General features: G+C 39.9%; 2 long non-coding RNA genes across 2 annotated transcripts; both read left to right on the top strand.

The window, feature by feature from the left end:
* Nucleotides 1-1,079: 1,079 nt before the first annotated feature.
* Nucleotides 1,080-10,994, top strand: LOC309437231. The gene is made up of 3 exons (XR_014183514.1): nucleotides 1,080-1,158; nucleotides 10,052-10,117; nucleotides 10,793-10,994. It is a non-coding gene; the product is annotated as an uncharacterized lncRNA (long non-coding RNA).
* Nucleotides 10,995-12,407: 1,413 nt separating this feature from the next.
* LOC309437230 lies at nucleotides 12,408-62,045 on the top strand. Its single transcript, XR_014183513.1, has 3 exons — nucleotides 12,408-12,849; nucleotides 17,129-17,233; nucleotides 61,805-62,045. It is a non-coding gene; the product is annotated as an uncharacterized lncRNA (long non-coding RNA).
* Nucleotides 62,046-121,896: the final 59,851 nt, after the last annotated feature.

Genomic DNA, 121,896 nt, shown 5'->3' with positions numbered 1-121,896 from the left:
CAGCAAGTGATGTGTGGTATGTGACCTGTGTAAATACATCTGTACAATTGACGCAGACAGGGAAACTAGGATGTAACCTACAACAGCCAAGGTGGCTTCCTTATTGACCTGCGGATGTGTGTGAAATCTAACAACTACCGGGCTAGGTCTGAAAACCATCTTATAATGTGAGTCTCTCTGGTGTTGGTGGGAAATTCTCTGTCAGACCGTTTTTCACACGGAGCTGAGAAAAGCAGATACTCGAAGAAATGTGCATTGTCAGGGAAGTGGGGGCATTTCTAAGATAATTTGATTTCCTGAAGAAACTAATTGAGGAAACTTAGTTGTTTTAAACAGCAGTGGTTCCCAGGTCTCAAGTTTACAACCATGTCACTACAAATGTCGTGGCGTTGAGTGGCTTTTAAGTAATAAGCATGAAGTTGTTAAAGTGGTCGGATTTACACTAACAGCAAGTGTTTCTGAGCATATTACTCCATTTATAACATTTTTATTAAAGGGTTTTAAATAGAAATCAAGGTTAGGTTTTTACTGTACCTAGGTGTTTGTTTTGACCATTTTGGACAATGGAGTCTTTATGAAATTGGAGTCTATGAAGTTATTTGTAGAGCATTTCTTGTGAGGAAGTTATCCATGATGGATCTTGTGGAAAAGTTTAACCTTAATAGCATGGTAGATCTGAATGATTAGTTAAGATTCATTTATGACATGGGATGAAAAGACAGTTCATCAATTGCCTTTTTTCATTACCTAAGATTTGCAAGGTATTTGAAAATTCTAAAAATGTCCTAACCAGTGTTCACCCTGTGAGTTAGGAACTTTGTAATACAAAAATTTCAGGTGAGTTTTAAAAGCGTATATGAAATAGCCACGTCTTTTTCTTTCTCCTCATGTCACTCACAATATACAGAGGGTTGAATTTCAAATTCACTGGGAACAGCTTTCTTATTTTACCATCTTACATTTAGTGAGACCGCATCTAGGCCCTTATATATACTTTTTTTTTTCCTTCATAAATGGCTTGCAAAGAGTGACTGTAGATGACTAGGGAGCATGCTTTGTATTTCTTTTTTTTTGCCATCAGGCTGCCACAGGGGGGAGTAGAAGTTTGCAGAGGACTGTGCTGCCCAAGAAGACACGGATGCGGGTGGTGTATTCCAGGTGCGTACCCTGGCCAGTCCCTTAAGGGGAGAAGAACGGGTGCAAAAGAAGCGTGGATGTGCTAGGAATGAAAGGGTTGGTTGGAGGAAGGAGCTGTAAGGTTTCTGCAGCTGGGACAGGCGGAATGGTTCACTGCATCGCAAAACCACACTGTTTTTCTTATTCATTCCAACCAGCTTTTCTGTCCAGATGTAAGGGGAATGTGACTGAATTGTTTTCTTGCCTCAGGAGGGAAGATGACATGTGGGAGTGGTACAGTACTTGCAAAATCCCTGTCGTCTGACGAAAGGCTTTTCCCACGTTACGGCTATTTGCTAACGAAGAAAAAATGCTAGGCAGAGGCAAGGCGTCTTTGCAAGGCAGAGAACAGGGTGAAGAAAGTTTTGCTAAATTGATAGGAAAGGGTTGTTCTTGCGGGACTACTAGCACTGGTGAAATCTGCTCTGCTTGCTTAATGCCTGAGTAGCTGGATGCTCTGCAGACCCTGTGCAGTGAGGATGAGGAGGGAAGATGTGTTCCTCACGCCTTGGCCCTGGCTGCAGGGTTACTCTCTCGTCCTGTGTCTGACTACAGCTGCTCCAGCAGTGTGTGGTCTGTGGTAGCAGCATCCCTCAGCCACCGTACTGCCCTGCCAGTGGCCCTGGGGCAGTTTTGGGGAGGAGGGATGTGGGTAGAGATAGGGATGTAGGTGTGGGAGCAGAGGGAGCGGGCTGGGATTTTGGAGTAGCACAGCATGACAGGAGGGTGGAAAGGGGCTTATCCCTCCTGTCAGCTTCACGCCCACGTGGTGGATTTTAGCCTGTACCCAGAGACAACCAGCCGTGGTGCTGAGTGGGAAAGGGCAAATAGGGCTGAGGACAGAGGTGCATGTATGTGTTTGTGTGGGAAGGGTTGGGGGAGGACACAGAAGGAAGCGGAGGAAATAGAATGCAAGGAGAGTGATGTAAATGAACCAGCAAAGGATGAAGTGTGCTTGGCAGCTTCCTTCCTGCCACCTTCACAGCACTTTACTACTGAGAAACAGTGGCCAGGTCTGTTCCACCACAGGCAAACTCATTTGCCAGAAGAAGAGAGGAGATATGTTTGCAGTGAAGCCTGGGTGCTCCTGTTCCGAGCACCTTGGGGTGCCAGTCTCCGTGTTCCCTCGTCCTTCTGTGCTCAGGAACATGCTGTGCTGACGGGCACGGTGGAGTGACTATGTGTGTCTTGCTTTTTGGGTCTGGGTTGAGGAGTTCTATCACTGAACAGCCTAGGCAACAATTTTTGGGGAAAAATGAAGTAATTTTCAGGAACTACCTAATAATCAGGAAAGCAACTGAAAGGAGTGAATCAGGCACATAAAATCCTCTGGATCTCAGTGTGCAGATCTGTAACGAGACAGAGTAAGCAAGGAAAAAGGAGGAAATAAAGGCGAAATGCAAAAATTATGTTTCTGTAACCTATCAATCATGAGAAATACCAATGCTGTTTATTACTTACTTGATTTTAATGGTGGAAATAGGATGGGAAAGTAAACAATTCTTTGAGTGAACTTTTTCTATGCTTTTTGTATGTTCTGTGATTCTTGGACTGTTGAACTATCATCAAAAGGAACCTGGGAGAAATCCACATTCCTTGTTTATAGTATATGGCTAAATTCAATGCCCGTTCCACAACCTCGTGCCTAACATACACACAAAAAAGAGAATTAATGGTCCCATTTCCAAATAAGACATAAGGAATTTGTTTATGCTTTTGGGAGGTAATGTATCTAGGTTTGAATGGAACTATGTTAAGTATATTGAAAGTCTCAAGGAATGCAAAGCTGGTTTTGTTCAACAATAAACATCTAAGATAACAAGAACATTTATACATTTGGCAAACTTGTGCCTAAACCTCATGTTTCTTGTTTTTTCTTAGGGTTGGTTGTTATAAGTTCAGGGAGTTAACCAGAGATAAAAATGCAAACAGAAAAAAAATAAATAAATTCAGAGCAACTTTGAAATTTTCCTTTGGTTCCAGTGATGCACAAGTTATAGAAAAACTTAAAGTCAGAAACATACTCAAGGTTGTACCATGGTTTATTTCACCCATCTGGACTCTTGCAGTAATAAAAACCTGGAGAACACTGACCTGAAGCAGTGTCACATTAACTCACTTTTAAAGATACCTACACTTCTGTCCTACTTTTCCGAAAGCACATTCATCTTGGTTTGTCAAAGCTTTTCTTCTTAGAACATTTGCTGAGGAAATGGGCAATGACGTGTGAGCATATAAAATAAGAGAATGAAAAAGCAGGCACCTAGCAATGTAAAAACCTAGACCCTGGTAAGAGTGCTTCTGAAAAGTACAGTGTCAAGATATTAATTATGGACATAGTGTGTTTTTTGTAACATTTGAAGAATCAATATGCATGCAAAGACAAAAGGAAGAGCAAAACCAGCATTACGTGCTTTGTATTTTCAGAATATTTTCTATGGCTTTCCCTTTCTCATTGCTTTATTGCTTTCAGGAAAAAAAAAAAGAGTCTGAATTTGAGGGAAATCATAGCAATCCCATTTGAGGGTTTAAGGCATCCAGCACTTTGGCTAGATGTGTTAGCCCTTCTATTTGTACTCTTCATCACTGTATAGAATGAATGGATGGCATAGTTACTGTAGCGTAATTGAATCATTCTTTTAGCTAAAAAGGTATAGATATGCGTTTCTGGTACTAGAGGTCACAGGTTTGTTCCTGTGTGGACTCTATTTTACATTATGTTCAGAGCTGATTCATAATGTACTTCTGACATTTGAAAAAGGTTATTTTATTGCAATATAATTCCAGCAAGAAATCCACACATGCTGTGCTTCAAGCCAAATTAGTTGATGAATGGATGAGATGTTGAATTTTTATATCTTGAAGGCCATCAGAACAAATCCTGCCAAAGTTATGTTTTTGCTCAAAATTCCTTCATTTGTCCTGTTTTTCCTGCAGACCAACACAGAGCAGTACATTCTCATCACTTATTTATATTAAAAAAGTTAATATGCAACAACAAAAAAGCCAAAGCAACAAGAAGTTTTGTCCCACAAATATTTACCAAGCAAGCCAAGCAGGAACATAGTGGCAGGACTTGAAGAATATTTGATATTCCCAGACTGAGTGAACCAATGTGTTGAAGTTTGGGAGAGAACTAAGATGGGAATAACAGGGAACTTGGAGAGAAATAAACTCCAAAGGTTAAGACAGTATAGCACCCATAATTTGTGTGATATGGGGCCACAGTATTGATGCTTCTGGTGAAAATAGACCGAAGGTCTGTGCTCCTCTTACCTAATGGCATTTCTTGCTTGGAAGGAAGTTTTGAATCAGTACGTAAATGTAGGGGCTGAGATAACTGTCAGACATAATAGAATTCCCAGCTATAAATAGCTTCAGCAGATTGACGATAGGATGGACAGTGGTGGCATTCTGCCTGACCAGCTGTGACATGTCATCACCAGGGCGCAAGGGGTTAAACTTTCTTCCCTACCCACCTGTGCCCTTTGCACCTTGCAAAGTGTTCACCTACTTTTGCATCATTTGTGTATCAAATCTTAGTTCATTTTAGAAGCTTTCTGCTTTTCCTGACCATTATTTTCCCATTCCTACAACAGTTCGAGTTGCTGTTCCTTTCCACCATCTTTCCCCATTTCACTTGGGTCTGAATTGAACTACCCCATCTGAAGCATGGAGGTAAAGCTGTCACTCCTCACCACCTTCAGCTTGGCTTCCCATGAACCTCCTTCTCTGTCTTCAGGGTAATGCTCCCCTCTTATGACAGGTGACTTCTTGATCTGCTTCTGAATATAAGCTGATGGTTAAGACTACTTTTGCAAGTTTAGGGGAGGAGTTTTCATGGGACAGCATATAGATGAATGTGGGAGGCTTTTTGATAGATCATCGAGGAGTATCAGAGATTTGTTCAGCCTGTACAGTAGCTTGGATGATGTTGTTAAAACATCTCTGCTTTCCAAGCTGGAAAGGTCACTGTGTTTCTTTAGAATATTTTTGGAGATGTTTCTGTGGTTTTTCAGATCTAAAAATAAACTATGATCAACACGCTTAAAAATTATGACAGTATTTTTTTTTTCCAAGAGTATATAAGGCAGTCACATATTTGTTTTCCTCTTACAGAACCAGTCAAAACTATGGACTGGCTATGAAAATCCCCTTCAGATCTCCAGGACTTCTTTTTTGGTGTGTGTTTAAAGCTGGGGGCAGCTGCCTGACTATCTATTCATCTGTCTTAGGCAGTTTATACAGCCTATCATTTTCTCAACTGAACATTTCTCACCAGGAATATTTGTGGTCTTTTCTTCTTAAATTTCTAGGGCAACTCAGAAGCTTTAATCAAAGTTTGTTTTCATTAGAAACAGGCATCCCAATGAAATAGGCCCTGTGCATCACTTTTATTAATTTTCAGCAAAATGAAACTTAGATTTTTTTTTTTTTTTCCTAACATGTCAGTGTTCTGGTTTGATTTTGGAAGGGAAAAACATTTGGGGAGTTTATTTTGAAATTCACTTTGTGTCAGTAGCCTACTGGTCTTGATTGGCCTGAAAAAGATTTTTAAGTTAAGGGACTTTTTAAATGTCTGTCCCTGGAAGTGGGGCTGAAGAGAAGTTTGGAATTCCAGTGTTCTACAAGGAGCAGAAAATCCATTTTCTGAACCACATCAAGGAACACTTAAAAGATTCCTTGATTCGTTTTGACTCACTGAAGCCTACTGTGTAAAAGAAAATTTGATAACACAGTTTTAGTGGTTTTTGTGTTCCTAAAATCCCGTTGTTGTAAATGTCTGCAGTACGGGACCTTGGACTGGATAGTTCAAAGGCTCAGTGTTGGATAGCAGGCCAGCGAGTCCAACAAGTAGGGATCTATCACTGATAGCATCTTTGGAGACCTTCAGCCATCATTCTGTATCTTCTTTACTTGAGTTGGGAGAGTTGACTAAAGTCACTTGTAAAGTACTTGTAAAGAAACGGTATTTGTGTGTCACAGTTTTTTGTGGCTGGGGTTGCAGGGGGAGTTCCTGAGACACAGAGCAAGAGGGACTGAATATAGTGAGAGCTCCTTTGGAGACCCGAGGGTGCTAACCCCATGTTCTCTGATGGCACTCACACACGAGGGTCTTATCTCCTCTCACAGCTGCTTCATGACCATTTTGTGTTTATTGTGTGCCATCTAAGTGGCCCTACAGAACAGATCTAACACCAAACGGCTCCCAAAGTAGTCATAGTTTGGTTTCTGCCATAACCCCTCAGGCATCTCCCAGAAGGGTGAGGTACCAGGGTTGTTTTCAGAGGGCTTGAGTGTGGGCTGCGTTGTCAGTGCCTGCAGGTCCAAGAGCTGATGTAGGTTATTCCTTCAGGGGTTTTCCTGCCTTTTGTAGCAAGGGGCAGTGACGTTCAGCACTTCTCGGTGTCACCAGCAGCTGCTCTTTCAGGCTCACTGCTTTGCAGGTTGGCATGGGGAAGAGCTGATGTGGGAACCTGATCTACCTGGTCTACCACCTCCCAAGTGCTCAGATTAGAAAAGTTATCCTTTCCCTTAAAAAAAGAAGAGGAAGCAGCATGACCTCTCTTTCAGTGCACCGATTTAAACTCCATCCTATTTTAAATCCCATCTTCATCAGTGAGTCTTATCGCTGGTAGAAAAAACAAAGGATACTGCTTCTCTTCAGGCTAGAGCCTGCATTTAGCTTTCTTTCAAGTGGTGCAATAAAATATGGGAAAAGGCTTCAGCTTCCCATGTTTTAATTCTTCTTTTTTAATCCCTGTTTTCATTTTTGAAACTACTTGGATCCGAGAAGACATTTTTCTCTCTTTCCAATTCTGATTTGTTTGTTGGAGCACTGCCTGCTCACCTTATTTGGATGTCAAGAGACACTCTATTTTTCCATTTCTGGAATAGTCATTCACGACTCAGTGTTTCTTGTGCAAACCCTCAGAATTTACAGTGTGTTTGTTGGTCTCTCACCAACTGCAGTTTCTCTCTTGTAATATTTTGTTTCAAAGTTTCTCTCAGATACTGTTATATAGATTTTGTTCACAAAATAGTTCTGTTGTAAGCCTAGAAGTTTAAGCAACAGTCTTACTAAAGGATCTAGCTAATCAGCTAATTAAAATGTAAGGGACTTATATAATTTGTTGAACTAGTAAATTTAAGACATTACGGGGGGCATAATACATTTTTAATAGTAAACTAGTGTACAAAAGATGCCAGTTGTGCAGAGTGTTACAGTAAAACACAGCCTCTGTGCTGAAAAGACCACACTTGCGTTCTGATTTTGCCAGTTGTGCTGCACAGATTAAGAGCACATTTGTATGAAAGAGCTTGTAAAATCTAGTAAAATAGGGGAGAACCAATAAACTGGGATGGCTATTTCATGAGAGCGCAGGAAAGGTGGTTTGACTTTAGGGGTGTTGCAGTTGAAAAGAAAGTGGAGGTTAAGTGCAAGACCGTAGTGGCAAAAGAACATGGAGACTGGCAAGGGGCTGAGTGTTATGGAGAGATTGAGGAAGAGGAGGTGTGTGGCATAAACTGGAGCAGAAATGGCAAGAAAGGAGAATGCTGAAGAGAAAATCAGCAAACTGCAAAGCAGAAAAACATATGGAGGTGTGCCTGAAAGAGTAGCCTGTGACAGGTTTTCTACCAGGGCCCATTGCAGTTCTGCCCAATGCCTAATTACCTTGGTACAGGGAAACATTAATGGGCTTCACAATTGACTCTTTTCATTTTTATGGCTTTGGAAGTTGAAGTGTGGAAGGAAGCTGTAGAAGCAAATAGAAAACTGGGATGTGCTGCAGGTACATGAGAGAAGCCTGGACCGCTGAACAGTGCAATGGTGCAGGAACAGTGGGTAGAAACCAGTATTCTCATTCCATAAAATGAAACGTCTGCCAAATCAGACTTGCCCTATGACTGCATTTCTCATTTTACCTCCTTTCTGTCTTCCATTAAAATGTACAGCTTTGGGGTGTGTACTTTTTGGAGACTGGCTCAAAAAAGAAAACTGCATCTATCCATTGTTTGGAGTGCTACCCTTTAAGCCTAATGAACTGATTCGTTAAATTAACATAAAAATCATGCTTTAGACATAGCCTAGTTTTAAGCCTAGGCATGAAATGATTCTTTGCTGAAAGTCAATCATGTTTTGGAACCTTTCTTTTCCTGCTGTGGCTCTTGCTGGGTTTTTTCCAGGATGTCCTTGGAAATGCGAGCTCCAGATATATCATGAAATGGTCTGTGTTATGCGGCAGCTGCATGTTTCAGAAAAAAATGCTCGAGGTGGCTGAATGTGCCTGCGAACTTCGGGGTGCTCATCAGCAAGGTTTCCAAATTTCCTTTTTGGTTGCTGATCACTGATTAGCACTGTGAAGCAGCACAAACAAGATAGATAGCTTTAACCACTAAAAATGCTCCTCTTCCGCTCTCACGGTCTCTTTAGACTAGAATTTTGTAAACATCCAGATGCAGCTTTGCTTCCAGAGATCTCACAACCCAGATTTTGGTCCCAACTAGTTATTTTAGGCCAATTTAGACTCTAGCAAAAGATGATTTTATAAGAAAAATGTTGACAGATCCTGGCTTCTTGTATCACTGGTGGGAGCCACGATAATAATAATGATTTCCTTTAATAGTCTTCCATCAAATGTTCAAAGCTTTTTCTTTGGTGCAAACATCAAAAATGTGGACAATTTTGTTTTCCTAAACTTGGACAACATCTGTGTTTCCACCATTTATGTGGGAATGCAGTACACCCTTTTCCAATCTTATTAAAAACCACCTTTTTGGCTGAAGTGTGTGCCATTGCAAGCATTTTCATTATGTCTCATATATCTTGTTCTAGGAAGTTGGGGTCTGCCTGTATCATTTCTCCAGGACTTTATTACTGTGAGGAGTGTAGATGAGAACTGTGTTTTTCTTCTCAGAATGCTTTCAAGTTGTTTGCCTTCCTAACCTAGATATTGTAAGTGTTTCCAAGTATTTAAATGACTCTCCAGTGGCAGTAATGTTTTACCGATACTTATGCTGCTTGTTGGCCCAAACCAGAATAGATTTCAGAGATGACTGCAGTGAGCTCTGACATCTGGAAAAAAGTTACACTGAACCCTGGCTGCAGTTTTGTTCTTTACCTTTTGGGACAAGCCTCTTGCATTTGATCTGGGTTGGAAATCTTGAAATCAGCTTTGGATGTACATGTGGAAAGATGGATATAAGAGAAAATGCAGAAGGATCTCACTGTTTCCATTGTTGTGATTTTAAAATTCTATTCAGCTGGAAGGAAGGCATCCATCTCATGTCAGGCTGAGAGAAGGCTTGTCAGTGCAAGGTGAAAGTGACACCTTAAAATGTGTATCCATGTCCTACAGGCAAACAATTTATTTGTAAAACAGTCTTAAATGCCTGACAGGAATACCGAGGGAAGATTTGTACTGGCTCATGGTATCCCACACACAGCAAGAAAGTGCTTTCCAAAAAACGAACTAACTTCTCTCTGAGCAGGAGCAGGGTAAGAGTTCCTTACACTCCTCTCAGTTTTGCTTGCGTGTTTGTAAAAAGGCTTGGCCTTGCTTACATGCCTCTCATCACAAATGGAAATAGGCAGGCCATCTGAGGGAGTGGTCTTATTGACATGGAAACTGTTTTACGTAAGAAGAGGAGGCTGGTCCAGCAAAGGTGTGGTTTTATTTACATCCGTGCTCTTTCCTTATGATTGGAGGGTGTTTGGAAGGTGTGGTCTCATTTACATCCTGCCTAGACTGCCTTTGGCTTGTTTGGATTCAACCCTTGCCTGTGGCTGTAAAAGGAAGGAACTGCTGCAAGCAGAATAAAAACGAGTGTGTGAAAAAAAAAAAATTACTGTTTTCCACCTCTCTTTCTTCAGTGTATGCATTCCTGCTGGTATGTACCTGAAAAGGGAGGACCACGTTCCCAGGGAGAGGGTTTGTAGGTATGTGTATGTATGTTCATGTGTCTGTATGTATTTGTAATGCCAAGGTGAACATATCAGGTTTTGTTCTACTCTGGGTGTTGGAAGATGATAGAGCTGCTGTTTCTGAAAAAAAGGTCAGAAATGCGAGTTCCTATTTGTTGCAAATGTTTTTTGGTTTTTTGTGTGTTTTTTTGTTTGTTTGTTTGTTTGAGGTGCACATGTAACGTTTCAAAGGTGCTGCTGACAGCTCTGGAAGAAGGCTTGTGCTTATTGTGTGTTTGTGTGACATTTCATGTAGTCCCTTGCATCAAAGTGAAGCCAGCATAAACATGGTAGCAGCATTTTACACAATCTCTGAGCTGGAATAGCAGACCTCAGTACAGAATATGCATGGCAGTCAGGGGCTGGCTATGCTACATGCAGTTGCCATGCAATGGTATGTCCCTTCCTCAACATGTATACAATGTATATTCAACTGTAGGGGCTACTGGACCTTATGTTCAGGAAGCAATTCAGCTGTTAATGGCCTCTATTTGCATTAACTTTGGGATACAGGTAAATTTTTAGCAGAAAGTGGACTGGGGGAACTCCTTGCATGTGGATTGCAAAGCATCCTGAAAGCCTTCAAGCCTCTGTTGACTTGGTTGGATTGAATTTACTGTGATTAGTCCTTCCCTATTTTTCTTTTTCCAGCCATGGATGATCAGGAAACATCTTGGTGAATTACAGACAATAAGAAAAGATGAAGGCAGAAGAGATAGTTTGCTGATTAAAAAAAAATACGTATTCTAAGAAGGAAATTAAAGTATCTTGAGTCTACAACAGGTTAATGATTGGTCCAGATGCACATACATGAGCACCAGTGTTGTTTTCACTGAGAACAGAGCTGTCATGTTGCTTTGGTTGTGAGTGGAAAGTGACCACGGAGTCCCTTTGACGTGAAGCTCTGATTTGTGACTGTGTCCAGAAGCAATGAACGCTGAAGGAACAGCCACCAACGTGCTGGGACTGGCTACCCTGCCATGACTGGGATTACTTCGCTGCAACATGCTGTTGCTCAGTGCAAGAACAAGGCACTTCCAAGAAGTGAGCCTTGGGTGGGGATGTGCAGGTCGCAGTGCTTTTAATTCTTCTCACTGCTGCCTCTGCTTCCTCTGATTATACTGTAACTCATGGTAAACATCTAGGCATGACAGCCTAAAGATAGTAAATTTTCAAGTTAGAGTCAGAACGCTTTCTGAACTTTAGATACCTCTGAAAGCCTTATAGACACCTGGCAATGAGCCACTTCTTTGCCTGCAAAAGCTTGGTGAAACTGGAAATCTAGCTATCTACCACACTCTGGTTTATGAGGTGAAAGTTAATAAAATATTTTACTCTTTTCTGCAACCAAGGCAAGCTGAGATGCACAAAAATAAGTGCATGCCAGTCCACTGCACAAGGAAGAAAAGTGTCTAGCATTGTGTTCCTCGTTGCAGAAAGGCAGGAGAGCCAGAAAGTTTGTCACCAGGATCCCTCACACATACTCTGAGGCTGCAACTGAAATTTGTAAGCTACACATATGTATTGCACAACTTCTGAAGACAGGTCCTCCAGATGATGTAAACCAAGTGAGTGACACATGCTGAGGACACCAATGTACATTTACCTTTTTACACCTGAGAAGCCAGCTGGTCTGAACTGCCATCACAGAAGCTGTGAAAGTTAGCCTGGGCTGTATGCTGTGCTGCTCTGCTTGTCAAGAGCCAAACTAGGCTGTTTAAATAACGCTTGTGAATCTCTACACTGCCCTGCATTCATGGCTGAAACTGCACTAAGACACATATGCCTCATTTTTTAAATTGGCATAGGTTCCAAAACACAAGGGTGCCTTATAAAATTTTCTGGCTTCCTGATGTTCCTCTCCTCCTTGAACTCCCCTCCTCAGGTTTAGCTTCCCTCCTTCAAGCCCAGCATTGCGCCCAAGCAAACACTCTGGTTAGATCTATGTGGGCAAGTGAAGGTGTCTGCCTCCAATGGCAGCTTTCTGGTGGAAGTCGAGCAGCTGTTCCCCATGTCCCAAAGGATGTGACAGTTGGTGTGCATGCACAAAAATATATTGTTTCTCCTGTCAGAAGAAAATACGGAAGGCTTATAACTTAAGCAAAAAGGGATCTAAGGGAGATAAGAGTGTAAGAGACATTGCTGCAGTTCTATATTTGGAATTGGTTACGTATATGTGTGGTAACCCAAATGATGGGTGGACTGCACTTTTGCATTACCATAATTACATTTCCTTTCATAGCAAGGGTTAGGGATGCATCCAGACATTGCAGAACACATCAGTAGATTTAGTGTGGCTTACTCAGTCTCCATTTATCAGACTATGTCCCAATTATGTTACATTTAGGAAACAGAATAATTTTCTGGTTATAGCACACAAAATTTGTGGCATTCTAATCCTAGTCACCTTGCTGTATGACCTTGGAGAAGTCGTTTTACTTTTCTTTGATGGTAAAGAATTAACTCACCCTGTGGATGGATTTTAATACCATGCTAAGTTTAAAAAAAATCTGAAGCTAAAGTTAGTATTCTAAATCCATATTTAGGGACTAAATGAGGTGATTTGTTTTCCACGATCCTGAGCACCCAGTAACTGTCTGCCACCAAGGCCAACTAGAGATTTTGGGTCTTCAGCAGTCCAAAACATGAAGCAAGAGTGAAAGCAGCTGCTTGTGTGAAGATGAAGAGAAGCTCACTGATGTGGTGTGGTGAGTCAGGGACAGCCGTCTGTCTTTCCTGGGTGGTTGTCACAGTGACAGCAGTGGGGAGATGTAGATGGGATTAATCTCGCTAATTTTACCATCTATAAGTGGGATGTCTGCCTTAAGCTGGTTGTTCAAGATCTTTCCAGTAGTTGCCTTGGTTCAGTGGATCTGGAGCAGCTCTAAGTGGGGACAGATGAACAACCCCCAGTGTGTCATCCTGCCCATCTATCTGGAGGTGCGATGTATTATCCTCCAGAGATACTCATCTCTGTCCATTCAGTAAAGCGCTTCACAAATGCTTAGACAGCTTCCTTGGGCTCTGCTGATTGTGAAGTGAGTGAGTGACTTATGGTGTGTTAGGTAAGTCCAAGAGTGTGGCAGAATTGCTCATAGCAGTGGAGAGCAATGAAACCCCATAACAGGCCTAAGGAGTTTGGTTGTGAAAGTTATGGACAAGTGAAAGTGGAGAGAAATAGTTGAGTCTTGCAAGGAAAAGGAAATATAAACCTGACTGTAGTAGTTGAAAACCTATTCCATATTGACGGCATGGTTTGTTTCCACTGGAGAGCTTTGTTCTTCTGGGCAGTGTTTGAGGAGGAAGATTAATTTTCCCACGGGAGAAATAAGCTTTGAATAAGTCAGCTAAAATGGATTGTTATGTGCACCACACATCTATAGGAGAAACAGAAGACGTTTACATGCTCCCTGAGGAGGAACCATGACAAGCAGACAATTAGCCAATTCCCCTGGATCCCCAGATTTAAAGAACCACGTAATGGCTTAATTGAGTTGAGTTGCTGAGAGTGCGGCACTGCGCTGAGATTCGTGCTGTGAAGTGCGCTATTCCCAGAGGCATCCATCAGATTTTAAAGAATTGACTTTCCATGCTAATTGACCCAGATGTGCTTGATTTTACCTCACGATCTCCACTTCATTCAATTACTGGTAAAGAGAAGGGAATGAGAAAAAAGGACTTCATTTGTCTCATGTACTATATTAAAAGGAAGCTTTCCTCAAGCAACATTTTGTAGTGCTGAACAAATTGTTCAGCTTGAACTGGAGTGGCATTTATTCAATTTATTTTTTTTTTTTTATTTCCCGAATGACTGAGCACGTATTTTGCAAGGTCTAGAGAATGTTCATTAAGCCACTCTGCTTGGCAAAGGAAGCACAGGCATCATCACTAGAAGAATGAGGACAGTACAGATGGATGGATGGTGTCTGACCTGTCTGACCAGGCAGGGCTGAGCAGCACAGCGTGGGGGCTGAGCTCTCTCATGGCTTGGTCCACCTGAATGATCAATAAATGAATAAATGAAAAAAAAAAAAAAAATCACAGTTTAACTATTTTTATCTTCAAAAAGGCAAGGAGCCAAGTTTGAGGAATAGGCTTTGCAATGCGAATTAGCAGCTGAACTCTTCCATGTACCAGGCCAGTAGGCACCTCATTTTGGCAAGCTATGGTTACCTTTTATGTGTGTGTAAACATCCCTAGAGCACGTAGAGTAATTGGTGTAAGACTGAGGTTCCCAGTGTGTTCTGTGTGTGCAGAACCCTGGCTTTTGTTCATTGTCAGTTCACAAGCCTTATTTAATTTACAAATCAAGTATCTTTGTGTGTTAGGGCCTGAGTCCACCTCTCTAGATACATTCCTGGAACACCACAGGAGGCTTTCTTAGGTAAGGAAGCTATTCTCTACCTGGTTAGTGGTTTCAAGCTTACCTCAAACAGCACCAGCAAGAGGCATGTCAAGGAGCTTTTGTACATTCACATTCAAACAGGCTGTATACTACTGAAATTAGAGTAGTTGATCTGAGTTTGCACCATTGTTAGGGAAGCAGAATTTAGCCCCTAATGCTTGTGACTAGCCATATTTTGTACCAACCAGTCAAGTTATGGAGCCCTGCTGTGAAAGGAACATGTTCAAGGAGTTTACTTCTTTGTTAAAATTTGTATGCCATATATGGGCAGTTTGTGTTTTGCTTTTTAATTTTTTTTTTTTTTACTTAAGAAGGCTCTCCTCCAAACTGCTGAATCATATTGCAAACCTAGACCTGGTGATTTTTCAGAATTTGAATCATAGCTGAGTTCTCTAGATATCAAGCTGTGAAGCCACACGTGGGCTCAGCAGTTTGGCAGCCACTGAGTACAGCTTTGGCAGTATTGTATTCACAGTCCAGATGTTGGATGGTTCAGCCACAGTGTACAGCATGGTAGAATAGAGCAACAACGTGACTGCAAATTACTGTTTACTCTTCTTAATTTAAATACCATGGTTTGTACTGTTCTTGATGATTTAGCCTGGATATTATGAACCAGTCTGCTTTAGATCCGTATGCCATCCTAGAAGAAAGTCTCACATAACAACCTGACATGCAGTGTGAAACCTTTTCTGGAGGTTTTGCTCTTGCATTCTTCCTGCCAAGGTCCCCTGTGAGAAGCTGTTCCAGTTAGGCCCACCTATGAAGTCATTTAGTGATATATTCAGGATTAAGAAAAAGCATTACAAAATCATAGAATAATTGGGTTTGGAAGGGACCTTCAAAGCTCATCTAGTCCAACCTCCCTGCAATAAGCAGGAACATCTTCAACTAGATCAGGTTGCTCAGAGCCCTGTCCAGACTGGCCTGGAATGTTCACAGGGATGGGGCATCTACCACCTCTCTGGGCAACCTGTGCCAGTGTTTCTCCAACCTCACTGTAAAAAATTTCTTCCTCATGTCTAGCCTGAATCTCCCTTCTATTAGTTTAAAACCATTACCCCTTGTCCTGTTGTAACACACCCTTCTAAAAAGTCTGTCCCCATCTTTCTTATAGGCCCTTTTTAAGTACCGAAAGGCTGCGGTAAGGTCTCCCTGGAGCTCTCTCTTCTCCAGGCCGAACAACCCCAACTGTCTAAGCCTGTCCTCATAGGAGACGTGCTCCAGCCTTCTGATTATTTTTGTTGTCCTCCTTTGGACACTCTCCAACAGGTACATGTTTTTCCTGTACTGAGGGCTCCAGAGCTGGATACAGGACTCCAGGTGGGTTCTCATCAGATCAGAGCAGAGGGGCAGAATCACCTCCCTCGACCTGCTGGCCACACTCCTTTTGGTGTAGCCCAAGCTCCTTTTGATGTAGCCCAATAGTCCTGTGGCACTAGAAATAAGAAAGTTAGGGTGATATCTGAGATTTGTAAATCATGCTTTGCCTTAATGTTCTGCTGTGCCCTTACAAGCTGCAGTGATTAATGCCTTAGCAATAATTAGGAAAGATAGGATTAGGAAAGCAGGATTCTTCTTCAAAGCTGTGCTTCTGCAGACTCACTCACTTGTTGAGCTCCTTCCTGTATGTGCTTCATTTTAGATAATGTCCTATATTCAAGCAGTTGTTTTGACCATGCTTGCGCACATGATATGAGAAACTAAGGAGAGTCTTGACAGTTCAGTTTGTATATCAATACTTCTCTATGAGTAAAATTCTTAGCCTGTCAAAAAAGCTACTGTTGTTTTGCAGGGCATTTAAAAGAAAGATTTTTTTTACAGTGAGCACTAGATCTGGAAAGGAATAAACAATGAATCACCTAGGACAAATGATTTTCTTATGTCTGCAGAAAACACACTGATAAAATTTTGGGTCTTTTTTTTTTTTTTTTTTTTTTTTTGAGAATGACTGTGAGGCACATAGCAGCAAATTGTTCATTGGTTTGATCTTATTTATTTCAGCTAAATCCTAAACTGGAGACCTAGACAGAAATAAAAATAGGGAACATGTATAAAGAGCACTTATACAATGCAAGAAGGTTCCTGTGAAATTGTGATTACTGAAGTTTCATCCTTCAGGCAGGACTGATGATTCCCCTGTTGTGTTAAAACTGCATCTTGAAGCTAATATATCTGACAGTTTCCTTCCCTTGCCAACCAGTAAACTGAGACATTTTTTGGGAAGAAGTATCACTGGAGCTGAGGGGGAGTTGTGCTGAAATAGGAGATACCGGATAGGTGAGCAGGAGGCAACTTTTATGTGCCAGTCTTGGTGCTGAGCAGATAAACAGGAGGCTCAAAGCGGAATATTGTCCCTGAAGGAAGAAGGGATTTAGGGACAGGGAGAAGGGATGCATGTTGGAAAAAAAAGGCTTCTTGGGGTCCATGACATGGAAAGGTGAATAGTTCTGTTGTCTTGGTGTGGAGAAGACTCTTAAAAGAAAATGAGAAGAGTAGCAGAAAAATATGTTGTAACCAAGACTAACACTAACAAAGCAGCTTTTTTGATGCATGTTACTTATTATTTCTGTCCTATGCAGGAGCCCAGTGAAGAATGAATGAAATCCCTGAAGACAGTCTAAGTAGTTGAGTCGCACATTATTGTGGTTCTAGTTTTGACAGAAGTTCAGGTCAGAGATTGACTGGTATGTTGACAGTTTACTTTGGGTTTAATAATGCACAATACAAACATTTTGCTTTTGCACAGTCGAAAATAATGCTTCCAGGAAGAAGTAACAGAAAAATGGTCATGGTAATTATATGCAAATGAAATCTATTCCATGAGTTTTATTAAAAGAATTGAAAAGAAACTTAAAAGCAGAGGGTTTTGTTTCTTGGGAAGAAAAACAACCGTAATGGAAGTGGATGCTTACATGGAATACAGGATTTACCACTTAAAACATCCAAACAGCAATGCAGCAAAAATCTCGCTGTGTTCCTGGGTTTATGAGACACACATGAAATGCTTTTAAAATGCTTAAATTAGTCAAAGACTTAGTCATATGGAGTGCAAAGAAATCCATATGCTAAATAATCTCTGCCTAGATTCTAAGCTATTAAATGTCTTAGATGCTGTTAATCCTATCCTGCATTTTATTTCTACAGCGTAATATTCTTATACTAGAGATATTAGACACCTTGCCTCAAATGTTTCGTAATACAGAATTCCAGCAGATTTTTGCGTGTGCTTACAGACAAATGACATCACCTTTTACTGTGTCAGAATGGGAAATACTAACTGTCCTTATACAGACACCCTGTGTCATTTTATAGATGGCAGGAAAGACAATGCTATTGTTCAAATACGGAGTTCAGAAACAACAGAAACAAGTTACATGGTGTGTGTCGAAATTTCAAGTCTTCACACATCTCAAGTACAATCCCCAGGAATAGCCTTACTTTCTTCAGTGCAGTGGCTGGGGGTATTGCACCAGGTGCAACACAGAATTTACCAAGAAACTTTATTCTCTCAGTAATAATTGCCAAGTACTAGCCAGGTACCTCAGTTCAAATACTGTTCAAAGGGAGAAACAGATCCTAGAATAATTTCTCATCTTCAAATTCCAAGCTCCCCAGTATGTTTGGAAGAAAACCAGACATAGCTAAAGGATGTAGAACTACACAGAAGGCTTAGAAACCTGTGAAGTAACAATCCCTGAATTAACAACCAAATAAAGAAATTGGTTTTGTTACCTCAAGGCAAGAAATGTACAGTGTGTACTGAACATGCTTAGCTGTGGAGTGGAATTGAAATGCCACAGGGGTTTTCATCCTGGCAGGGAGGAGAGCTAGTACAAAGCTGGGAGGGGATAATTAAAAATCTTCAGTCCATGGTATAATACATGAAAAAGGAAACATTTCTTTGGAGATATATTGTATCAGTGGTTGCTATGTATGCCTTATGTATGTATTTCTTGAAATGAGCTGGTGGTCTTCTCACTGCTAGTATGTAGCACAGAACGATTATTCACCCATTTACCCCGTGATCATTGGGACCTTACTTATTCCTTGGTTTCGTTTTTGCTGTATAAGAACAAAATCTAAAGTATTTGGTTTGGGTTGCTTTCTTAAACCCACAGTTTAGTTGTTTTCTCCCTTCTATTACCAGAACAATAAGAGGTACCTTTTTTTTTAGTGCTTGAATCTGAGAAAATCTTGGTTGTCCCAAGCCCTCATAATCACACAGTGAGATCTTACCAAGCTTCTGGTTTTGTTTTCTTTAATGCTTGGACTCACTAGAAGAAAGTTTTGAATAACAGATGCATGCATTTTTTCAAGAATGGGATATAAGTGAAGAAATTCAGGAGTGGCAAGTTTACATTCAGTGAGATCAGAGTCCCTGTAGGACTGAATGGAAAAATGATGGCTAGGAAAATAAAAAGAACAAGAAGGTTTAAAAGAGTTGTGCGAATTGGGAATTAACTTTTCTAATCCACTGAGAAGGATGAGTGTGTTTCCTGGATCTGTGTTCCCCCATCCACGAAGCCAGAAAATAAACTTCACAGATTAATTTCTAGGATCATGGAATGGTTTCCGAAGAACATTATTATCTGGGAAATAGATTTTCTTTTTCAAAGTACACATTCTAACTGTACTAGACCTAAAGAAGTCGACTGGCAAGCACATGATTTTCTTTTACATTGGTATTGCAAGAATTAGTTCAAAAAGTTTTTTTTCTGTACTAGTTCTGTTTCTGTAGGCCCTGCAGGAAGATGGTTATTGTCTGTTTTCCAGTAAATTCATGGCAAAATAGCCTTTTGAACAAAATGAAATCAAGAGCTTTCTCCTCTCTCCCTGCTAGAATACTTGTCCCAAGGAAGAGGTTTGTAAGTAAATAATGAAAACACAGATAAAATCCTAGATACCACTACACTTTGCTTAGCCTCTTCATCTCCCCGCAAAAGCAGTTGTTTTATCTACATTGTTTGTGACTTCTCAGTGGAAAAGAGTAGGAATCGTATTGTCTATTCTATTTTAATGTCAGCTGGCAATAAGCTTCAGGACAGCATTCATTAATTACTCTGTGTACTCAAGCACAGCAGATCTTTTTTCCATGTAGGGACCTATAGTGCTTGTTGTAGTTCTGGATCTCTGGGATTGGTGGGGAAGTTGGTTTTCCAGATGGTATTTGTGAAAAGCTTTAAGCCATAAGTACAAATGAATCAAGCAACACTGCAAAGAAGGGAAACAGCATAAGGTCTTTTATTTCTATTCAGAGAACCTATTTATCTATTGCTGACTGTATCACCATTGTGCATGAGTAGTGTGGTAGATGACTACCACCATCATACACAGATGATGAGTATCACCCTCATGCTTTCTAGGCACAGATTTACTCTTTCGCCTGTTTCCCCTCCTTTCTATCCGCACCACTGGCACAGGAGCACTCACTGCTCAGATCATGTGAGGCTTGCCCTGTTCTCCTGCCTAACACCCCTTGTAGCTGCGTGCAGCCTTTCATGTCTGCTTCGGCTTGGAGTTGTGGGTCTGCTGGGAAGGAAATCCAGCCACGAGACACTTTAAGTAGCAGTTTGATCTTTGTCAGTGAGATCGACTCAATTTAGACACGTACTGTTGAGAGGTCAGATCCAGACTGGAATATGTTAAGGGCTGTCAGAACATTGTAAGCAGGAAAGGCAGACATTGCAACCACCAAGTGTTTGATTCCAGCAGAGAGTCTCATAAATAGGGATGTTTAATAGACCGTGGAGAAGTTAAAAGGAAGGATTAGACAACTGGTCTGGTCAAGTGCTCTTAAGTAATCATAAATGCATAGGGTAGTGCTGTAATTAAAAATGCTCCTGTACTGCCTTGGTTGGCCTTGGCACCTGAACCGTGCCTGGTACAGGCATAACTTTGGTTCTAAGGGGCTTCTATAATTGGTCCAAATCATACGAAAGCTTTCAAACTTGTACATATGGTTAAACTTTAAAAGACAGGGTTAGAGAAAATACCCTAATCATTCAGACTCTTGAATAAAAAAATTAACCACTCTGTACTCTGCAGTGAAACTATTTTTGGTAGCAGTCTGGAAAGCAAAACTTTGCAAAAAAAAATTTCCATTCCTATTTTATCATGTTCAAAAGAGACTGTTTTTAATGAGTATTTTTATTAAATATGTTACCTGAAGAGCCTTGATAATGTTTATCAGAAGCACTTAGATACTAAATGTTGGTAAAAAGCATAAGCAACTTTTGTTCCTTTTTTTTAATAAAAAGGCTTTTTTTTTGTTTTAAAAAAAATTCTCTTGACTATTTTTACTATCTCCAGCAAACACAGTTATGCAACTCCATTAAATGCTTAGAATAATATTTCCAATGCACACTTTTCTTGTTACGTTAATGGAGTGCTTTCTTACATATCAGGCCAGAATCACATGATGAAATTCAAACTGATTGCTTTAGACTTTCATTCTCTTTGATTACTTATTCGGGTCAGGCATTAAGAAAGAAGATAAAACTCATATAAAAATATTGACCTTCTCCTTGAAAACACACTTTTAAACAGCTCTTAGAGTTGCTGCTCTGTGCTTTGTGATGTGCTTCTTGCTAGGTTCAAGTTCAGATTTACTTGTATTTTTTAAGGGACAGGAAGTTGGCAGATGCCCTCCTCACACCAGCGATGGAAATGTGTGAGCCTGAGGTCTGTAACTGCTGGAGAGAAATAAGGAGCAGGAAAGGCCTGCCTGCTAATAAAAGGATTATTCAGAACATGATACTTATGTGACCCAAAATAGCACTTCTGTTTCTCTCATATTATATTTCTTGTATTTGGCATACAAAAATTCAGCTGGGATCCTGGCTTCTTAAAACCCCTTTTTACATGGAAAGAGAAGTGATCTTTCTTCCTTAAATGTCCTGGTCTCTCTTGCTCCTGATACAAATTTCAGACATGTGGAGTGGAAGAAAATAGTTTATTGTGCCACCTTAACAAAGGTTTTCAGGAAAACGAAGTTAGGACTGAATCTGGCTTTTATATGGAAACCGGTGGAGCTACAGTGGAGCCTGTTCAGCAGCAATAAAACTGAGGAAGATTAACTAACATTGTACTACTAAGAATTTTTTAAATGCCTTTTTAATACCTTTTTCCAGCAAAGGCAATTGGCCACTAGCAAAATCAGAGACTGCCTTGGACAGATCGGAGACTCCCTTGGACAGCCACACTTGAAATGCCTCACCAGGACAGCAGGTGATGGAAAGGGTTACAGCAGAGGGAGATGGTGGAGTTGCCCTCTCAGAGTCTATGTAGGCAGCACCTTTAGGTGTTTTGGGCAAACATCTTCTAGGCCATAGGCACAGAGAGAAAGACAAGGAGATGCAGGTTTGATAACACTTGGGAACTCATTTGCCAGATGTCAGTAGTGGCATTTCAGGTATTTTAACATGAAGCTCTCTGGTGACTTGTGAAAATCTGGAGTCTCATTTCCCTGCATAGATGATGAAGACCCATCTTTCAAATTGCCAGTATAATGTGCAGAGAGCATTTGTTCCTATATTCTATCTCTGAAGGGGGTACGTGCTTTTAGTACCATATATTTTGAGATTGGGCAAAGCATGAAAGCAAAATCATGAAGAGCTGTATTTCTGTCATGTTCTTAGTAAGATAATAGGGAGTCTCACAGGCGATAAATGTAAGCTGCTTGGTTACTTATTTTCTTAACATTATTTTTTGTGTTTTGCCCATTCTGAACTGTGCAGGCAGGGAAACTAAAAAATTGCCTTTCATCTTAAATTATTTTGCATGCCACTGAGAGTCCCACAGAAACACTTAATAGAATCATAGTATAGTTTGGGCTGGAAGGAACCTTCAAAGCTCATCTAGTCCAACTCCCTTGCAATGATCAGGGACATCTTCAACTAGATCCAGTTGCTCAGAGCCCCGTCCAGCCTGGCCTGGAATGTCTCCAGGGATGGGGTATCTACAGCCTCTCTGGGCAACACTTGATTTTGCACAGCACCAAGCATAGCAAGGCCTTTCTCTGTAACAATAACTTCAAGCAAAGGGTTCCTAAAAGTGGTTTGTTGTGCAAAAGCAGATCCCTTCTCCAGCAGTGGTGCCCTGGTCCCCACTGGGAGGAAGCCAACAAGTTGCTCAGCACCCAGCAAGCACAGCAGGGGTGAGTCCTTGCAAGCACTCTCCTGTTGGTTCCCTTGGCCAAACCACCTCCTTTTTTGCAAGCAGATGCCACCAAAGACGTAGTAGGGAAGGCTGGAGCTGTTGGCTTCTCCAGCGGAGCCAAGCCCTCTCCCTTGCAAGCAATGGAGCTGCTGCTTCGCCCCACACACTGCTGGAAGGTGGGCGCCGGAGGCTATGCCAGGCAGCAAGCGCTGGCAGCAGGAGGCAAAGTCTCAGGGGAAGGCTGTGAATCTTGTGGCCTCCAGACAAACGTTCAAGTAAGGGTTAAAATGACTTGACAGCTTACCCAATAGAAAACAGAGGTTTTTTCTGCAGTCACTTCCCAGCCTTGGATATGCAGTCTCTAGTTACTGGAGGGATTCAGAGCTGGCACAGGCAGCCTCCTAAGTATTAGGCTGCCCTGTGTGCTTGGCACCAAATTCAGACAATTTTGAGAACAGTTCAGATCTTCTCGAGGGCTTTTTTGTTGTTGTTTTGGTTGCTTTTTTTTTTTTTTTTTGGTATTTCTTTCCGTAAGAAAACAGTTCTATTTTTAGGACTTGGCTCAAATTGTTGAACCCAGTGGTTTGAGTTTTACTGTTGTTGTTTTTCCTCTCTTCCATCAAAATGAAGTGGTTCTGGCTGAGCTGAGCTGAGCAATCCTGCTGCTTCTCTTAAAGTTATACTCGAGGAGGTTTTGTGAGTGCATGGGTGCATATGTGTGTATGAAAAGTTTCTCTCAATTTCCAGGAATAAAAGGGGTCTTTGCTTCCTCCAGATCTGTGCTTGTAAATGTCTCTATTAAGATTGTGTGTCTCTATTAAGATTAGGCTGACCTAAAATATGATATGTCATTAAAGTGAATTTTATATTTAAAGCTCCTCTCCCCAGTCTCTTCTGTTTTCCTTCTTACTGCAATTGTATACCATTGTGTTTTAATGGCTAATGTTTGTCTTTAGCCCACATAGATGCCAGAGCACACTGTATTTGTCACCTGTGGAAAATCAGCCAGGGTAACAAACCAATAACCAGAGACTGAAGCCAACTATCCCTATCCCCTTTGGCTACAGCACATATATAGACACTGCACACCCAAGTTAACTTCCAGGTAAAGGCAATATTGCTGCCTCTGCATGGTGCTATGCTTCAGGTAATTAGCTTTTTTTTTTTTGCTATGCTGCTTCTGGGGCCCAAGGGATTAAGATTAACGGGGGGGGTACTCCATACACTACACGTGGTGTATAAATTGTCACTTCCTCTCCCTTTGTCTGAAAGAGTCTGTCCTTCTGTTGCACAGGGTGTCTGAGCAGGTGAGAGGGCCCATTCCTGTTAGTGGCTGGTTTGGGAGCTTTCCAAAGAAATAAGGAAGGGCAGTGCCCATTTCTCCTAATTTTGAAGGACAAAGGTGAGCAGCAGTCAGCCACTTCCCATGAAACTCTGAATGTCGACCAGACCACTGTCCTAGTGTCATTTTTGCAAACATGGCTGGACACCTCTGCTCTGTGTTGCAATTTAAACTGTTTTCCTAGATACTGGGGCTTTGCTTTGAAGAGGCGAAGGTGCCTTCCAGTAACTCTGAGTACAACATGTGGGCCATTGAGGACAGAGTTAAAAGCTGTGCCTGTCCTCAAGGTTGCCCTGTTTGCTGACTGGAGAGGCTCTCTAATCGGTGTCTGTCTCAGCAGCTCACAGGGTGGATGCAATTCCCCATAGCCACCCCCTGTGCAGAGCCTGGTAGCAGAAGCCCAGCATTGCAGGGCTGGGGACTGGCTTCTGAAACACCAGGCATCCCCACAGTGCCCAATCTGAGTCACTTTCTGGATGTAAACTTTTGCTCCTACTAATGAGTATAGACAAAAGACCTTCCTTCCAGAACTTAAGGGTATCCAAAAGATCCCAGTCTATTTTTTAAGCATTTGAGTGCTCTCATCAAAACCATGACAAATTGCCAAACCATTCTCAAAGGTTCCCAAATGTAAGTCTAGCCCCAGGTCTTAAATCCTATGGAAAAAAAGGCATTTGTATGGAGTTTAGCATTTCCTGGGTGAGAAGTATCCCAGATTCTTTCTGCCTGTGGCCCTAGCTTCCAGAAGTTCAGAAATGTGTGAAGCTCAAAGCAAATCTTATTTTCCCCTGATTTCCATTTTGCTCTCCTTAGACAGTCATGGCATTTTTTTCTTGTATCAGCTTGAATTTAATAGACATTCAAGAAACATTCATTCTGTTGTTTTTCTTTTTTTTTTTTTTTTTTTTTTACTCTAACTTGCTTGCCAACACTCTAACAATGCAATATGCACCTAGCTAAGAAACTTAGATGAATTACTATACACTAGGAAGTACATTTTTCAAAGGAGCGGGGGTGTTAGCTTCAGCTTTCTAGGCAAATTCTCATATACGTAATTACATTCTGTCTACTGCATTCCTCTGCCACCTCAATTGGATATGGTGTTCTTCCTCAGTTTGTGCCCTGCATTTTTGCTTGCATTATCAAGTACTATTAAATATTCCTTGTCCACCATCCCAGCAGTGACTTCAATATAGAGCCACTGGAAAAATTGGTAGGATATTTTGCGGTATTTACCATCAAAAATACTTGTTAGTCCAAAACTTTCAGAGTAAGATGTGTTCTTAACCGTGACTAAGTAGTAAAATACTTGTGACATAAGTCAGCAACACAATTAGCTACAGTTGCTTTTAAATGAGGAATGTTTGATGGTGACTTTGGTACACAGAATCATAGAATCATAGAGTAGTTTGGGTTGGAAAGGACCTTAAAGATCATCTAGTTCCAACCCCCTTGCCATGGGCTCAGAGCCCTGTCCAACTTGGCCTTGAACATGTCCAGGGATGGGTCATCCACAACTTCTCTGGGCAGCCTGTTCCAGGGCCTCAGCACCCTCCTGGTGAAGAATGCAGCAATTTAAGAGGATTACTGTGGGTCATCTGTACTGATACCTTCAACCTGTGGCCACTGTCTTACAATGGAAGCTGACAAGTTATGTTCGTGGGCGAATTAGAATGTGTCTCCTGTGAGCAGAGGAAGAAAATGATCAGAACCATCCAGCTCACAGCAAAAATCTGGAGAGGGGAGATAAGAGCTGTTATTTTGGTGTGTTCACAGTAGGTATGAGCTGTTCACAGGGGTTGAAACAGCCCAGTACATGACAGCTATAATAGCTAATTCCAGGGAACTTTTCCACTACTCTGATAATCAGAGCATTTCACAGCTCCCTGCTGTAAGTGTCTTTTATACCCCTCATTTCAGCACATTCATTCAGTAATGGCAGAATTGGGACCTGTGAAACTAGTGTTAGAATGCTAATTTTGGCTTTTCTTCAATTTCACCATATTACAGAAAAAAAAAAATCCCTTAATTTGCATGGTCCTTTTCCTGGAAACTCTCAGTCTTTAATGCATTCAGTGTAACAAACCAAAATGACTGCTTCTTACTTCAGCAAAAATTATGCCATTTACTTGGATTTCACCCACCTAGATCATAACACCCTAGAAGCTAGCTCTTTGTGTCACAGGGGGGAATGCCAGAGCTGGTGATCATGTAGATGCTCTTCGGTCAAGACTACTGCTGTGCTGCCTTCCAGGACCACCTGCTGTCTGGCTGCAGGGGAGCTGAGGTCAGTGCAGATCTGGGGAAAGCCACCCTCCAAAACCTGAACTGTGATAACTTAGTGACTAAACCACACTAAGTTCCTCACTTGGAGAAGGAGAAGGAGAAGAGTTTTTGTGGGAAGAGAAGAAAGCAAGGAAAGGCAAGAACATTTTATCTAAGATCTGTAGTTAATGGACAAACTGCCGAATATGCAAAGAATTTACAGCCCAGATGCAGAAAATTCAGTTAAACAAGTGACCTGACACAGATGCTGAAAAACTAAAATTATGAATTATCTGACCTTATTCTGTGTGTTTCCTGTAGTGGAAATTTCTTTGGTATCTCTGAAATGCAGTGGGCTGTTTTCTCTTGGTTGAGCAGCAATGGCATGACTGGGAAGCAGTGGAAAAGCTCACATTGAAGTGATAACTGTAACCCTTGATTTTGTCTTTATTCCCCTACCAGTCTTCGGGTTTGTGTAATAGCTGGCTTATTTTGTTTGATACCCAATGCTGTTATATGCCCATACCAGGAAAGAAAGAGTGGCAGTCATTGGCCAGCACTTCCATAATGGAGCTGGGTGATGGAGGAAGCTGAGGGTTCCTTTGGGGTAAAGGAAGTGACCCCAAGTCTGAACCATCCAAACTTTTAAAACGAAACAGAATTTTGATGGGTTTTGACTAAAAAATTTCATTGCCTCTAAATATTAAAGTCTGCCGGCTAGCAGCTCAGCTGCCAGGTGGTGGATACTTACAGATACTACAGCCCTCCTGATTGTTTTCCTTGCTGCTGCTTTTTTCCTGAAGGAGATACCAGAGCTCATATTGACAATTTCTATACACTAATGGCTTCAGAAACCAATCCGAGCAACAGTTTTTGAACTGTGAGACAGAATATTTTTCTTAAGTGCCTATTCAATTCAGAAATATTTATGACTCTTTTGCTTAGTCTATTTGATTTACAAATATTATCTATTCTGCTACTTTGAAGTGAGCAGAACAGTTGTTCTGCTACCTGGAACATTTTCATGTACTTAGGGAATGCAGGAAAAAACAAGGAAAAAATATCATAAAGAATTTTTTTGGTATGTTTTCTGGAGTTGCACTGTAAGTCTCACACAGCAAACATACTGAGTTTGTAAAGTTGCTAAGCTTCATCTATATGTCTCCAGTTTTTTAGTATTCCTTGAATGATGTTTGCACTAGTGGATTTCACAAGTGTGTTGCTTCACAATTGCTTCATGTCTCATAAATCAAATGTCTTTTCAGTTTCTCTCAGCTGAGAGTTGTGGATTATAGACATGCCCTCTAACTACCATTGTTTCTTGCTTGACAAATGCCTGGAAAGTGGTACTATTTGTTTTGTGAAAGAAGGTTATTTCAATCAAGAAGCCAAGGAACAGCTCTCACTTCTTGTTTTTTGCTTTGAGTGCTGCTGAGAAGAACATTCACTTTTTTGGGGACCAAAAGTGTAAGTACTGTGTTGCCCTTTTTACTGCTTATTTTTTCCTGGTAGGCTCAGCCTATTTTGGTTCAGTTGAATGTTTATATGCATACAGATGGAAGCTGGCAATCTCTCATCAGATTTGAATTCAAGAAGGAGTAAGTCCTGTACTTTGCAAATTTTTTGCTTTCCTTTCCAGAAGAAATCTCATAAAACAAGGTCTTCAGCCTCTCATCACCCCCCTGAAAGTCCCCAGGGCTGTGGAGCACACAGGCAGCAGACCAGGAGGTTCCTCATTCTCTTGACATTTCATCAGGAGTGGAAATGTCAATAAATGTGTGTATGAAGCAGTAGAATGAACAGTGGTTTAACAGAAATACATGATGTAAATCTATGAAGACCCCACTTCTACAAGGAGACGGTGTTGTGATCACCAGTGTGATTAGCAGAAAGAAGCATAAGGCTGTTGCCCCAGTGACAAAATTATAGCACTACTTGGCCAGCAGACATGAAGGTTGTGTCATTGCATTAGGAGAGGATACTGGGCTGTTGGCCATCACTCACAGGGTGTTGGGAACATCCCTGCCTCTGTTGTGGCTGTCAGCCTTGACACCAGGCCTGGTGAGGGGACATGAGGAAGTTGGAGAGTTATGTGAGACATTGAGGCTGGACCTCCAGAGGTGGCTGTACAGTTCCACTGGGAGAAGAGCCTCTACTCCATGCTTCACCCTCTAAGAGTGCATTCTGTGATGGCTTGCCTTCTTTGTGCTTGCCTGGTGTGTGGCTGTTACTTAAGCCTGCTGAAGTGCTCTGTGTGTTTTTGTAGGATCATAGGATAGTTTGGGTTGGAAGTGACCTTCAAAGGTCATCTAGTCCAACTCCTCTGCAATGAGCAGGGACATCTTCAACTAGATTAAGTTGGTCAGAGCCCCGTCCAGCCTGGCCTGGAATGTCTCCAGGGATGGGGCATCTACCACCTCTCTGGGCAACCTGTGCCAGTGTTTCATCACACTCATTGTAAAAAAGTTCTTCCTTGTCTGAAAAGTTCTTCCTTGTTCTTCCTAGTCTGAATCTACCATCTTTTAGTTTAAAACATGTACCCCTTGTCCTATCACAACATGCCCTGATAAAAAGTCTGTCCCCACCTTTCTTATAGGCTCATTGTAAGTATTGAAAGCCACAAGAAGGTCTCCTCAGACCTTCTTCTTCTCCAGATTGAACAACCCCAACTCTCTCAGGCTGTTCTCATAGGAGAGGTGTTCCAGCCCTCTGATCATCTTGGTGGCCTCCTCTGGCCCCTCTCCAACAGGCCCATGTCTTTCCTGTACTGAGGATCCCAGAGCTGGTTGCAGTACTCCAGGTGGGGAGTCTCATCAGCGTGGAGTAGGGGGGCAGAATCACCTCCCTCGATGTGCTCACCCAGCTGCCCTTTGCTTGGCAGCAATGGACATTTCCCCTTTGTACAAAGAAGGGAAAGATTAACTTGAAATTTTGGAAAAAGAAAAGTCATTATTTCATCTAATAAAAAAAGGTCCTGTAGGTGACTGAGAGGTTCCCTTGCCATGCTGACCTCCCTCTCTGCAGAGGAGGGAGGAGAAAGTGGATTCATGTGATGAGCTTGGCTAATACCAGAAAAGAAAAATTCTCTGTGGTCTTCCAAAAAGAGAGAAGAAAGAAAATCCCATACCATAAGGCATTTTTTTTTCTTCTCCTGCATTATAAAGGAGAATCTAGATACAATTTAAATCTGAACCAAATAGTGGATCTGATTCTTAATGTAATTCAACTCTTTGAACAGACAGGGCACTTTATGCAACACCGATAGCTTGGTTATTCTTCAGACATCAATGGGCCTCTGTAGGGGTTTGGCCTGGACATGCTCGATTACCTGGTATCCTAAGAGTCGCTGTTCCACTGACATCTGGGTGAACACAAGTGTTTCGGAAGCAGTGGTCTGTCTGCACACACACGTGGCTACTTGGGTGCAGCTATATGGCTGTTGGCTCAGTGGTGACCCTGGAGCTCTGAAATGCTGCCCTTGCATTAGGCTCGGCTTTCAAGAGCTCATTTAACTACCAGGTATCACGGCACATGGGAGACGCAAAGCCAGGCCATTCTGCTTGCAGGGAGGCTTACACAGGAGGTGCTAAGCACCATTGCTATATGGGTTTTCTCAAGGCAAGAGGAGCCTTCTCCTGGCCCAACAAGCCTGCTGTAGGACAATACCTCAATTTAGTTGCACAAAGTTACTCTTGTATAGGCAGATCAAAACCTTAGCCTCCTTGTGCTTTTCTGAGGTCTGTGCTTTTCAGTCCGCATGTGCCATTAGTTGCTTTCTATCTCTCCTTTCACAGACATTTAGAGACATGTCTTGTAGTGCAGCTGTTTTTCCAATAAATTATTCTCCTTTTAAAAATATACTTCACTGCAATCTAAAAAGCCAGATGAGGCAAGGTTTTATTAGAATTACTGAGTATCAGATGAGACGTGATAAAGAGAATTGACTTGATAATAGAATGTTTTTTTTTTTTCTTTTTAAAAAGATCATTTTACAAGATGGAGACTAGGGGTGGGGAGGGAGGGGAGAATTAAGTTTAGGACTTAATTCCTCCATGCTCAACAGCCTCATTTACAGGAAGAATACAACAAATCTCTTGTTTTTGCAGTACAAGGGCTTTATACAGGTAAACATGTTAAGAATGTTGCCTGTAGTGTTTGCCCAGCTAGACCATAAAGAATTCCTGTGAGCAGGGGTAGTGAGAGCCATTGCGCAGCCCTGCCGAGCTCTGCTTTCCTCCTGCCTCCATCTGCCCCCATGCCAGGGAGGGAGGCCGCTGGAGTTGTACTATTTCTGTGAAGCCATCCAGCACGTTTATTCTGAGTACAGACACAGTGGTCTTCCATTTTGCAATTACAGAAACAAGGATATCCTGTTGAGCTTTCTCGCTTTCCTCCCTTCCCCGCTGCCACTGCTTGGTATGACTGTAGGGAATATAAATGGAACAGGAAATTTGACCGCGTCCAGGATCAATGTCATTAAAGACAGGTCTTGTTTTAAAATCTAATTTTATATAACTGCTCCGTTATATAATATGCTTTTGTTTGTCGTCTTGATTTTTATCGAGGTAGTGTACATTCCCCTGGCCCTTTTCATGAAGGAATGTTTATACCTGTGGGCAAGCGCTAATGGCAGTGAAAGGCTTGCATTCATGGGAACAGCATTTAGCAATTCATGGTTGCCAAGGTAAGCAGCAAAGGCATGCCCTCTGCCACTCCACTGCCTCTAAAAGAAACAGTCTCTAAGGTAACAGGCTAGCACCCCTTGAGGCCAAAAATCTTTAGCTTTTTAGACAGAAAAACACATTAAATAATACCAAGAAAAGCATTTTTTTGTCCAGGCATTTTTTCTTCACAACAGAAAAGGGGCTCAAAGTGTTCTATTTTTGGTTCCGCACAGGAATTTAATTCAGATGCTGCCCAGTGCTTTGTGCACTCAACACCCCTTTGACAGTTTAGTTTCAGGGGCACATAGGACTAATGAGCCAAGGCAGGACTGCAGTTGGAGGCTGGCGTCTCCCAGGCCTGTGACTGTTGTTCAAGTGAATAGGCAATTTCCCTGATTAGCTTGGAATTTGGAGCATTATCTGGATGGTTATTTGGCATGAGCCCTTTTTCCAGGATCACAGTCAATGTGGGAGATTGAGTCACCTGTAGAAAAGGTCTGAAGAGGGACCACTTGCTATATTCTGTTTGTGATGGGAGAGTGGGCTTCTCTTCTTGATTCCATCTTGCTCTGCAGACACTTGCCAATCTCTTTTATGTTACTGTAGCAAAGGGGAGAAGTAGCTGAGTCATCACATTTTCCCAGTTCAAGATCTTAATTAGGAGAAGAAGCAAACAGCAGAGGGTTGTTTTTGAAACTGAATTCTAACAAAAAGTAAAATGCAACAGCCAGATCACCTTTCTGGTAATGCTGATGCACCAGGGACCCATTGCATGCAGAGGACAATTTGTCTATGTTGTCATCTGCAGGACATTCATATGACTCTAACATCAAATGATACATTTTCTGGATGTGCAGAAAAGCAAAAGAAGCATTTTCTGGATTTTTTTTTTTTTTTCCTAAATGACTCAAGCTATTACAATTGCCTGACGAAGTGACAATTCATGGAGTGTAACCGAGTAATACAGGACCTGCTGGTTGTAATATATCTTTTATATTGGATGGAGTTCCTGCAGTTCCTGGAGTTGTTACAAAGGGGAGATGCCTCCTGGAACCTTTTTGCAACATGTTGAACAGGCTTGAATCTGACATTGGAACATTTTCACTCAGAATAGAGGCAGACTGTAAGCAGAGCTTGCTGTATCTTCAGGTGTGCAACACATGCGTCACGTTTCAGTGAGTCTTCAGGAACAAACCTCTTCTTATTGAACAGACTTGTAGCAGTGCTGGGGAGATAATTATTTGCCTTCTTTCAGTCTGACAGAAAGGATATTACCCTGATTGCATTCAAAGAAAGGATGTACATCACCAACAATTTTCTTCTCCACTTACTTTCACTTCATGTTGTACATACTAAAGTAATTATGGAATAACTGTGGGCTTTCTAATGGTTAGAAGCATAATAACACAAAGAACATTAAACAGGGAAATTAATTAGTTATGTCATCCATTCCAGAAACACCCACAATGTGACAATTTGTTGTTAGGCAAGCTAGGAAGTATCCATATACTCCTTCTGAGTTCAGCACCTTGTCATGCCCATATTTCGATACAGCACATGTTCACATACTGTTATGCAAGAGAAATCGTGTTCCATTTGAGACACAGATTGTCTGGGGCTCACTATATAAGAAACAATTTGGTATTTGTTCCTTGCACATCTTACTCTTTATTCACATCTCAGATGTGGACTGGACTTCAGTTTAACTTCAGGTAGGATGAAGACATGTAGCTGTCAGAGCAATTTGTGAGAAATGGTCTGTTTTCTGGGGAAAGGTCTGCAGCCACGTGAGCAGCCAAGACAAAACATCCCTGTGATGCCTCAGTTCTGGGGGTTTCACTGATTTGTCTGAAGAGAATAGTCTCTTTCTGCTGTTTTGTAAGCTCAGCAGCCCCATGTGTAAGTCCAATGGGACTGGATGTTGCAAGCAATGGCTTAGCGTGCCTTGCACATGGCCACAGGGCTGAGTTCGGCAGTCACGGCCACCTCCAGTTGAAACATGACCAAGTTGTGAAATGAGTCTGGTCAGGAAAACAAAAGCACTGAGTCTCGAAGTTCTTGCACATTCTCAGGAACATCACTATGGATTTGACTGAAACATTTCAGAACTGTTCATCTTGAGGAAGGTGTACAATATGCAGAAGTTCAATTTAATAAACTTTTAGCTAACAGAAAATAAGTTTGTGAGATGTGATGTTTCAGAGAACAGTGGTAATAGGGAGCAATACTAGATTTGTCCAGAAACTAGCAAATAATAAGAACTAGCGACTGAGTTATAGAAACTTAGCTTTTTAAAATGCTTGCTTCAGTTATCTTCCCTGCACTCAGTGTTGATATTTTTGTTGACTCCACAAAATAGATTAATATGAGAACTCTACTCTGTATATGTAATTATAAAATATTATTTGATGTCTAAACTATCTTATTAGCTGAATAGTCTGAACTTTTTTTTTTTAATTATTTTTGTCCCCCCAAAGAACCATTATGCTGTTACTGTGGAAAGACAGGACCTTGGGAAAATTAAAGTACAAACTGATTGCTCATACTCTGACAATGTGGTTTATAAAGCCTGTCTTTCAACAGCTATAAAATACTTGCATTCCCATGTTAAAAAGATGAAACTATGTAACTGCCATTTGCATAACAGCTTTTAACTGTGGCTGGAGAATGTATTAGTTTCATCTGACTTAATCACCATCATATTTGTTTTTCTCTATTTCTATTGATCTCTATTTTTTGATCTGTAGTTTTGCAGATCCTAAGGTACGATGTACACATGCACTTATATAGCATTTATATTCCAATGCACACCTAAACTGACATCTGAAGGGCTGATCCAAAATTCAACAAGGTCACTAGAAAAGCTCACAGCTATGCATCAGTCTTTTCCCCTGGAGTTCTGAGCAGGACTTTTCCTCAGAATGTATTCCCTAAGTTTCAGTTGCTGCTTCCAGAGTAGGTACAAGGACTGCATTAATGAGATTTTTTTTTCACATTCAGGTTTTATTTACCATATAGCAAAAAGTTGACTGATGATTGAGTTTCAAACAATCAGTGTTTTATACAGGAGATGGATGTTATAGCTTTTAGGATATTCTTCGTATAACTTTTAAATGTACCCAGTGCTTAAATATTTTTGTCCCAAAACATTGGCAACTTCACTTTAGTTTGTGTTTTCAGTTTGAACACACATTGGAAAACCCAGATTCTTATCCAAACCTTATCTAGATGAGTCTTGATACTGCAAAATTGTAGAGGATATTATTTGAATATGAGACTTTCTCGTCAGATTTCCAGTATTTCTGGTCCCAGTTGGCACTGCCACAGTTTCAGCTTTTCTTTTGTAATGTTGATATTTATTTCTATGTCTATCCCAGATCTAGAAGCACAAAAGTAAAAGCAGTTGTAAAAAAGGCCAACCTAGCATTTCAGGAAGCAAGGCAAGCTTTGGGCAGTACTGATTCTAAGATCTTTTATTTTGCCCATCTTCACCTCAGCATTTGCCAGGAAACCTTAAGATACTAAAATGCAGACTGCTTACATGAACACAGACAAATGAAGTGATGCCTAATGATACATGTATTAGCAAAAGGAAAATAACAGTGAACTGTATTATCACACATGAATTCATTGTATTTGCTAGATAGTGGCAGATAACTCATGAAGAGAGAGAGAAGTTCATGTCTCAGACTGATGTATTTATGGCTAGACTGAAGTCTAATTTCTAAAGTGTTTCTCTAAAAATGCCAGTAAAGGTCATGTTTTTTGTTTGTCACCTTCTGGCTTAAAAAAACAATTAATCCATTTACAGGTAAAAGATTGTTTTTCTTTCGATCCCATTGGTCATGTGTATGTTTGATAAGTAGAAGCTAGTAATCTTACCCCTGTGCACTGCCACTTACCCCACCACAAATAACATGTCTTGTTGTTATAAATGATTTGCACCTTATGGTGCTTTCCTGGCATTTGGGCTTCTTGAGATCTCCCTCATTTTCTACAGTAATGTCTTACTGCAACTGGGACTAATTTAGACGTGACGATACATGAGCCAGGAAGAACCCTACCTTATTTTCAAACCAAGAAACAGCTCATTGACCTGGCAGCTAAAACCACCAGCATCCTTTTGCTTTTAAACTGAAGAGAAGTCATGGGAAGTTACTGAAAGACAGTAAACGTGAACCACTCTTAAATGCCAACCTGGCTTTAAACAATGTTTTGACAACACACAGAAAACTATTTATTTTGAGGCTTACGGGACTTCTACAGGAGTTGGTGCAAATACAATGAAAATCATAATGTTTACATAATCTATAAATAAAACAGTAAAGAAACCCAAGTCCCATCAGGATCACAAGTCAAAAAGGAGTAGGAATAAACAAGATCATTAATGCACAGACTGGTTGATTTTTTTTCTGTGTTAAACAATGAAGTCATTGATATACACATATCTGCAGATATATATATAAACATGCAAAACTCAGAGAAAATGAAAATGTTTATCAAGGCCCATTTCCCAAAATACTGCTTATGGGAAGCAGTCAAAGGTTTAATAGAAAGAAACTGGATTCTTGGATTTGTAATTCACCTTTTTTAAAGGCCGTGAGTTAGATTTTAGAAAGACACTTAGGACACTCAGATAACGTTTTCTAGAAGCAAAATTAATCCTAAAATACAGCCTAATGCGGACAGAAACACAGCCTGACACTAGGTGCATGAAATTGTCCTAATCTTTGTCTATTTGTTTGCTCACTCATCCAAACATAAAATCTTCTCTAAAAAGTGACCTCATTATCACATATAAGAGAAAGATAACTCTTGATACATTGGGTTGGAAAAATATCAACCTCAAATGTTTGAGGGGGCAGAGGGAATTATATACTATGGTTCTTAAACTTCTTTAGGATATATTTCGACAGTTCATCTAAAATTAATGGAAATGCCTCTAGGTCCTTTGGGTTCAAAGTAAAAGTCACTTTCTTTTCCTAGGAATCTACTACCTATAAAAAGACATCATTTCGATTTCTAATCTTCAAAGTAAATTACAGCTGATGGAGATGTAATGCAATAAGCTTAATTAGCCTCATTTCCATAAACACAGTATTAATGAAAGTCTATTTTTCTTGTAGGCATACTAATATCTTTACACTAATGGTATAAAAATAACCTTATTTTTGGTGAAATACACCAGTGAGGGAATTAGCAGCCATACAGATATAGCAACGTTTGAAAAATGAAGATAATTTTACTAGAAATAAAAAAGTCTGCTCTGGGATTTGAGGAAGCTGAAGTTAATGACCTGGAATCCTTAAAAGTTACTTGTACTTCCCACAATGTTGGCAGAGAAGACAAAAAATACATTTTAAAAGTTGCACACACAATCCCACTCCCCCAGTTTTCCACCACAGAGAATCTGTGAGCTGCACTGAATAATTGTCCCCCATTTTAAACAGAAGGCACAGTCACTGGTATTTGGCTAAGTATGGCTTTATTCACCTACATGTTAGTTAAGGGCTGTGGCTGCCGACCTTCTCCCACTGTCTTCTTATAGAATCATAGAATTGTTTTGGTTGGAAAAGACCTTTAGGATCATGGAGTTCAACCATTAACCTAGCACTGTCAAGTCCACCTCTAAACCATGTCCCTAAGAACCTCATCTACATGTCTTTTAAACACATCCAGGGATGGTGACTCCACCACTTCCCTGGGCACCCTGTTCCAATGCCTGACAACTCTTTCAGTGAAGAAATTTTTCCTAATATCCAATCTCAAGCTCCCCTGATGCAACTTGAGGCCATTTCCTCTTGTCCTATCATTTGTTACCTGGGAAAAAACACTGACACTCACCACACTACAACCTCCTTTCAGGTATTTGTAGACTCTATCTCCTTTTTTTCCAGGCTAAACAGGCTCTCTTCCCTCAGCCTCTTTTCATGAAACTTGTGCTCCAGACACCTCACCAGCTTCATTGCCCTTCTCTGAACTCGCTCCAGCACCTCAATGTCTTTCCTGTAATGAGGGGCCCAAAACTGAACACAGTATTCACGATACTAATGAAGCTGTGGCACACCCTTCAAGAAAGGATTTCTAAGAGCAGTCATAGACAAACATCTGTCAGCCCGTGTGTGCTTAGTCCTGCTTTGCTGCTGGAAGACAGATTGGGAGCTCCCTTCTAGGTGTTTCAAAAGAACTACTTTTTCTACAGCTTAGGAAGACTTTAGCACAGCATTTACTACCTACTGACAGCAAAGTAAGTTATGGACTAGATTTTTAAGATACTTCAGGTTGTGTTGTGATTATTACACTGATCTTTTCTTTCTGCTTCATCTTTGTAAATGTATGCATACTTAAATAATTGAGTTTATTGAATTAAGTAACTAGACGTACTCAGGTTAAGAACTTAACAATTTTTTTGACAGTGCATCTATTACAGAGAAGAGTTTGCAGTTTAACCTCTTTTTATCTGGAAGTTCAAAAGCCAGAAAGAAACAGAATATACACTAGTTTTTTTGGTTTAAAATCTTAAATCTACAGCAATAAAAGCTTTGTGTTACAATTCTATACCTTCTCTTTGCTACTCATCTGGATTTTGTCATGGAACAGAAAATAGCTAGGAGTCCTCCCCTTCTAAAATGTTTCTTGCATTAAAATTGTTCTAGGATCTGTGTACATGGGAGTTCTCATTAAGTGTCTGCAGTTTAACTCAGAAACGGAAATACGAACTGTATTTTTTTCTATACAGTATATATAAGGTTGAATATGACTTCCAGTCACTGAGACCAGAATGAGAATATTCTTTCATGCTTCCTACTGGTATTATATGGTCAACTTTAAGGAAGGCACGCTGGGAAATATTTGAAAGGTGTATTTTGTTTTTCAGTGGACCACTAATACTTGGGTTGGTTAGATAAGAGACACAGATCCTGGAGATGGCAGGTTGTACACCAGGATTCACAGATTAGGCAGGAGTTAAGTTTGTGCATACAACAGTGTTGCTACATTTGCAGACTTTCATAAGAACCGGTATAAAAGCACATTTTATGAGGCTAATACCAACAGCAAAATACCAAAGATGATGACAAGCTGTCTAATTAGCTTGAACCATTGGGCCTAGGAAGCTTACAAAGTGCTTGCCAGGTTTTCGGAAACCTTATCAAGTAAGTTTTCTAATATCAGCAAGGAAAACTCTTAATCATTAAATAAGGGTTTTATTTTTCTAGGCCTTATCAGCAAACACCTACTCCTGGACAAGTGCTTAGGCTTTACACCTTAGCTGGTGATAAGTGAGTTCCAAAAGCCCTGTGTGACTGCCTACTTCCACTTGCATTGCAGTCAGGAGAGACTTACCTTCAGTTTTTATGGACCCTGTACAAGGGTGATTTAAGTGCCCTTCAGAAACCTCCTTCTGGGCACTGTTTCTCCAAATTAATTAATTAATTATTTTATTTATTTATTTATTTATTTATTTATTTTCTACAATGTCTTTCTCATGGATTGGATGCTTTGACCCAGATCAAGTAAACGTGGAAATCAATGGGACTGACTTTGCTGGGAATAAAGTCAATCCCCTGAAGTTTTTGGAAGTGTCAGGCCAAACCCAATGTGCCTGAGACAGTGAGAGGCCTGTCAGAACATTGTTCCCAGGCTCTCAATCTCCTCTCCCCAGAGCAGGTATCTAATGACAGCTAGTTCTCCAACTTGCTTGCACAGTAGTGACTAAGATCGGAATGACCCTACTGGGATAAAACAAAACTAATGGGAGGAGGTCTTTGTCACACCAAGATCTAATGACCTTCTTTTTTAGGATATGGAAAAAAGTTTTCTTAAAAGCCCACGACTTTTCATTTTTGTGCTAGTAAGAAGGAATGGAGCACAGGCAGCTGCTCTCTTCTGAATGATAAATGTTTTGGAAACTTTCAGGAATCTTGAAGAGCCTCTCAGCAGATAGTGATGAGCTCAGCTGTCATTTGCACAACCACTTATGGCTCATTATGAAGGAGAGTGCAGAAAGTGAGGGGTTCAGAAATGCCAGAGGATGTGGATATATCCACACTGTAACTCAGGTGCCCAGCCTGTTCTCAGGCTCTGGCCCTCTATTCATGTTCTTCTGTGGATAATGGAGTCCTAGACTGCCCTTTGAAATAAATACAGTCTTCCCTGAGATTAAATCCACAAATTATTCTGGGGATAATTTACTTCCAGAAAACAGTAGCTTGTTCTGCTCCATGCAGTTTTGTGTTATTCTAGCAAATTCGTGCTTTCATATATCCTCACACAGACTCATACCGTGGCCCATGGTGTTCATTTTTAACATCATGCTATAAACACACCTCTGCAGCAGACTGAAATGTTCTGAAAGGTTACAACATAAAATAATTGTGTCTCAGGGCCATGGAGGCTTCCTATGGGCTCCTGAGAAGACAGCATGTGAACTGCTGCACAGTATAGCCCTAAGCAGTATGGATGTGAGTCACTCTGTGCTACCTAGTGTAGGATCACTCCCTGGGGGGAAGCCTGTAGTAATGTGGTTGCAGTTGGAGCTGTAGAGATAAAATGGAGAGTTCCTAAAACAGGGAAGAAATAGAGGTATTTTTAAGGATTCCCAGAAGAATGAGGAAGTCTTAAGGAAAAAAAAAAATATTCGCAATCTACTCAGACAATAAAAGAGATGATGGATGAAAAACCCACTAGTTAGATAGTAGAAGTTCATTCTACTTCTGCCAGTACTTCCACGTAATATGCTCAGCCAGGCCCCAAATAGTGATTTGCTCCACCATAATTCCTGCGTTCATTTACCAGTGAAATATATTTATTGCTGGTGGTTAGAATCCAGATTTGAAATGGTGCACTAAGTGTATCAGTTTTTTATTATTTAGCCAGAAACAGTAATAATTTAGCTTTGTTTTGCAAGTATTCTGACAGACTGAGGAAGGATCTTTTTATTGTGCTCTCCAGAAGTCAGGTGATTCCCTTGCAGAATGTTTGTCATCCAAAAGAGTTAAATGCAGTAGCTTTTCTCCTTGAGCAGGGTGATATGCACTGAAGACTCACCCTTCCTTCCTTCCCTGTATCCCAGATCCCTGGAGAAAGAGGCAGAATGGCTCCTCAAACCTTCATGAGCCTTTGCTCAAAGATGCTCTAGCAACAATTGTGCCATTCTGGCAGGAAAAAAGGAACAATTTTTCTTTCTGTTCTCGAACCTTTTCTTCTGAAAAAGACAAGGACCTGGGAAAATGAAAGGTCTCAGACTCTAGACCTCCTGTGGCCAGCACACAGCAGAGCCTTCTCCGCACACCACGATCTGGGATATACCACCAAGCAACACTTGCAGCTTTACGGGAAAATGGAAAATATGCTACAAATACAACAGTCTTTGTCAAGAATTTCTGCTTTCCAGAGAGGTTTGACAATCCTGCCTCAGCACCAGCTGGTGTGTGCCAGGCAGGCTGGCTGGGAATATTGGTGGAAACATGGGCAAGGGCCATGTCAAATCTCTTCAGTCCTGTGCTTGGTCTTCTGGCATCCCGTGTGGAAGTGAAGTGGTGTGGAGGCCTGCAGCAGTGATTTCCCCTGGAGGTTCAAGTGCTGGGCAGCCTGTCTGCCAAAGTCCTGAAGTCAGCTTGTACAGATTTGGCGGGTGCACTGACTATTTTGTTGACCTCTTGGGCTTTCTTAGCAGTATAAGGAAATGAAGGATCTGTTGCACATACAGGAGAAATCGTATGCATTTGTTCTAAACTTTCAGTCTGAGGCTATTAACATAAACACTTTGACCTCTAGAGGGAGAGCAGTAAGAAACAGAAGAGTGGTATTTTTATATCACTTCACCCCCAGGACAGCACATGAGAAGAACCACAGCCTCAGGCTCCTTCTTGGTACATTCCCTCCACTTAATAAATTGTATTTTTTTTTTTTTAATGTTGGGCAATATCAAAATGCTGGGACAGCAAAAAAAGAAAAGCCTCAAACTATTCCAAAAGCTGTTGTAGTCTTAAAAAACTGAGTACTAAACTAGATAATGTAGTGTGCTTGGTAGTTCCCTTTAGTTGTGATAGACATATATAGTTATGTGCACACTGGCTGTCACTAGCCATTGCGTTACCTCCAAAGTAAAAAAAAAAAATCATCCATTTACTCAAATCTGTTCTAAATAATGATCCTGAACTAATGATAATAAACCTGGTTCTACAGGCACTCCCTGGTTTGGTTTTAATTGTAGATATCTTAATTTATGTGCAGTTTTATTTTAAGATCCTACAGTCCTCTTTCAGGAAGGCTTTTTTTCTTCTTTGGGGAGCTAACTCCCTTACAGAGTGCTTTCGTAAGTACATACATCTATTAGGCACATAAAAGATCTGTGAACTGGTCTTACTTTTTATTTTATTATTGATTTGATTTTTGATTTTTTATTTCTTATTTATTTCATTTCATTTCATTTCATTTCATTTCAGTTTAGTTTTTGTTTTGTTTTTTTTCACTTCACTTTAATTTTTACTCATCCTTCTTTTGCTCATACTTCTACATGCAAGTAGTTCCAAACAGCAAAATTGCTGAGATGGGTATCTCATTTGGAGAGAGTAAGTGGAGTTAAAACATGCATAAGTCCATTCAATGATCAGGGGATGTTCTGCACTGCTACTGCTACTGCTTTCCTTGTGCCCTCTTCCTCACCTCCCTTGAACATATACTGTGGCACATCCTGAAAGAGAAGTTTTCATCCACCATTCCCTTGATATTGAAGACAGCTTCACCTCCACCCAGATTCTTCCTTTTCCTCAGTGACCATGAAAACACAACATCCATCTTTCCCGCTCTCTCACCATGTCTTTGGACTTTAAGCCAGGTAAGAGTATGAGCTATAAATTGAAGTGAAATATACAGCTGGGTAAATAAAGTGAGACGAAAGGGAGAAAAAGGAAAATGTGTTTCCTATCACAGAGTTTAAAAAACAGACTTGGCACACAAGGGGAAAAAACAAAACAGGAAACAAGGTTCTACATATAAATTAAACTTTTTCACCCTGAGTCTTTTTAGATAGCCCAGGAGTAATAAGAATGTGTATTTCTTGGACCAGCAAAGCAAGCATTCCAACACTAAATGGCTTCCTGTTCAACACGTTCAAAGCCAGAGACTGTTTTTGGGGGTAGGTTAGAAATATGTGTGAAGTATGCACTTTTACTTCAGGCCAAATCAAATGTTTTTAATGTCCCCTCATCCAGTCCCCCACCAAAAAAAAAAGCCAAAATGTGACCAAAGTTTTCTCTTTTGCTGAGGAAGTTCAATGATTAATCTTCAGTTAATCTGCAAACTTTCACATTTCCCAGCAAAGACACTTAAAAAGGAACTGAGAAATGTCATTCTGCACTAACATTTGAGGCTGTCGAGCTGTAATGAGTAGATGTATACAAGAGCTCAAGAACTTGGCCCCATGCAAAGACAGGGAAACAGTGAATATTTGAGGGTGTGAAGTGTGTTACAGCATTTTCCTCCATTGGTGTCAAACCTATAATTCACAAATTGTTGATCCATTTTCTTCTTCTACCACATCGGCCTCAAATGTTATTTGGTACTGCATGTTCTTTGCAGATAGATCTTTAGAGGGTTTTTTTTTTTAGGTTTACATGTTTTTATGACATGGCCAAAAGTGAAAATAACACACATGGGAACAAAGCTTGGAGCACCATGTGCCACGGATGAGTCAACGTGAGGATGTTTTCCAGCTCCTCACTGAAGCCACAGGGTACGTTTTGCAAAAAAAAATCACAGAAGTACTTGGTGCCTTTTTTTTTTTTTTCCCCTTTTTACAGCTAGTGGCCAATAGTTACATCTAACTAACCTGAGCCTCAATTTGTCCCTTTCAGTATAATTTCAGAAGTCTCACCAATTATGGCTTCTAGTAACATTTTTTTATCCCAACTCCAAACAAATAGAAGTCATATAAGTGCTAACCAACTATTTTATTTTAATATTTTTTCATTCTAGTGTTTTTGAGCAAACTCTGTTTCTAAACACTGTTCTGTTTCAATATTTGAAGAATACTATGTACTGAATACAGTCCAAGTTGGTATGTTTTTGTGAGACATTGGTCTTGTCTCTTGCTGTTATGCCACCTTGAATGAACCAAGCTGCATATTTTGTTTTGGTTCTTTCTCCTTAATTTTTTACAAAAAAAACTTTAGCAGACCCTTATAAACATATATTTTTGGGTTTTTGCTTGCAGACACTGCATCCTAGGAAGACATCTGGATCCCCAGTCTCACCTAAGTCAGTAAAATTCAGTCTTCACTGATTTGCCTCAGTCTAAGCAATGATTTTCTTTTGGCCTAGCCAACTATAGTACTAATTTTCAAAAGTACTGCTGAAGACGATAGAGCTAACAGTAAAGATAATGCGACATAATGAATGCTACATAGACTCCACTGTTGACTTATCCCTGGACCTCCACATACTTCAATATCATATCATATCATCATATCATATCATATCAATCATATCATATCATATCATATCATATCATATCATATCATATCATATATCATATCATATTTGATATCCAGAGCTATTGGTGGAGTTCAAGAGGGGAAATGATCAATAAATGATGGGTTTCCTTGATCTGTCACTCTTTGAAAGTCCAGCTTTCCCAGTGAGAGTCGTAGGAGCTCAGTTTGTAGTGATTCTGTGGCAGCTGCTCGGTGAAGCTATTCTGCCACCTCCCTGGCACACTTAAATTCAATTTCACTTCAACTCCATGTTCACGTTTTCTTCTGCTCTTCAGACTCCTTACTTCCTGCAGGCCCATCCAAAATAAAAGCATCATCTTTGTTTGCTGTGTCTGAACCTTGCAACTTCCTTTCCCCTGACTTTCACAATTAATCCTTCTGAGTTTCTGGTCTGGCTCCCTTACATCTCATACCATATTTCTACATACCAGTTATTTTTCTGGTGTGTTGAATCAGCCATTAGCAAACTGACATGAATCCTAAGGAAGGGGAGTAGGTTTAGGTATGTCCCATGGAAACTGCAGGGTCCAAACGTTCTGCAGAGTCATACTAGCAAAACTACAGGCTCCCAGCAGTGATCAGTATCAATAGGTTAAAAAACAAAGGCATACACTCTGCTGTAAACAATATGCTTCTTGTACCTCAGTCTATTCTTCTAAAATTGACGTTTGAAACACATTCTTTCACTTGGGACAAGAGAAAGTAAAGATCTGCAAAATACTATGGAGATACACGTGAATATTATGAGTTAGTCATAGCAGTTACTCCTAGGTCCCCTCCCACCTCCCACTTTCGAAGAAAGACAGAAATAAAGGTTGATTAAAAAAAAGAGCATAAGAAAGAGAGAGAAGGAAGGAAAAGAGGAAAAAAGAAAAAATGAGAGGAAGGAAGGAAAGGAGGAAAGAAGGAAGGAAGAAAAAGAAAGGAAGGAAGAAAGGAAGAAAACAAAGAAATATGGTTAAGAACAGAAATCCAACTAAATATGGAAAAGAAAGACAATGCAAAAGAAAGATTTCAGGGATAATTTATGGTAGTTTAAATCCCTATTTCTTTTGCCAGGTAGAGAAATCCTAATCCTGTTACATGATCCTAACATCTTTCCAACTGCTTCAGTGAATCATTGCCATTACCAATATGGGCAGAAATTTACTGTATCAGCTTCCCAGACACTGAACACAGTGTTGGCAGAGCTGATAGATATTAACTCAGTGAGTCAGATAGGGTGTGCTTTTTTTATCTCCAAGGCATACAGCAGCAGCTGCAGCCCTGTCGCCACTGCAGCTGCTGGGGAGAGCTGGGCAGCCAAGGCAGTAAGTGTGGGATTGCTGGTCAGTGGTACTGCAAGACTTACATGGTAAGTGCAAGCTGTCCCAGCAGGTAATGAGACAATCATTGACATCCTGGAGTACTTCCTTGAGGTCATGTTGGTCACATTCAGGAATCTAGAAGAAAACCCAACAAATAACACTACAGCTGTCACTATAATGATACCTAGTTGCAGGCATAATTATCTCAGTTGATAAGCTTTTTCTTGAGACTGTCTTTTTCAGTCTCGCAATGATTCCAAAATTCTTCCTCACTGGAGCTTTGTACCTGTGACATTTTTTACTGTGGGGAATATAACGTTTCACTGATTTTATTTTCTTGCTTCTAGCATACAACACTTTCAGAGACATCTGCTTAAGCAAAACATTATTTGTTTTGTGGAAGCAAAGTCCATACATCTACTCTTTACATAAAGGGAATAGGTTTTATTCCTTGGCAGGAAAAACTGGCTTTTCATATAATCTCTGATAAAGAAATAGCTAGGGCTGAAGGTGATCACGATAAAGCAAAACAAAGAATACTCTCTGCACTCAGTAGGAGCGCACCATGAAAGCAATTTGAAGGTGCTCTGAAGCAGTTGCGTGTGCTGTGGAGTCATTATATGATTGACTTCTGCCAAATGGCATCAGTGGATGAAGTAACAGCCAGAGGCTCATGTTGCTCTTCAAGAGACACCAGACTTTGTTTTCTCTAACTTTTCCATTCTTCTCTGCTTTCAATGTTCCATCTTTTGAATCATTTATGAAGTCCAAATTTCAAAACCAAATACTCTCAGAAAAAGCCAGGCTGTGCAGATCTATAGCTAGAAAACTGCAGCCGCTTCTTCCAGATGGGTGCATCACTCTGTGCTTGTCTTGTCCTTGTGCTTTTCCCCAGCCACAGTCAGCCACAGGTCAAGAGAATGCTAGGGAGATGGATACATCTACCTCTCCTTATGAGCAAACCTACCAACCAGAGTCCACCACTTCTCTGCTACCATACTGCATTACTCTGAAGCAACCTCCTTTGGGCCACCCAATAGTCACCTCAGTTTCCACACTATGGGGGACGGATGCTCTAGGTGCTAGTAAAATAAATTCACAAACATTGGTCTCCAGCTCCAGTTTCTGTCTGTGATATGTAAACACCAAACGTATGACACTTCTGCATCTGAGAGTTTAGCAGAAGGGACTCTTTTTCCAACAACACTTGTGCTCATCCCCTTGGTCTGGGTCATTTTGATGAAGTTTCATTTCAGGTGTATTCGTGACAAAAGACTGGATTCATTAAGTGATTTAGACAGTCTTATCTACATAGTAATTTGTTTTTCAACACAGTTACAACCACATTGACTCATCACATTTCTGCTGAACAACCAGATGGGTACCAGCGCACTGCAGGGAGATCTGGGGTGCTGTGCCGTACTGTCATAATACAGGTTTCCATGAAAAATAATGGAGATATTGTTTTTCAGTAGTGCAGTGCAACTCCGAGCATTCCTCTTTGCAGCAAGGTGGATAAAAAGAAGATGAGATACTCTGCTAACACTGTTTGGCAGTGCTTCTGTTCACACACTGGAAGTGTTATTTGTATGAGGCTATAGGAGTCCAACCTGTTGCATCTTTGCCTCTGGAAGTTAAATATCTGAGTGTGAACAAACTGTTAAGACATCATGTACATCTTATTTATGAACACATAGCCATCTTGATCATATACATAATTTGCAGGTACTATCTGCCATGACACAAACATTTAAAATATGGTAAACCACTGTAGATAGCTTTTCACTTAGTACAAAGGAGTTTGTGCTTTCTTTCAGTGCAGTAAGCAGAAGTTCTTTGTTCTGGAAGAATTTTATTATTTGGCAGAATGCTATATAAAGCAGCCCAAGTGAGGTTTTTTGTTGTTTTTGTTTCTTTGTTGTTTTTTTCTTTTTGTTAAAATGTGTTATTTCTGTAGAATGAAAATTAAAGATATTGGAGACTCTGGTGCAATAGGTTCTCTTACTGGTGAAAGCAAGCTCCTCAGACGAAACACTGTTCTGAAGACGAGATGGAGTCTTAATTGCTCTCAGAAGAAGATTTAAAACAGGATTTCCAGCTACTGCCGGCTTCCAGGGTCTTTTCTATCTCACCAGACAAAAGGATGCAAGTCCTGACAGTGTAACTTCAGGTTTCTTGAGTGCTATACTACAAGAACAACCAACAGGTAGCCCAGCAATGGACTAAAAGGAAACAAATTGCAAGCACCAGCAGGAATTTCTTTTCTAGTCTGCATAAATTACTGATGGGTTAGTCTAACATTTAAGAGAGTTTGCTTGGTTGTTATCCAGTGGCAGATGTTAGGGCTCCAGGTGCAATGACTATCTTGCTCCATCTCCACCAAGCGGAGATACTTTGCAGTCTTCCTCTTTCCCTCAGAGTATCCCTCAGGAGTACTAAGTACTGTGATGGGAGACAGAACCAAACGCAAGTGTAAGGCCAGTCTAAGTGATTGATTATGTGTGATGTTTAGTGTTTATTAGCAGTCAAGCCTTTTCAGGAACCATACTAAGTGTAAAACAGCAACTCTCTTCCTTGCTCTCTGTCAGTATATAGACACACACATGTGCACACACACAAACACAGAAAAGAGCTTAAATTAATTCCAGGAATGTCCAGATGTCCAGTAGGAGGGAAAGAAACCCCAGAACCTGACCATTTGGTTACGCTGTGGGTCCTTTCTCCTTTCTTTCTGTGAATGTAGAAAGCAGCTGATCCAATACATTCTGCAAACAGATACAAATTCACGCACAAGAGCTGGGAACATCTTGTACACAGATGTGAGTCAATTCTTGGCAGGTAGCTAACTGGAGTCAGATTTTCCAGACAATAATTACATTTTCAAAAAAAAAGAATTAAAGAGACATGAGAAGAAGAACTAATTCCCACCAGTTGAGAGTATGAGCTCCGAAATGAAATTCCCTTTTCACATAATTGATTCTATGTAACCTCAGGTGTTGCCTGCACAAAACGTCCTGGAAAGTTATGGTGAATCTTATGAGGGCATCTTTTTCTAAATGGGTGCAGGTTAGACTTGAATTATTGTTTCTGTCCTTCAAGTTGCCCAGCCAGTTCTGATCTGAAATCTGTACAGACATAATAACAATGTAGTATGGTGTTCAAACATGTCCTGTGAAAAGGTCACAAGAAGACCCCGTTATCAATATAGCTGACCAAGGAGAATGGCATGTGATACACCGTTGGTTTTATTGTTGGCTATGAGCCTGAAAAATATTTCCTTATGAAGACATCAAATGCACCTTGCAGACTATGAACTCAGGCAAGTCTGCTGCTCCTATTGCAAACAGCATTCAGCTTCCTTTCAGCCCATTTTCTGATTTCAGCATGAACAGATGTGGCCGGAACAACAAAGCTGTAGGTGGGCTCTGAATGTGCACATTGGAATTTGACTTCTAATTGATATTGATTTCAAATTTTGCTTATTCTCTGATAATAAGTCTTTTTACAAATGCTTGAAAACTGTCTTTTAAAAAACAATACATGAGAAAATGTTGCTTTTTAGTAGAAAATCTGTGTCTGTTTACTTGCCTGTCTACCTACCTGTATCTATCTATGTAGACTGCTAGCTGTGAGAAAGTAGAATGCCAGGAGTCAAAACAAACTGGTTTTGGGCACAGCAGTATAGTTGAATCTTTGTAATCAAATTTTCTGATGGAAGAGCACACGCCTGTGTTGGCCTCTGGCTCCTGTAATGAGCCAGATCTCCTCTCTAAGTGGTTGTGGTGTGCCCTGGAAAATGTGGCTTAAGCAGAGAGCTATGCCTGAAGAGGCAAATAGGAGCATAAAGCCCTCCAGCTATAACATGTTTAAGGTATTATGATACCATTTCTGTTTCCGGTGAGGGCTGAAATTTTCTAATATTTTAATATTTTTTGTTAATTTGTTACCAAATTTTCTATGGAAGGTCTTTGCTACCTTCGATGTGAGTTCTCAAGGCACCTCTAGATGTTTTATCTGTTTGTTTAGTGCAGGATAGAGGTAGTTCATGGAAAAGTGTGATCCATAGAGGGTTGGATCATCTCAGAAACTGTGTGTGAGACAGTGTGAGACACAGAAAATGTGTTAGGCTGTGACTCTTCACAGGGTTCTTTAAGCTCCAAGCTGTGGTGTGACCAGATCTTATCAATTTTGATGTTAACAATGACCTTCAGCATTCACACAGCAGTCCAAAGCAAGAGGGTTGGGTAGGAACCACATCTTCATGAGAGCTGGATACCATCACAAAAACAGTGGGATATAATACTTTCCAAGTCACAGAAGTGCCCTACCTTGAGATGGGACAACAGCTCAGAACAGGGAATATTTTTTATTCATTTTAATAGCAGGGTTAGGTGCTTAGTGAGAGATAAAGTGCAGAAGCTAACAGGTAGATTATATACAAACAAGCCATACAAAAATACTTTGATGGGAAAAGTTAGATTAAATATTGCAAGAGATACTTAAACTGTTATGATACTTGAAGACTAAAACAAAGGAATTTTTTTATATCTTCAGTGTCCTTTTCCTAACCAAATTCCTGGGGATACTTATGGCACACAGCCTTACACCTTCCAGTTGTTTCCCATGATTGAAAGCTTCCAGGTTACCCAGCAGCTGTGAAAGGCAACGCTGCTCTTGGCAGCAAACATCAGTGGTGGTTTAGTTCTGAATATGGCTGATGGGAATCTTCTGTTTGACCAAAATGCAGCTGGATTGAGCTCTAAGGGATTTAGCTTTCTGAGGCTTATGAGGGCACACAAGTTCCTAAGCACACATTTGTCTTTGGAACCATCATATACATGATAGGTTTTGTAAGAAACAAGTTTGGGCTGGTAACACTGTCCAAGGCTGCATCGAGGGTGCACCCGAGGGAGAAGGGTCAGCCCTTTTACACATGGTGCTCAGCCCACTTCGTGTTGCTGTGAGGACAGCTTCCTGAGGTGGTGAGGTCATTTTGCCTGGGGAAAGGACACCCAAGGTCCACTGATAGCCTGTAGAAAGCTTCTAAAATACTGGGTATATATAGCAGAAAGCTCTCATACTTTGTCAGTAACAGTCCTCACTGCTGAGCAGAAGTCCGTGTGGTGGACTGGTAGTAAGGAGCTGGCCCCTCTTATTGTTCCTTGCTTGCTTTTGGCCTTTCTGAGGACATGCAAGCTACTGAAAGGGAATATGTACTTGATGGCCTGAAATAGTAACTCTCTTACTGGGCCCCAGATGCAAAAGGACATGATATAAAAAGTGTGTTATAAAAAGAACTAAATATTGATCTGTTCCTGTGGTGAATGGGCGTGAATGCGCTCAAAGTGCTGTTACTTTTGTGGACCTCTTAGTAGAGATCACTGTTTATAAAAACAAACAAATAAACAAAGAAGTAATTAAAAACATTTCAAGTCTAGTCATGTCTGAGCTTTGGGAGTCTGGATACCAGCTAGTTCTGAATCAGGGGTGCCGTGTCCAGTTCCGATTTAAAGAACATCTTATACTTGATGGGCATTTAGGGTAGGATGCCTTAGTCCTCAGATTATTTAATTACAGTTGCCCAGTCTGTGGGGTCTATTATACTTTCAGATGTCCTTGAAGTATTTCTTAATCGTCTGGCTCTTGGAACACTTGTTTTCCACAACTGCTGTTGAAGAGGAAACCTTATGCAATGAGGAATCTAGCACTCACTGTGCCAGGGGGAGAGGGAGTAAGAGCATGACACTTAAGGGTTAGCAGGTTGCAAGGCAGTTTCTGTGTTTTATGTGAGGTTTGCATGAAGTGACTCACTCTTCTTTGGGCATCAACTGAAAACTTGAGGAAAGCAGGTACCAAGGCTCAGTCTGTACCATCTGACTGGCTCTAGGCAGCTGCAAGTGATAGAGTACAGGTGGCTTAGTGTTCAAGTCCCAGGTGCCCAGCTCTTCAGAGGTGTAGTACAAAGGAAACTAGAGATCAAAGCTTTTGGGCACAGCCAGGAAAATTAAATGTTGCAACTTTGAGAACTTAGTTCTGCTTTTGGATCTAATGTCCAATCCGATCCACATACACCATATGTGTCCTGTGCCTTAGTGTGCTCCTGCTCTGTTCCTCTTATCCCCAGCTTTGCTGCTCCTGCTTCCTTAAACAATTATTTTTATTTTGACCTATGACCAAGCAAGTATTTTTGGCTAGGTTGAGCTCTGTATCAAAGCACATTTTCCTTTTCGAACAAAAATAACACATATCATATGTATAACAAATAATCTGTAATTACCTCTAATTTCTCTTCTCCTTAAACACTTCTACATAGTGTTCACGTACTTCAAACCACATCTCATTAGTACAGTTTATCCTAAATTGAGCATAAAGTTATAAATGGAGAGCATACCACTAGCATCTATTAATATAGGGCCAGATTCTACTTCAATCACTACATCCAAAAAGTGCTTATGTGTGCTAGCAAGTTCTGTTTAAAGTAATAGTGTTTTAATTCCTTTTTGGCTGCCTAATCTGGCTCACATTTAGGGATGCAACAAGATTTTTTTAAAGTGTTGGTAAGATGATAAAAACACTTTATGGAAAAAATTTTAAGCCCTTAAAGAAAGTGATAACTGATATCATAAGGATCATTCTTTCCATATCCTTCTTGTAGCAGTGTAGAGTCAGGCTCTTCCTCTGAAATAGTTGCCAGTATTTCCAGTTTCACCCTCTTTTTCAAGGGGTTATGACCTCCCTACCAGTAGCTGGAGCAGAAGGTTGTCTTGGAAGCGTTTTTTTTCCGATCTTGAAAGAGTGGCATTGGATTTAAGTTGCAAACTAAAGTAAACCTTAATGTTTGCTAGATACTTTTCTGAGATATTCATTCACATATTAAAACCACATGTAATAGGAATTAGCAAAATCTTCACTTATTCTAAAAAGAAGGAAGCATAGACTGAATGAAGAAGTGGTGAGCAGTGTTATTTTTTCATCCCTTCAACCTTTGTAAGAAATCTGTTTTTAGCAGCAATATGTGTTGTGTTGGTACCAAAAAGGGACTTGAGTATTATGTAAATAGTTGTGTCTGCAGTACCTCTTTCAAGAGACCTAGCATCCTGTATTTCAACCTATTTTCTGTTGATCAGAGAGCTCTGACTTCTCTCCTGGGATTAGACATAAAGCTGAGAGTTAATCTCACATTCACAAAGCCATGCTGCTGCGTGGCTCCTACAGCGCTGTTCTGACAACCATCCTAGCTGTGTCTATGGTCCTTGTATTCCCATCTAGTCTTCTGTCAGTGCTGCTATTCAATTAAAAGCTTCTTTCTCAAAAAAAAAAAAAAAAAAAAAAAAAAAAAAGGAAACTACTCCCTGTGTATTCTCTTGCCAAATAAAACAAACCATAATCTTACCTTCTTTGTAAATTTTTTAGCACTCCTGACATTTTGAAGTCTTCTTGTACTTCATCTTCACTTGAATATAGGTGACTATACCTATATAAATGGCTGTACCTCTTCGCAATAAACCAGATGGACTCCCACCTGTGCACAATGCAAAAAGAGGCTTTGATGATATTTCTGCTGCCCTTAGCCTTGCCCTGGAAATATTTTCAAATGGTATGATAAGAATTTCTGGTGAAATTTATCTATCTGCTTGAAACCACTATTCCTAGTGTCATCATTTTCCATTCACTGTGTGCTTGGGGACCCCAAACCTTGTCACCAGAATACACATTAATCTCATTTAGCCATTGCCATTTGAAAGCTGACATCTAGTCCATGCTAGTTTAAGGCTCTAATTGATGTATGGCAATTCAGCTCACTGATCTTGGGGAGAAGTCTTATATCTTGACATAATGGTTTATCTTTTTAGACTACAGAAGAAACCAGAGGAATTGACTTGACTAGATGCCATAACTTTGGGATGGTTATGTGAGATGAGTCCTACTCCAAATCTGAGTAATACTTGAGCATTAGAGATGAGATGGTGCAGAAAGGTTTGAAGGAAGAGATAGTACTGCATGTCGCTAGTTGAATTTATAAGAAAGACGGAACATACTTAAAGCTGCTGGTTCTGCACAATAAATTAGCAACAAAGTGCTCTCTGTACTAAAAAAGGTGGGGAGCAAAGAGACTCCTGAAAATTTGAGTGGAGAATTGTGAAGAGAAATACAAGAGTTATTATGAGTGCTTCAAATTTCTTTATCAATACTTTAAAATCATCTAGAGAGTTATAGCAAAGACTGCCATTTTGACCTAAAGAATGAGAAAATGTTAGTCTTCTTTGAATGTCAAAACACTATTCAAAGTTCATGATCTACCAAGATTTCCTAACCTTATCAGGAGAACCTGAAAGAAAATATCTGAGAGTGGGTGTCACCAGACAAAAAGAAATAAACAGGGGCTAATATAACTATGAAATTCAGCATGTGAAAAGATACTAGGCAGACCGTCAAAATTAGAAGAACAAATACACAAGAGGGCAGAACTCTTACTGCCAACAATTACAGCAGTATTACATATCACTTGTGTTCTCACTTATGCTAACGTTATGCTAGTACAGCTCACTTGATCTTTCTGGAACTAGTCCTGATTTTCAATGATGTGAAAGCAGGATCATCCAACATGTACCCTTGCTTTTACTTCTCCTTGGAACTAAGAGCTGAGGAAAGTGGAAACTTCTTGGGACTGTTGATATTATACCCTGCAGAAGACTGGGCTGAGAAGCAGGACTTTAATATCTTTGTGTATATTCTCCTGTTACACAAGAAATTATTTTTGAATGCAATCAAAACATTGACCCTGGATCTTGTTGCACTTAACAGTGGTGTTAAGAGTTCTCTGCAAGCTAGCTGAGCAAAAATAATGAAACACTAGTGAAAGTTCAAAGCCAGGCCTCTCACTTCTGATGGGAAAATCCAGCATATTCTCCAAATCTTATCTTTCTCTTGTTCTGACTTTGAAGACTTAACATGTTATTCAATATATTTAAAAATACTTAAACTGAATAAATAGTGTATTTTCAAGCACCAACTATCTTTGTATGTAAAATAATTTAAAAGTACTACAATAAAACCTTTTGAGCATAGGGGTGCAGGATTTTGTTTGTTTGTTTGGGTGTTTTTTGTTTGTTTGGGTGTTTTTTATGTTTTTTGTTTGTTTGTTTTTGTTTTGTTTTGTTTGGTTTGGTTTTTTATGTTTGTTTCAGTGCTGATGAATAGGTCAGCTCTATGCCTGGCTACTACAGTCATTATCATTGCTACTACAACTACAGCTATGCAACAGAGAGAAAAAATCTTGAGAAAAGGAAACTTATCAATCTTAACATACAGAAGAAACCTTAAGACTTGAAGACCTTTTTATGAAAGGTCTAGCACGAGTAATACTACACTCCCACTATTAGCAGGCTTTCCTGGTTGAGATGTAAGATAGATATAGGGAAAAATGTCAGGAGTCCAGGGAGGTTGTTTTTCTTTCTTCTGAGAACTAGGCCAAAAGCCCAACTGGGCAATTTGCTGGTATCCTGAACCAATATTATTCTCTGAGTCTCATTAAAACAAAAGAAAACAAAACAAAAACCCTGCCTTTGTCTCAGGTCATTCCAGAACATTTGCCCTCCCCTGTTATGTATCCAGGCAGGAAATGTTTTTCTTCTTTTAAAATGAGCAATGCAAGGATATTGTGGAGAATGCATGTAGGGCATTATGCTATCAGCTCCCTCCAGTTGTTTATCATGGCCATTTTCAGCCCAAACAGGGACACTAAGTTCTCTTGGATTCTCACTGTGCTGGCAATGTCGCCTGCGTGTGACAAAAAACCCCCAACAATCACTTCCTGAGAAATTTCAGAAGATTAGTTTTCTCAGCCTTATCTCACAGTTTAATTCCAGTGCTGAAAAGAAATGCAGAATTTTGCAGCAGTCTTGCCTGTTTACTCTGCATTTGTTGGTGATAACTGTACAGTTTGCCTTCTCACATTCTTTGCTTCTCTCTGGAGGAGATAATAAAGGTGACTTACTCTCCTTTGCCCTGTGAATGGATGTGGCCTATGTGTAAGGTCACTTGAAAAAAACAGACCCTCAGCTGCAGTCATGGCTAGGGGCCTTTTCTATAAAAATGCCTTGTTTTGCTGGAGGCAGCAAACTGGGCAGGATTACAGCATGCCAGCAATGCACAGGAATTCAGGGCTACTTCCTAAGCACAATTTCCAATCTCAGCATGTCTCTCCACAGCAATGTTGCGTTACGAAATGAATGTGGATGTTTTACACAGAAAGCTTTGCATTATGAGGGCCAGCCACGGTGCCACTCAGGCCAGAAGGAATTCCCTATCAGTTAGGTCACCAGACCAAGAGCGTGGCAAGGGCAAGGCTCCTTTCTGCACACGGTAAGAGGAGGGAACTGGCAGGAATGGAAAAGCCGTCACACTTTTTCAGTCCTTCTTCTAGAGAAAGCAGTTTTCAAGCTATTCAAGGCTTAGTGGTGTTAGCTGCTTGGTTATTTTATTCCCTAGCTCGTGAAAATTCTCCTCTAAGGATATTTTTTATATGTTCACAACAAATAGCATTTTTAATTGCACCCTGAATAGAGAGCAAAGCTTATTTTCTAACTGTGGGTGCCAGCTGGAGCGTACCGGGCTTGTTTTCTTTCTAAAACATAGACTTTCTTTTCTGCCTTAGCAACTACCTCCCACTTACTCTCCAAATACGTATTTGATGCTTGGTAATGATCACTCTGGTGATATTACCAATGAGAGGAAAAAGGCAAGAGGATGATCAGAATGATAGCTGCAAATTTAAGAAGCCTGAATTAAAATCTGTCACAGACTTCCTGTGTTATCTTGCACAAATCACTGAGCCATAAGGCCACAACAGGCTGCATACACCTCGATTTCTGTGCTTCAGTTTTAGGTCTGTCAAATGTGAAGCGTAGGTTTCTATTGCATGAGTTCATGTAAATACAAATTGCCAAGTTCCTAGCTATTTGCTGTAATGGAGACCATGCTGATGTTTAAACTAAGGCTTCTGAAAGGGATCATTAAGATACATGGCAAGAGGAATTGCTTTTACTTATTTGTTTGTTCTCATCATGAGGAAGCTTGGTTTGAACACAGGAATAAGTGCTGTGGAACTGCAGAAGAGGATTTCTTCATCAGGAACAGATGAACAGATCCTTGCAACCTTGTTAAGACAAACTGCTCCTCTCTCCTTAGGTATTCCAGAAGAATAAGTGTATAAGAATGATTGAAATAATAAACTCTCCTGAAAAATTAAGGCTTTCTTTTTGAGTAGTCCAAGGTTTGGTTGTTTCTCAGGAAGCAGAGACCTGTGGCCTGTTAAGATGAAAAAAAAAAAAAGAAAAACAACAAACAAAACAAAACACTAGTTAGCACAGACTAGCACAGTAACTGTTAACAATTAGTATCCATTTCTTGACATATCTCCGTAGTGTATTCATGGCTCCAAATAATTCCACAATGATAATTTTCTGCCTGGTTTTGTTTGTTTTGTGGGATTTGGAGTCCATTGACATGAGTTATAACTTAGAAATACAGGAAGATAGGAAACAGTTAATTTCATTTCAATAATTCTTTTGTTTTCTTCTTCTCAAGTACCTATCCAAAGCTGTCAGCAAACTCATAAGTCCTGATCCCAGGCCCACACTGGTAGAGAAGGAAATGATTAGCCCCAGTCAGAGTTAAGACAATGGGCTTTTGGAAATGATAAACATACTCAGGCACTGTGGTCACAGGGCTTTTTTGAGTGAACCAGCATAAGGTTCAGTTTGCAGTTATCTACTGTAAGTGTACTGCTGCCTGAGGGAAAGTAGTCCCTGTAGTTCAGGGTCTGAAGGTAAGTGCTGGAGCAGCCAACGTAGTATGAATAGCAGGACAGAACCCGCCCAAAGTTTCCCACAGCTTGATTCAAACTCAGCAACACCTACTGGCAGCAGAGGTAATATTTCAACTGGACAAGTTATTCTTCAGTTTCTTGTCATAAAAAAATAATGCTCAGTTTTGCTAGTGCAATGCAACCATAAACCCTTGTGCAGCAGTGACAACTTCAGAGTGACAGCTGTTTCCTACCCGCCAAAGTCACCTGCAAAGTTTTTAGTGAGCTGCAACGGTGAGAAAACTTAGGAGAACAGCGTTATTTTAATTAATGCTTTTCTTCTGAAACCTTAATGTTGTTAACTTTAAGAAGTCATTATAATGCTGGCATGAGGAGGAGACAAAGCTGATGGTTTTTAATGAATGCAAATGTGGGGAGGAACCCATTTTCATCTTCCAAGAAGCAGAAGGGATTAATCTAAAATAACATACTTAATTACTCCAGTCAGGCCTTCTTCAGTGAGAGGCAATAAAAATAATAGCCTGTGATTATTTCTATATTTCCGAATAAAAATGTTGATGCCATTAACTAAGGAATATTTCTGTGACAGCTTGAAACAAATGTCTCCAATGCACTTTTAATGTAGGTTTTAAAGGTTCATTATTCTTGGCTAATTGCATGCCAGTTGATCATTAAAAACAGATTTGCCAAGGCTTAGGAAGCATGCATCCTTTACATGAATGTTAATCCTCAATAAACATGCTTTTAACAATCAGTTGGTTCACTTTATATGTATAGCAGGGAATTAAAGTCACAGAATGTTCGTAAGATGCTTAAAGTACTACTATAATTTCCCTATTTATCCTGTACTGTCTTCTCTAATCAAATGGAAACCCGATTAATGCATAGACACAAGACAGTTTTCTCATTTGGCTTTTGCCAGATCTCCTCTTAGGAGAAGTTAATTTCTGATAGATTGCCCCAGTTTAATACTGAAAGTACATAAATAAGATGTTGACAGAAAAATAGTCTGTCAAAAAGAAAAAGTGCACCTCTTTAGTTCATATGAAGAACTATTCAATGTGAATCAATCTGTATTTTCTGAAAGACATAGTTCTGCCCTGAGCCTAGTGGCAATTGATTCAGGCCTAAAGGGTTCATAATGGTCTCTCCAAAGACTGGAGACAGACTAAAATTTGTCTAGTGTCCTGTTACAGAGAAAATTTAATATGCAGATTCATTCAAAGATTCACAAACATTGCAGTCATTTAAATTGTGTCAAAACAAAAAGCCTTGCTCTGAAATCTCTTAATCTTTGAAGACAAAAGGTTAAAAATCCAGGTCTCAATTTTGTAGTGCAGCTAATCTCCAGTATCTAAGGCATGGGTGAAAAGTGTTTTCCAGTAGAAAACCTGTAAAAACAGGCAATGCCATCTTAAAATTGGGCAAAACTTGCTGTTCTAGCTTAATTTAATTTTGGGTACTTGACTTCATTTCAACACAAAATTCAAATCAAATTAAGATTTGATAACATAAAGAACCAAACAGACACAGACACTAAGTGGAACAGCAAACCTTTCCTCATTCTAATTCCAGTCTTTTTGTGAGTTGGAGCATATAGAGTTTTTCCTCTCATTCTGATATCAACAAAACATGCATGCAGTGCTGTCCGTTTTTTGTCTCAATTCTTTATACTTTTTCTGAAATTGTGAAATATTTCTGTTGAGCTCTCTATTAGTCTATGTATTTTTTATGTAAAATACATTTATATGTTGACACCTTCCACCACAACTTGAAAAATGAAGCATGTGGTTGCTTTTCTGGTAAGTGTAAGGCTTTAAATCCCTTCTCTACTCAACCATATAGCTAAGCAGAGAGGAGATCTTTGCTATATGGTGTGTCAGAGATAATTGCTTGTCTTCTCTCAGCTCTTCAGTGCCATCTATGCAATTATTCAATACAGAATTAGTTATTTTCACATCTTCTGGTAACATTAAATATACACATCTTTGTGTATATGTCCCCTCATCCCTGTAGGAGGAGAATGTTGCATCCTGCTGCTTGCTGTTTGTTCTGCTAAATACCTGAGTGGAGGAGGACAGGAGGCTGCCTGCAGAGCTGCCATGTGAATTGGCCCGGCACTGTTCCATATAATCCAAATTACTATACTGCCTGTAAAACCTGTTAGCATACAGTAGGAGAATGTGCGAAGTGTTACTGTAGAGCAAAGTTTTCTGAGATTCACAGATTCTTACTGTAGAGAAACTGCAGAACCTAAAGCTTTTGTGGTGACAGGGAATGAAATCCTGGTTTCATTTAGGACAGCAAGGATTTTGCCAGTGATGCTACCAGGTGAGATCTGATCAGGTAAGGTGCAGGGGCCCTCACTTCTAGTAAATCTCTGGCTATCAAAGCTTCTGAAGAAAAGCATTTTATCTCTTCTGGGGGATGGTATGAACCCTTCACAGCTGAATGATCTGCAGGATGTGCGACTAGGAAAAGATTCGTCTTTTCCCTTGACTATTTGGAGTTTTCTGTGGTTATGGTGCAGATCAAGCAAATGACATAACATTGTTTGCATATAGGTATGCAGTTTGCCTCTCAGATTTACTACAAGAGATCACAGGCTTAGCGAACAGTAAACTTTCTTTCCCCTTCCCTTCCCTTCCCTTCCCTTCCCTTCCCTTCCCTTCCCTTCCCTTCCCTTCCCTTCCCTTCCCTTCCCTTCCCTTCCCTTCCCTTCCCTTCCCTTCCCTTCCCTTCCCTTCCCTTCCCTTCCCTTCCCTTCCCTTCCCTTCCCTTCCCTTCCCTTCCCTTCCCTTCCCTTCCCTTCCCTTCCCTTCCCTTCCCTTCCCTTCCCTTCCCTTCCCTTCCCTTCCCTTCCCTTCTTTTTTTCTCTCTTTCTCTTTCTTTCCCCCTTTCTCTCTTTCTCCCTTTCTCACTTTCACTTTTCCTCTCTCTCTTTCTCTCAGAATTGCTCAGACCTGAGGTTCTCCAAACTACAGTTCCTTCACAGGGTTTTTTTCTATTCAACCCCCAGGGTGAAACAGTAGGTGCACTGTAAGGTTGAGAATTAGCTTCTGGGCAAAATGCTAATGGTCAGGCTGCTGACCCACTTTTCACAGCTGGCAGGTACCTGCTTCCTCTGAGGACATCCCTGCTACAGAGAAGATTTGGGTTCCTGGAGTGTTACATGTGTACAGCTGCTCATAGGAAGTGGAGAAATAGGCCTTCTTTGCAAGCAAATTGTCCTATTAGTCCCAAATCCAAGACTGACATTTTCTTTTCTGGTTGGAAGCTAAGACTGGGTGGCCCTTGGCTTCTTGCAAATGGACATTTGCTTATGAACAGGGCTCATGTGATGACATTAATGGTTGGTGATTAGTACAAGGAAATACCAGGCACATGGCCTGTTCTATAGGGGGTCATCAAGCTCAACATGGTAGCTGTATTTCAAGAAAATGCCTAATAGCCTGAAGACTTTCTAATAGTATTAGAAATTTAATGTTCTGGAGTAAAGTAATCGAATCTCATGCTTCAGGGGACACGCTGTTCTCTGCAGGAACCAGGAAGGCATTTCCCCCCACAAGAGCCTTATGCAGTTGTTTGAGTGGTTTCCATCTTTCCCAGTGTGACGGTAAATGGAGGCTGTTGGAGGCAGGATGCTGAACTGTATGGAGTGACCCCCACATATCTGTGTCCCCATGTAGCCCTTTAAGGAGCTAAAGATTTCAAATCCTATAGAAATGAATGCATTATGACAGGAAAGCTCCAGCAAAATGCCTTCCAAGTGAAACCCTGGGCCAGCTTTCAGTCTCTATTAGGTAGGTACAGTTCTCATTGAATTCACCGCCAGAACAGAGAACAGTACTTGGCAAGCTGTTTCTAGTGAGGAAAAATGATTGATGCTTAGTGTCAAGTGCTTGTAAAATGATGTGGCACTTGCACATAGTGTCTTTTCTGAGGTAGGATGCTAGCAACCACATCAAAGCAAAGCAGAGTGTTCATAGCATCAAGCTTTTGTTCTCCAGCTCCTTATGGGCTGTCATGCCAGCCACCTTTTCTGTATGCCCATCTGATAGAATCTGTGCCATGTTTTGGCTGGCTTCTGCTCCTCTTCTACTTTTAATTGTTTCTGTGGCTTTTTCTTTTTCCTTTTTTGTTTTATTTTTCATTCTCTTCTGCACAGCTGGAGGAAATAATTTTTCAGCTATTGAATTTTTTACTTTGATCTGGCTAATGTAAAATATTTTAATCCAGCACAGAATATGATGCTGCCACTTTGTCATTACCAATTTTTTCTCTCATGGGAATATTTCTGTACACATATATATGTACTTAACAGTAGCATGGACAAAAGCAAATCGCTTCACCAGGGCAACTTTCACCACGAGTTCAAGCCAACATTTGTTTTTTTCTGCCTGGAACAAAATGTTTAAGTATATTTTTCTCATGACATCACAGTCGATGTACTTTTTGACCCCACAGTCAGTATTCTTCCCTAGATACCCCATATTTATTGTTATTGTTTTTCACACCCTTGTAAAAGGTGCGGTGTTTTAGCCAAGGAGGATTTTTGAAATGCTACATCTCAAACACTTGAGTCTAGAAAAGTAATTGTCCCCTCAGTCACTTGGTGAGTTTAATCACCAAAACTATTTGAGTTTGTGCACAATAAAAGCTAGTCCTCTATCTGAGAGAAAGGTAGCAAAGTGGAAAAAATAATCTATAATTTGTTTTTTTTATTTACAAGTTCAAGAGGGAAAAAAACTGTCTCTAATCTAGTGGAAAATACAGAAAAAGTAAACAAGTAGGAAAAATATAATGCAGTCCATAACAATGTTACCTTTACCATTCCACATGGAAACAGCAGAACAAGGCAAAATGGTTCACAGAAAAGTACTACTACTAGAGAAAAGCTTCCAGCTTTCATTCTTCTTGGGATTATCCTTTCTCCTTGAACACAGACTATTGCTGCATGTTGGGGTCTACCTAGACAGGCTGGAGCACATAAGCTCTCAAAGCTGTGCAGCTTTGAGGAGAAGCAGCAAACAAGCAATGAGACAGGAAAGCAAGGAGTGACAGCATGTTTCAAGTGATGGTCTCTTGTACACATTTATCTGAAGGGAGCCAAGAATTATTTAATTCTGCTTTGCACATCTTTGTGAAATTGTTTGACTTTTAAAATATTATGATCTTCTTGTTCTTCCCCAGGGTTTGATGCAAATGGCAAACTTGAGAAGAAGTCTGAAGGAGATGAGGACTATGGATTAAAAGAAATGTTTTGGGGAATGGAGAGTGATTGACCTGAAGCAGGAAGAGACTGTAACTGTGCTTTGTGATACAAGAGGAAAAAGTTAGGAGGGACAGAGTTTTAAATGAGGAGAAAAGGAAAAGGAGAAGAATTGTTGCCCTCATGCAGGAAAAGAATGAAATCCAGTAGAGAAATAAAAGAATATAATCAAACCTTTTTGCTAGTCATTTTGCTTTTCATGAATCAGAATGCTGAAGTCCTGGAAATCAGTGGAAATCACTGGAAGCAGAGATTATGACAAGCACAGCTGCATATATATGGAACACAGCTGCAAGCAGCTTCTAGGGTGTGTTTTAGCTGCTCCAGTGTTTCAGCAGAAGACCACCATACACTCAGTGAGAAAGATTGAAAGTGGTCTGTGATCATCAGCCAGTTAGGCACAGCTCTTCTGGGCAGAATGAGAATGAATGTACAGCCTGCAGATTTGTTGGTGGATTTGAAGGCAAGAGGAACCTGAGTATCCAGGCAGGGAGAGAAGTATGCAGGAGAGAGATGTGAGAAGGTGAGTCTGTTCCACCAAGAGCGATTAAGGCACCAGCTTTGTTGCCATTGCAACATAACTTACAAAACATGAGCCCAATCCCTAATGAGCTTAACTTTAAAAATAAGAGAAAGCCTTTCTTGCCTCAGAGTACTTGTTTTGTACTCAGAATGAGCTGTTCTCTTTCCAAAAGCTTCTCAACTTCAAGTGAGTTTTCGCCAACTGGTCTGAGACTGAGCTCTGTGAAACAGCATGGCAAAAGAACAAGCCTGCATGCCATCCAACTTTAATAAGTCATGGGAGAAGATATTATTTAGACTTGCAGAGTTTATACTCTCAGATTTATAATTGTAAGTAATTAAAAGGAAGCAAGACATCTTGGGCCTGCCTGTGGTTCAGCTCTTACAGGGCTCGGTGTCCTGCATCTGTCATGACTCAACGGTCTGTGCCCTTTTGGAAAAGAAGGGGGCTAGTGATGCAGGGGACTCTGTGGGCAATGGGGAGGGAGAAAGGAGAATGATGGCTGAGCTTTTCCCTTCTTGCAGAGTAGATTTTTTGTTCTATTGCCATCACAGCGACTCCAGTATTTTGAAGCCTTGTGCAAAGCTTTAGATCTCAAAGATCCAGGCTAGAGAGCAAGTGCACACACAAAGCTATAGCAGAGCTGAGGTCCCACTCTGCCTTTGGGAAACAGGTGTGACCCACAGCTGGGAACAGGGTGGGGAGGGCTGCAAATGTGGCAAATCTCAACAGGAGTTTGGGCTGGCTTGTGAAACGCACAAGGCAGGATCCTCAAGTTCTGATCCACACAAGCACAAAGAGCAAACAGAGGGGCAGGGCAGAGATTTTGGAGGCTAAGTCTAGGCACCTTAAAAACAGCAGAGCTTCTATGGCAGTGGTCTCAGAAGTGTTTAGAGTGCTCTGTGCAGGGCTGGAGAGAAAAGTCAAAAGGCAGAGTTGCTATGTCCAGCAGAAAAGATGGTAGATGAGCAGGGACTTGAGAGGATAGGAATGGGAGATCCTTCTGTTATACAGGAGACATATACTGACGTGGGCTTTGTATAGACAATAAAGAAACCAGACTTCCAGCACTTCAAATGAAGAAGGTTGTGAATGAGTTTTTAAACTGAAAAGTGTTAAAGAAAGCTAGTGGGTATGGAAGAGAATCATGGTTTGAGACAATTCTTCTGTTCTGGATTCATTATCCAAAAAGGAGACAGATCAGAAGGTCAATAGCCACATAACAAATGGAAATAATTTAGACTGCCAGCAATCAAATGAATGATATGCATGCTGCATGCTTCCAGAGTATTGTAAGGACTCTAATAAAGAAGAGGAGAAAAATGGAGATCCTGACACTGGGTATGCTGGGGCCTTGACAAAAAAAAGATTACCGCAGTACATGGTGGTACAAAATACACCTGAAAACATAGCAAGCTCTTCTGGTACTGCAGTAGTATTAGAGATTAATGAAAACCTAACATAAAGGTAGATTAACAAATTAAAAAATTAACAAATTCACTGCCTTGATGAGTAACACCAAATTTGTACGGGCTAAAATTCCAGGCCTAAATAGAAAGAAAACCAAAACATCGAGTCACTATCTCTAGCTGTCTGATGAAGTAAGCAACAATGAGTGCCATCCTAGGGAGATGGAAATGCAGTGCAGGTATGAAGGCAAGGAAGTTTGAATAAACAGGGAGCAGCATTACATTCTTGTATGCCCATGCCTTGAATGCTGCATGCCACTCTCATCCTGACATCTGAAAAAGGGTGTATCAGAACTGGAAAGACTTCAGAGAAGGAGATATAGAATACCTTCTGCATGACAAAACATTAAGTAAACTAAGATTTTTCAGCCTGGGAAAGAGATGACTCAGGCTGATGTCGTAGAGGTCTATGAACTCATGAGTTGTACAGAAAGAATAAGTAGTGACACGTGTGATTTAAATATATCTTCCAACAGTAAATCTACAGGACATGAAATGATGCTAGTAAGAGCCAGATTTGGGGGGAAAAAAAAAAAGTTGTTAACTTTGTTGTAGCAGTCCAAGCTGACCTAAGTTCAAACGGAGACTGGGTGAGTTCAGGGAAATATGTTGGGAATATATAAACACACTGAGATCATGTTTGCTTCAAGTTGCCACTGAGATGGAAATATTTGGAGGCTTACCCAGAGGCTTTTAAGGAGTTTAATCACAACATAAATACTAACGCAACAAACAGAGAGCAATAGGAATTTATAAGAATTTCTGCAATATGTAGCCTAAATTCCAACCACATTCCTCAGGAAAAAAGCAAACTGATCAGCAAACAGGACAGAAGGATGCATTGATGAGAGTTGTTGTCATGTATGTCTCGATGACTATATCCACTACACAGTGATTTAGTCCTTCTCGAAGGTTTGTGCTGTCCTTGTCACCCACTGTTTGAGCTCTACTTATGGTTACACGTGTAGCCATAGTTACCAGACTTGTGTACTCAAGCGGGCATGAATATTCATTGACAGACTTTTTTGTTTTATCTTGAGGAGATACAAATTATAGTGAAAATATGGTATCTGAGAAGGGCTTTTTCAGTCATTCTGACCAGAAAAGCCAGGGACAGCACATGCTTCACACTTTTATCTGCGGTTTAGTAAACTTAGATACACATACAAGTGAACTCTGAACATTCAAGAGCTGCTCTATAGCTGAACATATGTCCTAAAGCACAATGCAAAAAATGATGACAAAAGTGCCAGGTGTCTAGAGCTGTTTAAATAGAGCAGACCAAGACTGCCTGGCTGCTGATGCACAGTCCTGACAGCCAGCTTGTGGGGTTCAGGTGCAAGCAAAGCGCTTGGGCTCAGAGCCACAGACCTTGAACTGATGGTATCAGAGCAGAGGATGATTTATTTTTGTCAAGTTCTGGACATAAACATTTGCACAATTATTTCAAGAGGGTAAGTACTGGCCCTGTAGAGGCATGTTAATTTCCTTTGGCAAATTTGGATAATAATTAGGAACTTTGGCAAAACTACTTAAAATTCAGGGGGACCACTGACAAAAAACACAGGCCTAAATTGAAAGTGGAGAATTCAGCATCAAAAGAAAGAAAAGCTGTTGGTAGTTCACAAGGAGAAAAAATGTCCCCATCAAAAAGGAAAGCAGTTAGTGTGATGATGACAGAAAAAAAATCAGTTGGGTGTCAGCTATTCTTCTTCAGGAAAGAAATAAAATAAACTATAGAATTAAGGGAAGTAATAACACATAAAGTGAAGACTCCTTTAGTCGAGGTGGGGGAGACTTTCTTATTAGGATATATGGTGTTGAATCACTAGGCTGCTAGACTTCTGGCTGTGACCAGAGGACATTTGTAGTTTCTGCTTTTTCCAGTTAGAGTAGAAAAAAGGCTAAGCTGTACTGTTGGTGCTGTTAGTCACAGACAATCCACCATGGCAAGTTTATTCTTTCAGCTGGCATGTCCTTCTCCAAGCACCACTGCCATCTCTGTCTCCATGCTCTGGGGAAGATGGGACTGATATTATGAGCAGATGCACAACAACAAAAAGAACAAAGTGAATACTTCTGCCTCTTTCAGGTCCATTAAAAACTGTTCACGGTCTTGCTCCTTGCTCAGAGTCTTTCAGAAAGCCTCTTTGCTGTCTTCCTATGGTGAGGATCCCAACACCTTAAACACAATAACACATTACATCACAAACAGCTTTAGTGAACATAATGGAACCTTTAACACTCTATTATACATACATAATATAAACTGGCTTACTGGGTGGAATAGTCTGTGTCTATTCTAATAAACTCTTTCAGCCTGCAAAATAGAGGACCTGCATACAAAGTACCTGCTAAGAATGATCCCAGGAATGTTCAGACCCCAGACCAGGTCCAGGAATTGTTTGGGGGTGCTATCTGATGGGGATTGAAAACATTCCTGGGAGCCCTCTGACAGTGAACTGTATAGACAATTGCATTCCAGTGCTTGGGATTGGTCCTGGGCACTGTTTAACTTACTAGCATAGAAAGAGTCTCATTGTCTAAAGTGGTGGACTCCAGAGAGCTTCTCAGCTTCAGGATCTGAGTATATGTCCCATTGTCTCCCAATCATGTTTTGAAGTGAGAGAAAGGCAATTGCATGCCTTGACTGCTCTGGGAAGAAGACATAGATGCACAAGTGAGAGGGGTGACTATCCAGACAGCTATGGGACCAGAGCTCTCTGGCACATATTTCATCATTGATCCACACCCACCCTAATATGATCAGACATTTCTTCATTTTATGAGTGAGAATATAGACCTAAATAATAATGTTTGCGACCAGAGGACTTAGTCTGCATCTATTTTGCTTCTGTCCCTTTTCTACGGAAAATACTTATGTTTGCCCTTGAATTCCTCCCAGAGCACTATCTGGGCATGAATTGTTCTGTAATTAAACCAAACTAATTCAGCTCACAGGAATAACTGAGTGGAATTTATCTGAGAGTAATTATGTGTGTGATCTCTACGGAAGCCTGGTAAGACTTTATCAGCATGTCAGAATAATTTCACAGCTTAAGCAGAGAGGCCTAAAATAAACTCTACAGTCTTAATGAAGTGCTGTGTATTACTAAGAGCTTTGCTATATTATTTGCATTATGCTTGCTTAGAAATACCCCATATGGACACAAAGAATATTGTATTGTTAACTGCATATTGGGAAAGCACATAGGAGTTACGTCTTGAGACCAGCAACATGACTGCTGTGCAAACTGAGAGCTGCAGAGTTCATTCGAATCGCTCAAATGAGGGTGAGTGGAGCTTCATCTTCTCCTGTTGCATTCACAGTGTGCTTCACACTGCTAAAGACTTTAACAGTGTTAAAAGAGGTCAGAAGGGGTTTTGAATCTCAGAACATCTGTCTGTCAAGACCCACTTCTGGGGTCACGACCCCACTTCCAATTATACTGCCAAGCTTGTGCAATAAAGTGAGGTTGTGACCCTTGTTTAGGAACTAGTGGCTTAAAATAAGCTCTGGGAAGAGGGAATAAAAAACATTTACAAAGTATTGTATACTTGGAATGCATGTCAAGTGTAAGGTACTTTCCAAAGAGACAAGACTAGGGTGAGGTCATGCAAATATGCAATGCATTGTATTTCTATTTGGGTCATTCTTTTTCTCTAAAAAAGGGAAAGAGCTAACCATTTCTCAAGACAGAGAGAATCATAGCAGCTGTATGGGTTCTGCACTCTCAGGTGATTTAGAATCCTACCCTGTGTTTGAATTGTTGAAGTGCCGAAGTTACAAACCTAGAAGTAAACAGCAAGATATTTCATTGGAAACTGCGAGTTCACCTGTTGGAAATCAGGATGGAGTGTATGCTATAGTGGCTGGGGGTACTAATCAGTCACAAGATAACTATGAAACACTGACAGGACCAGTCCTGAAAAAGGCACACATCATATTAAGATTTATCAGATATGATGTTTCTGACATAGCCTACAGATGAGTCAGAAATATCACTGGGGATTTTACCTCTGGCACCTAGTACAATTTCTCCAGCAAGAGAAATTTAAACAAAACACATGCAAAGAAGCACAGGGGCGAGAGTCTTGTCTTAAAAGGTAGAGACTGAGAAGGACTGTCTTATATAGGTTAGTATGCTGAAAGAAAGAACAGGATTGCACTCCCTACGTCCATTGGTAGGTGAAAGAAAGCAGGGAAAGGAACTATCTGAGCTTAAATACAGCATTGCACAGGAAAAAAAAAGTGTGGGTTTTTCTTTGTTTTTTATTTTTTAACTTGACTATGAATCACTCTGGTTTAGAAACTGAGAGAACTGTCAGTACTGCAAAATTTTAGCAAAGGTATGATGAGTGTGGGGCAAGGAACCTAACTGGTTTTAATACACAGCTTGCTGAATGGGATTATATAGGAATTGGGGAATTGGGGAACAATGATATGAACATTAAGTAGGTGATGTTTCTGTTTCTCAGGAACAAGAATGTGATTATCCTTCTGCCAGTAGTGTACCCTGTGTAATGCTACATCACCCAAGCTCTCCCTAGCCTGACAGTGGAACACTTACAGAAAACTAACATGGAGTTAGGTCTGCTGCTATATAGCAAATTTGTCTCTAATAAAGAGGGTTGTTTTCCAGATACAAAGCCAACATTTTGCATTACTCTATGTCATATTATCACTCATAATTATATGCAATTCATCTCTATGGTGTGTAGAACTTTTAAATGTGGGTAGTCAGTTATAATAGCATTCTTATAGTGTTAAGCAGTGCCCTCCTGTCCCGTTTGCTCATTTCATTTATGTGAAACAAATGTGATTTTCCTCAGTTCCTAACAATTTTAATTCTGTATATCTTTTCATGATCAATTAAGTTATTTTTACTGGAAAAAATTGCATAGATTTTGAAGTAAATGTTTGTTCCCTTTCATCTCACTATGATTAAGATGGAAACTTGATCAGGTTTGCAAAAGGGATTAAATGGTGACAGATGCTACAGCTTACTTCGTGCAATTTACTCCAGAGAAAGGATGGACAATTCATACTCAAATTCCTTATAGAGAATGTAGTCCTGTTGTTCATGCAATACAATTATGCAACAGAGAGCAGGCAACACTCTTAACGTTCCAACAATCCACAGCTATGATGAAGTTCAGGTCTTGACTGGATTCGTGTCACTGGGGCTCCAGTCCACCAGATTTTTTTTTTTTTTTGGTAAAATCAATAATGGTGGCTCTCCCACAAATATGAATAGCCTGAAGTCTCTAGCTGTCATCTCTGTCCCTTATCATCTCTTTGTTTTGCTCTGTATATATTAGTTCCTTTAGCAGTCTTACTCCATGCTGTTGTTTTCCATGTGTTATCTACTGCACGCCAAAGCTGTGGCTGGTCAGCAGAACCTTTGGTGCCCCCACTTATACATATTTAGGAAAGAACTTTTGCACTGATCTCAGGAGCCTAGGATTCCTGAGGATTACTTTTACCAAAGACCAAAGTGAAGAAGACCTTGAATACTGTGACCTCTTCCATGTCTTTTGCCACAAGGACACCTGCCCTATTCAGCAGTGAGCCCACATGTTCCCTAGACTTTTCTTGTCCTTCATGACTCTCACCAGATTCAACTCCAGGTGGGCTTTGGCTTTCCTAACCCCATCTCTGCACAACCGAGTAATGTCTCTATATTCCTTCCAGGTTGCCTTTCTCTGCATCTACCTGTTCTATGCATCCCTTTTATGTTTTAGATTTGTCAGGAGATCCTTGTTGCTCAATGCAGGTCTCCTGTCACTTTTGCTTGATGTCCTTCTTGCCAGGATGGACCATTCTTGAGCTTGGAGGAGGTGACCCTGGGAAACCAGTGAGAAGCCCCAGAGCAGCTGAGGAAAACCAGCAAGAAGCACAGTGAAACAGAAAAAGCCAACAGGCACAGAGTGATAGGCAGAAGTTGCTGCGCACCCAACCCAACTTCCTCGGCCACTTACTGCTTCATCCTAGGAAATGGGATGGACTGAGTGTATCCTGCAGCAAAAATGAGGGTAACTGAGACTAAGAAGTAAGGAGGACAGGTGTTTAATTTAAGGTAAGCCTGAGGAAGGAGGAGAAAAGATGTCTAATTAAGTGTTTAATGGTTTATGTTCTCTCTTTTTCTCTCAATGCCTGGATCAGTGACCAGAAATTTTTGTTAACAGGTAATTCATGATATTAAGTAAAATTTTCCCAGTTTTTACCTGTGATGCTAGCAAGTACAATAGTCAAACTTTAATTTCACTGCAACATGGAGAGCCTTTGGCACATTCTGCTTCGATAATGTGGAGATGCATTAAGATCTTTCAAAACTACAGGTAAACTCACACTAAGACTCTTTACACTGAGTACTCTAAAGAGAGCTCTGGTACAGAGTAGGGGAAAGCCAGCTGAGATGTCGAGCCTACATTAAGCTTTGACTACATTAATGCGATGCTGAGTCAAAGCTGATTTAACTTTGCTGTGCAACAGATATGTTGGTTTAAGTGCTGCATTTCTGTAATTGCTCAACTTCCAAACTACATCTGGCTTATGACTGTTTTAGAGCCATGAAGCAGACACACAAAGGACTGCACCCATCTCTGTAGATATTTGCTGCTGGGTATGTCTCTACCATGCTTTGAGCATAAACTGTTGCATGTTCGCACTGTGAGGAAGTAAAATTCTGCTGTCATCTGACTGTGGAAAAGCCTCAGAACACGCTGCAAAGAATGTTTGGACACAGACTCTTTGTGAAGGCTCAGACACACAGCTATAGACAGTATCAATATGCTGCCACCATGATTTTGTTTGTCCTTGTGGACTCATTGCAGGACTGACATCATGCAGACAAGGCAGTGGAGGATCCTCTCAGGAAAGTCTCCTTATTATGTGCTAGAGGGAGAAATAGATGAAATTTGGATGTACTCTGAGTTGTGCTTGTGAAAACACAGGCTCCCCAATCTGAAAAGTAAGTGTCCTACATTGAACTTCAGTCTGGAAGCTGTAGAGTAAAGGAATTTTATGGGTAGGGCTAGAATCCTTGTTTCATTAACCACTATGTTAAAAAAACCCTGAAAATTCCAGATAGAAAAAATAGAGAAAAAACAAAAAGCACAAATCCAAAACACAAACAACCAAACCAATACCAAACAACAAAGAAACAGTTACATGAGATGTGCATCTTTCTTCTAATACTGTTCCAAATATTTTTTTCTGAGATGCATAACAAGCTGAAGAACTCAGAAAAGGCATCGTTGATCAGAGGATAGCTCTGCTACGTGGCCAAGAATAGATGTAAGTGGAGACATCCAGGTATATTAAAAAGAGCATTCTGTCAGATCCTTATGAACAAAGAACAAGATAGTTAGTCAATGTCCACATGTTGTACTGTCAGAAAGGATTAATTATCTGCTTAACATCCTAAACATATGGAAGTCAGTGGGAACCAGGGTCACAACACCTACTAGGAGCGGGTCAACTTTTTTTCCCATCTTGGAGTAAAGTCAGCTAGCAATGCAGAAACACCCCTGTTCCTTTTGGCCGGTTCTCCTGCCTTTTTGGCCTTTTTTTCTCCCCAGGTGCAGGGGAGGATGAGAACTCGCTGAGTTAGTTTTGAGAATTAAAGAATGTGAAGAAAGGGAAATTAGACCCTGGCTGTGGTTTAAATGGAAATGGAGATCAAAGTCCAACACTTTCAAGCAGAAAGGGTGTGTATGTATTTTGGGAGCAGCTCTCTAAGCTTGATGCAAGTGAGTCCGCTCATGTAATTCTACCTTACCTAGCCCAGATTTCTGTCTGCAGTTATGTTTATTTTAGAAAATGGCTTTGGTGGTATTAATAAAATCAAACCAGAAAATTTCTCTTCCTAGCACAGTTATTAGTAAAATCAGGATGAGAATTCTGCCTCTGAAAAACAAAGGTCTGCTAGCTACCAAAATAACAGGAAGCTGCATCATCTCTTGTTACTCTGTGAATCTTAAGTGTACCCATTTTTTTAGTTACTACCACAAAGCAGCATGTGAAAGGAAAAGCACTGCAGAAGCCTGGGTGGCTTTTGGAGTTACTAGGTGACTTCTGATTACAGCAAGAGGTGGGAATGAAATGTCAATAGGTGCTCCTAAACTTCATGTTGAGGCTACTGCACCATCCCTTGGCTCCTACCAGAAGCAGAAGATTTGCTAGACGAAACTTGAAGAACATTTCTTGTTGCTGTCTGTCTTCTTTGTATGTGGGACAGTTATCTGTGGTTAGAGGGATCGTTTGTCATTTAGTATCCCTTTCCTCTGAAATCGTGCTGAATTTGAAACCAGAGCTGTCTTGTGCAGTTACTGTTGAGATGCAAAAAGAGTTCTGGGCTTTTAGTGAAAGAAAATAGATCTCCAACATTACTTTGTTTTGTTTTGTTTTTTAATGTCTCAAGGGGATGGATTATTATAGCAGAAGATCAGGGAAATGCTGAAAACCACAGAGTAATCTAGAAAATACTATACTAAGGGCCTGTTTTGTAGAGCCTGGGGCAATAGTGAGTGTTACTTTGTCCTGAATACTCCACTCATAGCAAATAAGTTATTGCAGTATGTTTCCTTCTGGAAAGCTTTCTTTTGTAGGTAGGTGTCTGCCAAGCTCCCCTGAAGACAGGGGCTGACCTGTGTATTCTCAAAATTCATAATCTTGGTGTGTGTAAGTCTTTCAAATACTCCGGCATTTACTTTGTCAAAACAATCTGAGAAATATAATTCTAAAAATAGCTCTATCTTTTGGCTCTATACATGTTTTAGGTAAGACATTCCTAAAGCTTAAAATAATGAATATTTTTTTAAAATTATCCCACAGAACCAAACTGAAAAGCTGAAAAGGATGATAACTTTTTATTTTTATTTTTTTTTTAATTAATCTTTACTCCTTTGAAGGTCAAATCCTGGCCACATTTTTATTTATATACAATGGGTTTTGTTTTGTTATGTTTTGTTTTCTTATTTTAATCTTGATATAGTCCTAAGATCTGGGATGATAAAGATTAAATGAATAGAACTCCTACCTGGCAACTCTGAATAAAGCAGGATCAATTTGAGTTAGGTGCTTACTGTATGGAGAAATGAAAGGATAGGTGTTTACAAAGAGACAATATTAAAACTAATTTATCCTTTCCTGCTCTAAAAGTAAATATCTCTGGCCCATCTATTGCTTATGGCTGCAGTTGAATTGGCAAGAGAAATCTGATGCTTTGCTTTGTTGGAAGTACCTGCTGAGATATTAAGTACCTCCTAACACACAAGCTGAATGAATGTTCAATTATTTGACCAAAATTTTTTTGCCTGGGGATATTCTGTCTTCCTTCTTGTCATGGCATCAAGTCTGTGAAGATGTACATGTAACACAGATGTGTTATGCACATGTTTTACAAGTTATGAACTGTGAACTCTCCACAGAGAGGTAAGTTGATTTGTCAGCTGAACAAACCTGGGAATAAAACAGAGGGCCAACATCTAAAATAGAATTTAAGACTTTAAATCCTTTTTAGGCATCAGTGCTCACTGTGAAATTGATGGGAGGATAGGAACCTAAATACCTAGTGGATCTTGGCTTGTGTCTTTTTGATCCTCTTCCAGTGCCTTGTCTGAATAGCTTATTTCTCTAATAATCTCCATGTTTCCTGGAGTACTGATTTACAGCTATTCCAAGATCCACCTTGTAATACAAGAATGAGGGAAGGTAATTATTTCTGGGCTCTGGTTGCTGAAATCCAGTGTCGGTAATGTTGTATCTAACATACACCATGTTATATGGGTGTCCATCAATACCCTGGCTTTGAAGATGTCCTTGGACTGGTCCTTATGTGAACTTGGCAGCCTGTCAGAAGTATGACTGCACAGTTTTGGAAGCTTGGAAAGTTCCTTTAAAGGCTTGCAAAAGGGAAAGGCTTCATTTCAGCACATTTTTACCAGTGACATAATCTCCTTTTAATATTTTTGTATATAAAGCCTAGTGTCATTTACCAGGTCAAGAAACTCACTTGCAAAGAATGTGTGCCTCTGACTGTAAGAGAAAGGGTTTAAAAAAAAATTGCTGTTGTTGTTCAGCAGCTTTCCTGGGTGTCTCATTCTTCAGCTGATCCACATTCTTTCCCAGTGAACGAGAACACGATAAGGCACTAGTGCCTATTTATAACTGGCAGGGAGAGATACTTGCTTAGTGATGCAGTACTTAGCAAAGAAAAAAAAGGAGAAAAAGCAGCCCAGTCCCTAAATACTTGCCCCGAGTTCTTCAGTTGGTTACTCCTCCATACTGGCATACTGGCATACTCTTCTTTGGAGGGCACCACGTGTGACTTGGCCTTTGAGAGCAAAATAAAACAACGTGTTCAGAATTGTGCAAAATGAGTCACCAGGAAACCATGTGTGCTTTTCATCTCCTCCTAGTTTTTGTGTTTGATTTTTGTTTCTCTGAGAACAGCTATTTATACAATGGTAGTACTTAGAGGCCCTGATCCAAATTGAAGCCTGCATTGCTAGGTTGTGTGCAAACACATGGTGAGAAACAGGCTCTGCCCTTAAAAGTCTGTGATCAAAGTGACCCTGACAACTAAAAGATAGGACAGGAAATGGATATGATGTGACTTTCCAAAAATGACACCACAGATCAGTTGCTTGCCAGACAGAAGAATCATTTACTTTTCATCTTCTCTCTCCAAACAGTTAAAAATGTGGTAGAAGGTAGACCAAACCTCAACAGGGGAGAATTCAGCTTCAGAGAATCACTCTGGTCATTGCTTGCTGCTCCTTGGTTCATTGCTTTGTGCTGGATGAGGGAAAGAGGGATCTCGTATCTGTTTTGTATATCCATCACAAATGTCCTCACCACAGTGGTATGAAGATGGCAGCTTTCCAGCCTTGCTGATTTTGTGACTCCACTCTTTTACTTTCAGTTGAAATGTCCCCCACAGAATATATATTGCACCAGAAATGAATCTTCAGCAACTCAGACATGGCTTCCGTAAAGAACAGCTTTCCTTTTAGCTGCAGCTGTGTGAGACCTGACAAGAAATGTAGACAGGAAAAGATGAATATTAGAAAAGAACTATTAGGAACAGCTAGCACAGATTTACAGAATTTCGAGTTAACATGGACATTTTTCTTTCCATGAAGTCTGTATCTATATTGTTTCACTAGTGAGCACAAAAACAAGTAAGGCATCACTTCACCCAGCAAGGCTGTCTTCTTGGATATAATTTCATGACATGTCTGGTATGCTGATAATGGTAAAAGATATGAAGAGTATGATTTGAATAAAAGCAATAATGTTCTAAAGATGCTAGAGTTCTACCAGAATCACTTTAAAGTGTATTGGCTGTATCAGTGGCTGATCCCTTTTTTAAAGAGTTTGGTGAGATGATCTTACAATTCCCTACAAACATAGTCAAACTGTACTCTTTTCTGTATGAAGTTTGCACCCTGGGCTTTATTTAGGAAAACCAGTCTCTGCATGCACCTATAAACATTTCATCTAGAAAAATGTGAGGAATCTACTGCCACATTTATTTAATTAATGTATTAATTAATTTATAACATGTGTTTATTATTGTTCTGAAAACTGAGCTGAGTTATGAATAATACTTCTCTGGAAATTTAAGCATGTGACTAACAAAAGAGAAACTTCCTGAATGCCTAAACTAATTGTGATGGAAAACAAGCTATAAAAACCCTGCCTAGTACTTTTACTAATAATGCATTTTTGAGCTAATGTCTGCATTGTGCCTAGGAGCCACAGTCATAGACAATGTGGGAAATCCTGGTGGGTAAGATTAAAAATGAGTCACTCTCCCACAAATGTATGATCTCTCTGGAAGAAAATGACAGAGCTGGATACCAGCAGAAGGCTGTTTACAGGTATGTTTGGTGCTCTTGGCAGTGTCAGTCCTCCAGCTGCCTGACTTTTGTCAAGATTTTCCCAGGTGCCTTGCCAAAAGAGAGATTGCAACAGGGATTTGAAAGAAACCAGTAAAATTGCTTTGCTTTAGATGCTGTGTTTGAAAATTGAATTATGTGATGTGACTGCAAAAGATGGAAGTTTACTATCTGTATAGGTGAAATAGTAGGGAAGATAGGAACTAGCTAGTGAGGAGCTTGAAGTTTTTCTCTGATGTGAAAGAATAAAGAAATACAGTTGCAAGGAGAAAGGTGGCAGTAGTCAAAGAGATGGATTAGGAAAATGATCATTGTAGTAACTTTCTGAATGGCTAGGAGAAGGGTAGCTCTGTATTAACAGAAGCAGACAAAAGAAATGGATATATAAGGTGGCAGGTGTGGGAAGCACATCTGTCCGATTGTAGAACAGCTTTTCACATCCTTTTCCTGCAGAAGTGAGAGAGGCTTAACACCAAGGAACTGCCTTGTGGGACAAGTGCCCCACACAACCAGGCCTCCAAAAACTGGGGCCTTCTTTAGCTGCAAGAAGCACCCCTCCGATTTGATCCCCCTAAATGAAACATGCTGCTTCTGCTGAATCTCTCTGGGTGGAAAATACAGGGAGAATATCCATTTGTACTCTGTTTTCCCTTGCTGCAGGGGATGAGTGTCCAGGTAAGCAGGTGGTGACATGGGCATGGAGGAGAGATGGCAGAGCTCTCCTTGCAGCGTCTAAAGTAGACAGAGACTGCCCCAGTTTGTGGGAATTCCCCAGCAGTGAATCCCTCTGCCTGGCATGTGTGCACTTTGTATCATGCAAGATGAATGAATCAAACCAGACAATTTGGTCTTGAGATGCTATAATTGCAAACAAACTGTCCAGAATGAAAATGTTTAGAAGACACAAACCTCACAATCCTCCCTCACTTTTGATTTTCCTTTTTCCATGCTCAATCCATTAATTTAGATATTTTGAACCATGACTTAAGGAAGGCCTTAACTCTGCGGCTACTTACTTCTACCAGTTTGTACAATCACTCCATGGGTGGGATTTTAAAAATACTCTGAGGTGGCCCACAAGAGAATCCCATTTTCCTTGTCTAAATAAGTGGATACAGGGTGGAATTTTCTTTTCCACACTTACATTAATGAAATGGGCCAGGCTGTAACAGATAACTGATGTCACCAAAGCTTGGAAAGCACATCCTTAAATGAAAATATAATACAGCCTTCTTACAAATTGTGAAACTGGACAGCCTATGACCATCTGGCACTCCATCTCTGAAAGAACATCTGTAGGGACAATGCTGTTCTTTCTGTAAGAGTGCCACCCTCTAACTGCGAACATCACTGAATGCCCCTTCAGCTTTCAAAGTGCATGTGAAAAAACGAATGCTATGTCTAGTGTAAGTCAAAATACTCACAATTACATCCTTAAATAACACCCTACGCCTGCTTGTATTTTTATGGGCAATGGTAAATACTGTGCATCTCAGCCCTAGCCCCAGCAAGGTTAAATACATTGTGAGCAAGATTAAATACATTGTAGACCTCAGGGAAAAAGAAATGTGGAGAGGTTGCAATCAATGCACAGTGGAGTTGCATGCTGAGTAAATTTCCCCTAGCTGGCTTTGATGGTCCAGGTGAGGACCCCTACTTAGGTGTCAAAACTACTTCTTTCTAGTGAAGACCTGAGATCAACTCCAGTAATTGGTACTTCCAGTTTAAAAAAACCTTGGTGACAACTATGAGTTTTTCTGTGCAAAACAAGCAAAACCGCTAATTTCATCAAATATGAACACAGCAGGAAATAATTAGAAATTCCTTAATGATCACAGTTTGTGTGCATGGACAGGACCTCTTCTCAGCCTTGTCCTGTAATAACTCATAGTAGTAATATGGAAGGAGCTGAGACAATGTGTTTGGTTGTATAAGCATTAGGTTTTTCATTTACAACCTTATTACTAATGCAGGTCTTCAGGGGCAGAATGATCCAGAGAGTCAGTGGATAGAGTCACACCTGAGGATGTGCAAGTTCAGCTCAAATTCTGACCTTGGATCAACTGAGGAACCTGACAGTTTTCACTTATCATTTGTTTTTGCTGCCCCAGGGGCTGACAGAACTGGTGACAGGCAATTTCTGCTCAGATTTTCCTTTTCAGCTTTCTAAAAGTGTTTCCGTTCAGTGTTGAGATGCAACAGAACTGACTGGGAGACCTTACATGAGGACTGCTTTTACATCTATTGCTACTCAGTAAAAAGTCAAGCATGTGCCTAATCTAAAATATGTGCTTAACCATCGATGGAAATGGGACATAGGCACATGTTACATGTTCATCTTAATAAAGCCATTTCTTTGAAAGGGTAGTCAAGGTGGCTGCTCAGACCAGCATCCTGCCTTTAAAAGTGACTAATATTTTTCTCAATCCAGAAAAACTAATTCACGTCATGATTAGATCTGGACAGAGAAATACTCCATTGCAACCTCAGTTTCTCTGGTGCCTGATGACCAGTAAGAATGGAAAAGATCTTGGCCATTTGGAAAACCTTCTGGCAGAAGCCAAGCAGGCTGCCTGCATGCCTCTTCCCTGCTCCCCTGCCTGCTTGGCTTCTTGTGCTTTGGTGGCTCTTCTGCTGACAATTCTGTTTCACAAAGAATTTCTAATGAGACTGTACTTACATTTGGAAATGGCAAAGTCCTCTGTGGGAAAGAATTGCAGTTCTTCCTCCACATCACTTCCTGGTTACTTAAATTTCTGTAATTCATATGACTGAGGCTATAATTTCTTGATGTAGGGTTAAATGAGAAGACAGATATTTTTAATAACTATTTAATTTTACAGTCAGTCACCTTGTGGATTAATGAAGCCAGTTAACATGCCAGTATAGATGGAATAGGAAGTGATGACAAGATAAATGTACCTCAAAGAGATGATAGTCTATGGACATTTAGCTTTGCTGAGTAAGAGAATTAGCTTTGGTAATGCACAACATCTAATTCTTTTTGGGGGGGTCTTTCTAAAGAAAGCCATGCTTTCTCTGTGCAGTGAAATCTGATTTCCAAAAGTATTCAGCTGTACTAACCGGCAGGGTGCAAACATTCCCTGTTTTTTTGTTTTTGTTTTGGTTGGTTGGTGGATTTTGTTGTTGTTGTTGTTGGGTTTTGGTTGGTTGGTTGGTTGGTTTTTTTTTGGTTGGTTGGATTTTTTGTTTGTGTTTTTGTTTGTAGTTTTTGGTTTTGTTTTGTTTTGTTTTGTTCTTTTCATATTGCAGCAAATCTCCAAGGAACCACTCAATCTTAATTTTGGAATCTTTTAACAAAGTTTTCTAAGTACCTAGCAGAATAGGCAACAATACAGTATACTTTTTAAAAAATCTAATGCATCTGGATCTTTTAATTCATGGTATATCATGATCAGAATTTTTGCTAAGTGTCAAAGAGAATCCAGCCTTTCTGACCATATTTTAATTTTTCTACAGAAAATCTTTTTATTTCTCCCTCTGGCAATATCTTTCCCATTTCTCTATAGAAGAAATTCCAGTATGATGAAGAAAAATGGCAGAAATCAAGTGTGAGAAAACAGTAGTACTGTTATCAAACTACTGAAAAGTAAATAGTGTGGTAAGAAATAGTATGGTTAAGAAATCTCTATTTAGTCTGTGGCTTTGTGTTCAATTGTGGGCCAGTGTCTCACTGAGAAGTTGACATAGACATGTTTTCATATCTTTATTATTTTTCTGAGGCTTTTGTAACACCGTCCTTATTTTCTTGATGAAAATGGACAGATTATCCTTTTGGGTCCAGGATCAGACAGTTGCCCTCTATCCATATGTACCGCTTCCTTGCAAAGCCCAACATAGGAATAACAGAGGGTCTTCCAGAAGTGGCAGAGGCTCTTTAAGGATATCCTGAGCTGTACAAAAGAAATACAGGGTTCGATCATCTGATCATTTCCTCACATCTACCTTGTATATGAAAGCATTTTGACGTGTAAAACTTGATGGTTGTCACTCTCTCTGTGGAAGGCAGTACTCAGGTCATTATTGTCAAATTAGATCTTTGGTTTGGCACAGGAATACAGGATAGAAAAAGAGAAAGTGGCTGTCACACAAGCAAAGGTAATGCAACTCTACTCCATTTTCAGTTATTAGTATGGAGACAAATATTTTCCTATTCTGGATGAATTATTCTGTATTTCAGCACTTTTAGTTCCTTTTTTTGCTGCTTAGAAGACCTTGCTTGAATAGCAACTCAGCAAACACAAACCTGTGTGAAGAGACCATATTTCATTCTGGCTTTGAAACAGACTTCTTCTGCAGAAGTTTATTTTCATGTCTGAAATGGATTTCCTATTGTTTTTGACAAGGGTGGAAACAAGATCTGGCTGCCTTTGTCCATCAGGCTTGTATTCCATGCCTTAATTATTTTACTGGATGTTTTTAATGTTTATTCATTTTTAAAATTCAAGGACAGGGTGAGGAAACAAGAGTTGTACTGTCTGGAGAGCGGTAGTTAACTACAGAATTTATACCTCTTCCATTCCTCTGTTGTATCTTTTGCTTTAGGGATCTGATGATCAGATTTTGCAGTAAATTCAGAATTTCCTTTGCATTTCCAATCAGACAGTGTTTTCCTGCACCTAAGAGAGTCACTTCTCAAAAGACATAAAACAGGCCCCAGTTTGTCTTCAGGATCTCAGCCTTCATTTAAAACAAACAAACTACATGACAAATATATTTCAAAAACAATTATACACCATAACAGTGAGCATTGTAATGACTTGCTTTTAAACATCCAGGTTCCCTGTGGCAGTTGTCACCCAGGGTCAAGGACAAACAGCATCCCATGCAGGGAGTAGTTTAGTCAGCATCATCAGTAAGCAGCCAGCAGGTTGCCAGAAGGGACCTGCTGTGTGCTGTGGCAATTTTTCAAAAGAAAATGTTTGTTTTCTCTGCTTTTTTGTCAATAGAATACTGTATTAGGTGTGTTCTTTGCATGTCCCTTTGGCCAGGAAGAAGAAAGGTCTGCTTTGTGGATACTTTTCCTCTCTGCGTGTGAGTTAGGTGTCAAGTTCATAGGATCATAGTGCAGTGCAGGCTGGAAGACAATGCTGGAGTGCAATGCTGGAAATGTAATGACAGCTGAAGGAACTGCAAACTTTGGACGAAATTATGACATGTAAAATGTTATAAAAAGTTTCCATATAAACTTTTTTTCTTTCTTACCAAAATGTAAATGTGTCAGACGTTCTTGTGCAGCCATATGGCTAGATGGCAGCCCTCAGTGGGATATTTGCTATTTACCCTCAAGTTTGCAGGGATGGGAACATAGGAACTAGGACTGATCATGAAAAGACACAAGGTGCTCTAACATGCAACAGTCATATTTTCTGTTTTGCTATGTCAAAAAACCCAAATATTAGCATCTTGTTGGTATTAATTAATGATGTATAACCTATACTGTTCTTGCTTTGTATGATGCCGTTTTCTTAAATGTGGGTGTGTATTTGTGAGCAAACACACACAAACACTTGGACTACAAATACAGAATGAAACAGCAGTTCTGTAATGTGAATTTTCTCATTAACTTGTAGGATGTTAACTTTAGTTCTTCCTTCTAGTACTGTAGATGTCCATTTGTTAAAGATTTTAATGCTCGGAAGACTATACACACAGTAACTTTCAAAAATTGGGAAAATCTTGCATTAGGAGACAAGTATTTCACCCAGACAACAGATAAAAGCACAGAAAACAGGTAGAAAATGAGTGCTTCAGAAGAAGGCATTTTTGTGAAACATGTTACCTGACTTAGGCAAAGGAAGTTAATGAATTCCCAAAAATATCCTTCAAAACCAGACTACTTGTGCAGAAAGATAGAAGTGAACTTACGGTTTTGGTATGTGCCACTCCTTTGAAATTCTCTATGTGTTTGATCTGACAGGTACTATCATTACAGGACATGGTCTTTAGTTTAAATAACACATCATTTAATCAAAATTAAATGGGGAAATGTTTATGTATCCACCATGTTTTACACAGTAGTAATACGCAATATGAAAAAAATCCTGCAAAAGTACCATTGCATTGTAGCTGGCCAGACTCTTCCAGGACATTTTAATGCATGACAGCACACAACTAAACACACCACCTGAGCAAAGGGCAGCGATCCCTAGGAAGCTTTCTTCTTGTGCTTTTATTTTATCCAAGCAAAATTACCTCCAAAGAGATTCTAAGTGTCTGTCCCAGTCCTATGTACTCACACCACCTCACAGAAAAGATGTGAGTCTCAGAGGTTTTCAAATCCACAATCTTGAAGGTAAAGGGGCCCAAGATAGTTTGTTAGTGTTCAGGGACTGCTTCTACCAGGCTCGAGATCAGAATATCCTGACATGTAGGAAGTCAAGGAAGGGAGCCAGGAGACCTGTGTGGTTAAACAACGAACTGGTGGGTAAGCTCAAGTGGAAGAGGGAGAGTTTATAGATCATGGAAGGAGGGCCTGGCCACTTCAGAAGTATATAAGGCTGTTGTCAGAGGGCGTAGGGAGTCAACTAGGAAAGCTAAGGCCTCCTTAGAATTAAACTTGGTGAGAGGGGTCAAAGACAACAGAAAGAGCTTTTTCAAATATATGACAGGTAAAACTAACATCTGAGGCAACGTAGGCCCACTGATGAATGAGGTTGGTGCTCTGGTGACAGAAGATACAGAGAAGGCTGAGTTACTGAATGCCTTCTTTGTCTCCGTCTACTCTGCAGGAGGCTGTCCTGAGAAGCCCCATACCCCTGAGCCCCCAGAGGAAGTCAGGACAATGGAGGAGTTTGCCTCGGTTGATGAGGACTGGGTTAGGGAGCAATTAAGGCAAACTGGACATCCATAAATTCATGGGTCCGGATGGGATGCACCCGTGGATGCTGAGGGAGCTGGCTGAGGTCATTGCTGGACCACTCTCCATCATCTTTGCCAAGTCTTGGGAAACGGGAGAGGTGCCTGAGGACTGGAGGAAAGCAAATGTCACTCCAGTCTTCAAAAAGGGCAAGAAGGAGAACCCAGGTAACTATAGAGCAGTCAGCCTCACCTCCATCCCTGTGAAAGTGATGGAACAACTTATCCTTGGTGCCATCTCAAGGCATATCAAGGATAAGAGGGTCATTAGAGGCAGTCAACATGGCTTCACCAAGCGGAAGTCGTGCTTGACCAACTTCATTGCCTTTTATGAGGACATAACGAGGTGGATAGATGATGGCAGAGCAGTGGATGTGGTCTACCTGGACTTCAGTAAAGCATTTGACACAGTCTCCCACAGCATCCTTACAGCTAAACTGAGGGAGTGCAGTCTGGACGATAGAGTAGTAAGGTGGACTGCGAACTGGCTGAAGGGAAGAAGCCAGAGAGTCGTGGCCAATGGGGTGGAGTCTAGTTGGAGGCTTGTATTTAGTGGAGTGCCTCAAGGGTCAGTATTGAGGCTGGTATTGTTCAATATATTTATCAATGATTTGGAAGAGGGAATAGAGTGTACTATCAGCAAGTCTGCTGATGACACTAAGCTGGGAGGAGTGGCTGACACGCCAGAAGGCTGTGCTGCCATCCAGCGAGACCTGGACAGGCTGGAAAGTTGGGGGGGGGGGGGGGCGCGAAATTTAATGAAATATAACAACGAAAAGTGTAGAGTATTGCATCTGGGTAGGAACAACCCCAGGTTCCAGTATAAGTTGGGGAATGACCTATTAGACAGCAGTGTAGGGGAAAGGGACTGTGCCCTTGTGGCCAGGAAGGCCAATGGCATCCTGGGGTGTATTAGAAGGGGGGTGGTTAGCAGGTTGAGAGAGGTTCTCCTGACCCTCTACTCTGCCCTGGTGAGACCACACCTGGAATATTGTGTCCAGTTCTGGGCCCCTCAGTTCAAGAAGGACAGGGAACTGCTGGAGAGAGTCCAGCGTAGGGCAACGAAGATGATTAAGGGAGTGCAGCATTGCCCTTATGAAGAAAGGCTGAGGGAGCTGGGTCTCTTTAGTTTGGAGAAGAGGAGACTGAGGCATGATGTTTATAAATATGTTTATAAATATGTAAAGGGTGAGTGTCACGAGGATGGAGCCAGGCTCTTCTCGGTGACAACCAATGATAAGACAAGGGGTAATGGGTTCAAACTGGAACACAGGAGGTTCCATTTAAATATGAGAAGAAACTTCTTCTCAGTGAGGGTAACAGAACACTGGAACAGGCTGCCCAGGGGGGTTGTGGAGTATCCTTCTCTGGAGACATTAAAAACCTGCCTGGACATGTTCCTGTGTAGCCTCATCTAAGTGTTCCTGCTCCGGCAGGGGGATTGGACTAGATGATCTTTTGAGGTCCCTTCCAATCCCTAACATTCTGTGATTCTGTGATCCTGTGATGTACTGTAAATGCGCTCGCAAGCATGAGGAATCAGAACTTACATTAAACAAACTGCCTTTAGGAACTCTAACAGAACTGTAGCCAAGCAGAGCCATGCCAATATGAGAGATTAATGCCTTTTGCAGCAAAGTATCATTAACACCATCAGTGACTATTTTTTAAGGGAAGTAAGGACGAACTGTGGACACTGTTTTAATCCAGTTGTATCAAAAGAAGAGTCACAGTCACAACACTTTCTCTGATTACACTTCCTTCTCTTTTTCTATGGGAACACAAGACCAGCTGTTCATTTCTGTGTCACAGCTTTGAGGTTTACCATGTTATGATTCAGAGTGGGTGGCAATTCTGTCCTGACCTCATCATAAGAAAGAAAAAGGAATGTCGGCATTGCAGATAAATAAATCTCCAGGCTTCCCCTGGGTCTGAGGGAAGAACTGAAAGATGACCTGTATATTTATATGGCTTTTCTGCACTGCATTCAAGAAGAGATATTGGCACTCGCATGAAGGGAGTCAGTGACAGGCCTGGAAGCAATGTAGCTGTGGTCTACTCTCAGCTGCTCTCTTCAGGAGAGTCCTGCCCATTCTGGCACCCAAGCAAAATTGTTTAGGCATACTCATACTCATTTCCATCTTCAAGTGTGCTTAAAGTCTAATTCAGCACCTAAATTTCACTCATAGTTGGACCTTCAAAAGCTTTTGGTCTTGATGTTAGCAGTTGAAAGTAAATTTAAAAGAAAAGCCTCTACAGGAATAAATAGTACTATAGCCATGCCCTTACACCAATGCTATTGGAAGAGGAGTGAATAACACAGGAAAATATTAGTAGCAGTTGCAAATTACTTTCCCCAAACATGTTTGGTAGATTCAACTTTACATAGTTGTGTGTAGAGAAAGGGAAAGCAGGAGTAGCAGCCCCTAGAGCAAATATTTTGTGTGCTGTACTCTGGGCACAGATATCTAGCTGAGACACACCTGTACAATAAATGCTAACCTTTATTGTGGTGCTGGAAAACAACTTGACCAAATCTCCATCTCTGTGACTCCCTGAATTCAGCACTGACTTTCCCAGTGCCAGAGTACATAAGAAATCATCTAAATGAAGTCAACAGAGTTAGCAAATCTGGTAGCGCAGAATAATGACTCTGCACAAACCTGTATTTCCCACTAAGGAAACCAGGGTAATAGTGGTGTCCTGGTTTTGACTGGGTTGGAATTAATTTTCTTCCTAGTGGCTGTTATAGTGCTGTGTTTTGGATTTAGTATAAGAAGAATGTTGATAATACACTGATGTTTTGGATGTTTCTAAGCAATATTTCTAACAAGTCAAGGACTTTTCAGTGAGGAGGCTGCCAGTGCACAAGAAGCTGGGAGGGGACATAGCCAGGACAGTTGACCCAAACTGATCAAAGGAATATTCCATACCATATGATGTAATTCTGAGTATATAAGCTTGGGGAGTTGGCTGGGGCATGGTGACCACTGCTTGGGAACTGACTGGGTATAGGCTGATGGGTGGTGAGGAATCACATAGTGCATCGCTTGTTTAATATATTCTAATTTTGTTATTATTAGCACTAGCATTAATATTTTCCTTTCCTGTCTTATTAAAATGACTTTATCTTAAGCCACAAGGTTTACCTGTTTTCTGATTCTCTCCCCCATCCCACAGCAGTGGGGGAGTGAATGAATGGTGATGCGTGGTTTTTAGCTGCTTACTGGGTTAAACCGCAACAACAGCTGTATGCAATTTCCCCTTTTACCTGTAAACACAACACTAAGATCTGCACAACTCTGAATTTTAAATAGAGCAGTACTGTTTCAATCAGGTGCTTTTAAGATCAGATTTGTATTTGATGTAGCAGAACACGAATCTCTTGACCTTGAGGCCATATTGCAGAATTGCTGTGTTATTATTTTAGGTTCTCTCTGGGCTGGTGGGTTGGGATGTGGGAGGAAGGGTGGGGTTAAACTCTGACTTTTATTCAAAGTCGAATATTTTTCTATGTTTGCTTTAAATCAAATTAGACTGAAGTCATGGACAGGCATGTTACTGTGTCATTAAATTAAATAAGATAAATAAACTTTGGGTTTTTTTTTTTCCCCCAATATTTTGGAGATATAATTGTGTATATGAAGAGAAATAGTAAGATAAATATGTATAGGTATAAACAGCTAGGTAGATTGAAACTCCCCATATATTATTTTCAATTTTAAAGGTTTAAGAAGAAATAAACTGCAAGAGAAAATGCGTCTTGAAATTTCCGCTCAAGTCTTCTTTGTTAGAGAAACAAAACTAGAAGTGAGAGAAGCCATGGAAGTGGCAGCAGTTTCATTTTACCTTTCTTTCATAATCTTGGAAAAAGTCAAGCACATTTAGCATTGCTCTAACAAACCATTAGAAAGCATAGTGAGGGGAACAGCACTAAGATATGCTGGACAAGAGCTCTGATTCAGGAAAGCATTTAAATGTGTTTAGATGCTTTATTAATATATTTGAAGCATTCAGTGTCAATCAGAACTCATTTCTTTGGTGCTGTGCAAACACTAGGTGGTTTCTTTTTGGTTTCAAAAATTGAAAAGTTAAATTAATAATTTTTTGATTGTTTGTTTTGAGTCCTGTAATTTGTTCTTTATTATTGGCTTACCCAATTTAATTGACTTCATTTACATTGGATTTGGGTTAACACTGTAACAATTTCTGCAAACTTTTTCAAATAAAAAGTACACAGTGCAATGTCTGAGAAGAATCTGCAGACCCAGATAACTATATTATTCAGATGCTTTCTTCCTAGAGCTGCCTTGGGCTCAACATTATGCCGGTAAATGCTTTTCCTCTATCTCTTTACTAGAGCTCAATGGTATTTCAAATTTACTACAAACATTTAATATAATTTGCGGTAAGAGTAGATGCACTCTTTACTCTGTCTTTTTCTTAGTGAGCACTTCCCTCAGGCACTTGTCAGGATGTGAGAAACCAAGTTCATTTCCTTCATCTTCTTGGAGAAATCTCCACTCCTATTTCCTAGATTTCAGGATTAAAAATCTTCATACTAAATGGCTGTTGTGAGCTTAGCGAAAGGAAGGGGCACTCAATTTTTCTCATGGGCAATATATTGGTTTGCTGAAAAAATGCAGTAATGGGCATCAGTAGTGACAAGAGTAGACCCAAGTATGAGCTCTGTGCTCCAGCTGCTAAAGCAAGCTACTTGCCCTGGCCATGCCTCACCCAGTGCTGCCAAAGCAGAACATCCGTCCAGCAGCCCTGAGAACTGGAAAGGTGGCAACAAACCTACCAGCCCACACCCAACCAAAAATATAGTGTGTTTGCCACCCCTGCTTTATGTTGGCTGCCATTTTTTGGCATACTCAGACCAAAACCTCTGGGAGTCTCATGGCTGTCCACCTGCACAGGACAAGTCTGCACTTGTGCAGGAAACATATTCTCCTAGAAATGTGTTTGTCTAGTAGGCTTCATCTCAATGGGTAAGATGATGGACCTGATGTCTACAGCCTGCAGCTTTCACTGGTGTAGGCTCAAGTCTGCGGCTGATCACATGACAAATAATTAAGGACTAAGGTTGGCCAAGGGAGGATGTGTAAGTCTTCATGTCCATGATTTTGAAAAAAGACCCCAAAAATATCAAACACCAGCCTTAAGAAGATTACAAAATATGATTGTTATTTTAGACATATAAGGGCTGATTCCATGAAAGAAACTTAATATATTTTAAAGGTTAAATGTCTGATCTTCAGACTCCTTCTGTTGACAAGTAATCGTCATAGATGTTTTTATTCACACTGAAGTCAGGTAGAAAAACGTATCTGAGATGGGATTCTTACCTAGATCAGCAAAGCACTTAAGAATTTGTTTATTTTTAAGTGTATCCTGACTGCCATCAAGATGCTCAAGGGAGTTTCTGAGCTGGCATTTTATATATTTTGCACTAAATAACCGAGCGATGGTTAAACATGTAGTTATCATGGTAACAAGGAACAAATTTTTAATGTGTCATGTAAATTTTACTATCCTAAATGTGCATCTAACCCAAAATGCTTTGCTGGATTAGTTCAAAGACACTAATAGCTCTTTAGATCCTTTGTAACTCGAACTGGAAAGATCCGTTGTCCCTCCTGTCTCATTGCACTCAATTTTTTGTCCAGACTGGACAAAACATGCTGTCCAGGAAAAAATCAAGGTCAAAGACAAACAACTGCAGTACAAGATGACTGTAATGATCTCCCTTATCGCTACTACTACAACAAAACAGAAGTTTATTTCCTTTCCTGATAATGCTTAATTGAGATAGCAAGTTATTTTTCTCTTATCTAAGAGAAAATGTAATTTCATTTTCACTCACTTCAAAACAACACTTTTTTACCTTCTTGTTCTTCTGGAAAGTTCTTCAAGGATTAACAGGACTTTCACCTACAGAAATTGAACCAAGATTGTATCAGAGGCACTATTCTGAAATGCCTAAGGTTCCACTTCAGGAAAAAAGGCTGTGGAATGGTTCAGAACTCTCTTGAATTTGATATATAATCCATTAATCTCTGCAGGAGATCTCTATAGCTGTGCAGCTACATATAGATTGACTACATTATTTTGGTTACTTGTTTTAATATCTGTTATATCCATCTTTGCCCCCTACCTTTGGCCTTGTTATTTACTTTTTTTTTTTTAATTCAATAACTTTTTTAAATACTCAAATTGAAACACATGAATATCCGCATCGATGCTAATGTTGATATGTCAAACCTACCACGACAGTTTAATCTTAATGCAGTGACCAAATCTTACATGCATGTTCCCATATTTAATACTATATGTCCTCCGTCTACTTCTTTTACCAGAGGGGGAATTCATACAAGACCTACCCAGGCTGGGTACTCTGTAAATGAACCATTTGCTTTTTTTTCAAAGTAAATCTAGCAACATTTTTTAGTTATTATCATTACTAGAATTAGGACTGCAAAATGCCAAAATAAGCATGCTAAAAGCATAGGTCTTCTTATAACAATGCAACATTGACTCCAAGAGGATTTAAATCAAAGTGCTTGCCAGGCATTGCCAATTTTAACTGCATAATTGTGAAAAAAGATTTAATTAGCAAGACAGACTGGCAAGACTGGAACTATGTTGGGCAGCAAAAAATGAATGTTATTGTAAGTTTCTTTCCAACGTAACACAGGAGAAATATGCTAATGACCACTCTGATAAAAGTATTGCCCCCTCCCACACATAAAGCTGCCATTTATAGTGCATTTGAATTTTAGAGTGCCTTCTCTTATTTAGTTTAAAAAAGCATGTCTCCTTAGCCACAAATGTCACCTAATTAAAGTCTGTCACTCAGCTTAGCATCTCAATGAAAGATTGAAGTAGAAAGGGAACTATGAAGCAGCTGAAAGCAAAAGGGAAAAAATACAAAGAATGCCAAGGGCCCTCCAGGAATATCAGATAAGAAAAGTCACTGAAAAATGAGCTCATTAGAGGAATAAAAATATATTGAAGTGACGCTTGTTTAGAATTTCGTATAAGCCTGGACTTTTCATTGTCTGCAATTTTTTTAGGTTATCAGGTGCATTTCTTAGTTTTGTGGGGTTTTTTGTTGTTTTTGTTTTTGTTTTTGTTTTTTTTTTTCCCTCTCAGTGAGAAAAAAGAGCATATAGCTAGCTTAGTTTAAATAACTATCTTAAAACCATCCTAAAACATTGAGGTAAGAAACCCTCTTGATATTGTTCACAATTCAAAAAACAGTGTGGGAAAGTTCAAGTTTTAGAAAGAAAAATACCTTGTCCCATCATCACAAAAGTGGCATCGAAGAAGGACTTTTGAAAATGTCCTGTAGTTTCTTGAGTGTTGCTGCCATTTTTGAATAGAAGGAGGTCTAGTGGAGTGCTGAGGACTCCTTGTAAATCCCATTTTCCTTAGGCCTCTCTACAGCACATGGGTTGAAGACCAAACATACAAACTTACTGAAATCCCTGTGGGATGTGAATTAGATGGTTGCAATGACTTCAGAGACTTCGAAAGTGCCCCTGTGATGTTGCATGTACAGACACGGGTGTTCTAGCGTGCTCTGTGCCAGGACAGCTCTTGGGTCCAGTGAAACTTTCAAACCTGAGACTGTCTAAACCTGTGTGAAATAACACAGAATAGGAGGGGCTCTCCAGCTGTTCCTCAAGGCTGAGTGGGGTGCCTAATCACAGATTATTCTTATGGCAAGGGCTTATCAGAATCAGGAACAAACCCAGGAGAGTGAACCGATGCCATGACGAGAGACTAAGACTTTTCCAGGTGATCTCAAATACCTGGCTCTAGGGCACCCAGTTAGTCACAAATGACAGGGGAGCACCAGAAATGAATGCAGCTTGTGACTCTCCCCTACAGGGGAAATGAGCTGTCAGCCTCTTCACTCCTTAAGCACTGCAGCAGAAGCTCAGGAGGAGCTAAAACCTTTGCAGTCTGAAAGTGGGCTGAAGCTAGTTCCTCTATGATCACTTGTCCCTGAACTTCACCTTGCTCACAGGTTTTCTCCTGTGGGTTATTTTTCCAGCCTGCATCTTCAGCTACTCTTCCCTTGGCACAAATACCCCCTCCTACCAACGTCAGCTGCAAGCAGTCTCAAGGCCACACAGAGCCTCTGCCTTAGCCCAGCAGCAACATAAAGCCTCTGATCTCTGCCTTGCTTCTCTCTTAATGCCAGTTTGCTTGACTTCTTGGGAACATGTGCATTAGGATCAGAACTGATCCTGTTTAAAGGGTCAGACTAGGTAAAGTTGCTGTTGTACCCTCAGAGGTACAGAAATTAAGGTAGTACCCTGCAACAACAATGGTGTCATTCTGAGGTTCTGCAATTTCTACTCTGACTTCTAAGATCAGGTGACTCAATTCAGCTGAAACTCAGGAGGGCAGAGGCAGACAAATAGGAAAAAGCCTATGGCAATTCTCTTGGATACCCAGGAAAGTCTGAAATGAGCTCAGGTGTGTACCAAAGACATTCGAAGAAGGATTTCTTATTTGACTGTATCACCAGTATGTCTGGATTGGTTAATAATATCCCTGCTGAGCTCATTTTCATCACAACTTTTCCTCTGACCATTCTATTTCCTGATGTTTTTGTAGACAATCCCTTTTAAATTTTTTTATCATTTTGGGAGATTCCTATGTACAGGCAATTAAGAGGATTACTTTTTAAAAAGGACCATTCTTGGCACTCGTTCTGCAGCTCCCAGTACAACCAGGGTTATTTGTGAGTTTGGTCCTTTTGAAAAACATGTAAGTAAACTCTGCTAAGTCAGGCCTTCATATGCAATTTGATTGTAAAATGAAGCTTCCAAAACAAAAGCTTTTGCCAATCCCCTAGCATGTTAAAATAGATAACTGCATAATATTACCACTGAGGTTCAGTAACAGAGCACAATGCATTTTGCGTTCTGTTTGCTCCTTAACTTACCGGCTGTTAAAGGAGATGCAAAAAACCCCACCAAAACCAAAACCAAACCCAAATTATTGTGATTAGAAAGATCTCACATTCAAATAAGATACAAAAAAAGACATCTTTGCCTCACTTAATGGCAAAATTCCCATTCCTTTTTGTGGATGCCAGAGCAGATTAGGCTCTCTTCTCATTTTCCCTCTTTGTATATCCTATGAAGATCTAGCGATAGGAGCAATGTTGAATGACATAATTTTGCATGGAGTATTACAGCATTTTTAAGTATTTCCCTTATCAATCAAATGTAATGGGATGGATAACATCAATGAATCAGGTGACATTTCTGGAGTAAATCTCTATATATATGCTTAGGTAATTAGAGTATACCAGGTTTTTGCCTCGTTAGTACAGCTTCCCAGTAATGCCTGCTACTCTGCAACCCTGCCTGCTCCAGGATTTCAAGTCTGTGATAACCACTGCATGCCTGGACTGTACTAAAATAGTCTTACATCTTATTCACCTGCAGCAGGATGGCATGGAGCTCACATCACCAAAACCTGGTAAGACAACACATGCAGTCTGCTTTCCAGTACATTTAGAGTGAGAACACAGTGTACTAGAGGATTTTAAAACCATTACACTTTAGTAAGCAGACTGTGGATCCTGTGGAAATAACTTGGTCTACAGTTCCCCTCAGCTCACTTAGCTGTGGATTTGTGTGCAAGACAATAGTATAAACCTGTTTCTTTAAATAGAAGAAGGTGGCTGCACACATACACACATATGCCCAAACTCTGAAGGCCAAATATGCTGTCTGGCCTCATTGGCACTGCTCAGGCTGAAGAAGCTTGGAGCAGTTGTTTTGGATTTACTGCTTGAATGCAGTCATCACTGGCTCTTTCCGTTCCTGAATGATAAGTGGAGGCATGTGATTCATCTGGCATTTGAAAATCTCTGAGGTTTTTTGGTGCTAGAATCTTATCTAGGGATAAATGACTACTGGCTTCATGGTTACTGGATTAGAGCCTTTTGGGGGAAGTGGTTCCTCTTTCCCAATTCTTCGTAGAAAACAACTAAGTCCTAAACGTCATTCCTGTGTGAAACAACATTATCATTGTGTACCTGATAGATACCTTTCAATACCAATGTTGTTAGAATATATAGACTTAGATGGAAAAAAAAGTCTAAGTATTTGTAAAACATGATATAATAACTGACGTTACACACACACAAAAAAAAAAAAAGAAAAAAAGAAAAAATCAGCTAATGTTGCATTCCTGTAAGTGGGGAGCGTACTGAAGGTGTGTCTAGTGTCAAATTCTCAAGTTTTGTATTCTCCCCATTCTCCTCACAGAGCTCCTGTGAAGGAAACTCTCCAGGAAGCCTCATGGGAGACATACTTCATTTCTGCATGCTCTTCATGCTTTTCTCCCGAGTGACAGCATAGTGGTAACACCTGCCAGCAAATGGAGGCATTTTGTTTCTGTGGAGGAGTAAATGAAATTTACACCTATGCATGCAATAACTGATTGGCAGATGAGAGAGTTTACAAAATCTTAAAGAGTTTATAACACTCACATAAACATCATGCGCAACATGTCTGTGTTCCTGTTGCACAGCCCAAATAAAAATACCAGCCTTTTGTGATATTCAAAATTACTTGCCCCCTCAAACTAACAAAGAGAAACCCCTCATCTTCTGCATGACACAATGGATCATGCAATATTTTCTTTTGGAGACTGAGAAGCTGTTCATATACTAGCAGCTGTACTTGCTTAGAAAGGCACAGGAGTCTTTTAAACGGGCATTTAGAAACTTCTAAAACAACAATTTCAGGCAACTATACTTTTAATAAACTCTACTGCTTAGTCAAGCAGTTTGCCAAAAACCAGATAGGAATATGGGAGCCTGGTTGCCATATGTGCAATAGAAGTTTACAAGTATGACTTTATTTAGCTTAACATGGCTAGAGAGCTGAAATCTCAGAAATAATTTGCTCAGAGAAGCATTCAAGAAAACTTGAATGAAAATACACAGGATTCCCATCTTCTGGATTAGAACCAGGTAGGACTGAAGACAAGCCAAGACACAACATTAGCACACGGGGACTCCTCCACATGTAAATGTGTAGGAAGCACTGTGTAAATCCTTCACAGGACATAGATGAGGTTCTTAGGGACATGGTTTAGTGACAGTGTCGGGTTAATGCTTGGACTTGATGATCTTGAGGGTCTTTTCCAACCAAAATGACTCTGTGATTTCTTCAGTGGGGAAAGGAACAGGAGAATGCAGATGTTTTGACTGCCCACTACCTACTCCTATTAACTGTCCCATCTTCCCTTCTGCTGGCCTAAGAATCTGTGTTGACAAATGCAGGAACAAAGACTGTGCAAATACCTCACCCTTAAACACAAATAGAAAGGCATAGATACCTCTTCAAAGGTCAAGTCATTTCCTGTTAGATGGCTGTAGAGAGGATGAGACGAATTACATTCTGTAAGAGCTGATTTATTTCCGATTGCTATGAGGGGTATCTGGGTTTATCCACTTAAATTTGTAGCACTGTTTTCTTAAATTTTTCAGTTTTGTGAATGGAAAAACACTGTAGTTTTTTTGTGACGTGCCAATGAACAAACTTATGAAAGAAACTTCAGATACGCTCATGAAGAAAACTTCAAATTTTTAAACTGCTGACCGGATCCCATTGTTCAACAAAAGCTTCTTTCCATCAATTCCTTTTATAGGACAATCACAGTAAACAATAACTTTTCTTAGCTCAACCTCAAGGTACCTGAGGAACTGTGTTACTGAGAAAGGGAGGAGTTAGTTTTCCAACTATGGACTCAGCTAGCAGGCAAGATGTGCCACAAAGCTGAAATCTCACTGCACTAGCTCTCCCCTGGCTATGCCTTTTTGATCTATAGGATCTTATCCCCACTTGTGCAAAGGGGATAATTAGTGATACCATTGCTTTTATGATCTGATCCCCCTTGGTAGTGCCTATGTAGGAGATACCTGTCCTATAAAGGTCCCTTGCTTCTTCCTCCCTGCATTTGCACAACCAAATTTCCTCTGCACACTGGCTAAGACTCCTGTACTGATCTACTTGCAATCCATGTTACATCATTTTGAAAGGCTTCTTTTATCTATCATCTATCTATCTATCTATCTATCTATCTATCTATCTATCTATCTACCATCTATCTCTATTTATTTTAAACTTTCATTTTACCTTCCAGCCTAATGAATTATAAGGATCTTGAAAGAGAAAATCTGAGCTGAGAAATGTGGAATGCAGTGTGGAAAAGAGCCTTTCTTCTTTTTTAACTGTAGTTCAGAAAGGGACAACAGCAAATACTTGAGAGCCAGCCAGATGGAAATTACTTCAAGTACTATCTCAAGTGTAATGGAACGGAGGTGCTTTTAGCATACCATACTCATTAGGTACTTGTAACATCCAGCACTTCTAAGTGCTGTAGTCTGACAACTCTTTTGCACAGTGCTCTGAAATTATCTACAGTACTTTTTGACTCAATGAAGTTTCAGCAGAAATTAACTTGGTATCTTTTAGACATTCATGACATTCTCAGGGGAATGAAATACTACTGAGGCTCTAACTTAGATTTAAGAACAGAGGAATACTTTTTATAGCCAACTTTTAGGTCTGTAAGAATATGCTTTTGCAGGATTTCTTTCTCACAGTCAAATTAAACAAGTAGAAAGGCATTTGTTTTGTATAGCAAACCAAATCATATCAGCTGCAATGCTTTTGTAGCTTGTTGGTCATACTAAACAATACACCTGCTGATGAAAGGCAGAACTTGTCCTAGTTCTGGCATGAGTATGAACAAGTTTTCTATATTTTGCCTGTGACTTTGTACAAGTTAAAAATGTGAATGAGTAGAACACTTTAAAAAGGATAGTGCTTATCTGTGAGATAAAGAAGTTTCATTGTGTGTATTCTTAGCTCAAAGTACCTAAGAACCTCCACCTCACTGGGAGGAACTGGCACATTGACATCTGTTCCCAAACAAAAAACCCCATATTTAAACCTGCAATATCACATTCAATTTATAGACTATGCAGAAAAACAAAACTAGACAACACAGCAAAGAAGACAAGTTAAAAAAATAAAGCAAGGAAAAACAGATTTTTGAGGCATCTTTATTAGAAGATCGCTATTTTGGAACGAATTTATTAAATCCAAGGTAACAGTAGACAGGCACAGGAACCCACTGGTACAGCTCTCATTTAAGACCAACATGTGACTGAGGGAAGATACATATGTGTATCACAGCGACTACCTGTGAGGGTTTTGAGAGTGTCAACACCACAAAGATACAATCTGAGTATGAGTGAAATGAACAACATGAGCTACAAGAAAATACAATAATATTATGAAAAAAATACTGATTACATCTAGGGAGAAATTTTTGGCTCTGGAATAACCTCCTGAGAAAACAATGGGAGCCCCTATTGTCTGATTCCTCTAAAAAGAACTGAGAAAAAACACTGGAAAAACATCGCTCAGAGCACAATCGTTTACCAGGAGAGGAATGGAAAAATGAGTATATCATCTTAGATCATTTAATCTGTCCATGACTTTTATGATTCTGTGAAGCCATACAGCTGCCTTAAAAAATGTTACTGGAGCCTAATTCATTGTAGAATAGACACCTGACTACTTGTATTTATTAAGAAACACAAAGTATTTAGAGAGTCTTTTTCCTGTGAAAAATAACGTCCTTCACTATCTTAGCTATCTCTTCCGTTCACAGTTTATGTAGAGGGGTATGTAAGAAAGCAACAGACAGAGGGCTTTCCACAGTATAAAAATCTTCATTGATTGAGGAACTTGACATGGCTTTTAAACAATATTTCTGTTCACACTGCAAGTAAGTATATCTCCAATATTGGGGATCCTAAGAATCTTTACTGCAGAGTAGTTATATGTCAGATGAATATTCAAGGGAAGAGACAATTCAAAATTTATCTCCTTGTAGGATGGAAGACTAAGAAAGGAAGACACAGGTCCCATGGTGATAAGAAAAAAGTCTCAATGATGTTGTTCAGATGTTAGTCCACCTCTCACCTTCAAGAGGCAGCTTGAGAGACAGCAATCAGAAGACATTTAGTTGGCATATGAGGCCAAATCCACATTGGAATTCAGTCTGCTGCCATCACGATATGAGTGCAGCCTTGCTGACTGAAAACATGTCACATCTCTGCCTGTGCTAGAAAATATGCAGAAATAAAAATACAAGAATGGGGTGCCCCAGAGTTTTGAGTGAGGCCAAAGTCCCAGAGAAAGTAAGAGGATGCCAAGGCTTTGACCCACAGGGATGGGGAGGTGATGCACTGACCCCAGAGCCCTGGGGTGGGTGGGCAGTCTGCCCCTCAAAATATTGTACCAGGGTTGCACTATGGACTCCCAGATGCTGGTACATGATAATGGTCAAGTCTGACATGAGGGGAAGGTGCCAGCACACTCAGCAGCCTCCTTTCCTCTCCTGCTTCACCATCACCCCCCTTCAGCCACCCTCTGGGGCTGCTGGTGGCCCTTTGCCTTCACTGGTGATCCAGTCAGCAGCTACTGCTGTAGTGAGATTTAAGCTCGAGGAGACTCTAAGTTGTGGTGCCCTGGGGAATAACTCAAACCAATAATAGACTGTTACTTGTTGCATGGTAACTAACATACCTAACAAATACTGTTTAAAAGAAATTAATAATGGTGGCTGCAATGAATGCTTTTAAAAACACTTAAGAAGTTCAGTATATGTATCCCTTAGGACATTTTACTGGTGATTTCAGTCTAGGCTGCAACTGTCTATCCAGAGAAAAGATTCATGTATTAATATAATATTATTAATATACATTGTGTATGTATAATGTGGTGGCAAGCACTGCAGCACCATTTGAGTAAGGCAAGTTCTCTTTTTAGAAAGGCAATATTGGAGAATCTCAGCCTTTTGATAAAAGGTTAGAAGCCTGATGGAAAAATGTCTCTGTGACACTTTGTAACCTGATGTTAGGAAGTGAATTCAGGTGATCATGATGCTCTTCTGATATCATGACAGATGTGAGCTATAATCTGAAGGGCAATTGTGCAACTGACAGCTGTGCAGAGGAGCAGGCTGGTCCTCTCAAGTGATTCAAAGTGCCTAAATATGCAGAAATGGAAGCAAGACAGCAAGTCAAAATTCGCATTCAGTAAAGATGACAAGAATAGGGCATGTAAGGAGATGAAATTACATTTATCCCATGCAATGCCTCTTAGTATTTATGATGCACATGAGAGAGAACTATTCTGATGATTTATTTGCCCTGCAGTTATCAATTTGTCTCATATAAAGGAAACTAAACCTATCTACATAAAGGGTAAAGAAGCTGATGGGAACTGGTCAGAATTACTACAACAGAAACAGAACTAGGCACTGAAAGAATAACAAATACTTTATAGTTTGCAAACAATTAACTTCTGAAGTTAAAGCACTTTCATCAGCAAAACCAAGTGAACTTTCTAGACGGTTAAAGAGTGTAATAAGGTTTTCGCAGCCAGTAGTGAAATGACAAGAAACACAGCACAGCAGCATGGACAAACCTCCACATTACCCTCAAAAAACATTTCTTTCTACCTGAAGGAGGTCAAGGAAAACACTATTCTTACCGAAAAAAAAAACCAACCCAAATGTATTATTATGGTTCCTTCCCTTTGTAGGTAGACACTTTTATCCCATCTAACAATACCTATGCAGGCTTCATTTTTTTTTTTCTCTTGAACCATCCTGCCTGAAAAACAGGAAATATGTGAACATAAGCCTGAGTTATTCTATGCTTTCTGTTATGCAGCTGAAACCATTGACTCTTTTGGTGATGTATACTTAAAATATCACACACAATGATGAGGTTTACAAGTACAGACCCAGAAAAAAATTAGCAGTTCTGGCAGTTCTGTACTAACCACAGCACATGATCCTCTCTGACCCTTAAGTCATACACAAATGGCCCAAGACCTGATGAAGCAAAAAGCATCTCATGCACCTTGATTTGTGGTGATATGGATAACATTTTATAGACTTCTCAAATACTATACAACATGGTGTCTATAAAATTATATTTTTACTCCCTTTTATGTCACAGTGCTGAAAAAAAACAAACAAACCAAAACCAGAAGCATCACAATGCAGCAGCTTTTCTCCAAATTACAGTGTATAATAGACATATTATAAGAGCCTCAAACAGAGCACTTGACTTTGCAGACTTGGAATTCTGTAACATGCATGTGTGCAAAAAAAAAAAAAAAAAAAAAAATCTGTACATGTCCAAAGCAGGAAAAAATATACTTTTTTCTTTGCAAATCCATTGCTTCAGCAGCTAACTGCAACTATTGCAGTGCTCTACAAACACATAGGCAGAGACCAGTTCTTTTTCAGTGCACCAGTTAGTGTGCTCCCAAGATAGTACAGCCAATGCCAATTCATATAAGATTAAACAATGCAGAGTAGGATGGTAGTATATTGTAGAATATAAATACGTAAATAAAAGGAAAGAAATATATGCCTGAAAGTTTGATAACAGAAAGCCTCAGGCCTCATGCCTTTGTTTCAGAGTATTGATGGAATTTAACATGATTCAGTACAGAATGAATTTATGTTAGCTCTCCAGCATCTCAGCTTGTGTCTCATCCTCTTCCTGTGGGTCTTCTACCTGCCTTGTAAGAAGAGGTGAGCTGTGCCTGGAAAATTTGCTCTAGCTTTCTGTTGTTTGATGCTGAAAGTATTTGTTTCTCTGGCGTTTAGGAAATACACACTTTGACTGAACTTCCTTTCTTATAAAAGACCTCAGTGTACAAGTTATCCTTTCCTTCCTGTTGCAAAATATTTTGACTTGTGTTGATTAGAATGACTCAGAGAAAGCAACAAAATATTTGCCAACATTATACCTTTATTCCTTCACTTCCCTTTTCTACTCTTAAGCAGTTCGACTTTCATTTACCTTTGATGTTGAAAACCTGAATAACTGGCAATATTTCAAAGGTATGCTGAATACTCAAGATATCATCAGTCCCTTCTTAATCTTTAACAAAGATCTCATATACTAAATACTATCTTGAAGTTTATATGTTATATTCATGCCTCACTACCTGTCCTGATCTTCCCCTGGATTTCAGATGGAGCTTGATCTATGAAAGACATAAATCCTCCCTCCAGAAAAAAACTTTCCTTCTCACCCTATTTGCACAGCTGTGATCAGCAGAGCCTTTTGAACAGAAAGTCACTGTCTGTAAGGGAGGGGTGCTCATTACAGCAGCCTGCTGGAGTTCACCAGTTTACTGGGCCTCCAAATCTTTAACATGCTGATCTTCCAGGGGTAGCCCACCTCAGTGAGCAGGTGTTTGGAGGATGCTTGGAACTTTGGCTAGGAGGTAAGTAAATGTAATCATACTGTATGTACTGAGTTTTCATCATTTGACTGTGTTCCAGAAAGGTCAGACATCTTCATTTATCTAGTTGGGCTTTCAAGCTCTCACACTGGTGACAGGCAGTTTGGGACCCATGCACATGCCTGAACATGTTGCCCGTCCCATTTTAGGTGTCTTGTGATACCTGGGACATAACATTGGTCATATCTGTGGGAGGCTCATGATATTCTGAAACAAGAGCTGGCTACCTGGTAGGATGCCTGGGTGTCCTCCTGCCATTTTAGACACTGATGGCCAGATACCTGGTTCCAATCTTTTTATTTTTTTCTCTTAAGCATGCATTTTTTTTTAATTCTTCTTTGGTGATCTTTCAAGACTTATTTTGGTTTTGGCTGGTTGGTTTTTGTTTGTTTGTTTGTTTGTTTTTTCTTCTGGAACATGCTCCTGAGATCTGAAGCCACTTGCTCACTCTTGTGCTGAGTTCCAAGTTTACCTGTCCAGCCTTCCCTAAATAAGGGCCATGAATGCTTTCAAGAACTCTGTTACTTAGGCCTTGACTTTAGACATTGTCCTTTTAACTGCTTTGTTCTACATGTTCTTATGTAAAACAGCAACTCTATCTCACCCAGCATACTTTCCTAGAAACCATGAGGATATCGTCAAAATATCACACAACACCTGTCACTTTTCTGTCTTTACCAATGGCTTTAATCAATGTCACTGTGTACCCCTGACTATATTTGTGTTACTAAATGGCTAGGTCTCAGCAGTGGTTTCTGAGCCCTCAAAGAAGACCTCTAAACAGCATCCTGTGTCCAGCCTCCAGCACCTTCTCTGGAAAAGCAAGGGCTCCCAGATATTTCTGGTCAGAGCTGCCAGCCCAGCACAGTCCCCCACAGAGTGCATGAAAACCAGTTGCTTAGGTGCCTGCTTGGCTCACATGTAACTTCTTTCACCTTGATACCACTTTCCTTGACATGATGGATAACTGAGTAACCTGCATCTTTTCTTTTCCAGTCCCTGAGGTGACTTAAGGTTTTATACCTGAATAGTTTGCGTGGCTTAGCACACCCAGTGCTGGCCATGAGACCTAGTCAGTTTCAGTACTCTGAAACACATCGCTTAGCCCCACAGCTTAGGTATTCTGAGCACCTTTCTTTTTGCTGGGCATTTCATTCCTTCACTGGCTGTTGGGGTTTTAGTCATGCATGGTAAAGTTGTTTATTTATTTAATACTGAATTCTTAGGCTGGTTGTCTTTCTTCTTTGTGAGCTAAAACGCACATTATTGCTGATGGAAAAGGGTCCTTTGGTAGTGGAGAAGGTCTGAAGCAGAGTTATTTGGGGTGACTTCTTCCCTACTCCTCCTCTGCTTCTCCCAGCAGCAGCTCCACATGGGAACAGGCGCACACATAGGAACACACTGGCAGGTGGGACCAATCCTTTCCAGAAACAAAGTCAGAGTGTGGGGCTACCTGAGGGTGACTGGATTTTCCAACCTTGATTCTGGTTCATAGCAGCTTGGGTCAGGGTAAGTACGATGTTGTTTGTAATTAAATATGTGCAACGGTATGCACCTCCTCGGAGCTCCTCTGCTGCCCGCATGGCGAGCCCCAGGCAGTGCCATCTAGCTCAGAAGAATAAACAAACCATTCAAGACCTTTGTTTGCTCATGAGTCATGAGGAGGCTGCTCACTGGAGTATTAAGAAAGATAAACATATGGCAAAACTCTAAAGACTATTTCTGGAAACCTTGACTGGAGGGAACAGCTAATCCATTGTTCAGAGTCTGCAGAGTATTACAAGGCTGGAGAGAGGAATGGGAGCAGGAAAGAAGCAAAAAAACCAAAAATCCAAAAGATCAAAAATTCAGAATGGTTGTAATTATCCGTGTAGGCACAAGGGCTTTGTGGGAAGAGCGGGATGAGTGACACAGGGGACTTGCGGGAGGGGTTGGATCTGTGCACAGTCTTAACAGGAGGCAGTTGTTATACGTCTCCTCAGGAAGTAAACATGGAATATCATGCATTATTTGATGGTTATTCCAAAGGGAAAGAATATCGGCTAGAGGTGATCAACAACTCATTGCAGTTAGTAGAAAGCCAATGTGTCATTTCTTCCATATGCTTCAGCTGAAGGGCCAGAGGGAATATGATACCTGAAAATGCAAAGGCTTCCATTTTTGCTGTCTTTATGTTTGTTGTTGTTGTTGTTAGAAAGGAATATGTCTTTTCATTACCCACTATCCATTTTATTTTCTGTTATTTTAGTAGTTTCATTCATTACTCTAAGTGAAACCGTCACAGATGTATGCAGAGGCTTGTGACATTTCATGAGGTGTTGCTCAGGAGAAGCAATGCAGCAATCTCAGCATCCTGAGGTACAGATGTGACCACCCTCTCCTCAGGGCAGTGCTTGAAAATCTCTGCAAAGCAGCTCTGCACCTTGCATGGGCTGGTGAAAGATTATGAGTCCCTGTGCTTTTTTCTGTTATATTGAAGAATAATGTGGAGCCACAGAAACTTAATAAAATAATTGAAGGTGTTCAGTGGAGAAATATAGCATCTAGCTTTATTTTAATTATATTGATCAAGCTGTCTGGGGTGAAACTTACCTATTAAGACCTTAAGAACATACTGGGCTGGTACTGCGCTTCAGATGGCATCTGGGACTGACTTAAACGGGGCAGTACCTTCTAGTAGCTCTTAATGTAGGCAGGCACTTATGAGTTGGATTGAGACTACCTGTCTCTGAACCCCAGCCCAAGGTTATTGTTAGACACAACTATTCCTAACTTTATGGTCTTTATTGGTCCCAATCCTGTCTGCACCTTCATCTGTTAACTTCAACGAAAAGTTGCCTACTAGCCGAGTCCAAACTCTGTCTCAAAACAACTTCTCGGGCTGTCAAAATGTAATGTCCCTCCAGCTCTTTGTGGAGAATAAGATTTCGCAAGTCTCATTTGATTTGAATTATATTTCAATACAATGGCACAAAAATGCAGTACAGAAAGCAGAACAAAAATCTCTATTCAAGATGGAACTGGCAGAAGGAGCACTCAGGAGAACCTTGCTATCCTAATAATCCAGATTTGTTCCTATTCTGAAATGGTATAGCCAAAATTTCAATATTTTCTCCCCATCTACAAGAAAGGTTGAGAATTATTTTTGTCTGTTTTTCTGAGGAAAACGGCTTATCATATTATTGACCTGGACTATTTGATCACCTCCAGTGTCTTCTGAATACACTCATGAATTTCAACCTGACTTGTCACAAAGTTTAAATTTTCAAGTTCTGTGAAAAGTGTTTAGAAATAAAGAAGGCACATAAACTCCCTCTGGAAGGAGAGGGAGTTAGAGCTAAGTCTTAGGAGGTTTAGTCTGACAGCAGCTGTCAATTCAGTCAGAAGAGGGACCAGATAAGAAAACATCATTTATGCATTTCTGGATGAACCATAGTCAATACTGTCTCCAGTCTGGTATGGCTACCATAGGATACATAAAAAGGGAAGTGAAGAGTAGTAGGGAAGAGTGGTGAAGGGATAAAGATCATTGCTTAGGAAGTTTGATTTAATTTGTGTTAAAGCTCACATTAATATTTTTTGGGAAAATAGAGAGGAGTTTCAGTACATGTAGATCAAGACTCCTAAATAATTACAACTCCAGAGGCTAGGACTTCTTGGGGGAAAAAAAAATCTTGAAAAAATTGTAGCAGTGGGCAGCAAAGAAGAGGACTGCAAACCTTTTGGGGTAAGAACTGTTTTTTATTTTATGCATCCTAGCGCAATGTAGACCTTCTTTACTCAGGGCTTTTACATGCAGCTGTTATTAGGAACAACTTCTTCTATCAGAAAAGTAATAACAGTAGAAAGGAAGCTCTTGCTCCACTCTCATTCTGTGATTACCTAAAATTTTTTGAAACACAGAGGAGGGAGTAGGTTATGGAGCTGTATTTGCAGCTGAGGTCCTGGCAGGAAGCATTAATGGCACAGGGCTTAGTTATTCTGCTTGTATGAGTGGTGTCCCCTGACAAAAATAGACAGACTCTGCTGTCTGCAGTTCTCAAAGAGCAACTGAGGGAAGCAAAACAATCTTCGGAGGTGGTCAGTGAGAAGTGGCCAAGGGTGGCTGGAAGGGGAGGAAGTGCCAAGTAAAATCTCTGCAAAACTGGCAGAAATATCAAGGTGACAGTGTCCCCTTTACTGGTGAAGACATTTACCTCCGTGCGAGCGGGGCTGCAGGCAGGGCTTCTCTTCTTCCTCCCGTGACGGTGGCTGCTCCTGCGTTTCCATTGGTCTGCCTGTGCCTGCGTCCCTTTCCTGTGGAAATAGAAGATATGGGCAGGAGAAAAGACATATTTGGTAATGTTTCTCTTCAAAGTGCCTTTTTCACAAGGCTGCCTCAGCTGCAAAATGTTAAGGGAAAAAAAAAATCTTGGAACTAACTCCAGACAGACCCTAATGCCTACAAATTTGTCTAAGTAAGCCAAGTCCAGAAAGGCAAAACATGAAGAAGGCTCATTATTTGACTGCTAGGGACACTGAAATAACCAGACATGCCAGTACTTAAGATCTTCATATTTCAGATGGTTCGTCTTTCATCGTCCCTCCTCCTGCACTCCTACCCTGTGCATTTCTCACATTTCCCTTCATTCCCAGTAACTCCACTCCATTTAAAATTGTTTATAGAACACATAAAATTCAAAAATACCCCTTAAAATATCTACGGGGAAAAAGTCTGTTCATATTACCATCTGTCTGGTGGAGCCATTCACAGCTCCACTAATTGCTTCATCTAATTGCTTGCATGTTTGGTTTTTTCCCCTCTAGAAAGTCCAAAAGAGCTTGGTGGATCCCTTTCTATTTTGTTTTAGCAAGAATTGACTGAGGGCATGCTATGGAGTTTAGGGATTTAAGCGACCATCTCAGATTCATGGTTCTGCCAGAGCTGTGCTCAGGGCAGGAGGTGGAGTGACTGCCTTTGGTTTTGAGGTTTCCTGGGGACTTACTTGTCCCCAAGGTGTTTTAGAGCATCACAGCACTGCTAAATCGACAGTCACCATTCCTGGCCAGAAGGAGGGGCAATTTATATTCCCCCGATTCAGCACACAGACAAGATAACCCTGAATATCTATGGAGGTGAAAAATGTTTACAAACTGTAAATTAATAAATAAAACCATTGTTTATCTATTGCCAAAACAACTCACAAATTCAACCAAAATCCCTGACTAGTTTTAGCAGGACCAGGATTGTACTTCAGCTACTCACAGATGTACAGGAATAAAGGCAAAGGCAATATTCTCAATCTAACCAATATTTTTTCTGTATTCCCTATCATAATTCAGTTGGTCCTCATATGTTTCATAAAAGTAATCAACTTTAATTTCTTATTCTAAATTGGATTTAACACTCTGAAATGGTCTATCAGTGGATATTCAAACAGAACTGTCCTTTCTTTTTTTTCAAGACTAGATTGATGTCATGTGAAGTGCAAATTGAATACAGTAGTGAACAGAAACTGAAATTTGCTTTTGAAGTTGAATGCAGAATTGCAAGGATTTTTTCCCACAGTTTCCTCTAATTTAGTTTTGTTGCTTACAGATTCTTATTAGTATGTGTTGGTTATCATCCACAGTCCCTTCCACCCTCTAGAAAGCTTGAATTTGTCCCCAGACCATAAACTACATTCAGTCTGATGAGTGACTCCAACACAACATAAAAACTTTAAGGGGTGGTTAGCGTACAGACACTTTGAATTTGTATTTAATAACGTTGTTTATGATAGTGAAATAATAGTTGTTTTCATAGCTTTTAGTGCCAAAAATGACTATTCAAACATCTAGTCTAACCTCCCATATAATCCTGGCCACAGAGTTGGATTGTTTGGCTAACAAATGCACAGCCGTGTAACTGTCTGCAGCTGCTAAGTTACATAAAACACAGATCTTTTTTTTCTTTCCTTCCTTCTTTCTCCAATGGACTTGTGAAGAAACTGTAGTCTAGAAATTATTTTGTAAGAATACTGTTTATAGTATGAGTAGGACAGACAGAAATACGAGAAAAGCTCCAGAGCTGCCAAAAAATTCATTTTTTGGAAGAGCAGCCCTTAGGCTCTGAGAAAGTACTGTAGCAAAAATGTTATTTAAATGAGATAATTTCTGTCTCACTACAAAATAATTATTCCCTGACATAAAAAACATTTTGCAGACCCCATTCAGTTCTCCTTGCTGGGGACAGGCAATGTGGCATTGCCTCTTCTTTCTGCCTCTGCAAATTCCTTCCTCCAACACAGATTCCAGAGCTTGGGGAGCAGCTGAAACTCTTAGGTTGTTCCAAAAACCTGGCAATTTATGGTTAGGTTAAATCCTACCTTATTTATTACCCTTACTCATTTTACCTTATAAGACAAGCAAATATAACATAGTATTTTCTCCTTTTTCTGGTCTGAAGTTGCAAAAGGACTTTTTAATCCATGCAGGAGGCTATCAGTGACTATTACACTAGGGGATGCTAATGGCAGTGATGCATTACACAGTGGTGGCTGTGATACATCCTCCTCCCTATTCACTGTATGCTTTGGCAAAGGATCTGTGGACTTACTACAGCTGAAGTCAGAGAAAAAATTGTCCTTTCTTTCTGAGGTAACAAGTCTGAATTAGCTTTGATTCTCATTCACAGCTGAATATTCCCCAAACAATGATACTTTTATAAAAGGGATCCAGTTTAATGGGGATAAATGTTAATGCCTCTCATTTTGTTCCTCTGTGAATTGTCATGTTATACTTCTGTTTTCTTACTCTTTACATCCCAGGCCCTTTCACAATTTGTACTGTGTTTTTCAGGCCAACTGAAGGCAGGGGGAGCAGTCAGCATTTACAGGGGTGAAAGACACCTGTACAGAAAATGAACTTCAGTGTGCATAGGATGTTATTTGGCCCACATATATCCACAAACTAACACCAGCACAAGAGGAGGTCAGGTAAAATGAAAGGGTGAGGGACAGGCAGGACCTGGTCTTTTGCAGGCAGTTTAAGTTTATAACAGCAATTTTGGAGAAGTTATTATTCTCATCTACGTGGGAGTTTTTAAGGCTACAGCTGGAGTGCTGTGTCCAGCTTTGGGCTCTCCAATACAAGAAAGACATGAACATACTGGAGAGAGTTCAGTGTAGGTTCACCAACCTTACCAGGGGCCTGGATTACATGATGTGCAAAGAGAGGCTGAGGGAGATGCATTTGCTCCTTCCAAAGGAGAAAGGGCTCAGGAGTATCTAACAACTACTTCAATGTCTGCAACTACTTCAAGGGTAGTTGGAGAGAAGATGAAGCCAGATTCTCCTTAGAGGGACACAGTGAGAGGCAGCAGGCACAAGTTGAAACAAATAATCAAATTTGCAATACACATGAGATATTATAGTATGAAGAGTGCTGTAGAGGAAATACAATGACAGATTGATGAGCAGAGTTCAGTGATTGCCCTCTATATCTAAGGATCAACAAGAACTCAGTACAATGTTTCTTAAAATATTAGTGAATGTGATGTATGGGGTTTCTTTAGCAGCACTCTGTGGATACCACAGTAAAGCAACCTACAGACTGAATCCGTCAAACTGATTAATGTTTACAAACATTATCAAGGCACAACTCCTCAAAGGCCTTACCCCACATACATTTTCTGAGACTCTATCAGAAACTGTGCGTCCTGCAAACAAGACCAGGATCTGTGCTCAAGTTCCTGTTCCCATGCTAGAATGAGGATGGGAAGCATATTGTCCCCCACCATAAACCCCATGCCCCCTATTAAGGAAGACACTGAGGCTCACAGTCCAGATTAGAGTCACAGGCCAGGCCCCAAATCCAGTTGATGGGGTAGCAAGATGGTGAGGAACTGCAGAATAAACCTTCCCATTAGTCCAGTTATATATATGCCTTACCCAATTTTATCTGTAGTGCACATAGACATAAGCAGAGCTCACCATCAAATGATGCACCCACATATGGACTTTCTAAGTCACTGTAGAATAGGTTGAATCATTGAATGATGACTGCTCTGTAGTCAAAAAACATTTGTAGTGACATTCTTAACAGTAACTCCCTCAGGTCAAAACTTCTGTCTGACTGATATTGTACCTGTGTATGAAGGTAACACATGAGTCTGGGGGTCTGCTTGAAGAGTGTAGATAGTCTCCAGATAGTTAAGATAATTTGGGGACAACAGACAGTTCCTGAAAAACAAATACAAGAGATTCTCTCATCTGGTACTTGTTTACTTGAATGAGGAAGTTTTGAAAACTTTATACATTTATTCCACAGTTTGGCAGCAGTGGGCACAGAAACTGGAATGGACTGACCTTTCCGACTTTTATCAGACAAAGAGAACCTCTGTGCCTTCCCTGCTGTCTCCTCACCTCTGGCTCCCACTCCCTGGAGAAATACAGGACTGCTTTTCTTAATTTTTCCTTCATTTTTTTTTTTCCCTTCCTTCAGTTTGTTTCCTTTACAAGTCTGCACCTGTTTTTTAAAATGTGAGTAACTAATAAAGTTACTCTTTGCTCCTGGGAGAGACAGATGGACAAAGCCATGGCATATTCCATGTGCGGGATGACAGAAATAGCTCCTATGAAATACGCTGTTTAACTAAACACAGATGGTCTCTTCATGATGGGGCATGATGACTTAAGAAGATGGGCAATACCACACACATGCATTAAGCAAGTGAATCCAAGGCTGACATTTCTCCTGTGGACTGTAATTACAAGGAAGACAGACTTTCTGTGAGGGCAAGCTGTGCAGGCAGCACTCTGGAGGATACAGTCTAACTGTGAATCATGCTCTTTGCAAACTTCCATTAAGTAAATTTGGGAAAAGCCATAGAACTTGTTACAAACCTTGATCTGATGCTTTGGCTTCCTAAAGGTGGGCCTTTCTTTCTGAACTTCATCATTGCATGTAGCTGTGAAATTGAAGCTGTGTTCATAATTGAGCATCGTAATTGTCTGTAATACCATGTAGGAATCTCAGGTATCTCTGGTGTGTTGTCTGCTAAAGAAGAGTATGTGGTTATTCAGCAGGGGTGTACATAGCCTGTCTTCTATTAGACACAGTGTCACGCTTGTGCAAATATGTATAACAAATTCAAATATAGACAGCATTGAAGAGACATGGCTAGCTCCCTAGTTAAAGTGATGAGCAGTGTAATTGGAAGTAGTTGGACTTTTTTTTCTAATTCTGTAGTATTCACTAGTCACTAGGACAGTCATAACTTGCAGAACAGCCAAATCGACTGCTGTTGTTCTAAAGAATATGTGACTGGTTTTCATGAATTTTTTATCAAGCCTAATGAAGTGTCCTTCTGTGTTTGTATAACTTTAACATATAATGATGTTTGGAGGTTTTAGCTCTCACTCACTGTCCTGTCAGCAAACGTTTAAGTTGCTGGGAAGGCTATTTAGATCTTATCAGATGTTACCAATGAGCCAAATACTGCAGCATCAGGTTATGATTAATTAACTAGCCTTAAGAAGGGTATTGGGCAACAGGGAACATAGGAGGCTGAAAAGACTTCTTAATTGGTTTGCTGTCTCTCTGATTATTATCTGAGGAAAATCAAGAAAAAAAAAACCCAAACAACCATGGGGGAAAATATTTAGTAGCAGCATCATTTTATATACAGAAATAATTTATAGACAGCAGAAGTAGCTTGAAGAATTTGAGCTCCCAGGCCCATTTTTTTAATGTTTGCTCAATTGTTAAACTCCACAGTAAGTATTTCTGGACCAGTAGAAAATCTCTCTATGCATGCAGTTTTTGCTTCAAAGGCTGAAAACCTATGACAAAGTGTTGGTTAAAAAATTTTTGACACAGAATTATGCTCCCACATGATAGTGACTATTGTTAAAAATTAAGTTGTCTGCATAGTTTTAAAATATTGCAAGAGCACATGATCATGGTGGTAAAATACAAAACTTTTTTCTTCTTTTCAGACATAATCTAAATTCAATCAGTCTCTTTTCCCATGTTGCTTGTGATCATTCAGTAAGGAAAATAATACCTAAAATTATGTTTATAGCAGGCAAACAGGGATCACACATATTTGAATTTTTCTCATATTCACAGATTGTAAAATATATATGTCCTTGGCCAGGCTTATTCATCTATCTATGTTTCATTTTTTTAATGTGAATTAAAAAAGCTTCAGATACCCACAAACATGCTATGAAAGGTAATGTAAGTTTATAAAGTATGTTTGGATACTCAGTTAAAAGGCATTACAAAACCACAAAGTATTCTTTCATACTACATTTTATTGATGTGGTTTCTTTTCCACCTGCCAGATTCAAATGCTATGGTATGCAATAATTTTAGTGTAAAAAAATAAAATTACTTCTACTTTATCATATTATAAGATGTATTTATTGTATTACTACAAAAACTTCAAACATGACAGAACTGTCTCAAGTGTAAGCTAACAAGCATGGCAAGCTGAGAAAGCTTCTGTTTCGGTGTCTCCAGAAAAGCCAGTTTTATCGAGTGGAGGCAAATCTGGTTATGTTCTCAAAGCAAATTATATCTGACACAGGGCACACACATCCTGAGGTAAAGGTCATTCTATGATGTAGTACATGAGTCTTTAATATACAACTCTTGAACTTGTGGATAAATGATTCTTTCACAGTGAGATAATCCTATTAAGCCATTCTGAGCATGGGAAGAGAGTCAAAGTATCCTAATAAGATATCAGCAAATTGATTGTGTATTATAGCCTTGCTATTTAGATAAATAGAATATGATTGTCAGATCCAAAACCTCGACATTAATTCAGTCTGAGCATGGAATTGTGGCCTTTGAGTAGTGATTAGAATATTAATAAATTTGGTTGCATTTATTACACATGGAAACCAGATGGAAATGAAAGTGCCAAGATAGTTGCTTACACTCCTACTTACAGCCTTTCTGCAATATACTATAATTTGTCAGTGTTTGAACTTTTGACCTTTGGTCACCTTAAAAAGATAGCAAAAGGCTTTGAAATCAGCTGATGCAAAGGGACAGAAGGAGACAGGTATGGAGGGAAAATCCCATAGCAGATGGCTACATGGCTTTGCAGCATTCCAGCTGTGAGAACTCTTGACTCAGCAAGTGATGCAGAAATGGCAGTGATGTCAGCTTCCACAAGCAAAAAAGCTTAGAAACAAGGTGTATTTGCTCGAATGCCAATGACCTACATCATGGTTTTGTTGTCTACATAATAAATAACATGCTAACTTTTCCAAGAGCTTTAGTACTGTCTCTTCTCAAAAGTTTTCATCTCATGTGTTGTTTTAAGTCTAAATGGCCAAAAGGTTGATAAAATCAGGCTGCAGCAAGAATTGACTTTATGGGAGCCAGCGGTGGGAGCTTCAGATGCTGAAATTTGTATTCAAAGTGCATATTGGGCATATTGGATATTGGGCTTTGTATTATCAGCCAGTTCAATTAAAAGGAAGAACTAAAAATAGTTGAGTCCCACACAGACTTCACAGTAAGTGTAGACAGCTCAGAGCACCACATCACTGCCCTAAGTAGTGCAGATGAGCTGCCACTCTGCAGCCTTTAATGTGGAGTTTGGAAAATGCCACCATGAAACATTTTCTGATTTTGCTGAGACCAACATGTGTGCCCAGGGCTCAACAACCTGACCACCCTGCCTGCTGTGAGGGAAGGCAAATGAGATAGGTAGATAGATAGATGGATAGATAGATAGATAGATAGATAGATAGATAGACAGACAGACAGATAGACTCTATGTAGACAGATAGACAGATAGACTATAGATAGATTTATTCTAAGGTCCAGGGAAGTCATGAAGCATTGTGGTAAATTTTGTTTCCTATTAGACCCTACAGATGTGCTGTATGGGACAGGCTGCTGTTGTTCAGGGAAGCAGAAGGTGACATTTATGGTCCTTATATGGGGACAACTGAGGAGGGTGGCTACACACATGTATCTAGGGCAATTAATAAAGTTGCAGTTTTTTGATCTCGTGAGCAGCACCTTATATGAAAACTCTTCTGCAAAGTCTGTCCTTCTAGGACTTTAAAAGCAGAAGGAAGAAACAACAGATTGACAGTGTATCTCCTTAAATTATTCTACGGTGAAGCACACCAGAATCCTGGACCTTATTTGAACAAAATCCTTAACTGGGTGAAGACATCCATGTTGAATACTGTTTCCCTATGGAGTAGGCAGCTGATGCAGGTGGACTATGGCCCAGAATCCTCATAAGGGAATGCTCTACTCTATGACTAGCGAGGAAGAGGAGGGTGAGGGTTCATAGTTGGTCACACATGTGGCTTTATTTCATTGCATGTAACATGGCCCAGAGCAGCCACTCCAGGTCTCTGACAAAATCAGAAAATGGTGCCTGAGAATATTTTCAATACTAGTGTGATTATTTTTTCTTGCAGCTAAGTTGCAAAAATTCCTTTATAACAACAGGATTATGAAGGAAATAATAAATTTTGCTACTTGCACTTCAATACATTCTTCATTCTTGCTATGCAGAAATCACAGACAGGAGCAATGAAAAAGTCTGCATGGCTTTTCATAACACAGGAAGATAATATCCCAGAAGATAGACTTTAATGTGTATTTGCAACATAATGTAAGGTACAGGATGGCGTTTCTACTATTCGGGAGTGACGTTCCTGACTATCCCAACATCTCTCTGCCTTCACATTATACAGGCAAACCTAATACATGCTTAACAAGAATGAAAATGTTTGAAGGTACTCAACTGCTGAATCCAACATACACTGTGGTTCCCACAGCCACCCTCACTTCAGACTAAATCACATGGATCACTATTTGTGTTTTATGTCAAAATTACTGAAGATATCATTCCAACCTTTGACTGAACACAATGTCTTGTTACTCACACATTTTATCTTCAGGAAAGAGCTGACAACTTTAAATTCCTTCTGTAAGGTGCCAAATTAGCTGGTCTGAGGACTGAAATCTGCAACTCACCCACAGAAAAGACACAGTCTTCATCTTGGCAGTCAATACTTCCCATATTGCCTTCAGATGTATGCCATTCCTGGAAGGAGCAATTCTATAAATAACTCTAACACATGTTTAAATCCCTAGCATGTGTTTAAATGCATGCCTTTTGTGGAAAGAGCATGCTTAAAATTAAGCATATGGCCTATGTGCTTGGAGGAATAGCAATGCTTTCCTAAACTGAGGACAGTAGGAAGGAGAGTCTGAGATATCCATGCCCAAACACCAGCTGAGATGCTTTCAGTGATGTGGGTAAAACTTGGTGCTGTACCAAAGCTAACAAGCTGTCTCCTGTAAATCACTAAGCAACTGTCAATTAGTGATGTGTACTGATTGTTTGTAACATGCCTTACATTTACATTCCTAACAGAAATTTTGCTTTTGGACTAGGTTCTTCTTTCTTGTTTTTTGATTTGTAGTACAGGGTTGGTCAGACGTGGTTGGAACAAAAGCAAGTCCTAGGTTTTTGAAAGGGCCTCAATAAGGTTATAGAAGTTGCAGGGGAAGACTTAGTTTGTTTTTTCTTTAATGTTGTTTTCCTAAATGTTTCTGAGGCTCAGAAAAGTGAACCTCAATCCTTTAATGAGTGTGGGCTTCCTGAGGTTTCCCCCTTCCCTGCATCTGAAATACCTTTGCCTGCCTCTAGTCAAAAGGAGAACTGTTTCACTTTTGTGGTTTCACCATCATTTCAGGATTTTTTTCGTTGACTGACGTTTAAAGTGTCCCACCAAAGGTCGAAAGGAATCTTTTCTTTCTGTTTGTCTCTTGTGTTTTGGTTTTTAGAAACACAAGATAGGAAATTATCTTAGCAGAAAAATGATTTCTTAAATTAATCAAACTATTATGATTGACCCCGCTTGTTTGTTCATTAAGAAATGAAGCAGAATGCTCAGTTTCTGCCAAATAAAACACTCTCAGCTATTTCAATTACTGTTTTAATTGGCCGGGCCTGCCTGTCAGATTATCCTCTAATCTGTACAAGAATGTTGTTTGGAAAAGATGAAGCATGCCTGGCTTGCAGGCCACATTTATCACTCCAGCACATTCTGGTGTAAATATTGGTCCATTAGCATGGTGCAGCTACATGACACTGAAAGTAGTATGTCCTGGGTCTGCTTCCTTCTAGAGATCCTACACAAGACACATTACCCACATCATTGTGTGAAAATATTTGAAGCCACTGATGTGAGAGAAAAAAGTGAAAGCTCTAAAACTCCACAAATGTGGAGGTGTTTATGTATCATCAGAGCTGCCGTTAGGCTGAGTTTAATAAGTGTTAATAATTATATTAATAATAATAACTGTGGAAAGTCACTCTTGGTACCCATGAACCTCACAGTGAGGCCTTTCTATAATTTTGACTTATGATCTACCACTTCAGTGAACCTGCGTCTTCTATGGACATCAATATTCTGCAAGAACAAGTTGTAACTATGCTGTGCTGTCCTAAGATCTAACATCTGTATCTGCATTAGGCTGCTCTACTTTTCAAACTTTTGTCACCTTGGACAATCCTCTGTAGTCAGCCCTATGCTTCCATTTCCCACACAGGCAGAGTGGGTATAGTGCCCAGATTTTGTGCACCTTATCCCCATGCTCCTGAAGACAGATATCCTTACTATGCACATAATAGTGCAACGTAAACCTCATTTCAGTGGAAATTCTAAGATCCCACTGAAATGCCACGTCTCTATTTTTAGATTGATTTGTGCTTAAGAGCCATGTACATTGACAAATGCTATTCTTGAATAGAGTGAGAGAAATGGCATGGAAAATTGTAACATTTGTACAGTTTTATTGCATTGACTCAAGTCCTAGTGATGGACACCACCCTCATTGCTACACTGATTTGCCAATTTCAGTGTGATGTTTTTTTCCCCTCATATATTTACTGCTTTCTTAAATGTCTATAGCTGTTTTCCCTTTGCAGACCAGAGCTCTCCTTCTCACAGCTGCCTACTCACATGAGCTGCTAACTGCTCCTTAGGCAAAGCCAAAGTGGAAAAAATAGGAAGGGGATCACATACAAGTCTTTGAAGGGGCCAAGGGAAAATCTGCTTTTTTAAAGTGTTTTGATACAATGTTAGAAGGGGACATCTAACAGAGAAACTAGTCTGAGGTTTAGTTCTGCACAGAACTAATGTCTATTTTGGAATAAGTGTAATCAGTTTCCACACTTACTGCATCATTCTTTTCTGGTTTGTATCACATCATACACATCGTGTTTACAAATATTTCATCCTGTGCAAGTTCAGAATCAAGCTATGGTGGCAATGATTACATGTTTTATCATAGGAAAGCAACATATTTAACCTTTTCAATAGGAGTACTTAGCAGAGGGGAAGGTAAGAACCACTGAAAGAGATACATCAGCCCTTCATACAAACACATAAGCTGCATTTAACCAACAGCAGATGGGCTTGTGTCTGTTCCTCTTCCTGACTATACATATCCACATAAACTCTTCATGGAGTATAGTGTTGCTCCTCATCATGTCAGTTGGAAGATTAACATGACAATCCTATATAGCACATTAATGTTCACGAGCAATTGCATCCAGTTCTAATCAGAGGGTCATTAAAAACTGGCTTTTGGGAGCAAAGAGAAAGATCACCATGTACTTGTCCTGCTCCTTGCATCCTTCCCCTAAACTACTGCCTTCTACTGGAGAGGACACTGATCTTGGAAGGTCTTTGTTCTCAGACAACATATGTATCTGCTTTAGGGTCTGACTGAACTGAGGTAAATATGACAGTCCTTCTTGCTTCCTGTGTTTTGGTTTGCATCATAGAGCTGGCTTAAGATTAATGAACTTGATTACTCCTGTAGCTGGACAGTGGGACAACAGCTGACACCCACCAGCTGAAATCAGATCTTTAGTTCATCGCCCCAGGCAAGGGTTAGTCTGAAGGCTGAAAAACTCAAATGTTTATAATTTTGGATGTCGGGTCCTCAGCATCAATTAGTTATCTCTATAGATTCTCCTCTGTAATACATTTCAATGCAGATATATACATGGATTACAACCCCCATACAATCAAGTCATCTGCATGGTGTAATACAAAGAAAAGCAATGTCAAAATGCAGCTTAGAGAGTATCAAGTGGAATGAGCTGAGGGTCTGGCATGCTTTTTTATTCTTCTGCCTTTCGGGATGCTGAAATTCAAGAATCAGTGAGCAGCTCATAAAGCGCTGGCAACAAATGAAGCAAATATAGTTGCTATTTTTGCAATAAGCAGTTAGTGCCAGCTCACAGATCAGGGAAATGGTGGTGCTAAAGCAGAACTGGTGACACGCCAGTAAATTGAGCCATCAAATGGCCAAAGCTTTATGTTCAACTTTGACCTTGTTAATTTACATATTTAATTGCTAAATTACAGCATGAAAGTATGCTTACAATCCAATAAACTATGGGAAAGTAGCTTTATTTTTCTATAGTTTATACAACCTGGATAAATTGAATCAGAAATCTCTTTGAGGGGATCTGCTTTTGGAACAAGTTTTCACCTGGTTGGTTAAACTTTTATGACAGAGCCTGTGTTTTAAGTCTCATTTTCTTCTTTAGTATTTATGTAATGCAGAAAAACAGGAGAACCTTTCAGAGGGAAATAAACTTCATGCCCTACAGCCTTATGGTTATACTGCATAGCACTTTTTCATATCTGGACCACAGCTAGAAGCCTAATGAGGATGAGCATGGAGGAAGAGCAAGAGGTCAAAGATAAGAGCTTTCAGCACTTAATGATTTTTCAGTGTTTAAGTATTTGCTCAGAATTTGAACAGGTTGAGCTTTCTTAAATAGTAAATGAAGTCCCCTTAACTGGTTCTTAAGGTATGAATTAGAAGTTTGATAACAGCTAATGCTGTCTAAACAGTGATACTAATATTTGTAGAACTCTGTGTTGATTTATGTTGATATTTGACATCAAGAGCAGGTAGTGGAGCAAATATACATGGGACCATCATGATCTATAACTTTATTTGGTGATTATCTTGAATAATTTCTTGAAGACCACATTTTATCTTCCTGTGTACTGGTAGAAATCACAGCTGAATAGGAGAGACATTCACATCAAAACACGAGCAGTATTAGAACCCATATTGGGTGTCTGGGACTCGACAGGGCTTTTTTATTTTTCAGAGGAAAAGCTTATTGCAGAAGATTGTTAAGTTTATGCCTTAACTTTTGGTGCAGGGTGGGGTGGATATTTTATTTCACAACCTTTTAGTCTGGTTACTTGCCTGAGGCACTAAGGATTTGGAGATTGTGTTGTGTGTACCTCTGTCTAGCAGACATTTCAGTCCAATTACATTTGAACCTATCAGCCAATTTCAACGAAGCTCAGCAGACCTGAAAAGAGATATGATATACAGGCAAAAGTGAGATGAGTGCTTACCAGGGGGAGGCTGCGATGAGCTGAACACCAGATAAGCCACACAAAATGGAGATCTGCTGAAAGCCCTGCTTCTGGCAAAATCATTAGTAAGGTTTGTACCTTATTTAGTGTCAGAAACCTCACTTCTCAGTCAAGGTTTCTTTTCTGTGTGGGACTAGGACCGCAGAAGAGCGGATGATGGAGGCTTAATAATGTGAATTGCATATTCAGTCCAGAATTACTTCCATTATAGGAGAAGCAGCAACGCCTCCTACTTGACTTTGTTTTGATATCCTTGGATTGAAAAGTTATATTCGAAATGTATCATTAAATTTAGTTTGCATTTAATTTCAAGAAAGATTAGGTCCAATAGTTGTGGCTTTTTTTCTCTCAGGAAATGGGGATTTAAGAAAAAAAACAAACCAAAGCAAATAACTTATTACAAATAAAAATGCAGTAAGCTACCATCTATCCCCTGACATCTCTTTTTGTTACCCCTGACACTGAGAACAAGTTTGATCACACAACGCTTTCTCAGCTGAGCATCCCTAGGGAATCATGCAGGCAGATATTCTACAGCAAAGTCTATCAACCAAAGCCTGAAATTGTTGCAGTTTCACCTTTTGACCCGTTCAATCCAACAATAAAAAAACAACCAAACAAACAATTTATTTCATTAATCTTTGCAAAGCATTTTTTAAAACCAGTTCAAAGGGTTTTTTCCCTCCAAAACGAAGCAGCATTATGAAGTGAACAAAACTGTTTCCACATCAAGGACAGATTCCCTTGGCACGGAGTTGGCTCCAAGAGACTAACCACTGAAACCTAGCTGCCAAAGAGTTTCATATATTTTTATTTTCATATGCACATGTTACCAGAACTTTGCTGAATGAAAAGACAGACAACGTACTTGACCTAAACCTTCAACAATATCTTTATTTACAAATACTTGTTATGAGAAAGCTAATAATAAGAAATTGAAAAGTGAGATGAATAAAAGGAATTTTGAAGATGGGTTTGAAATTGATATATATATATATATATATATACCATTACTATTGGTATCATTATGTCAATCTCTGTTGTAGTAAACTCTTCTTAAAGGTGACACAAAAAGATCATTTTATGAGGAGCTTTACTTAAAAGTGAATTCTTAAATCAAACGCAAGGCTTAAGGAGATGTTTTCAAAATATAAGTTGGACAGAGATACATAAAATTTTCAATTTCAATAAAAGGTATTTGTACCCTGTGCAAAAATGAACAAAATAATTTATGTGTGGCTGACTGTTTATTTATAGTCAGACTCTGAGGAAAGAAGTCAAAAGAAGAACCAAAGATTGTGTGTTTGGATGACAAGGAGAACGGTGTTCTTGGCAACCATAGAAAATGGGAGTGGGAAGGGTTTTGAAGGTAAGATAAAAAGGATTGGTTTTAGTTAGACTATGCCTAGGCTGACCTTGAGCCATGCAGAATGCAGAGTCTGGAAAAAAAACCCAAAACAAAACAAAAAGAAGCAGCCAAACTGAAGGAAGCTGGGGAAGGAAAAAGATATATTTTCTGAAGCAGACTTGTCGGCTCAGAGTTAATAGATAAATCTGTACAAATAGTGACATAAAATTTGTGAACAGGAGGGGGAAGAAGAGTTGAGTATCAAGATCCTTGGAAAGAGGGTGAGCATTCACAGCTGACAATTGCATATGGTGGGCAGGCATTCCATTGAGGTAAAGGAATACCATATGACTGCAACAAACCCTTTATTTTAAGAAGTAGTTGAATTTAGGATCTAGACTATCAAGTGGCGTGATGAAGATTAACCCAGTTCAGAGCAAATGTAAAATACTTTCAAATAACTAATTTGAGAAAATACAGATTCAATTGCTACTGTTTCTCAAAGAGAAAGGGAATTTAATGTACTCCTTTTTAATAACAGTAAGAATTCAGGGTTAATAGTTATTCATTTCAGAGGAATATTTAATAGCTTAATTCACACATCTTTAGAGCATAAGTTTTTATTATCAGATGAATGATACTAAAGAATAACTCTATTAGTTGGATGTGTAATTATTTTAATTAAACAATCATCTCTTCAGAAAGATACATAAGAATGTGATTAACTTTAAGCATACCTTAAAATTTCATTTTATTCGAGTATCTGCTTAAAGTTGATCATTCTGGGCTATACTCAGCCTGAATTCTCCTTAAGTCTCCATGTCTAAGGAACTAAACATGCTCTAAAGAATCATTCAAAGTGCTTAAACTACATGTTAAGCAAAGAAGTGATTAGAATTACTTAACAGGAAAAAAACAGGCACAAATATTTAGCTAAAATACAGCATATATTTATACGCTTATTAAACCGACTTATGTGTTCATCTAAGTGCTTTGCTGAATCTAGACCTAAGCTCATAATTAGATATGAAGTAAGTGATGAATAAGCACCATATTACATCAACCACACTCTCCCCAAGTATTACTTTAATTAGAAATCGTCCTGTTTGACCTAATTAGATCAGCTCTGGTTGCATTTTTAAAGCAGTAGGTAGGAAAAGAATTTAGGGAACAACTGTATTATTAGCACATTGTTAGCACATTTGTTATTGTCCACACTACATGTGATGTTTGGGTTCTTTTTTTTTTTTTTTTTTTTTTTTTTTTTTTTTTTTTAATAGAGTTTAATATTTTAACACTATTTATAAAGCTGCACATTTTAGCATGCAAAACAGTCAGGAACATTCCATAGGCATCTGCTGGGACACGGGCTACTACTCTGCCAACTTTCTGTGGGCAATATTTTTTTTACTGCAATGAAGAGAATTCCTTTGAAAAGAACAGGCAAATATATGTGTGTAGTTTACATACTTTTGAGGTTCACATATTTTGTGGCTAAAAATATCTAGAGTTCATATCCCACCTTTGGATTCAGACTTGGAAGCAGATCCAGCTGCAGAGTACAGCTCTTGTGTGTGGCTCATATTTTCTTGTGTGTGAAAATAATTTATATTTAAAACAAAACAAAACAAACAAACAAAAACCCACAACCAAACCAGAAACCTTAAACCTTGGAATTTGACTTGGCATGACCATTTCTTTCAAAATTTCATTTCAGAAGATGATTGGTCCAACTGTCTCTATATAATGATAAACATGCAAAGCTTGGACAGCAGCTGAAAAACTAAAATCTGAAGATTTCCTAAAATCTGATATTTGGACTGACCAAACTGAAGGCAAATGTATCACTTGGCTTTAAAGACTGCAAGATTGTAGCAACAGACTCTCTTAGTTTCTGGCAGGTTGAATTACTTGTTCTTATCATCACAATGACTTTCTCAAAGAAAACTACTTTTACTACTGAACTTAAGTAGGATGTTTATTATGTTCCTACAGTACTTCTATGAATGGAGATGAGCTACATGAAGGGCAAGATCCCAGTTATTTTTGTGTCTCCAGACAAGAGGCACAAATTAAGAAGTTAAAGACTGCCATTTTCAGCTGACAATACTGTGTTATTACTTGCCAGTATAAGGTCTATAGTTATGAAGACATGCTCATCATTTAAGGTAGGAACATTTATTCTGATCAGTTCTCTTTAAAAACAGTTAACTGATCTCTAAAATGATATTCTTAAGAAAACCAAGGAATACATGATTTATCTGGACATTTATACAATGATGTGAACATAGGAACTTTTTTTTTTTTTTTTGCCCTGAATCATGCGATGGTTAATTATTGTGTAGGCTAAAACACATACAGCTAAGCAGGAATTCAGACTTTTTTTTTCCTTTGACTGGGGCAACTAGTTATCCTGCTTTCTCTGACATGTCCCCTCCTTTAACCCAGTCCAAAATGTAACTCATTTGGGAAAAAGGGATGTGGTCATTTGTCCAGAGGGTCTAGGTGGTGTCCTGCTGCCAGATCAGACAACAACAGTAGCTCTTGATGAGCTACTGTGTGTCCAGAGGTTTTGGACCAGTGGTGAGAGCACTGGTGTGTCCTGACTCCACAGGTACCCACGGCTCACTGCACATACTTGCAGGAGTCAATCTTTGCATCTAGTTTGATGCACCCAAAATGTTTCTGACTGTATGTGTTAGCCATCTGTGTAGTGAGTGCATACATATATTCCAGTCCAGAATTTCCCAGATGGAAACATGGGAGCATTTTCTGTAGCCGAACTACAGTAGGCATTGTTAAGAGTAACTTAAGTTCATGTTTGCCCTTCTCAGTACACAGACAGGGTATCAAATCAGCTTTCACTAACAGGGCTGCATGTGCTAATCCAAACACATAACAAAATGTTGTGCAATTCTAAGACTACAAAATTTTTATATCTTTCTCACAGAAACTCACTGTCAACTAACAAATGCATTCACTCTGAGAAAAGAGTAAAAAAATCCCAGCTTTGTTAACCCATGAATGTAATATAAGTTGTTCTTGATTTAATTTTTGTA

Source organism: Streptopelia decaocto (genome assembly GCF_964273445.1).
Source record: "Streptopelia decaocto genome assembly, chromosome: 3".
NCBI lineage: Eukaryota > Metazoa > Chordata > Aves > Columbiformes > Columbidae > Streptopelia > Streptopelia decaocto.
The sequence above is the reverse complement of the archived record's forward strand: the minus strand, read 5'-3'. Positions and strand labels throughout refer to the sequence as shown.